This window comes from Pleurodeles waltl, chromosome 12 (genome assembly GCF_031143425.1).
Source record: "Pleurodeles waltl isolate 20211129_DDA chromosome 12, aPleWal1.hap1.20221129, whole genome shotgun sequence".
Taxonomy (NCBI): Eukaryota; Metazoa; Chordata; class Amphibia; order Caudata; family Salamandridae; genus Pleurodeles; species Pleurodeles waltl.
Genome location: NC_090451.1, coordinates 715,103,930 through 715,234,246, shown reverse-complemented (window position 1 = coordinate 715,234,246; position 130,317 = coordinate 715,103,930). Strand labels below are relative to the sequence as shown.

General features: G+C 45.7%; 1 protein-coding gene and 1 pseudogene across 1 annotated transcript; both read right to left on the bottom strand.

The window, feature by feature from the left end:
- Positions 1–33,852: 33,852 nt before the first annotated feature.
- LOC138267310 (zinc finger protein 282-like) lies at positions 33,853–86,700 on the bottom strand. The gene is made up of 7 exons (XM_069216167.1): positions 86,467–86,700; positions 58,690–58,810; positions 55,744–55,845; positions 49,011–49,121; positions 48,070–48,183; positions 42,571–42,669; positions 33,853–34,824 (listed from the first exon to the last, which is right to left on the bottom strand). The coding sequence occupies exons 1-7, from the start codon at positions 86,698–86,700 to the stop codon at positions 34,154–34,156; spliced, it is 1,452 nt and encodes a 483-aa protein (XP_069072268.1). The 3' UTR covers positions 33,853–34,153.
- A 43,480-nt stretch (positions 86,701–130,180) lies between these two features.
- The window catches only part of LOC138266960 (zinc finger protein 850-like), a 61,653-nt pseudogene continuing 61,516 nt past the window's right edge, over positions 130,181–130,317 (bottom strand).

Below are 130,317 nucleotides of genomic sequence, written 5' to 3'. Positions count from 1 at the left end.
GATGTTTGAACTTAAAATATTTGTAATTATGGGAGCGCAAAAATTAACATTCTCCTCGAATAAATCTATAGGCACGCCATCAGGGCCAAGGGCCTTCCCAATAGCAGAGCAAGTTATTGCTTTTGTTACTGATACCAGGTCTATACAATCTAGTACTCATTGTTCATTGGTAATCAGTGAGTCTACCCGAGTGCCTAATTAATGGCCCCTGTCAAGGCTGGATAAATTAAAAATTTGAATTAATAAATCAACCCAATCCTGCTCGGGAATATGAAATTCTACATCAGTAGCTGATCTATCTGTGACAAAGAGGTGGTTAACTACTTTCTAAGAAAGTTTGGGCAGCATTTTCCAAACCTCCCATGCTTTTAGCCTAATCTCTGGCTTCCTGCATTCAATAGCACTTTTGTAGTTTTCCTAGCATCCCTAATGTATTCAGTATCCTGCAGGATCTTATTAGCGGCTTTTAAGGTTGAGGTACAGTCAGCACTAAACCATCAATGTGTTATTCCTTCCTTTAATGCCTTACTCTTAAATAACAGGCTTGCTACAACTTCACAAGTAACAATGAAATTCTCCCTTATATCATTTGGTTCAGCGTTAAGTGATAAGCAACAAGCAATTTCTTTTGTATCCACGATAAGGAGGTCCTTCAAAAACCTGTTACGGCCTATATTAGCCCATTTCATACAGACCCCTTTATTCACCCTGCAGGAAGCTGGCCTGGTGTGTGGTGGGTACCTAAAGTACTTAAATCTTATACCAGGTATCCCCAATTAGTGAAGTGTAGGCAGTGTCTAGAAGCCAGGCTCTATAGCGGTAGCAGTGGATGAGGAGCCAAGGCATATCTAGGAGACATGCAAAGCTCATGCAAGACCACTGTAGTCACGCATCACTTACACACATGAAAGAAAACACTAAGTTGTACAAAAATAAAGGTACTTTATTTTTGGTCACACAATACCACAAAGTACTAGAGAGGCCACCCTCCAATAGGAGGTAAGTAATACAGTAATTATATACACTAGCAAACAGCAACATGCATAGAAAAAGTTAGGAAACAGAGCAAACGCAGTTAGACAATAGTGACCATAGGGTGAGCACAAACCGTATACTCAAAAATAGAATGCAAACACAGGACCCCCACCTAGGTAAGCAGAATGTGTAGAGGTAATGTGTAAACCACAGAGGTAACACAGTACCCCCAGCCATCAGGAAAGCAGGAGTAAAAATCAATGGATTTTCCCCAAACCACCCAAAAGGAAGGACAAGAAGAAAAGAAGACACCCAGAGAAGACTGCAAGAAAATAGTGGTGGATTCCTGGAGAGGAAGACCTGTGGAGAGAGGGGACTAAGTCCAAGAGTCACAGTGGAGTCCAGGAGGAGTAGGGGCTACTACCCACCCAGCTGTACTTCCAGGAGTTGCGATGGAGAGAAAGTCAGCACTGCAGCCCTGGAGCTGAGGAAGAGTTCCTGAGGGATGCAGAAGATGTCCCACGCTGGAAGGAAGATGTTGGTGTAGTAATTCCACCAGCAAGCCTTGGCAAAGGCAAATATCGCAGTTGGAGGGAAGTGGTGCTGCCAGGGACCAGCAAGGTCCAGGAGGACTCGACCCAGGAGGGAGAGTTAGAGGGGACCCTCAGGGACACAGAGAGCCCACAGGAGCAAAGGCAGCACCCACAGGAATTCCACAGGGCGGGGACTCAGAAGTTGCAGAAGGAGCCCACACAGCACACAGAAGAAGGGTCCCACGCCGCAGGAGAACCACGCGGAGGGCTGTGCGTCGAAGGAAGGAGTGCTGGGGGCTGGACCTACACGCAGCCTGAAGATCCCTTGGAGGAGAGGCAAACAAGCCTTGGCAGCTGCAAGAGACCCGGTGCATGGGGGTACTGTCCTGCATGGGAAGGCAAGGGCTTACCTCCACAAAATTTGGGCAGCTGGCAGAGGGGACCAAGAGGACTACTCCGGACCACCCCCTGTGATGCAGGTTCCACTCAGCTCAGCATAAGAGGAGATCCATGCAGCTGGTCGTCGTTGCAGTTGGCGCCTGCAGATGCAGGGGAGTGACTCCTCGTGCAGACTGAAGACTTGCCGTCCCCAGAGGATGCACAGCCGGGGAAATGTTGCAGAAGCTGGAAGGAACCATGGAAACAATGTTGCAATAAGAGTCTTCTTCGTGAATGCAGACTTTCAGTTCCTAGAGGGTCAAGTTGCGGTTTCCAGTGGCTAGAAGTCGAGTTGGAGGTTGCAGACGAGTCCTACTGGAATCTTGCAACCCGAATCTGGGGACCCACCCAAGAGAGAGACTCTAAATAGCCCTGAAAGGGGGATTGGTCTCCTAGCCTGGTGACCACCTATCAGGAGGGGGCTCTGACTTCACCTTCCTGGCCTGGGCACTCAGATGCTCCCAGAGGCCCCTGCCCACCTTGGATTCAAGATGGCAGAACCCAGGGACCCTTTGGAGGAGCTCAGAGCACCACCCCTGGGGTGGTGATGGACAGGGGAGTGGTCACTCCCCTTTCCATTGTCCAGTTTCGAGCCAGTGGAGGTCGCTGAACCGGTGTAGACTAGTTTATGCACAGAGGTGACCAAATGTGCCCCTCAAAAGCGTACCAGTGGCCTGGGGATGCTACCCCTCCCAAGCCATGTAACACCTATTTCCAAAGGAAATCCTTTGTTCTGTCTTCCTAGGCTTGACCTGTCTAAGGTATGGCAGCAGCTTGGTGTGCCTGGAAAACTGGTAGGAGCAATGCTGGGGGTCTTCTACTTAAAACTTTCTAAGTGTGACATTCCGGCAAACTCATTAATATTCAGTGATAGTACCTTTAGGCTGTGCAACCACCCATTAGCCTAACCATTATCACTCAGCCACCAGTCTTCTTTGAGGCTGGTGGGGAGAGTGCCACATATCTATCCCTGTAGTTCATATCCCCCAGGTTCCTGGTGTGCCGGAGTATTGAACAGTTATTTTCAGGTCTTCTCTTTTTCTTTTGCCCCTGATCAATCAGCCCAACTTAACGTGGCCCTAGCCCAGCGTGGTACCTCTGGACGGGTTTGTTCCAGTTGCCCTCTTCAAGTATTTCTAATTCTGAAACAAACCTGATCCCTTCTTTTAACGCCTCATTTTATGCATTTACAAGAGCTGCCTTAACCAGCCCGAGTACAGCAGTACTTCATTCCCTTTAATATTCTTCGTAAATCCTACCAGTCTGGGGTGCTTTGACCTTATGGCTTTAAGGCTAGGACATTTTGAAAAAGAGACAAGTAGTTGGGCTCAATTTAAGATGAAAAACTTCCTAACTCTCTTTCCTTTTCTCCTGTTTTGAATCATTCGCGATAAATCAACAGCTGAATCCCATCTCCACTTTTTATTACTGTGAGTATCTTGCTACCGTCTCCCCTGCTCGTTTTCTCCCACCTTTTCGTTACCCTACTTCCCCATCTTTGTTCTCTTGTATCTCACATTCCTCTATTCACTTCCCCTGTTTGGCGCTACTAAGTTCCTTCTTACTTTGGGGTTGCGGATTGCCCTACGTTGTTTGCCCTAGGTGTCCCCTTGCACTCCCTTCTTGTCTAAGCACCTTCTTAGCTTCCTTATGAACGGTTACAGGGGAATTCTTTTTTTGATATCTCGCTTTTTGGCTGGACTCTCTAAGGAACTCTGTGGCCATTTCCCCCTTGTTCCTTTCTCTCATCCTCCTCCTTGGGCATTTCCTCACTCTTCTTCTATGGGGGATGTACTACCTATACCTAAAGGGTTCTCCAAGATTCTTTACCAGCATTGGGCATTTGGACACAAATACCCTGCGGGTCAGCCATCCCGGCACCATCCCCTTCTACCACCCTATGGGCCGGAATTTCCATTCCTTGCTTGTTTTCGTCAGCGGGTCTTACAAGTGTGGGCATGTGATCCTTTATTTGCTTTAGTTCTCCTGCGATAATTTACAATTGGTCTTTCTGAGATGTTAGAATGCCGTTGTTCATCACATTCACCTCCAATAGCCCTTTCAGGGTTTTAATTAAAATCAACGTTATTTCCAACATAGAAGCTGAGGGCATCGCTGATATCTCTAGATTTAGAATGAAATGTTGCACAGAGCCTTCTGTAAAATGTGCTACAGCTGAGGAGTGTTCCCGCAAATTACCATACTTATCTCTGCCGTCCTTAGGAGCCGCATTATCTTATCCTGCATCCAGGTCCCCCTTCTCCCCTCCCCTTCAGGAACCCCATATTTTCAACCAGGAGAAGAAGTCTGGTGATGAGGACAGCCTTGGTTCTAAAGCAAGTTTGTTCACCAAATCTGGATTACTTATGGTGGGAAAACGTAGGTCCGAGAAATGATGACTATTGTTCCCCGTGCCTCCTAGTTGCCATTCTCCCAATCTTTAGGGTTCAGAAAGGGGCTGCTTTCTCAAAGTGTTTACCCACAAAGTCCTTTATAGATTTGGTTACTGACGCCCTTCCCCGCCTCACTCACTGAAGGGCTTTTATGGTTGTTTTGTTTCTTTGTGTTGCCTTGCATAGGGCGTGTTACTCTTTTTGTGGGCTACCTGGTTCTTTCCTAAGGATCTGTTTTATGCTGTATTGGCCACACCCTTCTGTAAATGACTGTTCAGTCTTTTTTGTGTTTTACCTCTTGCGGGCGCCATCCTTCCTTATGTTATTGACACAGTCCTTTTCTGGGGTTATTACTACTCCCGCTTTAATATCCCTAGGCAACGCTGCTTGCACTCTTCAAAGCGTCCACAGACACCCTGTTAGCAATGTCCTCAACACCACAATAATGTGGGGTTCCTAGGCCCTTTAACTAGATAACGCTTGCTGCCTGGTCACTTACTGCAGAGTGCCTGCTGTATCCTGATGCCTGGACACAGAGTAGCTGGATTGCTGCCGCCTCTGCTCCCCCAAATTCTCCTTAACCAGTAGATTTAATGCTCCTTTATCTGCCTTTCCCACAGGGTCCACGGTACAGCAGGGGGCCTTATTTGCACTCTCCCACAATACACCACCAATGGCCTCATTACCCAACTGCAGCAGTTTCTGTGCATGCACTGCAGTGTGCCGATCTCCCCACCGGACGCCTGGCATAGTTGCAACACACTGTCCCCAGAGGCTTAATCCGGACTTTCCTTAAGAAATTCAGGTGCTTTGGGGCTTGATATAATCCGGCCCTCAAGCCCTAGTTAGGTGAACCAACGTAGGGTAGAATATCTCCAAACGAGTCTCCGAATGCGGAAGGGGGCGCACGAGCATGGGAGCGTCCGCGTTGCTCCCTTGCTACAACAATGGCATTGGCAGGAAGCTGACATCATTAGAGATCTGGTTACAGTCTCTTCAGGGCCATAGTTTAGCCACACCAATATCAATGCACTTCACAACTCCCAAGCGCCTGATGTGGAAAGTCTTGAAAAGTAACTGATGCCCATGCACTGAGTTGGCGCCTATATAGGTGACTGCGACATCACTACGGCGCATACGACAACACGCTGAACCGAATGAAGCCACCCGGGTACGGCTCAAGATAAATCTTTTGGATCCAGCCTGACACCTGGGGAAATTCTAAGTTAAGGAATTTGCCTCTAGATATTGTCTCTACCAGATAATGGGTTACCGAAGGTAAGTAACTTGTTTGTCAGTCACTAGACATTATTGAAAGGAAACATGAGAGAGCAAGTCTCTGTTCACAGTGAGTGAAACCTGCACTGGAAGAAATTGGGTACTGGTTGAGGGGGGTGAAACTCTCCTCAAGCAGGAACCACAATCCTTGTCTGGGTAAGGCACGAGCAAACCCCAAATTAATCTGTCATCAACTCTTTGGTAGCTTGCCACAAAGCAGTTAGGCTTACCTTAGACGCATTGTGTTAAATATATATGCAGCACTTCAAACATAATAGAGGGAAAACACCACACAAATGAATCCCACACCAATTTAGAACAAGCATCGGCAAAGCCAATAGGTTTCACCTTTGTTTATTCATTTGCATTCCATTTTACCGTCTAAATAGATAATAAATATTAGAAGAATGTTCTAATAATGTTTGTTTTAAATTTGCTAAACTGTTAAATAGTTGTTTATGTTGTGATGTATGTTGAATTAATAAACAAGATAAACAACTATAAATGGTTTATCAAGTTTAAAACAAACATTTGTATAATATTTTTCTAATATTTATAATCCAGTTAGATTAAAAGAAAAAAACAAAGCCCAAACCTATTGGCTTTGCCAATACTTCTTTATACATGATCTTGAGTTGTCTGCCAAAGCTGCTAGATGTATAGCGCTTTTGTTGGTTCTCATTGTGAAATATGCCTTAACTACGGTCACATACATTCACAGAGAGTATGCTCCCCTGGCTGAAACCTGTTACATACATTTCATTACATACTCACACGCAGGGCTTTCAGTCATTGATTTGGGAAGAGTCTAGGAACACTGATTACCATTCAGTAAGGGACAGGGTGAAGATGGATCTCAAGCCTATTCTGCTAGCTCTCATTAATCTGAAAAGGTAAATCTCCCATATTGTTCCAATGTTTAAAAGTATGCTAAAGCCCGCACTCCCAGCCCCTTGTCTGTTAAATTGTCATGCTCAACGAGTTAGGCTTTTGTCACTAATTGCTTTTCAGAAAGGGGTGTGCATCAAAGAAGACAGTGAAGAAAGAAGACAGAGAAGATGGCATGCAACAAAGAAGAAGACATCAGTAAAAAAAGACGACGTCAGCGAAGAAAGAAGGCGGCACGCAGAGAAAAAGAAGTATCTTCAGTGTTGGAGCCAGGAGGAGGACACTGGCCAGTGTCCAATGGCAAGTGACCGGAAGGAGTACTTGGTCCAGGCGCAACACAATGGCATAAACGGCAAAGAAGACAGCACAAAGTGAAGCAGACTACATGCTGACCAATCAGAAGCACGTAAATTAAAGCGGCATTGGAGCAAGCCAACTGTAAGTTCAAGTTATATTAGAGGCAGTTTCTAAGCCCCTTTTTAAGTTTTTTTTTTTTTTCTTTTTCAAAATCAACAAAAGTTTGCAAGCACAGCGCACCATCGCATGTGCGCAGGCGAAACCTAAAAATGCAGTACGTTTTAATAAAATAAGACAACAACTGAATCAGTAGAATCGTGATTATAAAGTTTTCAGTGAATATAGGGCCACAAAGCGCCAACTTTGTCCTGGTCTAGCATGACCAGATAGCCAAAGTCACAAGTTCAGGCTGACCGCCATGGAGCCTGGGCCGGCTACAGAGACCCAGCTAGGCCAGCTCAACAAAAGTACCCTAAATCATGGTTCTGAAGGGTTGCAGATTCCCACGTCGAGGACGCATCACACAGCGAAGGCAATGCCAGGTCCTGGTCAGAGCAGCATTGTACAGCGTATGTTCCAAGTTGCTGCAAGGCTGCGATGTGAAGTCCTGCGTTGTCATTGAGAAGGATGGCAACAAGGGGGCTTACGATGTGAAGTTCTGCATCACGGATGCATCATACACCGGCTGGTTCTCAAGAAGCTGATGGGCTTGCAATACCAAGTTCTGCATCATTGTCATGGCTGCCGTAGACAAGAGGCTTATGATGTGAGGACCTGCGTTTGGGATATGTTGTGCAGCAGAAGTTCCGATGGGGCTGAGATGCAAAATTCTTGCATTGGAAAAGTCCACAACTCAGGCGATTCATTGGCTGTGCTTGGAGAGGCATGGTTCTTTTGGATCCACAGATAAGCTGGCAGAGCACCTTCTGGCCCCCTTTCAAGGATTCAGGACTGGTGTGGCACCACTCTGCAGATAGGACTCACAAATAGCAAAGTCCAGGTGAGGGCTTCAAGGTTGTTGGATCCTTCTGTCCCCGAGGCCAACCAACTAGCCTTGGAGTCACCCTGGGGAGCTTGGTTCAACAGAACCAAGTCCAGTCTTTCTCACCCAGGCAAGAGGCCGGCAGCAGTCGTTCAGAGCAGCAGACCAACATAGTGGCAGTCTTTTTAGCAGCACAGCAGTCGTTTCTGGCTGAGCCCATAGATCCAGAAGTGTACTGAAGAGTTGCGGTCCAAGGTATAGTATTTATAACTGGTGCCCACTTTGAAGTGGAGGAAGCTTCTAGAGGTTTCCACACCCCTTGAGGTGTCAGGCATCCCTTTCATTTCTGCCCTGGCCATAGCTTGCTTTGGGTCACAATAGCCTAATTACAGTCCCTTTGTGCGATTGCTCGGGCAGTGCCTTTGTGATGTGCAAGTGTGATAGGTGACTGCTCCTCCCCCTCTTTAACACAGAGTGCCCACCTATCTTCTTTGTCTCACTGTCTGCCAACCAGCTGTCTACCAACTGCCAGCTACCCCTAGTCATGTGACCCAGGAACATACTGTAGTCAACAAATGGTTAGGGGGAAAAGCCAGTTTCCTAAAAGTGTCATTTTCTGTTTTATGATTAAAAATCTGACTTTACCATCAAACAAGGCTTTTGTTTACAAACCTTTAGACACCAAGCTCAATTTGTCTGCCTGTTCCCAGTTGGAAGTTATAGCTTATTAAATGCAATGAGGTAACTCCAATGTTATCCTGTAAGAGAGGTATGCCTTGCAGTGCTGCAAAATAAATTTTAGAGTATTTTTTTTTTACTGCCAAGACATGTAAACCTTCAAAGTACATGGCCACTTTTTACATTCACTCCACCCTGCCCTCTGGGCTTTGTAGGGCCTACCCTAGGGGTTACTTATATGTATTAAAAAGAAAAGTTTGTTTATTACACAGTTGAAAGTACTGGCTGCAACGTACCATTTTTACAAAACAAATAAAAATAAATATTTAAAAAAGTGAAATTTCTGCCTTGCAGAAGGTTTATTTTGCTAGATCATCATCCAGAAAATATTGCTTCCTTTAGATTATCTCTTTAAAAATGCACAGTCACTTTCAGTCTTTAGCTCCCCACTGGTGCACCCTGTTTCACGATTTTGAGACAGACCTTTGACAGTGGTTCACATAAGCAAAACAAGCATTTGCAATGCAATAGGTCTTGCATTTGCTCGAATTAGAGTTATTAGCATTGTAAACTCCTAACCGGACTTTTCTTGCCACATAAATTTAAAATGAAAAGTAAAACAGTTTCAGATAAGCGAGCCGATTCAAAGCGCCACAGCCGACATGAGCATCAGCGTGAAAAGACGCACAAAAGGAAAAATAAGTTCGCTCGCAGTCAAACTTATCAGCAAAAGTACAATTAGCCATGAAACAGGGGCGATTGCCATGGTGGTAACAAAACTGCCCCAAGGAAGGAGAAATGTAAACCATTTACCAAGGTCATCAACTGATTTTTGAAGGGCAAGCCCACGAACGAGTGGTAGTGATGGGTGTGAGGTGGACTTTGTTGAAAGCCCAGATAGATACCAACACTTTGGAAAAGCAGCGCTTGCGCGCTGCTATGCTCAACCTAAAAATGGTTTCAAAGAGAAGTATAGAATTTCCCACAATGATAACAGTTTTGAAAAGAAATAAGAAAGTGGGCTGTTCATGTTTTTTAAAGAGCCAATTGAAAGAATGCAAGGTTTTCAGGCAGCAAAAGCATGTGCAGAGAATTAAACAGTTCGGCTAAAGAGAGGAAAAAAAAAACACAGTAATAAGGAAAATTGTAGAATAGATTTACTAAACTCATGTCCTACTTGCATCGCACAACCCTTATATACACCCCTGTCCAGCCTTGTGAGCTTACTATAAAAGAGCAATTACATAAAAAAAAGTTAATGTGCATGTGGTTTAATCATGGGACCTAACTTTGCAAATGTCCTCTCTTGTACTGTAGTGGACACTTTTCAAAGCACTGCATTGAATATCTCTTTTATACATTATTGGTATTTCCGTCAGCTGCTACTACACCAAAGGCTCAGCTTCCTTCATCCAGACGTGTGTAGCCAATGGAATCAAGATAAAAGATAGTTTTACGCATGGTCTGCCCAGTACTCTCTCCCCAGCCTCTGCTGGAATAACAGCAAACAGTATGAATACTGAACTTACCGCAATGTCTTGTTGAAAAGGAGCTCCTACGATTCTGCCTACTTCCTTCCAGTAGGACTGCATGTTGGGACATGTAGCAAACGTGCACACCGCCAGCCAGTGCACTCCTGCTTTTCTTGCAGCAGGCTCCTTGCACTCCTAATCTTGCTCAACTTCTTGGTCGTCCAATCCAACCTGTTTAGTGTAAAGAACGCGCGTTTTACTGAGGTGTATAGATGTTCATAGATCGCTACCATCATTTTCCAATATCTTGATGCAGCAAGCCCCTCCCCCAGATTGAGAATGGAGCATCCGTTGTTGTGTTTCCACATCACATATTGCCTCAGACCATCTTTCCACCTCTTTTTTCAAGGCTGTGTTCTTACGTCTATACTCAGTCACCTCTTCGAGATCTTGCTTTGTCAGTTTTGGGGGTTTAAACCATGAAAGGAGTTGCTAATAATGAAATGTCTGTATTTCTCCCTTCAGTTACCCCATTCGGATTTCCCTCTACCCTTCTGTAAGATCTCCCCATGTCTGAACACCAGCTTGTCTTAGTATCCTGCTATCTTCTCTCTTGTGAAGTTTGGCGTGCCAGTGAATTTCCACACTGGTGATCTCACTGCCATAAAGGTTTCCTGCTTTCATTATCAAGGTACACCAAATTTAAGGTGGCCAAATTTAAACAGAAAAACCTTGTCCTGGTTTTCTCCCCTTAGCATACACCTCCACACCTGCACTTGTTATTCCATCCGGATAGTCTACTCACATCCGGCAGTTCTTAACCTGAAATGCCCATCTATACGTTAATAGGTCTGGTAACTATAACCTTGTCTACTCCAACCTTCTCCTCGTTTATTCCAGGACAACCTAATGGGCTGCATGCCGAGATACAACTCGAACGGTTCCGCGGCACCTCTGCTAACTGCGTCTTGTCAGACTCCAAGGGAACGGTGTCAAAAAAGAATGCGATCTTTGGCAGAATTGTTATCTTGATCAAGTTTACCCTACAGTAGATAGTAAGTGGTAGATTGTTCCATCTCCTTAATATGGTTTCAATGTCCTTGGAAACCTTGGTCGAAGCTCTCCTAGAATGTCTTTAGAGACCTGCGTTATCTGTTCCCTCAGCTACCGAATCCCTCCCCCCCTCGGTAAGAGAAGTTGTACAGGGATGTCCCATTCCATACCCTCCGTTTGTTCCTCGTTTCAATGATAGCCTGAAAGGACCCCAAACTCTCTGGGTAACATTGTCAGACAAGGATTAATTAATTAAGATTCTTGTCCTTGGTTCCCCATAATAGGATTGAATCCCCCCTACCACCCTATCAGGCAAACCAAACCAAACCTATACAGACACTTCCAAAAATGACCAATTGTCCTGATCAAACGCCCTTGGAAAATCTAAAGTTTTAACTGCCAATTGTTTCTCGTACATCTCTGGGAAGTTGGCTGCACCCATCAGGGTGTGCGTCAGATCGTTCAGGTGGCTGCCTCTCATGAGACCCTTTTGGTCCTCCGGTATTAAAACATCGATTAATGCTACTGATGTGGTTTCCATCATTGAGATCAATATTTTGTAATGCATATTCAACAATGGAATTGGCCAGTATGCGCCACAAGCCTTTGGTTGTTATCAGGTTTGAGTATTAGCAAGAAGGCTGCCTCAAACCAGGACACGCAAATCTTCTCATCACCACTCGGAGTTGCAGGATTATCTTCAGCACTGGGACCATACATTCTTTGTCGTCTCGGAGTGCTCGTCCGATATGCCATTCTTGAGATTCCCTATAGGCTTCCCGGTCTCCATTTCACTCACTTTCTCTTTAATCTTTTCCTGATAGGTTCTGTGCGAGACTGGCAAGGTTCTGGCTTCTGACCATTCCTTAACCTCTTCATTAGTAATCCTCACCTCCTCCTCTAACAAATTTTTAAAATATATCTGGAATGTCTTCAGGATTTCCCCACTCTCAAAAGTTTTCCACCCTCCTTCAGTATAATGTTTACATTTTACGTAATTTCTTGTACGATCAGATCTTGATTCCCAAACAGCCAGTTTCCCGTATTTCTCGTAATACTGAAAATGCCTTACGAGTGCTCTTCCTTTCCCCTCCAGCACTTATCTAAAGAACCGCCTCGGCTTCTTCCACTTCTTCCCTGTTTTTTTAATTTTTCCGGACACCCCTCTCATTATCTAGTTTCCTTATCTGAGCAGTTTGTTAACTTCTAAGGGCTTGTAGGTGTCCAACATAATATCTAATCTGCAGCTCAGCTATTTCTCTCCACGATAAACTGATTTTCCATTAGTAATGGGTTGATATTTAAATACACTACTTAGTAATCAGTCAGACAGATCATCAGTAAGGTAGAAAATGAATTCTCCAAACATTTTGAGAGCTTTGAAGCATGTAGTGCTGGAGTTAGGTTTGTAGGATGCATAGAAAGAGGGTGTGGATGGGAGGAGGTTACACTTTTCACAGCCGTAAATGCGGGCACTCTTCACTTGCCACACTGGTGGAATGTAATTCTTGCTTGATCCAGTCTGCAAAGTCCTGCTCCCGCACAAGGCAGCGATCAGCCGTACTCCCCCGCAAGGTCTCGCCCTGCTGGATTTTTAATCCCAGCCAGACTGCTGCATGGTCTGATAGCTGGTAAATTCCACATCTTCCACTTTATCCTTTAATGTCTACTAACCAGAAATCTGTAAGTGAAGAATGCCCGTAATTAGGGCTTTGAAAAGCGTAACCTTCCCGTCCATGCCCTCTTTGCATGGATCCTACCAACCTAACTCTAGCAAAACATTTGGAGAATTCATTTTCGACCTTAATGATGATCTGTCTGACTCATTACTAAGTAGTGTATTTAAATCGCAACCCATTAATCATGGAGGCTACCATTCCACCCGTTTCGCTAGTAGGCTTCTTGGAGGGCTCGGGTTGTCAAGATTTGGCCCATAATACCCAACACAAGCCATGCGCACCTTGTCAATTTTAAACTTATCTATAGCCCGTCTTCCCTGCCCATCCTGCACAGACCCCATCTAACTTTATATTGTAATAATTGCCACCCACCTTATTATGCCAGCTTGTTCCGCTAACCAGCGCCTGAGCCCATCTTGCTTTATGGAATAACTATCCAGTCTTGTTTTGTGAGGTGCGTCTCTTGTAAGACTATTATCTGAGCCCACACCCCCTGAGACGCTCCATGACCCACCTTTGCTTTCTTTGCCCTCATAGCCTATTAACTTTCTTCTTGATGAAGCATATCTTAGAGATTAAGGCCATGTCCATCCTGATTTAGCGCACCTTCATAGTCTAGATCTGATGGATCTCAAAAAATAAAAATAAAGTAAATGAGGACTTTTTTTTTCCCCTCCCCCCGATGCTCCCCTCCCTGTGCCTCTCCCTTACCCCGAGACCCCTCGTCCCCATTATTCCTGATGGTATCTCTTTCTGCCCATTGAAGACGCCCCCCAACCTCCGTCTCCAAAGCAGACCCCATGTGACAGCCACCTTTATTTTTTTCTTTTTGTTCTATTTCTTCTTTTCTTACACTTGTTATAACCTTATGTACTCACTTCCCCAGTACTATCTGAGGGAATCGAAACATACTAAACTGGCTAATAGAAATAAAGAAACAACAAAATTATGTGACGGAGAAACACACTACTTCTTCCACAGTTCCACTGCCCCCTCTACATATCTAAAATTATCCATCTTGTTATCATTCATTACTCTTAAGAGTAGCCGGGAATTTAATCTGGACTCCCGCACCCAAACCGCTGAGCGCCTCCATCTTCCGCCCAAGGACCCCCCACTGCCTTTCCTGGGTCAATAAACATGTGATTTAATCGTGATAGGGTGGCCGTTATACACAATCTGTTTGGTCTGTGACGCTTTAATCAGAATCTTCTCCCTTTCTAGATATGTCTGGAAGTTATTATCCTCTTGGTCTTCTGTCCAGTAGGGTTTTCCCAAAAGGGTCCCTATGAACGCTTCGTATCACCTGCTCAGTCTGTTTCACATGCACCCTCGAACAACCCGTCTTTGATCAGTGAGACCACAAGTGCTTCTACGTCTCAGACTTTGCAAGTTTCAGGGACACCTGATATTGTCAGATTGTTCCTCCTAGAATGGCTTTCTACCCTCTCCAGCGTCTCACTGTCTGTCTTGTCCTGGGCCTTCATACACACTATATCTTGTGCAGATTTCTCTACTTCTTGGGAAACCCTCTTCAACCCCTGTTCTAACACCAGCATACGTGCTTTCAAGTCATCTATCTTTTCTCCTAAAGTTGTACAGGCTTCCTTTTGATTAGTCTTCAAGGTTACAAACCTATCCTAGATCTCCAAAGTTTGCTTCTGTATCGGGGTATCGAACTCATTTCACAGGCTTCTTTTCCTTGCCCCTCCCTGCCGATATTTCCACTTCAGAGCTAGCTTCATCATGCCTTCCTCCCTGATCCACTAAGTTAGGGGCCTGCTTCTCGAGAATAGTGAATCAGTTTAAGGTACCGAAGTCAAACAGAAGTAAGTCTGCTGCGTGTGCCGGGCCAGTTACTCTGATACCACCCGCTCCGTTCATGGGCTGACCCTCGCTCACACCCTTGCACAGTGGACTTGCGATCTGCATCAAGAAGGATTGAGAGGGACCCCCCAGCCATTCCCTCTTCCAGCCTCTTGTCGGATACCTTGGTCTTCCAACTGGTGGGGGCTGACACCCCCTTCCAACCGCGAGTGTGGCATGGAACTGTTAGATTGCTCGGACCCTTCTAATATGATGTTGAAGTATGAACGCCAGGAGAAGGTGGTTTTGGGTCTGGAAACTAGCTATTCTGCAGTCGCCTCTACTTTTCCCCAATGCCAAGGCCCCCTCTCTCCCTCTAAGGCTTCGACGGCTTGGTTTCAAGAGCTCGGACTATTCATCTACCACCAGTGAAGCCTTCACTGACCCCTGGAAATCTCCCCAGCTGCACTGACAAGGGAACCCTCAAGGATCTCCGGCTTTCCAAGTGGGGGAACCCTCCTTCTCCCTGTCTAATGCTTTCTGCAAAGTCCCCTCCTTTAACCAAAGCACTCACTTGTACTGAAGCAGGAGGTGTTGTCTTCTACCGCTTACTGGCAGGGACTAAGCCTTCCGACACTCAGGGTGAGTAGCGACACGCCGGGTGCGAGCTCCTGCTTCACAGCTCCTCACGGCTCTCCTTCCAGGCCCACCTGCAACAACAGCTTCATTAAATACTGCACTCACTTTCTGGGAAAGGCGCTACATTCTCCTCATCATACGCTGAGCCAGAGCACAAGAGAAACCACACACGAAGGGAATGAGGAGAAAGAGAAAGACAGAAAAAGGTGAAAAACTGAGAAGGCAGGGATGAGAAGGAACCGGGAAGAGTGAAATAAAGGGTCCTCTTTGCATTTAGCCTGTTGCACCCACTGCCCGTGGCACCGAGAGACTGTTTCCACAGCTCTAGCTCCCAGTGTGATGGGCTGTTTATGCTCATTGATGCACTGTGGTTTCTGTCCCTGCTCTGGCCACGCGCACGGTTTCCACTCATTTTGACATTTGTGTTACACTGCGTTGGTCTGCTTGAAAGTAGTGAATTTGCAGTTTCATGTTTTGTGTACTTTATATTGTGCCCTTGTATGATCCATGCCAACAGCAGCAAAAGGGCACATGTTTCAGCACAGGACACACTCCATCAGTGCTCAAGCCACTGTTGAGTCTAAGTACTCTTCCACCAGCATTGTGGCTGAAAATCAGGCAACTGCCCCAGACTTTATCGTTCAGCATTCAACAATTAGTCATTGGTTTGGGGATGGCCTGTATGGGAATGGGCCTTAGTCGGTAAATTATTTGCACTTGTTTAGCAGAAAACTGTAAAAACTTTCAATTGTATTTTAATTCTATAAATACAAAATCTATTATCTATTTAATATTAATGCATTAAAAAATGTTGATTGTGTTATGTATATTTGAATATGAAATTACCTCCATACACAATTGTTTTTTATTATCGTACTCAACAATGTTTATATTTCATTATTTGAAAAGGTAATTTCCATTATATACTTTTATGTCTTATTGAGGTGGTCGCTTGCATCAGGTGGGCGTCCTGCAGAGACGCGTCTGAGGTGATCACTTGCATCAGCTGGGATTCTACAAAGATGCGTGAGGTGTTAACTTGCATCAGGTGGGCGTCCTGCATGGACAGGCATGAGGTGATCACTTGCATCAGCCGGGGGTCCTGCAGAGAGGCATCTGAGGTGATCCTTTGGCTTATCGGGGGGGGGGTCTACAGAGATGCGTGATGTGATCACTTTCACCTGCTGGAGTCCTGCAGAGAAGTGTGAGGTGATAACTTGCATCAGCGCAGGGGGGGGATTGAGGGGGGCACAGAGAGAGGTATGAGGTGATCACTTACATCAGCGGGGGGTCCTGCAGAGACGTGCTGAGGTGATCACTTACATCAGCCGGGGGTCCTGCAGAGAGGCATCTGAGGTGAACCCTTGGTTCAGCTGAGGATCCTGCCTAGAGACGTGAAGTAATCACTTGCATCAGCTGGGGGTCCTGCAGAGTGGCATGAGGTGATCACTTGCATCAGCTGGGGGGGGGGGGGGGTCCTGCAGAGAGGCATGAGGTGATCACTTGCATCAGCTGGGGGGGTCCTGTGGAGAGGCATGAGGTGATCACTTGCATCAGCGCAGGGTCGTGTAGAAAGAAGCGTCTGAGGTGATCACTTGCATCAGGTGGGTATTGCAGACGTGTGAGGTGATCACTTGCATCAGCTGGGGGTCCTACAGGGAGAGGTGTGATGTGATCACTTGCATCAGCTGGGTTCGTACAGAGAAGCATGAGGTGATCACTTGGAGCAGCAGGGGTCATGCAGGGAGGCATCTGAGGTGAACCCTTGGTTCAGCTGAGGATCCTGCCTAGAGACGTGAAGTAATCACTTGCATCAGCTGGGGGTCCTGCAGAGTGGCATGAGGTGATCACTTGCATCAGCTGGGGGGGGGGGGGGGGGGGGGGGGTCCTGCAGAGAGGTATGAGGTGATCACTTGCATCAGCTGGGGGGGGGGGGGGGGGGTCCTGCAGAGAGGCATGAGGTGATCACTTGCATCAGCTGGGGGGGTCCTGTGGAGAGGCATGAGGTGATCACTTGCATCAGTTGGGGGTCCTGCAGAGAAAAGTGTCTGAGATGATCACTTGCATCAGCTGGGGGTTCTGCGGAGAGGCATTGGCGGTGATCATTTGCATCAACTGGGGGGCCTGCAGAAAAGCGTCTGAGCTGATCACTTGCATCTGCTGGGATCCTACAGAGAGGGGTGGGGTAATCACTTATCAGCTGGGCGTCCTGCAGGGACAGGGATGAAGTGATCATGTGCATCAGCAGGGGGTCCTGCAGAGAGAGGTGCCCCAGGTGAACCCTGGAGTAGTGCATGGTCCAGCCTTTTGTTGTCCTGTTTAGATGAGGTGCAGCTCAGTTTGTGTGGTTAGTGGTTACCTAGTATTCGTAGCGTGAACTGCTGCAGATAAACATGCCATGCACACTCCTGCCATCTAGTGTTGGGCTCGGACTCTGCAAGTTGTTTTCCTCAAGGAAGTCTTTATGGTCGATGTTGTGTGACGTATCTCCTCTTCTTCGAGGCATTGCGCATGTTCAACTGCCCCTGTGTTAAATTATTTTTTTCCACCATCTAGCTTGGACAGACTTCATTGGAGCTATTGAACTTTCGACGTCCAAACAGCCTATGGACAGAATTGTCCACAAAGACACAATAAGGTTCCTGCAGCAGTGGGAACCCTGTGGAAGGCACCTGGTTACGTCAACTTCAGATTCTTCGAGAAGGCTTCTCTCTGGGTAATGGAGACTAAAAAACAGGCCACCCTTACCTACACAGGAAGAGGAGGGTGGAGAAAGCCCTGAGCTTCAGGAGTATGACTCAGACTCTCAAAGAGATGCCAACCTCAGCCCAGACCCGTAGGATGACTGTGACGTGGTACTCCCAGACCTTGGCAGAGTCAACAATCCTTACTAAAGCTTCCTCACCGGATAATACCTCCTCCCATCATAGTGTCATACAAAGAGCTGACAAATACCATAAGCTCCCCAAGCAGGCCACAGAGGAGGAAACTGACTTCTAGGTGGAAACACTTTAACAACTCTACGTTCAATATCTACCCATGATAGGCCCCTCATTAAATGTCTCCAAGAACATCTTTATAGATCCAGGCAAATCCACAGTGCTTACCCTATGGTTAGAACATAAATATAGACCTTCTCCATCAGACCATATATACGTCAGGGGACACCCTACTGCGAACCCCTTTGTTGTCACTACAGCTGAGAAGAGAGTAGCATCAAAAAGCACAGGGGCAGCTCCACCTCCTGATAAGGAGAGTAAGCGATTCGACGCTGCATGTAAAAGGCAACCACTCCTGAATTGCGAAACCTGTGCAGGTATTGCCTCGCTACAGTCCGGCTAGCTGGACGAGACGCAAGTCTTAATACAACACCTCCCACAGCAAAACAGGAAAAAGGGGGAAGGTGTAGATGCTGAAGGAAAACGGATCTCGAATGCAGCCATGGGCGTGCTGTGGCAGTGCACACACCGGGGCACAGGGCATTTAATGTATTATTATTATAAAGAACACCAGGGCGGGCTCACAAAGCCCGTTTCAATGGAGTGGGACACCTGATTGGAGAGATTTAAAGTTCAGACACTAGAAGGGGAGGTGGCGGGATGACAGCGTAAGCAGGGGTCAGGAGACAGTGCCTCACGACCGGGGTATCCAAGGGTGTGAGACTTCTGTTTAGCGATGCACACAACACAGTCGGAATACCTGCGCCTGATTTCGTGCCAGTCCCATCAATGTCAGCACACGCTCCAGAAGGCCACGTACCTCCTATACCGAACTAGCGCCCCCCACTATATCAACAACACACTTCGAAATTATATCCCTTGTGCATATCCCCTAAAATCATTGCTAGTAACCACTCAATAGGTGACACGTCCCGGTTACTTTTTTTAAGGGGGGGGTTATGGTTCTCTGATTGCATGTTACAGGCACAGATGCAGTTCCTGAATGTTCCTTAACTATACAATGGTTGTATAACACTGACGATACTCATGTATTACATGATTACCGCAACTCACATACCAATGTAACTGTATGATAAAATGAAATACATTTTTATTTTTTTGTACATATATATATATATATATATATAAATACAATTAAGGGATTTGTAGAGCATAGCATGAATGGCTCCACATTCTGGGCTTAAAGCCAGAAGTGCAACAGCACATTCTGAACGTTCCTTTTGATGGTGAGCACCTCTTCGGCCTAGAGCTTGACACAACTGGAAACAATAAAAAATAAAATAAAAAAAAAGACACAGAAGCAGCCAAATCAATGGGATCTATGCAGTCCACTATGCAAAAGCCGCATGCGTTACCAAGGGAAAGGGGCCTCCAGGAATACCACACCAGAGACCCAAAGCTACCAACGTCAACAAAAGCAATACCACCACCACCAGCAAGCAGGAAAGGAGTATAACCGAGGTGGTTACAAATCAAGAGGAAAAAGTTAGGGGAACACACACAACGGGGGCCTCGGCCACCAAACAGTGACTTGCCCACAATTCCCCTGATCACACAACACCTGTTGGGGGGGGGGGGAGCTACATCAATTCCATCAGTTGTGGCCAGAAGTAACATCAGATCAATGGGTGTTAGACAGCATCAGTCAGGGATATTGCCTGGAGCTCCAACATCAACCACCAAATATCCCATGTAGAAAGCAAACCCTAAACCCACAAAATCTCCACCTGCTAAAGGAAGAAGTAAAAACACTGTTACAACAAGCATTGGCAAAGCCAATAAGTTTTGCTTATGACAGATCTATTGTCTCAGTCAATTTTTTTATACATTGCACAGCAACAAAGGGTACTGTGCAACATGGCTTAAAGTAAATTAACAATAATAACTGTGATGCTGCCGACGCTGGCTGCTTTACAGCGCTCTTATTCACTTTACTCTCAGCCTTGCTGCTGTACGACATCGCCCAAAAATATTGACTTTTTTTTTATGACTGATAAGTAGAGAGAGAAAACTAAACTGTGAAAACGACAGACATAGCATTCAGAAATAAACTTCAGAATTGCATAATTATAATAAAACAGTGTCATAAAGTCTCCAGTGTTATTTTTTTTTAATGTACTGCAACTCTCACCTTAAAGATATTAAGAGATTTCTTTGCATTTCCAGGCACTCGACCTGTGTGTGGGGACAAATCTAACAATAGAATGTACAATGCGACGCAAACCTACTGCAGCCTGATTCCCCAATAAACAGATTAACTGGAACCATACAAGGAAATCCCAGCGGCTGCACACAGACTAGTCGTGGGCAAACTTACAAATGTGCGGTAACAGGCCTCTGGCGAACCAAATGTACAACAGCTGTGGTTCTTCTTCAGAAAACTTAGCTGAAGCCGCAAATGAACCATTTTTGAAGGCTTGTTTTGTTCATGCAGAAAGGGTCATCATTTGCTCACATCAAAGTACAGCAGCAGTGCACCATCCAAGTCTCATCTCTTAACCTCCTGTTTGCAGAAGGTACGGATGGAAAAAGTGTGGTATAATATTATATATTGTACTTGGTATGAATGAAACGCTCACAGTGACACAGACCTGCTGGGGCATGTTACCCCCATAAAATACATCCCCGAAGCTGAGAGTTCACATCCCGTCTGCGTGCACTCAGCCTCGAATGCTGATTCTATGTCAGGACCGGAGGCTTCGGATTATGCTTTCTCTTACTTTACTGACAAAAACAGCAGCCAATAATAAACGATAAAACTTAAAACTATCATTCCTATGATGCCAAGTCCACTAATCACAGCCCCACGATGACCATAAATAGTCTGTGTGCCAAAGTCCGTCCTCTTTCTTTGCTGCTCCAGCAGCCAGTTAAGTGACACGCGCTATGTGCTTAATGATTTACTGTATTGTGTATAATTAAAGCGAGCGCGCGTTTTGTTAGCGCTTCCGCTTTCTGTGCCAATTTAGGTGCAGTTCTCGGAGCTTCGGCTCCGTTAGTTTCCTTCTTTCTCCCCTTCTTTTACCGGTGTGGAGCGGGAGCAGGCCGATAAGTGAGCGTCGTGCGGTGAGCAGATCGGAAGTTTTCCGCCCGGCTTTCGGCACGTGTGTTCCGATCAGCACTCACTTTCAATTTCAGCAATCTAAACGGCCTCGGTTCGCCCGTAGGGGCTGTAATCATACTTATAGAGCTCTGCTCAGGGGGCCCTTTTGGCTAGTAAGTCAATATTTATATTTTACCAGCAGGTGGCTCCCTCCACTCGAAATTTCTACCGGTTATACAGCTTTTTACCTGTTTTTGTGTAAGACTACATTGTTCACCTGCTCAGGGTTTTTTGCCCCTCCCGTTAACTCCTCCAATAGCATACAGATCTATAACATGGCATACTATGCCAATGAAGATGAGCAGTACCAGGAGCTGCAAGAGGTGCCTTTGGAGCATCAAATGGAGGAAAGACTTGTGGAGGCACTTGGGCACCATGTGCAAGACTCCGTGAATTGGGCACTGATACAGGCCCTCAAGCCTTTTACCCAACCTTTGACAATTTTTGCCGAAAGAGAGTTTTTGGGCGAGAGCAGTCAACAACCTCGCTTACAATCTGGAGATCCCAAGGAGAATTTGGGTCTCCCTCTGCAACGCTCAGGAGGCTCTTCCTCAGCAGAGATTTTGGCACAAATGGCAACCTCAGTGTTGCGCGACCACGCGTATGGAGGTCTTCCTCCTCAAGATGCATCCTCAAATTTTCAACAGTCATCTTTTTCCCAATCCAGTTATCAGGACCCCTCTTCATCCAAATCAGATTCAGATGACTCGCAATCAGATTCCCTTCCACGTAAAAAGAAACTTAAGTCACGACATTCTATGTCCGAAGCCACTCCTCCGGCTGGTAAGAATCTCTTATTCACACCTGAAGATATTATTCACCCATGTTCCACTGAATGGGTTCCTATTCCGGAGGTGGCCAACTACGTCCAAGACAGACTGCGTAAAAGTTTTGAGAAGGAGGTGCGCAACACCCTCAGATCCGAATGCCCTCGTCCCTCTCTGCTTGGTAAGGTGGCGGATACGCCTGAGCTAGACCCCAGCATGGCGACCTTCCTCCGCAAATTCGCCAAAGATCCTAAGAAGGGTCTAGATCGGGCCTGGAGAGGTTGCCAGGACAAACTGCTCGACGTCTCTGGCCCTTTGACAAAAATCTTGGATCTGGCCATCCAGTCTAAAGAATCTGATATACCCTTAGATACGGAAGCAGTATTGCAATGGGCTCAGAGGGCTATCTGTCTCCTTGGCAATGCCAATTGCGCCAGGTCAACAGAGCGCAGACGCTCCTTCCTCATTCACTTAGATCCAAAGCTGGCGGAATTGGCAACTAACGAAGCGGGATCTTCAGCAAATGGTATGCCCTTTGGAGATACATTTATTTCCAATTTGAGCAACTATGTTGCCACCTTTACAGCCCTAGACAAGGCCCAATCCAATATTAAGTAAGTTTTCAACAATGCTCTTTTTGCCCGGGCCGGGCGCTTCAGAGGCCGAGCGTCAGGCCGCAGGTATCAGGCTTCGAGATACGCCTCTCAAGGTAACCGAATTGGTTCTGCAGATCAACAAAACTTCTACCCCAACCGCTACAGAGGGCGTGGTCTCTCCTCCAGAAGTTATCGCGGAGGTAGTTCCAACCAAGACACCTCAAATTCAGGTGAGAATTATCCCTCCTTCGAAGGTCATTTTGGGGGGCAGGATACAATTTTTTCTACTAGCCTGGCAGCTAATCACTCAAGATCCTTGGGTTCTTCAGACTGTTCAGGGTTTTCAACTGGAGTTTTACTCCTCCCCGATTCAGAAGGCTCCTCCTATGCCTCTCCTTTTTTCCCTCGCAGATCTCGAATTCTTAGGAAAAGAGATTCTCTCTCTCTTAAAAAAAAGGGGCAATAGGGCAAACTTCTCCTCATCCTCGGGGGTTCGCCAGCACAATCTTCTTAGTCCAAAAGAAAGTCGGTGGTTCCAGGTTAGTCCTAAACCTCAAGCTTTTCAATTCTTGGACGGTATATCGCCATTTCAAGATGGAAGGTATTCATCTTCTCAGAGATCTCTTAAGAGACAAAGACTGGATGGTGCACCTAGATCTCAAAGAAGCTTACCTCTCAGTCCAGATTTTTGCCCCTCACAGACGCTTCCTACAATTCCAATGGGGTTCCCACTGGTTCGAGTTCAAAGTCCTTCCCTTTGGTCTCTCCTCAGCTCCTTGGTGTTTCACCAAACTTTTGCGTCCAGTGGTCCAGTTCTTGAGAGAGCGAGAGGTGCGTCTGATTATTTATCTAGACGACATACTTATCATGGCTCAGGACAAACAGTTAGTTTTTCATCTAAACTGGACAATACAATTGTTACAGGATCTCAGGTTTGTAATCAATTCCGAGAAGGCTTGTTTAATCCCAACTCAGAATATAGAATTCTTAGGATTTCAAATAGATTCAATGAAGGCCTTGCTAATTCTTCCGGCCAACAAACACAGTTTGATCAAGAAAGAGTTGAAGAGAGCGCTTGCCTCTCCGACTATATCCTTGAGGACGTTAGCTCGCCTAGTCGGCCTCTTGGCATCGTCCATTCAAGCGATTTTTCCAGGCCCTTTACATTACAGGGCCCATCAGAGATGGAAGATTCTCCATCTTCAGAAGGGTCTTCAATACTCAGAGTTGGTTCCCCTGTCAGAAGAAGCCAAGACAGAGATGTCATGGTGGCTCTCTCACATGGAGGCATGGAACGGCAGAGCGATTTTTCCCTCCAGTCCAGATGGGGAGCTCGTTGCGGTCCGGTGGAGACGGTGGTCCCCGGGAGATCTGACATACCATATCAATTCCCTAGAACTCCTAGCAGGGGCTTTTGCCATCAGATCTCTTGCCCCTCGTCGGGTTCATTGTTGTATTCTCCTGCGGATGGACACTGTCTACGCGGTCAGATACATCAATCGCCTGGGGGGGGACCAGATTGCGCTTCTTAGCGGAGATAGGGAAAGAATTCTGGCATTATTGCCTCAATCAGCAAATTTCGGTAATAGCGGAATACATTCCAGGCCGGGTCAACACGACAGCAGACTTGAATTCTCGCTTCCTTAAAGATGGCAGCGACTGGAGGCTCAATCCACAAATCTTCCAAGCACTTCAGCTACGCTGGGAGAAGTGTCAGATGGATTTATTTGCCTCCCGATTGAAGAGTTAGGTTCCTTGTTTTTTCAGTTGGAAACCGGATCCTCAGTCGAAGGGGACAGATGCGTTTCTACAACTATGGCCGAGGGAGCTCCTTTATGCCTTCCTTCCTTTTGTGATGATTCCTCGCGTCCTAGCACAAGTTCGTCGCCAACGCTCGGAGGTCATTCTGGTAACTCTATTTTGGAGTGCTCAGCCTTGGTTCCCTTCTGCAATGGTTCTGTCTTGGGACTTTCCGGTGAGAATTCCACTGTCTGTGGACCTTCTCACGGACCCGTTGAACAATTTTCACCCATTAATTCTGCAGGGGTTGTTGCCCCTGATGGCGTGGAGACTTTCAGGCGACGATGGCAAGTGCCTGGAGTTTCGGAATCTGCATTGTTTTTCTTATCCCATGCTTGGGCCCCTTCCACTCAGAAAAGATACGAGCAGGCCTGGAGGAAGTGGGTTTGTTGGTGCAATACAAGGAGTGTGGGATCCCCTGGGGTCAGAAATTCATGTCATAGCCAATTTTCTCTCTGAATTGGCTTCTCAGGGTTTGGCATACAGGACAATTAATAATTGTTGCTCCGCCCTTTCTGCTGAACACCCACATATTCAGGGAAAACCAGTGGGTGAGCACCCTTTGATTTGTAAATTACTTAGAGGTATCCGTATGGTTAAACCTCCTCAACCAAAACATACTTCCTTATGGGATGTCAATATTGTCTTACGTTTCCTCAGAAATCGGCAGATAATGAGGGATTATCTCGTAAGCAATTATTGACAAAGTTGACAATGTTACTATGCCTACTGTCCTGCAGAAGGGTGTCGGATGTTAAAGCTCTGGATTTGCAGGTAGAGTATTTACTCTGGATGGAGTATCTTTTTCCATTACCAGACGTACTAAAACCTTATCGAAATGTATTTATTATCCATCTTTTCCTCATAATAAGAAACTTTGTGTTGTTCAATATTTGAAAGTGTATGAAGATTGCACACATGAATTCAGGCAGAATGTTTTTGGTCAATTATTGATTTCTTTACAAAAAACGTTTCGTCCAGTCACTGCAGCAACATTGGCTCGTTGGGTCAAATGGTTACTAGCTGAAGAAGGTATTGACATAAGTGTATTTGGAGCTCACTCTGTTAGAGGAGCCATGGCTTCAAAAGCTTTTGCTACTGGAGCCAGATTAGAAGATATTATGGCTGCAGCAGATTGGTTAAATGATTCCACCTTCAAGGTATTCTATCATAAACCTATTGTCGACGTGGTTTCAGAGGTGGTAGATAGACTTTAAACTGGCATAATCCGAAGCCTACGGTCCTGACATAGAATAAAAAAAATTCTAGCTATCGCGTCAAGAATTTTAGATTCTATTAAGGACACGGAGGCGAGGATTATCCCACCCATTAATCATTATGATGAACATTGTAAGTGTTTATAATCAATTTATTGTACATGTTTCAACCATGTTAAATTGTTGACCCTCCCTTCAATGTACATGAATATTAGTTTATTCTTTTACATTCACAGGATCAAATAACACAAATGCGTAGAGGTAATCTTTTCGGATCAAGAATCGGATTCCAGTTCTGTTCTAGGTTGGAGTGAACTGTTGGTCCCTCAGGTTTCGAGGAGTTTCGTTTCAAATTTGGCGAACTAATTCAGTATCAGGTTGGATTCGCAAAGAAAGAGGGCGGACTTTGGCACACAGGCTATTTATGGTCATCGTGGGGCTGTGATTAGTGAACTTGGCATCATGGAAATGATAGTTTTGAGTTTTATCGTTTATTATTGGCTGCTGTTTTTGTCAGTAAAGTAAGAGAAAGCATGATCCTCGCCTCTGTGTCCTTAATAGAATCTAAAATTCTTGACGCGATAGGTAGATTTTTTTAAAATCCTTTTTGTATAGCGCCCTGATTGACCCTTTCCAGGAACAGGGCCGAGTCTCCTGCGTCCAAAGCTACTGCTTTCCATTCCATGCTGGTAAGGGTGAGGTATTTACAAACAGGACAAGAGGCGCTCGGATGCATGTGCATGAAATCACCGCCCTCGAGCTCACCTCTTGCCATGACTGCTTCAACCGAAGTGAAGGGATGAAGGGCCAGGAGATATGGGTGCATACTCCGTGAGACCTTCTGTGCGCAACTCCAAGCTCAGCACACTCAAACATATCGGAATGTTGTGATTACTAAGGCCACTGATCGTCAGACGAAAAAGGTATGAAAGGCACGGAGAAAAGTAAAACCCAAAAGGTTGCAGCCTTTTGTTTGTTTTTTTGCAGTTTTATATATCGCGAATGTGATCCGAAGGTTGCAAACTACAAAAAAAAAAAACCACAAATTATAAAAGGTTGTTGGTAAAACAATTGTTCAGCTTTGTGTGGAATTTAAATTATTTGGAGCACCTGAACAGCAGTCCACAGGATGCAACGGAGATGCAAAGGAGAAGACTGGATTAGAACACAAAAAACATAAAGAACAATTTTTAGCAAAATTGATGATGTTTTTATGCAAAGACCCTTAAAACCAAAAAAGATAATATCCAGGGGTTTTAACATACCTACTGTGCAGCTCGCAAAAGGCTTTACGGACAAAAAAGAAAAATAGCAGCAGATCAGTGGCATCAGCATGAAAAAAGCTTCAGGTGTGAGCAAGTCAACAAACAGGGGGAGGGTGGTAGTGGAACGGGAAAAACCATGGAGCAGGAAGTGGGCAAGCAGCGACCGGATGGAGGAGGCATGGGGGAAGGAGTGTCTTTACAACTGAAAATAGAACAGAGTGCTTTGGAGTGCTGCAGTTTAAAACAAGCATTTGCAATGCAACAGGGTCTCACATTTCTCAGAGTTAGAGCTATTAGTAGTTGTAAACTCCCAACCGGATTTTTCTTGTCACATTAAATGGAAAAAAACAGCGCGATCGCGCTGCTACAGTTCCCTCATAGTGAAACCTATCGGCAAACCTGCAATTAACTATATAATAGGGTCGATGTTATGCAAAGCTCTCGACTTCTGCCAAGCGAGATCGCGCTGTGAAAAAAAGATAAAAAGTAGTCCACAAACCTGACAGGAAACAGCGAGCCTTGTTTTCAGTACTTGGTCACTGCGCTCGAGGAGGGCTAACCACCGGAAAAGACATGACGTATGCGTGCCTTCCACTAATGAAAGCAAGCAGATTTTGAAAGGCAAGCCCACAAACCAATGAAAGACACTGACGTGACATGGAGGGGGCTCCGAGCCCTTTTCTAACTCCAAAAGCGTCTCGCAAGTGAAACGCATGCGCAAGCGACACAGGCTCGACCCTAAAAACAATGGGGGAAGGGGCAGGCAAACCACAAAAGAGTAGTGGGTGGGGGGGGGGGGGGGGGGGGGGTCGGTGAATGCAGTCATCAAAGGGTGGGCAGGCAATAAAGGAATGTGGGGGGTCGTGGGGCGGGTTTACATTAAGAACTGCGAGCAGGACCGTGCAATTTTGAGCAGTTGTGACATTTCTTAAGGAGGGGCTAAGAGACTGCACCGCTGGGCCAGAGGTAGCACACACAGCCTCCATTGTTTGAATAGATCAGTTGCCTGTCCTGCTGGCAAGGCTCAGCCCCATGTATATCCCGAGTTATTAAGGCAGTCTGCAACTCTCAGGGCAGACAGACCTGTCTTGAAAAAAAAAAAAAAAAAAAAGTTTCCCCAGTAAAGCAAACGGAGCGTTAAACCCTTTACTTTGTTAAAGAACGTACTGACACATTAGCGGCTCACGCTGAATAAACATTAGTCAAGAATGAAAAAGCCCAGTTCTCTCAGTGATGGATTGATGTGTGGAAACAATGGCGGCGAGGGGATGTGACACCATTACTACAAGAAGGCGACTTCACGACTGCATTAGATCTACAAGACGTATACTTTCATAGCCCAATCCATCCAGAACACCACCAATACCTCCCCGGTTCTGGTAACTGGACGTCACAATCAGCTCAAAGTACTGTAATTCGGGGTAAGAACACCCCACGCGTATTCACCAAATGTCTAGCAGTAGTATCTGCAAATCTAAGAAAGGAAACATACCTGTCTTTCCTTATCTAGAAAATTGGATTATCAAGAGTTCCAGCAAACAGAAATGTCTACAGGACACTCGTACCACTAAAACCTCTTACACAAATTGGGATTTACACTAAATACCATCAAATCACATCTGAAACCACTCCAGATACAGCCTTATCTTGGAGTCATACTCAACTAAGTCACAGCAAAAGCACACCCCAATCCACAGAGGGTTGTCAATCTCCAGAACCTACAGATTTTTTTCAGCCATATTGTCGCCTACCAGGCAAAATGGTGATGCACCTCCTAGGTATGATGGCTTCTTTTATCACATGTAAGGCTAAAGGCTAAATATGAGACCAGTGCAGGAATGATTAGCATCTCAATGGTCACAAGCCAGGGGCAACACAGTGGATCTAGTGTTGGTTTCACCCAAGGTCCATCAGGCAGTACCATGGTGGAACTTATAAAGCACCCAAATGAGAAGAGCCTTCAAGGACACAATCCCACAGGTAACAATTACAATGGATGCATCACTTATGGATTGGAATTGGTCATATGGAGGACACTGTGGTCAGGGACAGTGGTCTCCACAGCAACAAACATTTCACATCAATGTTCTGGAGCTACTAGCAATACAAATGTCTCTCAAAGCATTCCTACCCAATATAATAGGAAAGAATGTTCTATGCACAGACAATATAACAGTGATGTACAACATCCAAACTCAAGGAGTGATCCATTCACTGCACCTATCATAACTAGCACAAGTGAAATGGAAATGGGCCTCAGTAACATAATCCCCCTCCCAGCACAGTACATACTAGTGTTGACCACTCCCTGGCAGACCTCCTAAGCAGGACGCAACAACAGCTCCACAAGTGGTAAGTCCACACTTGAGTCCTCCAAACATACTTCCAACAGTGGGGGACTGCAGCAATAGATCTCTTCGCCACCTTGTAGCAATTACATCACTGACAACAGTAAACGAGATACATGCACTAACTATTGAGGAACCTTATTTTCAAACATTCCAAGACTGGGCACAAACCCAAAGTTTCAGTCAAAGATGATATCACCTTTGCACTTAAATCAAACATTGGATTTACTAGTCTTCTTTCCAAAGCCAGAGAGAGTTGAAGAAAGGGCCTTGCATACACTAGATGTTAAACACACCCTTATGTACTATGTAGAAAGAACAAAGACCTTTCCCAAAGCACAACTATTTATAGCATTTTCAAGCCCTAGGAAGAGTAATCCAATCTCAAAAACAGGATCCCCTAGATGGATACTTAAATGTGTACACATTTGCTACAGCAAGGCAAAATTAACATTACCCACGATGCCAAGGGCTCATTCCACAAGGAAAAAAGGAGCATCAATGGCTATCTTGAGAAATATCCCACTATTAGACATTTGTAAAGTGGCAATGTGGACAAACCCACACACATTTCCAAAACATTTTGGTGTGAATGTACAAACAAAACAACAAGCTCTAGAGGAACAAACAGTTCTACCACATTATTTCAGACAAATTCACTATCTGACGCCTGTGTCCACTGCAAGAGGACTACTGCTTTACCATCTATCCACAGCATCTGTATCTGCAGCCAACACATGCTGCGAATGGAGTAAGTTACCTACCTTGTAAGCATCTATTCGGAGCACGTAGTCCTGCAGACTCGCATGCGCCCTCTGATGGTAGCACAAATACACAATAAAATTACACATGTTCAACATCAAATGCGAATTTAGCAGACTATGGGCCTGATTACGACTTCGGCGGAGGGGACCACTCCTTCTCAAATGTGACGGATATCCCACCCGCCGAATTATGAGTCCATTATATCCTATGGAACTCATAATACGGGAGGTGGGATATCCGTCACATTTGGGACTGAGGAATCCCTTCCGCCGAAGTTGTAATCAGGCCCTACATCCTCACTTCCTGTGTAGCAGGAAAAAACATTACAATCTAACAAAGGAGCTGTTGAACATGTAGCGAGCCTCAAGGAGAACGAGATGCGACGTGCAGTGTTGGCCTGACTTCCTTGAGAAAAACAACTTACAGAGACCGTCCAAACACTAGAAGGCAGGAGTGTGCATAGCATGTGAATCTGCAGCACTACATGCTACGAACAGATGCTTACTGGGTAAGTAACATACTTCTACTGCGCACTGGCAACTCATGCAACTGGAAAAATAAAACATTGCACAGTTAGATTCATGCAGAACTGTGCAGGAAAAGGCTACACAAAAACCTTATTAGTATGGAAGTTACTGGTTCCTGTGGCGCTAGTTCAAGAAAGACACCCCTAGAAACAGTTAAAGCCCACCTCCTGGGAACTAGGACATATCAGAGACAGTTGCCACCGTTAAAGCCCACCTCCTGGGAACCAGGATCTGTTGGTGACAGTAGCAAGGGGTAAGGCTCACCTCATGTGCACTGAGACTTATCGGAGACAGTCGCCATGGTTAAAGCCCACATACTGGGCATCAGGATTTATCAGAGACAGCCATGCTTAAAGCTCACCTCATGGGCACCAGGACGTATTGAAGACAGTAGCAACAGCTAAAGCCCACCTCCTGGATAACAGGAAGTATCGGACACAGCACCCACAGTTAAAGCCCACCTTGTGGGCACCAGGACATATCTGATACAGTAGTCACGGTTAGAGCCCACATCCTGGACACCAGAACATACCCAGTCTGTTAGGAGCGTACTGAATGACTTGCGAGGACTAGGACTTAATTCATGCACCTCTGGAGAACTCATCAGGCATTCTGAGAGCCCGAGTGGGCCACTGAGAGGACTAAAAGTAGAGCCCTCAAGAGATTTGGAGGGTGGCGTCGAAAGGCATCCACTGGGTCCATCAATGACTAGAAGCATCAAGAGGTCTTACGTGGCGTTATCTAGAGGTACTCGAGTGGAGCCACCTAAAGGACTCGAGAGGGGCAACAAGAAGACTCGAGTGGGACATCGAGAAGACTTCAAGGTGCAGCAAGAGGAATCGAGTAGGTGCATTGTAAAGTCTCAAGTACTCAAGTAGAGCCATCCGGAGTACACCGGGGGAAACAAAAGGGCTTGAGGCAGGCACAATTTTTTTTTACATTTGCTTAAGTGACGATGGCCATCTGTCCTTTGCTCACTCCTACCAATAGCACTACAAGGGCTCAAGGATGCAGCCTGATCCAGAATTTTCAAGGCATGTTCTCTGTTTTTCAAAATACAGACCTCCACGTACAAGATGTTCAAGTATTATTCTCGAGAGGATAAGCTGCAGTCTTCACTCTGTGACCACCAGCATCTATTCCATCGATTACGGAAAGACTCCCAGTTGGGACTTATAGAACCAGTCAGAGGCCATCGAAGGAAACCGGAGAAGGACGCGGTAGGATGAGAGGCATCCAGCAGCAATGGGGAGAGCCTGTGCAGTGCTGAACCGCCCAATCTAATTCTCTGCATGCGGCCACCGTCCACCCACATCTACCTTTCCATGCCCCAACTCTCTGAAACTTTTTAAGAGGCAACTCAGGAGCCTGGAAAACAGGGCTGATTTGAAAGCTCTAAATTGGGAGTCTGGCGTGAGGTTGGTTCTCACAGTCCTATAAACCTACATTTGGCCTTGGAGCGCTGCGTATCCCCTCTTCTTACTTTATTGCTTATGTCTGTGCACTACTATGTCAATTTTTCAGAAGTGTTGCTCTTTTCGTCCCGCAAACATGTGTACATGTATAACATTCGTATACCACACACATGCAGAACACAGTAAACATTATTGATCAGGTCAGGTGAGTACACTTTGGAGCCCCCAGGCATTCATGGAGTCACTGCTCGCTGCAGCTCACCTTCGATCTCCGCGCAGTGACGCACGTGACTGCAGGTGGGCTCCCATACGCTTTTAGTTTCCACAGCTTACATTTTCAACTCATTCAAAAATCTGCTTTTTATCCATAATCATAACTAAAACGCATACTAATAATCCTGAGAAAAATCCAGTCTACAGTGAGTCAAAAACAAAATGTAGCTGAAATCAACTGGAACCAATTTGGAACTGAGTGCACACGGCTAATGGCCAGATGTCAACAGACATTAGAGAAGGTAACTTGAAGCAGAAAGGACAAAGCAGGAAGTGATCAATCGCACATGGTGATAACCGCAGACCGAGAGGTGTCTGTTCAATGATAAAACAGAAATATCACCTATGAAGTGTACCTGGCGGACGCAGAACCTCTACAATGCTCGCACTAGTTTGTGTGTTATCAGAGAATTTAAAGAATGATTTCTACAAAGTTGTTTACATCATTTGCTTTGCTCTCAGTACATAACAATGAGATTACAATAAAGACTGAAATAAATCTAGCCAATTTGCCCCTGGAGTCATCAGCGAGTCTTGGAGCGAAAGACAACGATGCAAAAACAGCAAATTATTTAGGAGAACCTGAAGGAAGATACAATGACAGCAAATGATTTAGGAGAACCTGAAGAAACGCAGAATTACAGCATTCCCACAGTGATAGGGAGGCACGTTTCTTGAAGACAAGATACAGATAGGAAGAAGCCAATGACAAACTAAAGCTATCTGTTTTGAGGCCCCAAAATAATTTACAAATTATATGTGTTTGCTATTTCAAGATTCTAAAAGTATGTAATCCCAAGGCTTGAAATCTTTAATCACTGAGAGAACAAGCTTTCACACATACTAACAGGAATCTGCTAGGCTCAGTGAGAGCCAGGACTGTGCATTCCCTCCCAGCTCCCAGGACTCTAGAGGATGAAACACAGGCCTCCCTTAATCCCAACACTGCAAGAGGTTGGTTATATTGTTTGCTCCACTGGAAGAAGTGTGATCTAGGGGGGTGTCAGTCCACTTACCCTGGGAAATTCAGAGGATTTATCTACGAGGAGCTGGGGGTGAGGATTTATTAGGGAGGTAGAGTGGCTGATGTCAGTAGGCAGTGGCCAGCCTCACAAAGAGCAGACATCTACCTGGTTCCACCTCTGATACCACAGGAAGGTGCCATGTGGGCAGCTTTGTTACATGAGGCAAGACTGTAACACGTACATGTTACGCACTTCCTGTGCAGAGGAAAGGCAGTCCATGGCTGTCCACATGTGCACTTGAATAGTTGTAATGACACTGCTGCGCGTGCATTCCATCTATATGTGTTGTGCTCCCTCTTACTGGGAAATATTTGACTCACTTTTCATGAGATTTATTTCAAATCTGACGAATGGCCTTGCATAATCGAGAAATGTTTCTGTAGCCCGGTTATCCGAATCACATCCACTCTCGCGGTACCGGAAAGGCTTAGTCACATTTTAAGCTGGTAACAAGATGATTATTTGGTGAAAATATCCTGTTATGAGGTTTACCCCAGGCAGGTCATCTCACCTCTCAGCTTGTTCTGAATATCTGCAGTCTTTCTTTCATTTAAAAGAAGTTTCTGACCATCATTTGTAAAGAGGTTCATCTTACGTCCTGTCCATCAGTGGATTAACCTTGACTCTCTGAATAGTTTGAAAAATTATATGTCTGGAAAGAAACTCAACAGGCAGCCAAGTATATCCAATTTTTTTTATTATTAAACTAACTTGAGAAACTCTACATTAATTTGAATAGCTTTTGAAGTGTGCGACAAACACACATACATCTGTACTGTACTCAGCAAATCCTCACCAAGAAGTCAGTGTGAAGGCCGCTTTTACATTATTAGCAAAAGATGTCCTAGGCCCCTGGGGTTTGTATACCCTAATTCCCGATCCATGTAGGAATGCTGATAGTTTATCAGTTTCACTGGAGGGCGGTTTGGTTATATTTTCTTTAATTCACCTTTATAAAAGCACTGTTCTCGCCGGTTTGCCTCATGTATGCTTTTTCTGATGGTTGTTAAGATGACTTTTCCAAACAAAGCTTTTGTCACATTTCACACATTTATAAGGTCTCTCGCCAGTGTGGATTCGTATGTGTCCATCCAGATAATCTTTCCGGTTGAATCTTTTCGGACAGAAGGTGCACATATATGGTTTTTCGCTGGAGTGGATTCTATGGTGCGTGACAAGGCAGCTTTTCTGAAAGAAGCTCTTGCCGCATTCAGTGCACGTGTACGGCCTCTCTCTTGAATTTGTTCTGAAAGGACGAGTGAACTTTTCCCTCAGACTGCTGTTTTTACCACTGTCCGTAGACGAGTCTCTTTTCTGGTAATGAGGTGTGCTTTGAAGGACATTAAGAAATTGAGGTTTTCTGTGATTATTCTGAAATGCGCTGTAGTGCTCCGACCCTCCTGCTTCGAGGCGCCCTTGCTGTGAGGCGAGGTGCACTGGATTGCTGAAACTGCTTCGGCATTGTGAGGGACCCTCTTCTCGCGGCTGCTGAAAGTCTGAGCACAGCGGGCGCCTGCTGGTCGCTTCCTCGTCTGAGCCCTGGAGAGCCATCGTGTTGATCTGTTCTGGAAGAGATGTGCACAGCGTGGACTTTCCGGAACCTTTCAGGTGGCCTCCGGATTTCCTTTTCCTTTCCGTACTCTCATTGCCTGCTAGATTGAAAGCAGAGTAGGTCATTAGAAGTGTACACGGCGGCATGCCTAGAACACACTCCTGTTCACCATTAATATGCACTTAATACCAACCAAGGACACAAGAAACCCAACTTCTTTATAGTCCCATTTAAACTCAAGTTATTCAACATAAGACCTAACTGCATACATTAAAATTAAGATCAAGAGAGATGAGCACATTATATGAAAACAACAAGGAAACAACTGCCCCAAAACAGCGGGATTTCACAGATAGAGACGGGAACTTAATTTGAATGGTTTCAGTCATTGCTGGTTTATGACCACAAACATAATGTGCAAATGGTGGCAGAGGAAAGCACGTGAATGAATATATGCACATGGATGTATTCACAAATGGTGGCAGAGGAAAGCACGTGAATGAATATATGCACATGGATGTATTCACAAATGGTGGCACATGTACAGGAGACTGAAAGGCAGAGGAAAGCATGTGAATGAATATATTCACATGGATATATTCACAAATGGTGGCAGAGGAAAGCACGTGAATGAATATATGCACATGGATGTATTCACAAATGGTGGCAGAGGAAAGCACGTGAATGAATATATGCACATGGATGTATTCACAAATGGTGGCAGAGGAAAGCACGTGAATGAATATATTCACATGGATGTATTCACAAATGGTGGCACATGTACAGGAGACTGAAAGGCAGAGGAAAGCATGTGAATGAATATATTCACATGGATATATTCACAAATGGTGGCAGAGGAAAGCACGTGAATGAATATATGCACATGGATGTATTCACAAATGGTGGCAGAGGAAAGCACGTGAATGAATCTATGCACATGGATGTATTCACAAATGGTGGCAGAGGAAAGCACGTGAATGAATATATTCACATGGATGTATTCACAAATGGTGGCACATGTACAGGAGACTGAAAGGCAGAGGAAAGCATGTGAATGAATATATTCACATGGATATATTCACAAATGGTGGCAGAGGAAAGCACGTGAATGAATATATGCACATGGATGTATTCACAAATGGTGGCAGAGGAAAGCACGTGAATGAATATATGCACATGGATGTATTCACAAATGGTGGCAGAGGAAAGCACGTGAATGAATATATTCACATGGATGTATTCACAAATGGTGGCACATGTACAGGAGACTGAAAGGCAGAGGAAAGCATGTGAATGAATATATTCACATGGATATATTCACAAATGGTGGCAGAGGAAAGCACGTGAATGAATATATGCACATGGATGTATTCACAAATGGTGGCAGAGGAAAGCACGTGAATGAATATATGCACATGGATGTATTCACAAATGGTGGCAGAGGAAAGCACGTGAATGAATATATTCACATGGATGTATTCACAAATGGTGGCAGAGGAAAGCACGTGAATGAATATATTCACATGGATGTATTCACAAATGGTGGCAGAGGAAAGCACGTGAATGAATATATTCACATGGATGTATTCACAAATGGTGGCACATGTACAGGAGACTGAAAGGCAGAGGAAAGCACGTGAATGAATATATTCACATGGATGTATTCACAAATGGTGGCACATGTACAGGAGACTGAAAGGCAGAGGAAAGCACGTGAATGAATATATTCACATGGATGTATTCACAAATGGTGGCAGAGGAAAGCACGTGAATGAATATACAGTTATCAGAGGAAAACAAATAGAAAAGTCTGAGAACAGGTTTTGTAAGGATTCATTAACTTGTATCCAGACATCAGTTTCATAATCATAACTTACACAGCTGCTTTCTTGCTATTTTATGTGTTTGGGTATAAGAAAAGCAAAACAACTGAGCTACATGGTACCTTCTCATCAGTTAACACAAGTCTTGATTGCCCTGTCTCTTCTTCACAACGTTTTGTTAGATATTTTTACTTATCTCATACTCTGTTTTCAATTATTAAATGTGTCAGTGTACGACCCTTCACCTTTTCATTTATTATGGGGAGATCTGTATGGTTCCTAACTACTTTTTCAGTTCACAGACACAAAGCGCGGTCACCAAACCCGAACGTTCTGAGTAAATGCCGAGACTGGAACATTTTGTGTCATTTGCTATTATCCAAAGCGGAGCTCGGTGCTCGTGTGTGTGACAAAAATATGAAGGCGTAAGGGAGCAGGGTGAAAAGAGCCTGATCCCTGAGCCTAGTTGAAAAAAAAAAAAAAATGGATATACACACTGGATTAATGGACCCAAAATAAGGACTCATGAACTTGAGAACCTTCTGTATTGGGCGATCCTTGAAAGTTGGATATTTCTAACAAAGGTTTACAAACACCAAGACTCATGGACCAAGATCTGACACACTCCAAAGTTGAAAACCCTCAGCCAGCTTCGTGAACTCCAAGACTATTGGAGCGAGTTTGGGTCCCCTTAAAAGTCTGTAAGCACTTCACCAGGACCGCTAACCCCAAACACTCATTGATTAAGGTCAGGCTTCTCCAAAGTTTCAAAATTCAGATCAAAGTATTCAAATTCTAGATACATTTAAATGGTCTTTAAAAGTATATAGGTACATTTATTCTTCATTATAGTTTGTTTTTCTTTTGATAAACAATTGTTATTGAATTTTCAAAGGAAAAGGAAACACAAGGAAAAACACACAACTTCTCCAGGAATGAGCCAATGATGTACAGACATCTGTTAAGTACCAAGTACAATGACCAGACACAATCACAGCACAAAGGCACAGAATCATCAAGCACCCTACTCCCCTGGATGTTTGTGGTAGCTGTCCTAACCACTTCTCCCTTACTTTGGCATGCTTGCTGTGGCAGCCCCTTGCCTCGTAAACTGCCTTTTCCTGTCTTGCACACCAGTCTGTCCCCCGCCCCCATTTCGAGAAGGACTGTGTATTTCAAGAGTTCCAGTTAGTCTAAATGTCCCTTTTCACCACCATCAAGGCAGTCCCCATTAAGGTGCGCTCTGCACGTGAACCACCCGTACCCTCCATCACCCCCATCACCCCCAGTAAGACCATCAATTGAGACATCAGGAGCCCCCAACCCAGCACTTCAGTAAGCTCAAAAAACATCATCGTTCAATACTGTACAATGTGGGGACACCTCCAGATCATATGAAGGAAGTCCGCAGAGTCCTCTGAGCACCAAGAATCGGGATGGGGTCCCGTCCGATGTAGTCTGGTGGGCACGTGATACGACCCATGCAGAAGGTATAGCTGGATCACCCGCAGTCTGGATGACAGTTATTATTTTCTGTGCCATTAGAGCATCCCTCCAATCTGCTTCTTGAAGGGGACCAAGACATTGTTCCCACCGATCTCCGAGATGGTTTGTTTAGGTCACCTGGTGCATGACTCATTAACATTTTATAAATTTGGGACATGACCCCCCTCCCCAATGCCCCCATGAGAAATTTAGCCTCTAGCGGACTGTATTCTAGCAGAGTGTGAATATGGGACAGGTGTACTTTGAGAGCATGACTAAGCTGGAGGAATTTATAAACCTGAGCGCAGGAAAGGTGATGGGTGGTTTGTAGGTGCTGGAAGGACCTCATTGACATTCCTTTCCATACATCGCCAAGTTCAACTATGTCCAGTAGATCCCATTTTCCAAACCCTCGTAAGGTTGCAGATTCTTTCAACCAGGTAGCCTGCCAAAGGGGGGTTTGCTGGGTAAGAGTGTTCTCCCAGCTTGTATGAAGCAAGGCCGCTCGCCATGCGAGGAATACCACTTTGGTCACTGGTTCCAGGTTATTGGGGAGTGGGGAGCAGTAGAGTAGATCCAAAATCTGTGGAAAGCTAAGTGAAGCAAGTTGAAGTTGGTATGCCGGGTCCGCCCAACCCCCATTAAACCAGTCATGGACAACCATGAGTTGCGTCACCAAATAATATAGCTACAGGTTGGCCATACACATCCCCCCATCATATGTCCCTCTCAAGCAATGTTGAAGTGCAATTCGGTTCCACGCCACAAAAATGAGGCTACCGCTTTAATCAGAGCCCAGAACCAGGAGTGTGGAATAGGGGATGGCAAATTTTGAAATACATATAAAACCGAGGTAAAATCATTTTATACACTGCCACACTGCCCATAACATTTAGCGGCATCGCTTGCCATATCACCAGGCCCACGCTGGCATGAGACATTAGTAGTGCTAGGTTCAGGGACCAGGGTCATCCAAATGCCTAAATATTTAAAACTCAGCCGGTGGAGAGGCACCGGGTCATGCCAGGAATACCAGTCATGGGATGGCATCAGTGGCACCAGCAACTATTTGAACGGGTTCATCCAGAGCCCTGAACTTTCCTCAAAGCAACGCAGAAGGTGAAAACTCCGCGGGCCAGTATCTATGGGATCCGCCATGTAAAGAATGACGTCATCTGCATATAATGCTACACGATCTTCGTGGTCTTGGCCCCAGTTCCAACGTCAGTAGATTGGATCTATCCTAATCAACTGTGCCAGCGGCTATTATATTTTTCTTTTAGGCAAGTCCTTTGGTTAAATTCTGTTTCAGTTGATGTGTTTACAGCGAACTTAAACTTATACTAAATGTACTGTGTCACAGACCCACCACATGTAGCAACAGTTGCGACCTATCCGAGAAATGTAAAAACATTTTAATGCTTCTATTTGTTAAAATACTATGTATCCTTCCACCACATCAAACTTGCGGTCATTCTTTGAAATAAATACACCCCAGGAGGTGTAGGAAAGTACCACCTTTCTCGGCATGTTACCCCCAATTTCTGCATGAATGTCAGTGTGTTTTTACTGTGTCACTGGGATCCTGCTAATCAGAACTCCAGTGCTCATGCTCTCTCGGTTTCTAAATGTGTCACTATAGTCTAGTGACTCCATATGTCACTCCAAATTGGCATACTGGACCCCCCTTATAAGTCCTTAGTATATAGTACCTAGGTACCCAGGGCATAGGGGTTCCAGGAGATCCTTATGGGCTGCTGCATTTCTTTTGTCAAACATAAGGAGCTCATACAAACAATCCTTCACGACTGCCATTGCAGCCTGAGTGAAATAGTGTAAGCACTGTTTCACAGCCATTTTCACTGCACTATGTCACCTGTAAGTCACCTATATGTCTAACCTTCAGACCCTGAAGTCTAGGTGCATAGTACCTGTGTGTGAGGGCACCCCTGCACTAGCAGAGGTGCCCCCACGTTGTCCAGGCCCATTTTCCCAAACTTCGTGAGTGCAGGGACGCCATTATAAGTGTGCACTACATATAGGTCAATACATATATGTAGCTTCACAATGGTAACCCCAAACATGGTCATATGAGGCGTCTAACAACTGGGAACTGTACCCCAATACTGATTCCAGTATTGGTTGCACAATCCCATAGACACTGGGGGCTCAACCATGGTCCCCCAGTACTGCCATACCAGCCTTCTGAGGTTTTCACTGCAGCCCCGGCTGCTGTCACCTCACAGACAAGCTTATGCCCTCCTGGGGATTGAGCAGCTCAATCCCAGGAAGGCAGAACAATACATTTCCTTTAGGAGAGGAAATAGGTGTTACAGGCATGGGAGGGGTATTCTCCCGCCACCCCAGGATTGGTGCCTAGAGCGGTTAACACCTCATACCTCCTGTTACCTACTTTTTCTTTTCAATTATAGTAACATTTCTGCATCAATGTGGCTTCCGGTCCTAAGTGGTCAGACGTGGACAGACTAGGATGGAGAAACAATAAGAAGCGTTTTGTCTTACGTATGAATGATTCAATTAGTTACCTGTTAATCTTCATTACTCCAAATACCCTTTTTCCTGAGCAGTATGTACTACTTAAGGTTTGTAGCCACTCACCAGGCAGCACTGGGCCTCGCTAGAACCAATCAAAAGCATAAAAAATAAAGCACTGTCCACCCCTCTTCCATGCCGCTCTTACCAATAAGGTAATGAAGGTCATGGAGCTCACAACGCGTCCCGTGTATGCCCAAGCCAATGAAGGGAATCCAGGTTGAGAAGGGGAACGGGAGGGAGAGTCTTAAGTATTGGTTTGCGAAAAAGGGTATTTGGATAATGAAGACCTCTCTTCCAGGACCAAGGTAGGAGGGGAAATGGTGGGGGGCTCAGAAGAACATGCATTACCAGAATCATTAATGGCAATCCCCCTGAAATTACTGCCTCAAAGGGAAGCAATAGTGGCCCTGCACAGTGTCACACTCGCACAGAGTGAAAAGGGGGTGTCTGGAACGTGAACCCCAAGAGGCCCAGCCTCCAGAGCTTACCTTTAAAGTTCACACAGGCTCCTAAGGTGATAGCGACAAACAGAAAAAACAGGCGGTTTTGTGAGTGCCACCCTCTTTTATTACCACATTGGTAGGCAGGGCATGGCGGAGGGACCGGGTGTTTCCTTTTTCATGCTTTTGAGTGGCTCATTCTAGGTCACGCGGTGCCTGGAGAGAAGCTTGACACTTCAAAGAGTACAAAGTGGTACAAGAAGATGGGTTGAGGAGGCAATGTAACCCGGGTACCTTGAGGTATTTCCCATCTTCTGCGTGCCGCAATGAAGCTCTAGCAAAATGGAAATGCGAGTATCAAGTTTATGGCCCCAAATCATAGCCACAGCAAAACGGTGCAAAGATGGCTGTCACGACAATCCAACCACCAAGAAGGTACAGGATTTAAATGTTCCATTGCGGTGTGAAAAAATGTAGTTATGTGCCATAACTGAAAATTAAGATGAAATCAGATTTAATATCCTGGATTGGAGGGCTCCCGTGGAGTTCATAATACTGCACCGTGACACAAATGTCGGAGGAGAGAAGCAGCATCGAAAGATCCCAGGAATTATTCTACACAAGTATGGAGCATCTGCCGTGCCTGCATGGAGGTGGACACATGAAATCACAGAACGAAAATTATCACCTCTACAACATCATCGGGGTAACACCAAGCTATTTTTTTTTTTTTTTTTGCAATAGTTTTTTTCATCCATAAGAAGGTGCTGGTGCTGCTGCCCTGTTGATAACCCGACCCCCAGTGCCCGGACTGGGGGTGTTTTTTGTTCTTTTCCCCTTTTTGTTTAATTGACCCCTGTCTTTCCTGGTGGGATTGTAGGACTGGGACCTCTACTGTGTTTTTCATATTTTCATAGGACTAGGCATGGTAATTCTTTTGAGGTGGATTTTTTATTTATTTCCATTTGTATTTGTAGCTGGCCAACTGCAACCCCTCTGGATTCAGGCAGCTGTTTTATAAAAGCTTGAAAAGAGGGAATTGGAGTTTCTCCAATTAAAATGGATTGACTTTAAGTGGAAGCGCAGTCAATCCAGATACAAGAGCAAAACCAAACAAAAAGGGCAGTGATATCGTAAAAAACGCTGATGAGCCAATGGAGAAAACAGCAAAATAAATTAAAGGGGTTTACCAAGCTTACACAAGTAGAATGAGAAAAGAAGACGTGCCCACCTAAATATAAGAGAAAGGTCGAAATAGGAAAAAGCATCACTTTTACTAAAAAAAAAGTATGGCCATATAAAATTTTCAAGTGGTGCGCAGGTGTGTCTAGACAAAGGAATGGCCCCTATTCCATTTCCAAACCCCCAGCAGACATGGATCGCGGTGTAGATAAGGTTGGTTCAAAGATTTGTAACACTGGTGAGAGTAGATGAGGGAGGACTTGACCAAGTTTACGATCAGAAATGATGTACGCCTGAGATTCCAGAGATTGGGCTGTTATAAGCTATGCAGAAGTTGGGTATGAAGCAGAATAAACATACCTGTGGGGCTGCTGACGGATTCCTTTCTTTTGCTGTCCGACGCGTCAATGCAATAGGTCTCAGACTCATCTTTTATGCAGACAGAAACAACCTCATATGCTGTTGAACAGAAGAAAATAAATTCAAAGTTTAATCTTACAACAAACACAAATATGTTTTGTCTACGTGATGAAAAGGACAAAGACATGAGCATTTAAAGGAGCGGGCCTCACAGAAGACATATCTGGAAGGATTCAGAGGCAAGGCCAAGGCCTTGAACCCAGCCATATTCAGCGCTTTGCCTACACTAAGCAGTTTGTTGAATGGTATTGCAATTCAGTGCTGCTCTTCTGTTCACATAAATATCTCCCAACATTCTTGAATCTATTGAACCCGCCTTCATTTTTTTCTAGAACAGATTCCTAAGGAGGTTCACTCGATCACTGAGTGACCTATTTTGTGCCCAGCATGGACTCTGCTTGCATACTGGTCTTCATGAACCTATAATCCGTGGGCTTCCTTGTGTTTATGCAGACAACGGGCTCTAGATGCCCTATCTGTCCGTCCTATGCCACACACGCGGCGCACTGGGAGGCAGCACGAGACAGTTCACGAACACTTCTTAGATACCCGTCCGCACTGTCTTTCAGTGCGGGCTTTACCAGCTCCCCGTCCCGAAGACCCCGCAAACCATTTGGGGGTGAAACGCATGGACCATTAAGCACTACAAGGACGCGGTGGCGCTATCCCAATCTATCTATACAGCCGGGTACGGTTTATTGTGTTAGAGACTAACATTACTACCACTGCCCAGGAACTGGAGCGTTCAGCGCCTGAGATCCACGGATTTCAAGGCTTTTCATCACGAGCGGGCGTCGGTACATATCCCACTGCTTTCACTGGCGTCGAGGAGCTGCTCTAGATTGCACTGGATCGCTGTTAGTCTGCGCGTGTTCTGTTCATGCCGATTTCACCTTCGTGAAAATGAACAATATTACACGTGATACAGAATGAACTATGTTGGTGATCAACTCGTTAATTGTTCTTGGTCATTCGATTACTGCAGCAGAAGCGTGCAATTTGAAGATATTTTTGCAGCTTAACATTAAAAACACGTATGACACGCGAGAAAATCCTAAATTTGTCGCATTTGTTTTTTAGTCTAAGGAGGACAACATCTAAGGATGCACAGATTGAAATAGTCCTGCACTTGGATTTTTCTGAAACAAGATAAAATGGTAAAATCAGTTCAATAAAGTAGTGGGAGAAGGTTCTCATGAAGGAGAGGATGGTGACCCCCAACTCAGGTCAGCATTGTGAACCCGAACAATAGTAATATACTTAGATCTACGAAAATCAAGAGACATCTGGAGGATGGGGTACGATGTTCCATGAAAAATCACCTCTCAAAATTACTGCGGCGAAAACATGAAGAAGAAGCTTATCCAAGCCCTGCGGGATTTCCAGAGAAACAATACCCTTGACTGGAACAGGATGGCGGCTGCAATAACCCGAGGACCGCCTGCACAGGCATCGTAAGGACCCTCATGCAGGATGGTTGAATGAAATGTCAGAGCACATAACAGGGCAGCAGACACTGGAGTGTAATATTTTATAGCAAGAGTTCGTCAGGAACAGGATGGAAACAGCAGCTTTGCAGGAAACCTGGGACGCAGCAAAAGTACATTTTATGATTAAGTATCCACAAAATTAAAGCAGCTAAAGGAAGGTACAGCCAACCTTGTGGGTCTTCACAATTGTTGCTTCCACAACTATGAGAAGTTTCTCCACCTTTTCCACTTTTTTAAGAATCGAGTCCGTGAGACCAAGATATCCTTCCACTTTCTTGCCAGGTTACCACCACCAATGGCCTCCACCTCACAGTCTCTCTGCTGCACTCCCGTGAGGAGAGAAGAAGTCAAGCGGCATCCTTTGCGGTGGGTTCTGCACCATCGCACACTGCTTCGCACTCATCCAGCAGCAATGCCTTCGCGCCAGCCCCGTTAGTAGGTGCCAGGCGTCACCAGGGACTCTCTCCACTCAGATCCAGTCTCTGGGCCAGTCTGGGGAGCTGCGAATCACATTGGCTTTAGTGCACTCAGAGGTTTCCAGGCTTCTGTGTGCTGCTTTTAGGAGACTGGATTCTGGTTGCAGTACCCCCTCACCCCCCACCCCACCAACACACTTATTATTACCTGGTTTGACTGAACTGAAGTGCACTGGGTTCCTGCTAACCAGGTCTCCAGTGCCTGTGTTCCTTCCCCAAAACAAGAAATCTTGTTACTTGATCCCCAAGTGACCAGGCCCCTTTAGAACCTCTCTAAGTCCCTAGTAAATGGTATTTCTGCAGCACAACCTGTGCCACTCTAAAGGACCCAGCACCAATCCCAAGCACTGACATTGCAGGCTGCATGACAAGGTGCTCCCAAAAGCAGAAACACAACATGTCACTCAGCCTGTGTGCCACGTCCCATAAACACTGCATGTAATATTTGTCAGTCAACCCTACAACATGCCTTTCAGCCTTAAGGCAGGATGCATTATAATACATGTGAGGGCATACCTGCAAGAGCAAATATGACCCTGTTATGTCTTTGTCGATTCTTAGACATAGTAAGTGTGCACTGAAGCCATTTTAAATACATGTGCTGGACACTGGCCAGTTCCCTAGCTACATGGTGGCTTCGCTGAAACTAGGGATGCTTGGTATCAAACATCTCATATTAATAATAAATGCACCCAAAGGGCACCTTAGTGGTGCTTCCTCAAAACCTACCAGCTGCAAGTGGACTAACTGACTAGTTCAATCTAGCCAGCCACCAAAAGACGAGATTCTGACCCCGCCAAGAGTGAGGGCCTTTGCTCTGTGGAGGTCAGAAACAAAGCCTACTCTGACCAGGGTGTTAGCACACCCCTCCCAAAGGAGGGCCACAAATCTGCATTTAAAAGCGGGAGGCTTCAAAGAAGTCCACATCCTTTGGTATGCAGAACTGGCTCTTCTCAAAGAAGGAATATGACCCTCCTGCCCCAGTGCCCACCTGGCACCTGGACAGGTAGAAAAATTATCTATGAAGGAGGTGAGTTGCACTTTCAGGCTGGACACATCCCAAGGGTGACCAGCCTGAAGTAGACACAGCATAGGAAATCGCACCATCTTCTGTGTGGTGGAATTTAGGAACGCTGGAACTGGTCCTCTGGGGGTTGTAGTGACCCCAAGGGTAAGAAGCCCATTGGCTACTACCCTTTACTCCCCTTAACGCCCGCTAAATTGAATATTTTGGGGACCCCGATACCAGGAAGAGATACTGTCACTGGACAAACAGGAAGAAGTGGACCAGAAGCCTGGTGATCCTGAGAACCGAGGAGCATGACAGACTTGGTGCAAACCCTACTCGCCTGCCTCCTGCACCCGACCCTCGAGAAGCATGTGACCTGCTCTGCTGCTGCAGCCTCCAAGAACCTGGGACCGCTGCCAGTGCTTAGCAAACCGCCAAGAGGAACTGCTTCTTCGCATCTGCAAGCAATCAAAGACAAACTGAAGACCGGGACTGCAAAACACCTGACGCAGGACATCACCACTCCACCTGAGCTTCCTAGCCCAAGGTGAAGTAGGCCAGCGCTGTCAGTGTGGTCCCCATGTCCTCCAGAGACAAAGACCTCGATGAGTGAGCCCACCGTGGACTCCCCGAAGGCATTTGCAGCTTGTTTCTGCAGACCCCCCTGAAACTGTGAGTGACCAGGAGACAAAAACCTGACGTCCCAGGACACCTCTGCACCCGTCCGCCGTAGACTGAGAAGGGAACTAAGGGCCAGATGTAGCAAAAAAACAAATTGCGACTTGCAATTTGCGAGTCCCTGCGACTCGCAAATTGCAAGTCGCAATTTGGTATGCAGAAAGGTGTCTCGGACGCAAAGACCATTGCGAGTATGGGAACTCACGGGGATGGTGGCCTGCTGGAGACAGCAGACCACCATGACCGTGACTGCTTTTTAATAAAGCAGTTTTTTTTTCTTCTAAGTGCAGCCCGTTTTCCTTAAAGGAAAACGAGCTGCACTTTGAAAAAAAAACCAAAACCTTTAGTTTCTAATTTTTTCAGGGCAGGTAGTGGTCCCTTGGACCACTACCTGCCCTGAAAAAATAATTTGGGGTCCATTCACAAAGAGGAAGGGGTCCCATGGGGACCCCTTCCAATTTGCGAGTGGGTTACCATCCACTTCAAGTGGATGGTAACTGCGATTCCATTTGCATTGCGAGTCACAAATAGGAAGGGAACACCCCTTCCTATTTGTGAGTCGGAAATGCATTTTGCGAGTCGGATCCGACTCGCAAAATGCATTTCTGCATACCGGAGAGGCTTTTGTGCCTCGCAAATGGCGTTTTTCGCCGTTTGCGAGTCGCAAAACCCTTTCTACATCTGGTACCAAGGGTGTCCTCACATCTCCCAACCTTCTGAGACCCGAGCTCACTTGTTGGCTTGGTCGGAGTGGACCTTCAGTCAACATATGTAGACTATTTCTGCGGGCCACCCTGCAACTGCGGGGACCTCCAGCCCCTCGAGCAGACATCAGAAGACACCACTGAACCCAAGCCCCACTGTCGGAATAAAAGTGAACCAATGGGGTCCCCACGTGCCTGATGACCTCATGGGCTGAGCCCGCCTATAGGGTCCCCTGGACTGACCTTCCAGTCCATCCTTGCAACAACTTTGTGACCAGACCGATCCCCCATAGGCTTGAATGGGACACCCAACGCAGTAACAGACCTCTGCACCCGGACGCACTAGAGCTCCCCAAGGTGACTTGTTATTGTGGCCTTGGACCTTGCCCCAAAACCCCCCAAAGTCCAGGAGATTGGATCCATAAGACCTTGTTGTGTACTTGCCGTCTTTGTTTTCCTCCATAGGATTACATTGCAGCTTCCTGAAAAATGCACTGTCTACTTTTAAAACCTTTAAAAATCATAACTCGTAAAGTACTCACATGGTTCAGTGATCAGGATATCTAAGTTTTTATAAAAGTATGTGCTATTTTTTATAAATTGACGTTGGATTTCTATATTGGGTGTGTCTAACTTACTTTAGGAGTGTGCCTCTTACATGCATAACCCTACTCTCTGATAAGCCCAACTGCTCGACCACACTACCCTAACGGAGAGCATTTGGGAAGAAATGTGTGCTCCGTGACACCTCTGGGGTTTGCCTGGACTCTCTGCAGTGTACCTCATTTCTGGCCGCTAAAAAATTAGCCTGCCTCCTACAGCTGGGTATTTTTTTAGATTGCTTTTTATAACGGATTTTACAAATTTATATGGCCTACATTGACAACAATGAAATACATACATCAATAAACCTAGTCATTGTTCTTTACCGCAGAAGATTACCACTGGGCAACTCTTTCAGTTCTCTGCAACGTGACGACCAAGGAGCACTCCTTGACCCATCCCAAGATGTTCTCCGGGGCAGTGACTAGCGAGTGAGCAGCCACTCATTGCACAATCACCAGAAAAAATAGAAGTAATACCTGAGCTGGGGTCGCTGCTGCTCTCCCCAATTTCTGCACCAAGGTGATCAATGAAAATTGCACCTGATTCTTCTTCTTTTTTCATGAGAGCTCCTGGATCCAGAGAAGAGAATTCTGTGGAACAAGTGAATGAAGCTAACAAATGTCAATTTTATACAAATTGCAAACTATTTTATAAAAAAACTACAATTTACAAAAAATAAAGGGCTCCTCTTCTGTTGGAGGGTTTTATGGTACTTTGTTGTCATTAAGGTCATATTGATTAAGAAAGGTTGTTTAGTTACAGGAAATGTGTTTAACCTTTTCTGATTCACTGGACACTTTCTCTGCACCTAAGAGTGCAGGCTCCCTGCACCAGCTCCCACCTCTTGCTCTCTTTCTACGTTCAGGTCTTGAGAGCATTCAGAAGTGGGACAGCAAAGGAACAAAGGCTCAACATGTTACTCCACACAATCATAGAAAACACTAACTATGTTTTGTCCAATGAGGGTTTGAATCACAAAAAGTAGCAGAATTCAGTATGAAGAAGGCCGGAATGGAAGAGGAAATAATGCAAAAGTGAAAAGCACAGTGGAGATGAGCAGCATAACTAAATACAAAAAGTGAGTTGTAGAAAAAAAATGAGAGAAGCCAGAGAAGAAAGCGTGGAGAAGATACGCATGAGTTACAAGGAAGTAAGAGGGACAGTAAAAATACCATTAAACAAAATAGGAACTACACAAAGTCACTGATTTTCTGCACCGCACAGGGATGTTCTTAAGTAGAACTAAAGCAGATTGGTTGATGAGGACAAGACCATTTTAGAGCCAAAAATCTGCACAAATATTCACCCTTTGTAGAATTGTTATCGTTTTAACCTTAATGGCATACTTAATTTCTGTGAGATTCCAGACACTGTTTTGAATCTGCTTAGCACCAACATCACACCCTTTCCTCCTCACCTGCTCTCGCACAGTCATTTCTCTCTCTTCTTCGTTGCACTGGAGAATTGTTCAGTAGTGTCTCCTCTTTGTTGACAATGAACAGGTCATTAGCCTTGGCCTCTGTGTCCACTGAGAGAACAAACCAGAAGCTATGATGCATACCCGGGTTACATGCATTTACATCAGACTTGTCCCCTGCAGCCCACTTTAGGACATCAGCCTCCAGCTTTGAAGCTCACATCAACCTTTTTCCCCCAATGTTGTTTTTCAAGAAAGTGATGCTGAAACCCCAAGAATCTCAATTCTGCTATGATCACCTCCGAACATACGACATTTATGTATCTGAAGAGCCGTCGTTTTACTGTAGTAATTCTACTAACTCATCACAGATTACTGCTTTATCATTTCCGATTTTCCATTTCCCGCAGTCAATGTCCCTACGCCCAGCCAGAGACATGTCCCCAACAGTATTATATTGTTTGTGTACTGAACGCTGTAAAAATATCTTACATGAGCACCTTTGGACAAGGTGATCCAATGGAAGGTATTAGGAAGATCTAGTTTCCTCTACTGTAAGGAAATGCCTCCTTGGCATGGTTACCCCCTGACTTTTTGCCTTTGCTGATGCCAAGTTATGACTTGAAAGTGTGCTGAGGCCTGCTAACGAGGCCCCAGCACCAGTGTTCTTTCCCTAAAACTGTACCTTTGTTTCCACAATTGGCACACCCTGGCATCCAGGTAAGTCCCTTGTAACTGGTACCCCTGGTACCAAGGGCCCTGATTCCAGGGAAGGTCTCCAAGGGCTGCAGCATGTCTTATGCCACCCTGGGGACCCCTCACTCAGCACAGACACACTGCTTGCCTGCTTGTGTGTGTTGGTGGGGAGAAAATGACTAAGTCGACATGGCACTCCCCTCAGGGTGCCATGCCAACCTCACACTGCCTATGGCATAGATAAGTCACCCCTCTAGCAGGCCTTACAGCCCTAAGGCAGGGTGCACTATACCATAGGTGAGGGCATAGGTGCATGAGCACTATGCCCCTACAGTGTCTAAGCAAAACCTTATACATTGTAAGTGCAGGGTAGCCATAAGAGTATATGGTCTGGGAGTCTGTCATACACAAACTCCACAGCACCATAATGGCTACACTGAAAACTGGGAAGTTTGGTATCAAACGTCTCAGCACAATAAATGCACACTGATGCCAGTGTACATTTTATTGTGAAATACATCCCAGAGGGCATCTTAGAGATGCCCCCTGAAAACATACCAGACTTCCAGTGTGGGCTGACTAGTTTTACCAGCCTGCCACACACCAGACATGTTGCTGGCCACATGGGGAGAGTGCCTTTGTCACTCTGTGGCTAGTAACTAAGCCTGCACTGGGTGGAGGTGCTTCTCACCTCCCCCTGCAGGAACTGTAACACCTGGCGGTGAGCCTCAAAGGCTCACCCCCTTTGTTACAGCGCCCCAGGGCACTCCAGCTAGTGGAGATGCCCGCCCCCTCCGGCCACGGCCCCACTTTTGGCGGCAAGGCCGGAGGAGATAATGAGAAAACAAGGAGGAGTCACTGGCCAGTCAGGACAACCCCTAGGGTGTCCTGAGCTGAGGTGACTCTGACTTTTAGAAATCCTCCATCTTGCAGATGGAGGATTCCCCCAATAGGATTAGGGATGTGCCCCCCTCCTCTCAGGGAGGAGGCAAAAAGAGGGTATAGCCACCCTCAGGGCTTGTAGCCATTGGCTACTAACCCCCAGACCTAAACACACCCCTAAATTGAGTATTTAGGGGCTCCCAGAACCTAGCAAGATAGATTCCTGCAACCTGAAGACGAAGAAGGACTGCTGACCTGAAAGCCCTGCAGAGAAGACGGAGACACCAACTGCTTTGGCCCCAGCCCTACCGGCCTGTCTCCCCACTTCAAGAAAAACTGCAACAGCGACGCGTTCCACAGGGTCCAGCGACCTCTGAAGCCTCAGAGGACTACCCTGCATCTAAAAGGACCAAGAACTCCCGAGGACAGCGGGTCTGCTCCAAAGAAGAAACAACTATGCAACAAAGAAACAACTTTAAAAGGACTCCAGGTTTCCCGCCGGAAGCGTGAGACTTTGCACTCTGCACCAGCCGCCCCCAGCTCGACCTGCGGAGAAACAACACTACAGGGAGGACTCCCCGGCGACTACGACCCTGTGAGTAGCCAGAGTTGACCCCCCTGAGCCCACCCAGCGACGCCTGCAGAGGGAATCCAGAGGCTCCCGCTGACCGCGACTGCCTGCTTCTAAGAACCCGATGCCTGGTAAAGACACTGCACCCGCAGCCCCCAGGACCTGAAGGATCCGACCTCCAGTGCAGAAGCAACCCCCAGGTGGCCCTCTCCCTTGCCCAGGTGGTGGCTACCCCGAGGAGCCCCCCCTTGCCTGCCTGCTTCGCTGAAGAGACCCCTGGGTCTCCCATTGAAACCAATTGCAAACCTGACGCGTGTTTGCACTCTGCACCCAGCCGCCCCGTGCCGCTGAGGGTGTACTTTTTTGTGCTGACTTGTGTCCCCCCCGGTGCCCTACAAAACCCCCCTGGTCTGCCCTCCGAAGACGCGGGTACCTACCTGCTGGCAGACTGGAACCGGGGCACCCCCTTCTCCATTGAAGCCTATGCGTTTTGGGCACCACTTTGACCTCTGCACCTGACCGGCCCTGAGCTGCTGGGGTGGTAACTTTGGGGTTGCTCTGAACCCCTCACGGTGGGCTACCTTGGACCCAACTTTGAACCCTGTAGGTGGTTTACTTACCTGCAAAACTAACAAACACTTACCTCCCCCAGGAACTGTTGAAATTTGCACTGTCTAGTTTTAAAATAGCTTATTGCCATTTTTGTGAAATCTGTACATGCTATTTTGCTGATTCAAATTTCCTAAGATACCTAAGTGAAAGACCTTTCATTTGAAGTATTGATTGTAAATCTCGAACCTGTGGTTCTTAAAATAAACTAAGAAAATATATTTTTCTATACAAAAACCTATTGGCCTGGAATTGTCTTTGAGTGTGTGTTCCTCATTTATTGCCTGTGTGTGTTCAACAAATGCTTAACACTATCCTCTGATAAGCCTACTGCTCGACCACACTACCACAAAATAGAGCATTAGAATTATCTCTTTTTGCCACTATCTTACCTCTAAGGGGAACCCTTGGACTCTGTGCATGCTATTTCTTACCATGCAAATACCCTTGCAACGTCCCCGGCTTGTGCTCTCCGGTGAAGTCCAGTGCCTGGGGAACAGACCACCAGCACAAATTCAGTTTTTCAGTCTTCACAGTCATCAGCTACTTGACGATTTGGGGATCTGCCTGGATGCTAATTCTGGTCCAAAACAAGTAAAGCCTTAATCTTCAGAGTGCTCACTCAGTAGCACAGCATCCTTTCTCATCAGCAACCAGTTCTACTTTCTGGGGAGTAGCCTGTGCTTAGAGGTCAGGTCCGTTAAAGGGGCAACAATGACCCTACAGTTGGCCAAAAAGTTACTGTGGTGCCCAGGAAAGACCAGGTAAGCTCTCTATTGAGTCAGGTTAGTAGGAGCCTCCGATTCCATAGCTGCCTGTATTTTTGCATCCGGAGCTTCAATTTTCCACCTCTGCCCACTTGGCGTCAAAAACAGACAGCAGAAACCAGGCCAACCTAGTGCCTGGTTGCTAGGATGGCGAGTTTGGCCCTCTGCATGCACTCCAGGGCCCGTGTGGTCTTCCTACAAACTGCTGAACACATTAGTGCTACATACGTATACCACATTGAGATCTTCCAGGCCAGATAACATGCAGTTCACAAGGTGCTGGAAAGTGGCAGAAGCATTCTTGAGACCAAAGGTCATAACTAGGTGGTTGTGAATGTGGTCTTCTCCTTCGCTCCTCGCATCAAGGCTATTTGTCAGTAGCCACTGGTCAGAACGAAGGTACCGGGGTACCTTGCTGCACTCAAGTTGTTCACAAGCTACTCAGAACAAGGGATACTATGGAATCTGTCTTCGTAATGATGCTGAGGTCCACGTATTCCAGAAGCTCAGGTAAACCAGGAAGCCAAGGCCAGCATGTTGGCCACCTCTGGCTTGATGCATTCCTGCTCCGATATCCTTTAAGTCTTGCTATTTACAGGCAAGGTGGCCCTCGTGTGTGCATCACAGACATACCCAGATGTCAATCCTTGGGGGCTAGTGAAAAGAGGTGGGAAAAGCTGCCCAACACTGCTTGACATTCTGCCTGCACGACAGGTCTTGCATCAGAGGCAAGCTTCACTCCCTCCCTGCACTTTTTATTTTCCCCACACTGCAGAGAACATACTGTGTTCATACTACAAGAATAGACACTGTACAGTCCCTGTGGGTGGTACAGATTCAGCCTAGTGACATGCCAGACCTGTTGGGTCTTCCCTGCAGCACCAATGTCAACCAAGTAGCGGATGTAAAAACAAATTATCAACAGTGTAGGAGCTAAATAATTTGTCATCCGGAGAACAAGGTCCAATAAGGCTTCAGGATCCAAACCTCCTGGCACTTTGGTAGCCACCAGGGGTTGCCTTCTGGTATACAATAGCTTTATCAGTGCTTGGCTGCCCTGAAGTTATTTACTTTGTGAACGAGCAGGGCCAACTTTATGCAAAGTCCCAGCACATAGTGCACCATACCCTGTGTCAGTGTTGTAGGGCTGGCTTTGTAGCTCTTACCAAAATAAGGGGACCTTGGGCAAACTGTTTAAAAAGGCGCTCAAAGGAGCTAAATCCCAGGTCTTTTGGTTAGTCCCTCCATAAGGTAAGACTATTCAACAATGGGTAAAGACACCAGTAGTGCCTTAGTCTGGCTTCCAGACTTACGAATGGCTTAACCGGAAGACGCAACCAAACCCGTTTACATCCTCCTCCATTATTTAGAAACGAGGCGCTACCCTTTACCACCCAGATAGTGTTCCCAGTTAAGGGTATCTCACGGGCAGGCTTCATGAGAAAACTCTTGTGCACTTGAGGGACCACCATGCTCTTGCTGCCTGAGGGCCGTGGCTCAGTGGGCTCCCTGTAATGGAGACTATTACCAAACCATATTTAACTACGGCGTCGCTCCCTCTGGAGACTGGTCTTGAGCCAACTTCCAGGAGCAACAAGAGGAGGACACGCAGTCTGAACCTTGCAGAATTCTTCCTGGAATAGACCTCTGGCAGCTTACAACAAATGTAGCTCTGAAAAGGACTGAAAATTAACTACAAGGTCTAGCTCAGAATACTCGTTCTCCTCTCCGTCTGAAGCGAAGACCATAGGCTCCTGGAAACTTCTATGTCTGCCCACATCTTCAGCCTAAACCTAAAGGCGTTCAAAGTACCCCGCTCACTCGGAGGCTGATGGGAGGTCGGTCTCTGGGTGCGCACAGCTGACACCGTCCTCGAAGTGTTGGCTTCTGGTTTGAGCAAATCATTCACCAGGAGGCTTGTAAAGAAGATCTCTTCGGGCTGAGGATAAGCACCCGCCGGCACGGTGCAGCGGGCAGCTGTGTCCATCATTGCAGGGATTGTCCAAAAAAGAACGCCAACCTCTTGCACAGTCCCAATGCATGTGGATATACGTGTCTGAGCGTTCCTGGGACGCTTTTCCTGAAGCCCAAAGCAACAATACTGAACTCCATATGAGCTCCTGCTAGCCATCAGGGAGCTGCTGGTTTTAGGCCCTTTATCTGGCAGTGGTTATTATGGTGATATTCCTTGTCGCTTTTAAAATGCCTGTCTGCCCTGGGAGTGAAGGAAGATTCTTTCTCTCCACTCCCTTGTGGATTCAAAGTGTCTGAGTGGATAAAAGAGACAACTGGCAGGTGTGGCGCTGCTACACTGCACAAGTCTGTTCCCTTCTTTCACAGATAGGGTGCATACTACCCGTGGTCCGACTGCCCCAACTCTCCTGTCACACAATGGTATTGAATCCAATAATGGAAAGCAATGATCTTGTTTAAAGGGATTAACATTTCTCTGGTCAGAATAATCCTTTGCTTTCAAAGAACTGAGTGCGGAGTTGCCCTTGAAAATCACTGAAGGAACTTTGCTGATGAACTTTGCTGATGAACTTTGTCTAAACTAATACGATATGAGATTACTAGATAGCTGTGTTGCCTTCCCTTTATTGGATTAAATGTCTGTGAGAGGATGTGTGATGTCCTTACAGAACAAGCCTCGCAGCTGTTTCGCATCCTCACAGAACAAGCCTCACAGTCGGTTCAGATCCTTACAGAACAGGCCTCACAGTCGGTTCAGACCCTTACAGAACAAGCCTCACAGTCAGTTCACATCCTTACAGAACAAGCCTCACAGTCGGTTCACATCCACACACAACAAGCCTCACAGTTGTTTCACATCCTTACAGAACAAGCCTCGCAGCTGTTTCGCATCCTCACAGAACAAGCCTCACAGTTGGTTCACATCCTTACAGAACAGGCCTCACAGTCGGTTCAGACCCTTACAGAACAAGCCTCACTGTCGGTTCACATCCTTACAGAACAAGCCTCACTGTCGGTTCAGACCCTTACAGAACAAGCCTCACTGTCGGTTCACATCCTTACAGAACAAGCCTCACAGCTGTTCAGATCCTTATAGAACAAGCCTCACTACCAGTTAACATCCTTACAGAAAAGCCTCAGTCGGTTCACATCCTTACAGAACAAGCCTCACTGCCGGTTAACATCCTTACAGAAAAGCCTTAGTCGGTTCACATCTTTGATATTTCCTACTCACTTGGCCAATGGTTCATCTGGGGTCTCCTCTCCGGAGGCTCCTCTTCCATCTCATACTTGTCTTTCGCTCTTAATGTGCAGACAGTGCTAGCAATAAGGGGACCTGTATTAAAAATATAAAAATAGAAATAATTTTTCATCTACTGCTCACTGAGTCATTCTTACTGTGTGGTTAAGGATAGCAGAAGTTAACTTGGCCAAACATCGAAAGAAAGGTACGTTTCACAAATCTCAAGACACCACACAACCCTCTGAAGCTATTTTTCAAAAACCTCACGACACAAAGCACAGTAAGAAGTTACTTACTGTAGATCTGTTAACCCCCAGAGCCAAGGCTTTGGTGGTTCAAGCTTTCTATGGAGTGAAAATAATTCTTTAAATAGACACACTAAGCACCTCCCCATACATGGCGCTCTATAATCGCTCTAGGGCAATCTTACAGACTGTATTGTTCAGCAGCAATGACGCCAGCACGCAGGTCGAGTACACAAGAGGCACTTTAGGGCAGACGAAGCAGTTGCCTCCGTTTCTGTGGGAAACCCTAACTCTGGAGTAGAATCTACCGGCCCCATTTCCTCGATCAAGGGGGTATCGTTGTGGCAGGAATTCAGCAGGCGGATCCTTCTTATTTAGTTTCCCTCAGAATTCTGAAGATTTTTCAATTAACACAGAAATTGAAATCTTACAGCTGACGTTCTGGAAACCTTGCTGGTTTTATCGCAAAAGCTACAGAAAAAGGACATTCTCTGAAATGGTTTGTGGAGGAACTAGGTGCTAAAGAAGGGTCACAAATTATCGCTCATTGGTAGGTAATTCCACAACCCCATTATTGATTTGAAAACAAAATTGGGAGGTGGATGTAGGCTTATAAGAGGATGACAAATAGACAGACGCAAAAATGGCAGCCTGAACGGTAGCAGTCTCTTTTCCTCTTCGATCAGTGCAGTTCAAATACTTTCACAAGTTTTTCTACCATCCTGAATGATTATGGGAGATGAGTAAACTCCCAAATCCCAATTGCATGAGATGTAAGAACCCCAAGGCCCCCTACTACCATGTTGTATGAGTTTGCCCGAATGTGACATCCTATTGGCTGCAGATCACTCGACTTCTGGGTTATATGATGGGAAGAGAGATTCATAGGGTCCCCAGAGTGATACTACTGGCAATTCTGGATGGGCGGAGAGGTACGAGATAAGAAAAACTACTCGCGGGTCTGGGCACGGTTTTGGGCAAGAGAGATTTTGCAAAGTACTGGTGTGCACCAGTTACATAATGACTTAAAGGGATGGATTACAGGGCAGTAATAGAGGAACTCCCCTGGATGCCCAAAAAATCATGTGAAGATATGGGGCAACTGGTGGGACTATACACAAGTGAATGGTTGTAACTGCGACTCGCTTCTATTTTCTCTGTTGTGGACTTTTATTTACAAGTATTGGTTTAATTGGTGTGACATCTATGTGTGGTACATTCTGCACTACAGAGGGCAGTACTGCTTTACTATTGTGCATTGTTTTCTTGTTTAAAAAAAAAAGAAAAAAAAAAACCTGTGAAAAAAAAAGGAAATTCTCTCACTGTGGTGTCAGGTCCAGTTTGCCTTTGTCCCACCTTTCTTCTTCCAGTGTGTGTTCTGTTGATGACACCTACCAAGACACTACAATGCCACATCCTCCTGCTTTCCCCTGTTCACAGCAAGAGTGGATGTTATCTGTCATAAGGAGGAGCCCATCCATGTTGTCTGGGGACACTCACAGGTCTGTGCACAACAGAGTAGAGCTCTTGAGAAACCCACGACTGATACCGGCCAATGGGTCAGCCTCTGTTCCTCTTGGCAAATGCAGTGAAAGGATATAAGCCCAACCTTGTCTGATGAGAACTGAATCAAGTGAAATTTCCTGTCTACCCTGCGGCAATAAACACTTTATTTTCAGGTTCCTTTTGCTGTTTATTATGCCTTTAACCTCCTTGTTCTTCAATTCGAACACCTGTAACTTTATGCCCAATAGCTGATCTCTAAGAAGAAATGTTTTGTTTCCATATATGTTCAACTGACAAATTCTATATGAAGAGGTCTCAACAGTCTCATTGGTTACCTTTGAGAATCAAGGGATATTGTGCAGAGTTCTCAGGCTCTGTGCAATTTGTTGCATGTAAAGGACCCGGAGAAGTATTTAATGGACAACGCTTTTTTGAGGGTGCCAGCTCTTGAGAACCCGAGAAACAACAGGAGCCAATGTCTCCAGTAACCTTTTGGGCACTTCTCAGAGAGTGTAGATAAATTACACAAAGCCCATGTACAGACAGCAGCACTTGTTTATGTAACTGCACAGCTGAGGGCCGGCATGGAAGGCTTCATCGCAGGCTACCATTGGAGTAAATCATAATGGAATGTGAAGGGATTTGTTCACACAGGACTATATAAGTCGAACCCTAGTATCAACGTTCGACTCACTTCAGTCCCTACTGTGTCAAGTGTCCCTGTCCCACTTGGCTCTATTTTTCATTATCTACAACACAGTGTCTCAGACTTAGATGCAATTTGGACTCAGACAGACAATGCACTGTTCTGAAAGGACGTACAATATCACAAAACCAGTGGACCTACTCTTTAGCTACAGAAACGGATTACTGGGGTCACTGAGAACTTTCAGGTTCTGTTGATTCTATCTATCTCTAGTACCCAGTTTAGTTTCTGCTTCATGATTCTTCGTCTGAAGCCCTGCCCCACTGCCCAGCCTCACACGAGGCAGTACACATGCACCAAGGATGCAGATGGCATTAATGCCCTTTGGAACTGTTTGCTGGTAGATACATTTCTGCATGGAATGTTCCCTTATCTGGAGAAGGAGGAATGTCAGTAGCCATGCTGAGTATACTAAAGCAACAGGCCATGAACATCTAAGGTTTGACAATACATATTAACTGGAAGACAGTGTATTCTTACCCAGTGAGAGCAAAGCCTGGTGGATTTCCTTCATCACATTCCTGTACAGAGCCTTCTGCCATTCCTGTAACAGCTGCCACTCCTCTTCGGAAAAAAAGGCGGCGGCATCGTGGAAAAGAGCCTGCAACTTATAAAGAACATGATCAGCCAGTTAGTAAGAACAACTGTGCAGTGGAAGAGAACTTACAAAGATCACATGATCGTTCACATAATGGTCCTCTGTCTCTGATCCCACTCTTCGACTTCGACTCTTCGTTTGCTAGTTCACTAACAACATACCGTTCAGCTAACAGCAGAGATATACTGTGATGTCATCAGCATTTTGAGGATTTAATTGTGAAGACAGCTCAGATGTTATAAGGGTGCTCTGCAAATCCAGGAACGGCTGATTGCAACACCCCAATCTGGAACAATTCACGTCATTTAAATATTTTCAGAGAAATCACTCACCACAGGCACCTTAGCGCTGTACAACTAGCAAAGCTGCTAACACTGAATTTAAATTGAACAGCATGCTGAAAATAAAAGAAAGATGCAATGTACAGATGAAAAGGCTCCCAAGCCTCACACTTAGAGGGTAAAAAGGCAGAAGGCATGGTTTAAGCTTTTTCCAATAAGAGTCGGCAATAATTCGACCTAGTGTTTTTAGTGTTTGAGCACCATATATGAACTTAACAAAATTTGCAGGAAGGTGCAGCTAAACAAAGTTGTTGTTGCCAAAGTTCTTAGCATTTCTAAGTGACAGCTGGCACTCCCTGAGCGAATAACATATTGTTGACTGTTTGTTAACAAATAGTACATCAACTCAAATGGATTCGTTTGGGGATGACAGAGATAAAATATTCTCTGAAATGTTTGAACAACAGTCAGAGGAGGGCCTTATGGCTCAATCAGGAGAGAAACAATCAGAAGTGATGAAGAAAAAGTATATTTGATTAGAAAAACTTTGTAAACAAGAATTATCCCGTTGGTGGGATGCAACAGTATTGAAAAGATATACTGCAGATAAAAAGGTGCCAAGAGGGCTCAGAATAGTAATATTTCCCTCATTTGATGATTTATCACCCAAACATATGTCAGATTGGGAACACTTACTTTTTGAGGCATCTAAAGGTATGATGCAAATTCTGATACAACATGCAGAACAAAAGAGAGAAAGTTTATTGAAGGAGATACAGGAATTAGAATTAGAGATTCGAGCTCTTAATTTACCAGAGGTGAAAGAAAAAAATGACAAAATATTGAAAGATGTACTGGATAAACACCAACTATATATCAAGACTAAAACAGGCATTTTCAATGCAACGGGTCTCGCATTTGTTCGAGTTAGAGCTATTAGCAATGTAAAGCAAAAAAAATAAAAATGCATCGCAATTGCACTATGTAAAATGCGCTGCGTGTAAAATAAACAGATAAAGTAGTCCGGACTCCAGGCTGAAAACATCGAGCCTCGTATGTTTTTGGTACTTTACCGGTACTGTGTAGGTGGGCTAAACACCGGAAAAGGCATGACGTATGCCTGCCTTTCACAAATTAAAGCAAGCAGATTTTAAAAGGCAAGCCCACGATCCAATATAAGTGACTGACGTGGCATGGGCATGGTTTAAAGCCCAAAGAGAGATTCCAGAAAGGACGGAGCACTTTGTGCTCGCCCCTAAAAATGAGTAAAATACAAAGGGATGACAGAGATTACAGAAATGGACGAATCTATATCTTTTAAAAAAAGATTTGATGGTATCTTAATCAAATCTTCTAACAAAGACACTGTTGACATTAGATATGCATCTGAGAGCGAATCAGAAATCTCCGTCACATCAGGGGAACAGGAAAGAGACAATGCAAGAGTAGCCTCAAATATGGACCTAATTGCTTCCTCAGGTTTTTTTACGGGAGGCCAAAAGATATCGGTTGGGCAACAAAAAGGAACTTTTCCCAACAAATGCAATACATTTTTTTTATAAAAGAACACGTATAGGGAAAAGGGGGTGTCAGGGAAACTGCAGCCACTGGAGTACCAACCAGGGCTTCCAAACCCAGACACTAAACAATTGACAACAATATGTTCTCAGGATGGGAATGCAACAAATAATGATGTGTGTAATGATAATATCTCCATTGTCAATTTATCTAACTGCATGTTAACTGAAGAACAAATAAATGTGTTAGGCAAAGGATTAGGATTTTGTCTCTCTAGTCATTGCAACATGACTCAAGTTCACATAGACCTGTTCAAATTCCTGCGACAACTTAAACTTAAGAAATATTTTTGGGAGAAGAATAGCAGATCACGTATGGACTTGATAACTTAATCGCCTAGCAAATATACAATAAACGATATTGGGGATATTCAGACTTCACTTTCATTGGATGCCATGGGCAATGATGATATGGACATACAACAAGTGTTGGATGGATTAAGAATTAAACAAGATCTATCACTCAACAGTGGCCTTAAACCTAAATCTAACTTTAAACCTATATTGCCTACTGACAATGTTATAGACATCTTTAGTAAATTGGTTAAAGATGATTTAAATGAGTTGGAAAAAAAGATCAATGGGGTAAATCATATATCTCACATAACATAACTCGAAAGGAAAGATTGGCCTTCCAAAATGTATGCGATAATCAGATGTTAGTCATCAAAGAGGCAGATAAGGGAGGTAATATAGTCATTCTCAACAGATCTGACTATGTTAATGAAATTAAATGACAACTGGCCGACAATACATCATATATCAACTTGAGGGACAATCCAATGATTCAGATTGTTCAGAAATTGGATACATTACTACTTGCGTGGCAAGAACAATGTCTAATTTTGGATCTGGAATGTAGATGCATACTTAAGGTGCATCCAACAGCACCTTGTATTTACGTACTACGTAAAATACACACAAGACGTCACCCCCTGGGAGACCTAATGTATCAGGTATTGGTTCACCTATTGAGGGGCTTTCGGAATATATTGATAGCTATTTGCAACCCATTGTAAAAAATGTACTGTCGTATACGCAGGATACGAGGGATGTTCTCATGAAATTGGAAGATATTACATGGTCACTAAGGATGATTTGGGTAACTATGGATATTAGGTCTCTATAAACATGTATACCCAAAAATAAGGACTTAGAAGCAGTACTTCATTTTCTCTCAAATCGATCAGCTTCACATTTGGAACACATAGATATGTTGCTGGAAATGATTGATTTTAAATTGGAAAACAATGTGTTCATTCATGAGGAAGAATGCTTTATACAGGCCCAAGGAGTGGCTATGGGTTCACGATTTTCACCGTCTTATGCAAATTTATATATGGGCCTATTTGAAAAAAAACATATTTGGCAAAAAGGTCCCCCACATTTGATCGAACACATCTTTTTTGGGGGACGGTATTTTGACAATATATTAATGATTTGGACAGGACTAGGGGTCACTATTGTTAGAATTTGGTAATTACATCAATACAATGATTTTAATATAAAAATGATATACGAATACAGTAGGGATCATATACAATTTTTGGATGTGGAAACATTTACTGAGAACAACATAGTCCATTCCAAAATATATTGTAAACCTACAGCCTGCAATGCATTACTTCAAGCTGATAGCTCACATCCTAATACCCAAATAAATGCTATACCTTTTGGAGAAATGACTAGGATAAAAAGGAATTGCAGCAAAGCAGACCTATGCGAGTTGCAATTGGACTGTTTAGAAAACAGATTTACAAAAAGAGGTTACTCGAACCAGATCATAAAAACAGCGAGAAGTAAGATCAACAAACTGCTGAGATCGTCTCTCTTGAGAAAACAAAATAAGACTAAAAATCCAACTTCACAGAAGCCTATATGGTTTTGCACACCTTTCAGTCAGAATAGTCAAGATATTTATAAAATCTTGTTTAAACATTGGACTGTTCTGCATACCGACTGCACCTTTCAGCAAATTCTACCATCTAAACCCAAAATGATTCACAAGAGGGGCACAACTATCAGAGATTTCGTTTGCAGGAGTTTTTACCACTGGTTAAGGAAAATCTGGGAACATGGCTACCTGCGAAGGTAACTGGTTTCCATAAGTGTAGTAAATGTAATAGGTGTAACATAGCTCTGCATAAAACTCTTACTTTTAGTTTTAATGGTAGTAAGACATATAAGATTCAGATTCTGATCAACTGTAATACTAAATATGTTGGTTATCTATTGCTGTGTGACTGTGGCAAAATGTATGTAGGGAGTACTATCAGGTCTCTAAAAGAGGATTCAAGAGCATATGCGTTCTTTGAGGAACGATGATCCTTCATCGCCCATAGTTCGTCATATTAACAAGGAACATCCAACATCAGAGGTTCCACAGATTAAATACACGGGTATTAGTCAGACCCCTGTACATCCTATGGGGGCAACGAGGGATCGAACTGAGAACAAATGAGGCTAGGTAGATAATTAGACTCAGGAGTATAGAACTGGGCATTAATTTGGATCATGAGATGCACCATTTCTTATAATTATATGAATTAAAAAGCACATATGCTAATACTGTATGGATATTTTATTGACTTAGATAAATATGTCAATGTTATTGAATATTTATATCTGTTAATATTATTGAAACTTCGTTCACAATTGCAAATAACGCTGACACTTATGTTTCACTCGCACACTGGTATAATTTATTTTTTATATAATTTTCATCTTTTTTTCCTTTATTTTCATCTCAATCCTTTACATCATAAAGATTGTGATACTAAAAATCATGTCTTGATCTAGCCATATGCTTTTATTTGACTACCAAAGCAATATAATGGTTGGTGATTAAAATCACGACGTGTGTTGTACATGGAGAAGTGAAATTGATTGTATGGAAGTGCCCGCACGTTATACGCAAAAGTGAGTGATAATATTGTTGATCTATACATGCTTTTGTTGTCTTACTCTGTTTGTGGTGAGAGACTGACTAATACAATGATAGGTTGGCACTTCTGAGTCAGTCCCATTTCGTTGTTTGACATTTGGCTGGATATAGCCCATTTCAATATGGCTGCCGCTTTTAGGGCGATTTCCTTGTGGATTTCTATTTCGATGGGAAATTCGGGCGTCGGGCCGTAATGATATATTCAGTGTATTGGTTTAATGACCGGTGAATGAAATTCGGAGCTCTTTCTTAATGTGCTTCGAAATGCCTTGTTAGGGTTGGTATGCTCGTGACATATGCCGTTTTAATATGGCAACCGCTATTGTTAGGATTTTTTTTACGTTTGCTGATGACGCTCTAGATGCGTCTGGTTCAAGTCTCCCGCTCTTTATGAGGAGATGGCTGTGTTCATTCCGGGTCGATCTGCGGCAAATATGGATGCCGGTTTCACTCAAGATCGGACATAGACTACCAAGGTAAATAGTAAGTTTTTAAAATGCAAAGTATAGATTATCATCCGGATGACAGAACCTCTACTGATGTTGACTACATAGGAGCTATGTAATATAAAACATTACCAACACAAGTGAAATTATTTAAAATTATTTACATTACATCAAATCATAACACTGGCGATCTAAAATCATTGTACTGTTCCATGGAGTTCTCATAATCTATATTTGTTTGGGCCGCTCTCTTAGGTGATAAGATAAACCATTTTGAATGGATTGCAGTTTGAAGAACTATACATCAGCTTATGGCTATTTGAGTCATCGAATAGTGGGAGTATGGGTGATGACATTTTCAGTAAAATATACATTGTAAATAAATACTGACAAGGCTATCGAGTGGTAGAGCTGTGTAGTTGCTTAATACATCTAGTGCTACTAGTCTCTGGAGCGTTATTTAATTTATGGATAGATGTATTTTAGGATTCATAACATTGTGGCAAGACATTGATTTGGTTTGTCTAGCTTTCTTTTGCTCATTTTAGATACATACAAGTGGGGTACTTAGAAAATAAACTGACATTGTCAAATAAGAATCCCTTCTTGGAAAACTTTGTGAAAGTGATGTACTGCGTAGGAAACCTACTTTCATATTGAATAATAAATACAAGGTTGGTTGATAAATGTGTTGGATATCTTTGGGTGAAGTGATATAGTTCAGTTTGCGGTTTTAGGACAAAAGACCCTCTTTTTACATTCTTAGTAGTTCTTTGGACTAAAATGGATCTCTTCAATTGCCAGAAGGTATAATTAGTGACACAATCTTTATTTTATGGGATATCATTAATTCATAAATCATCAATCCTATTATTTCTTTGATCTATGAGATCACGGGTTTCTGTCCTATTGTTTCTTTTTTAACTTTCTGTCTTATTAGGGCACTTGGATAATGGTGTGTGTTTTTAATGTACACTGGTCATCACATGGTGATTTTAGGGTATGTGGTATATTTGATTATGTTTTTAATAATTAAAATATTGTTCCTCTTTTAAATGATTGGTGGTACAATAATTGGAGCTTTTTTTGGTAAATTTCATATTGGTTGGTGTTATCATGGTATATGTAATATTGTGTTTATGTGTTATTTAATTAGCCTTGAAAAAGTCCTATAACAGGACGAAACACGTGTCGGCTGAATCCTGTCAACATTTGCGAGAATACCTGCAGATGGGCTTTTCATTTTTTGAACTATTGAAAAAAATGGGCTGGACTATGTATTAATATTTAATTCATTCTAAATGTATTTGAACTGTGATTATTAGGAATTGAATTTTGCAATGGAAATATTTTTGTTTAATAAGGAAAATGTCACTTACCCAGTGTACATCTGTTCGTGGCATGAGTCGCTGCAGATTCACATGCTGTGCACAGTCCGCCGTCTGGTGTTGGGCTCGGAGTGTTACAAGTTGTTTTTCTTCGAAGAAGTCTTTTCGAGTCACGAGACCGAGGGACTCCTCCCCTTTCGATTCCATTGCGCATGGGCGTCGACTCCATCTTAGATTGTTTTGCCCGCAGAGGGTGAGGTAGGAGTTGTGTATGTTAGTAATAGTGCCCATGCAATGGAATGAATACGTATGTACATAATAAAGGTTAAAGTAATATATTTACAAATGTACAAATGTTCAAGATCTACTTCTAAACGGCTACAGGCTCCCAGGGAGGCGGGTGGGCGCATGTGAATCTTCAGCGACTAATGCCACGAACAGATGTACACTGGGTAAGTGACATTTTCCGTTCAATGGCATGTGTAGCTGCAGATACACATGCTGTGCATAGACTAGTAAGCAGTTATCTCCCCAAAAGCGGTGGTTCAGCCTGTAGGAGTGGAAGTAGTTTGAAATAAAGTTCTTAGTACAGCCTGACCTACTGTGGCTTGTTGTGCAGTTAACACATCTACACAGTAGTGCTTGGTAAATGTATGAGGTGTAGACCATGTTGCTGCCTTACATATTTCGTTCATTGGAATATTTCCTAGAAAGGCCATGGTAGCCCCTTTCTTTCTGGTTGAGTGTGCCTTTGGTGTAATAGGCAGCTCTCTCTTTGCTTTAAGAAAGCAGGTTTGAATACACTTAACTATCCACCTAGCAATGCCTTGTTTTGAAATTGGATTTCCTGTATGAGGTTTTTGAAAGGCAATAAATAGTTGTTTTGTTTTTCTAATTAGTTTTGTTCTGTCAATGTAGTACATTAGTGCTCTTTTGAAGTCTAATGTATGTAGTGCTCTTTCAACTACAGAATCTGGTTGTGGGAAGAACACTGGTAATTCTACTGTTTGATTTAAGTGGAACGGTGAGATAACCTTTGGTAAAAATTTAGGATTTGTTCTTAGAACTACTTTATTTTTATGTATCTGAATAAATGGTTCTTGTATGGTAAATGCTGGAATCTCGCTCACTCTTCTTAGAGATGTGATGGCAATCAAAAATGCAACTTTCCACGTTAAGTATTGCATTTCACAAGAATGCATGGGCTCGAAAGGTGGACCCATGAGTCTTGTTAAGACAATGTTGAGGTTCCATGAAGGAACAGGTGGTGTTCTTGGTGGTATGATTCTCTTTAAGCCTTCCATAAACGCTTTAATGACTGGGATTCTAAATAGTGAAGTTGAATGAGTAATTTGTAGGTAAGCTGATATTGCGGTGAGATGTATCTTTATGGAAGAGAAAGCTAGATTTGATTTTTGCAAATGTAGTAAATATCCTACTGTATCTTTTGGAGATGCGTGTAATGGCTGAATTTGATTATTCTGGCAGTAATACACAAATCTTTTCCACTTGTTTGCGTAGCAGTGTCTAGTGGTAGGTTTCCTAGCTTGTTTTATGACCTCCATACATTCTTGTGTGAGGTGCAAGTGTCCGAATTCTAGGATTTCAGGAGCCAAATTGCTAGATTCAAAGATGCTGGATTTGGATGTCTGATCTGTTGTTTGTGTTGTGTTAACAGATCTGGTTTGTTGGGTAGTTTGACATGAGGTACTACTGACAGGTCTAGTAGTGTTGTGTACCAAGGTTGCCTTGCCCATGTTGGTGCTATTAGTATGAGTTTGAGTTTGTTTTGACTCAACCTGTTTACTACATATGGAAGGAGAGAGGGAAAAGCGTATGCAAAGATCCCTGACCAGTTCATCCATAGAGCATTGCCTTGGGATTGATCTTGTGGGTACCTGGATGCGAAGTTTTGGCATTTTGAGTTTTCCTTTGTTGCAAATAGATCTATTTGAGGTGTCCCCCAAATTTGAAAGTAATTGTTTAGTATTTGGGGGTGAATTTCCCATTCGTGGGTTTGTTGGTGATCCCGAGAGAGATTGTCTGCCAACTGGTTCCGAATCCCTGGAATAAATTGTGCTATTAGGCGAATGTGGTTGTGAATCGCCCAATGCCATATTTTCTGTGTTAGGAGGCACAACTGTGTCGAGTGTGTCCCTCCTTGTTTGTTTAGATAATACATTGTTGTCATGTTGTCTGTTTTGACAAGAATGTATTTTTGGGTTATTACGGGTTGAAATGCTTTCAGCGCTAGAAATACTGCTAACATTTCCAAGTGATTTATGTGAAACTGCCTCTGATGCATGTCCCATTGTCCTTGGATGCCGTGTTGATTGAGGTGTGCTCCCCACCCTGTCATGGAAGCATCTGTTGTTATGACGTATTGTGGCACTGGGTCTTGGAAAGGCCGCCCTTGGTTTAAATTTGTACTGTTACACCATAGAAGCGAGATGTATGTTTGGCGGTCTATCAACACCAGATCTAGAAGTTGACCCTGTTCTTGTGACCATTGTGATACTAGGCACTGTTGTAAGGGCCGCATGTGCAATCTTGCGTTTGGGACAATGGCTATGCATGAAGACATCATGCCTAGTAGTTTCATTACCATTCTGACTTGTACCTTTTGTGTTGGATACATGGCCTGTATTACTTTGTGAAATGTTTGAACCCGTTGTGGACTTGGAGTGGCAATCCCTTTTGCTGTGTTGATTGTCGCTCCTAAGTATTGCTGCGTTTGACACGGCAAAAGGTGTGACTTCGCGTAGTTGATGGAGAAATCTAGCCTGTGAAGGGTTTGTATGACATATTTTGTGTGCTGTGAACACTGTTTTAGCGTGTTGGTTTTGATTAACCAGTCGTCTAAGTACGGGAACACATGTATTTGCTGCCTTCTGATATGTGCAGCTACTAGTGCCAGGCATTTTGTAAAAACTCTTGGCGCAGTTGTTATTTCGAATGGCAACACTTTGAATTGGTAATGTATTCCTTGGAATACGAACCTTAGGTATTTCCTGTGTGAAGGATGTATTGGTATATGGAAATACGCATCTTTTAGATCTAATGTTGTCATATAGTCTTGCTGTTTGAGCAGTGGGATTACGTCTTGTAACGTGACCATGTGAAAGTGGTCTGATTTTATGTAGGTATTTAGTGTTCTGAGATCCAGTATTGGTCTCAGAGTTTTGTCCTTTTTGGGTATTAGAAAGTACAGTGAGTAAACTCCTGTGTTTTTTTGTTGAATTGGTACTAATTCTATTGCGTCCTTTTGTAGCAATGCTTGAACTTCTAGTCCTAGAAGATCTATATGTTGTTTTGACATATTGTGTGTTTTCGGTGGGACGTTTGGAGGGAATTGGCGAAATTCTATGCAATAACCATGCTGGATAATTGCTAAGACCCAAGTGTCTGTTGTTATTTCCTCCCAAAGTTTGTAAAATTGGCTTAGTCTTCCCCCCACAGGTGTTATGTGATGGGGGTGTGTGACTTGTGAGTCACTGCTTACTTTGAGGGGTTTTGGGGCCTTGGAATTTTCCTCGATTTTTTGGGAATTGGCCCCCTCTAAATTGCCCCCGAAAACCTCCCCTCTGATATTGACCCTGGTAGGTAGGCCTTGTTTGTGAGGTTGTGGTTTCTGTGGGTTGACCTCGAAACCCTCCCCTAAAAGGCGTTTTCCGAAATGTGCCTCTGCTCTGCGGGGGGTAGAGTGCGCCCATGGCTTTGGCTGTATCGGTGTCCTTTTTGAGTTTTTCAATGGCAGTGTCTACCTTCGGCCCAAACAATTGCTGTTCATTAAACGGCATATTGAGCACAGCCTGCTGGATTTCCGGTTTGAACCCAGAAGTGCGCAGCCATGCGTGCCTTCATATTGTGACTGCAGTGTTTATTGTCCTTGCAGCTGTATCTGCTGCATCCATGGAAGACTGTATCTGATTATTTGAGATACTTTGTCCCTCTTCTACCACCTGTTGCGCTCTTTTTTGGAACTCCTTGGGTAAGTGTTCGATGAAATGTTGCATTTCATCCCAATGAGCCCTGTCGTATCTTGCCAAAGTGCTTGTGAATTGGCAATACGCCACTGATTTGCTGCTTGTGCTGCAACCCTTTTTCCCGCATCATCAAATTTGCGGCTCTCCTTGTCTGGAGGTGGTGCGCCGCCTGAGGTATGAGAGTTGGCTCTCTTACGAGCTGCCCCCACAACTACTGAGTCTGGTGTTAGTTGTGTTGTAATATATATTGGATCTGTGGGCGGTGGCTTATATTTTTTCTCCACCCTTGGAGTTATGGCTCTGCCTTTAACTGGATCCTGAAATATTTGTTTTGAATGTCTTAGCATTCCTGGGAGCATGGGAAGGCTTTGGTACTGGCTATGGTTGGAGGATAGGGTGTTAAAGAGAAAGTCATCTTCAATTGGTTCCGAATGTAAGGAGACATTGTGAAACTCGGCTGCCCTTGCGACCACCTGTGTATATGTTGTACTGTCCTCAGGTGGTGACGGTTTTGTAGGATAAGAGTCGGCTACTGTCAGACACTGGAGCATCGTAGAGGTCCCATGCATCTGGATCATCCTGACTCATTGTGGTATGAGCTGGTGCATTAGTGGTGGAGTTGTCGCTGGTGATGCATGTGTTGATGGTGGTGGAGAAGGTGGTGGGGTTGTTTTCTTTGCCACCTTTGCCTGTGGTTGCTTGTCCCCTTGTTGAAAGGCAAGTTTCCTTTTAATCTTGATTGGGGGAAGAGTGGTTATCTTCCCTGTGTCTTCATGAATATGAAGCCTTCTCTGCTTGTAGTCAGGCTCTACAGCTTGAAGCTCCTCTCCAAATCTATGTAATTGGGTAGTTAGCCCTTGTTCCTCTGTATAGGAACTAGTTTTCGGCTCCGAGGCTGGATGTTTCGGGATCGAAACCCTTTCGGAAGTCTTTTTCGGCTCCGAAGAAATTTTCTTTGGTTTCGGCGCGGTGTCTCACTGCCGAAGTTTCTCGGGGCCGCTGTCTCGGCTCCGAGGTTGCTGTGTGGCGGGATCACGACTGGAGTCGGATGACTTCGACACCAGCATGCCCTTTTTTGGTGCCTTGGGTCGGTCACCTAGTTTCTGGGTTAAGCCATGGCCTGTTGGCGGTGGCGTCCCCTGGGCTTTTGTGGACTTTTCGTGAGTCCTTATTTTCGACGTCTTACTCACGGTTGTTGTTTCTTCGGCGTCGAGTTCTTCTGAATCCGACTCGTGGATGGAGAAAGCTTCTTCTTCCTCCTCGAACCGTTGTTGACCTGTCAGCGTGGATGCCATTTGTAATCTCCTGGCTCTTCGGTCTCTCAGCGTCTTCCTCGACCGAAACGCTCGACAGGCTTCACACGTATCCTCCTTGTGCTCGGGGGACAAGCACAAGTTACAGACCAGACGCTGATCCGTATACGGATATTTGTTATGGCATTTTGGACAGAAGCGGAACGGGGTCCGTTCCATCAGTCTTGAAGTCGCACGCGGTCGGGCCGACCAGGCCCCGACGGGGGATCGAAATTACCCCGAAGGGCCACCGGAGCTCTTCAAAATTCGGTGTCGATTTGTTCTAACTAACCCGATACCGAACGCAACAATACCGACGTTTTTTTCCGAGATTCTAACTAACTTTCCGACCCGAAACACGGAGCGAAAAGGAACACGTCCGAACCCGATGGCGGAAAAAAAACAATCTAAGATGGAGTCGACGCCCATGCGCAATGGAATCGAAAGGGGAGAAGTCCCTCGGACTCGTGACTCGAAAAGACTTCTTCGAAGAAAAACAACTTGTAACACTCCGAGCCCAACACCAGACGGCGGACTGTGCACAGCATGTGTATCTGCAGCTACACATGCCATCGAACATAGATATATATAGCTATCTGCCACATACCCGTATGTATATGTAGTGATTACTGTTTCTGAATATATTTTGTTTTTACTTTAAGCTTGCATTTTCTCATTGGTATGCAGTGACTACTGAATTTAGTATTTTGGATAGTTAGGGTTCATGGAATTAAGTTTTTGCGTGCTCCACTAATTGCTTTTGTTTTGATACTAACTGGTTTAGTTCTTTCTATTCCAGTATATATACTTTGGCAACAGGTATGTTTTTAGTGTTGGACACCATATATGAACTTAACAAAATTTGCAGGAAGGTGCAGCTAAACAAAGTCATTGTTGCCAAAGTTCTTAGCAATGATTCGACCTAGGACGTTTACTCCAGCCTTTAGCCGGTGCAACAGAGAATGCTTTGCTGCCGTTCACCGACATCCCAGTTCTGAGGATTGCTAACATATTTTGGTTGGAAGAGAGATCATAGTGGCAAGGTGGGTGTAACCGGAGCTTTGCTGCTCGGAAGGCTGGGTTGTTCTCATGAGAGGCTGATGGGTAATAGTTGAGGCTTGGAACATTATCGGGGAGTAAACTGGCTGCCAGTGCAGGGAATAAAGAATGGAAGTGATAAGGGCTCATGGGCCTCACTGCTGGGGCAGAAAAAGTATGACCCAGCAGAAGTTTTTCAACTGAAAACAGCAGGATCTCTCCTCTGTTCCACGTGTGTGTGGATAATGATAGCACTTCTTATAGCAAAACACCTAAACTGTGCACAGAACACGATCGTTTTGCACAGGACTAAGGGAATCTGGTCAGACCTCTGTACTCCGAAGATAGTAATCTCTCAATATAAGAGCATCTGTTCTATGACTATTTAGCTTCAGGCAGGTGGCATTTATGCAGAGTGCAAGTGCCTGGACACCAGACTTTAAGGAGGAGGTAGCACCAGGCTTGGTGGAGACAAAGCGGAGACAGATCTGTGTGTCTTCAGTGCTGTCATAAAAGTTCAGCCCATATCTAGCAGTTAGTTTTGGCAAACTATTGTCATAGCCACAGAAGTAGACTAAAGGCAGATCTAAGCAGGAATCTCTTTATAAATTTGTGAGGGCAGATTTATGCTGATATAATCCGAACCAGCTGGCCTGGAATGAAGAGATCTGTTCATCACCGTACTCCGCACCCCGCTTCTCTCCAGTGGTATCTTACAGTGTCACTGGATGACATACCTCAGAATTGGTAATTAACCTAATTTCATTTATTATTACCAACTCAGTTCTAGGACTCTCTCTGGCCGGAAAGTTAAATCACATGGGATGGGGCAGTGTTCTTTTTCAAACCAAAGACTAGAGTTGTGAAGAAACAGATGACTCTAGTAATTTAGGTACATATGGGAGATTAGGGTCCAAAGCAGGGTCACATTACTGGAATAATGCCCTTGGGGGCCTGTCCTGCACTCGTGGGACCATTGATACGAGAATTAACCATATGGTAGGGTTTACTGCTGTTAGTATGTTGCAGTAGCAAAACGTAAGTGGAGAACTAGATACACATTTGGTCCTTACCTGTGTGCTGACTTCCTTGGGGCCGATCTAAGTAGCCTAAAAGTTCTTAAGGAGTGCTGCTTTAAATAAACAAATCAATATCCAGGGTTTTCTGATGAAAGAACTTGCTCAGACTGTCACATTGGCCCGATTCACAAAACTACATACAATGTGTATATTTATTTACAATATAATTTTTGAGTGTAAAATTAATGCTAGTAGTTTTCACCTGTTGCTGGAGATCTCCATACAGGAAAGTATAAGAAAATGTAATATTAATAACTTTTTTTAAATAACATTTTATAGTAATATTAACCTGGCACCAATTAAATAAAATGTTACAGCACATTAACTCATCAAATGAAATGCTTGTTAAACAAAAAATTTGTTAAATATATTATTTTAATGTAGCAATACTAATCAAACATGCACAGTAAACCTCATCTTTAAAAGAACTGATGCAATTACAAATGTGAATAATCTACTTCACACTACCCTTAGCACACTAGCAGAGCTGACTAAGAATGTAGTATTATAAATTGGCTCATCTGTTGTTGTTTAATTACATTTCAATTTCACTTAATGTTGTGTGACGTTACAAGCAGCGCATTTGATGAGCGCATTATGGAATGCTTGGATGTAGTGTGAGTTATGAATTCCAATCTCAATCATACGGTGCACATTTCAGTTGTTTTTCAAGCAAAGTGTTCTCTCATTTGCAGCCAGCCAATCAGAACCTTTCAGATCCAACTTTACATTTGCAGATCCAGTGGCTGGTGAGGAAAAAACCCTCAAAGGCCATTAGGATTTTAATCTTTTTTAACAGTCTGTATTCAAGGATATCTGTGGACCCCTAAGGGTCTAGATATCTATAAACTTTTCTAAAATGTAACCTCAACATGCCCAACCTGAGCTCCACTTTTAACACTTATTTCGTGAAAAGTACTGAATGGATTTGCACCAAACCAAAAAAGATATTTATTTCAATAAAGGTCTAACTTCATGTTAAATCAGGTGTAATCTACTCCGCTGTTTTTTGAGTATGAAAGAGCAAAGCTTCCAATGGGAATTGAGTTAGTACACATCACCCCCCTCTTTAGGGTCGAGCCTGCCTGTGCTACTGCATGCGTCTCACTTGCAAGACACTCTTGTATACAGAAAAGTGTTTGGAGCACGGCCATTGCTTATCATTTGTTGTCTTCACTGCACCTCTTCTTTACAAGCTCTGTAATAGACCTGTGCATGCGAAACGGAATTTGCGGTTATTTTCGTGGTGCAGGGACCAAGCACAGATTAATTAAAGTTAATCTGTGCACATCCTCTGCTCCTGGTGTGACTGAGGTACTGTTTCTCACCCCCCTCCTGCTTCCCCTGCCTGCTGCTCTCTCCATAGCACTTGTTCTTTTTTTTTATTTTTTTTTATTCCTCACGGGGTGTCTGGTGCCATTGACAGCCAATGTTTGATAAACTAAATTTACATGTCAGTGATGTGAAAGAGGGTTGAGACGCAAGAAACGCGTCCTTTCACTAACGAAAATGCAGAGCCATTTAACAATACACTGATTTACCAGTTAAGATATGGTATACGTTTTGTTCTACTGGAATTGTTTTACAATATATATTTTAGATAAAAGGAATAGATAAGATGTAATGTTATACTCTGTAGTAATTTAATAAACCATAATTTATTCTAAATTTGAAAATGTTGCACATTTTGTAAACAATGTAATGTATATTGAATCTGCTTCAAAACAGTTTGACGTGTTTTGCAGATCTACATCCAGCTGGAATGGATCAATGCAATCCCCAGACAGATACTGGCTGTGATGGCCTTTCTTCTATGTTGGTGCAATGTTTAATGTTTGAATCAGGAAAGACATTACCCGCCTGTGTTTCATTCAATCCTTTCAGAGCTCTGCTAGGGTCTGTTTGTCTCTGGGTCACGACGAGCTCAGAATGTGAGGCAAAAAATGTAAGAATTGTGGAGTGCATTTGCTAGCTCAGGGGTGCACAATGGCGTTTCCAATGGGGTTGTGTTTGGGTAGATGACAGGCAAAACTAAAACAAGCATTGTCAAAGCCAATAGGTTTTGCCTATGCAAGCTATATTAGTTTTTCAATAATATATATATATATATATATATATATATATATATATATATATACATACATACATATACATATATCTATATATCCAAGAAAGAAGTGACTCAAACAGATGATCTCACTAAAGAACAAAAATATATTTCTACTACAACGTTTCAGCTTCCGCCTTCCTCAGGTAGTACAAGATTGTTTGCTCAGTGGCTGCACAGCTGACACTGGTGGATTTTCAAAAAGCATCATGAGTGAAGATTCAAATTGGAATGTGGAATCAATGCAGTCCTGAGATCTCTTCAGATATGCAGAAATCAAGTGGTATTGTCAATGATGTTCAGTCCATCTGGATGCAGTGATTTTAAACGGTACATCCAGAAAGTTTCTCTGATGTCCAGTAGTTCTTCCTTTAAAACATGTTCCACAGGGAAAATCTTCAAATCTAATAGTAAATGGTCCACAAGGTTAAAATGGTTGGCTACAGGCTGGTCAAGTTTCTTGTTAATTATTGCCGATTTGTGGTTCCTGAATCGTGTACGGAGGTCATTCAGTTTGACCTACATATTGTTTTTTACAGCTTTGACGTTGGCACTGAATCACATAAATAATGCATGTAGAGCGACATGCAAGATGCTGTCTTATTCCATAGGTCCTTTTTGTAACAGAGCTAGTTACTGATGATGTTTGTAAAAGGTATTCACATGTGATGCACCTTTTGGAATCACAGCAATGAACTCCTGCATTTGTTACAGCTTGCTTAAGTTCAGCTCTCACAATAAGTGATCGTAAATTGGGAGCTCTGCGGTAAGCAATGACTGGCGGTTTTGGAAAAAGCTTTTGCAATTTTTCACAAGTGGATAGTAAGGGAAAAGTTGTTTGTATTATATTTCTGTAGTTGGGAGCTGATGGATGATAGTCAACCACAAAAGGGATTCTGTCACTTTTGTTTTTTCTGTTGTTATTCCAAATAAGTGCTTCCCTGGGTAAGTGCAAAGACTTATCAATTTGTTGCAGAATAATATTCAGAGGATAGCCTCGCTTTTTAAATAATCTAATAAGCTCCTGTAAATGGCCTTTACAAGTGTCTTCATTGCTGCAGATGCGTCTTATTCTGAGTGCTTGGCTGTAGATGATGCTGAGTTTAGTGTGGCGGGGGTGACATGAAGTCCAGTTTAGATACAAATGAGCATCTGTAGGCTTGTGGTACAGATCAGTTATCATTTTTTGTTCATGAATGGTGAGTAACACATCCAGAAAAGGGAGACAACTCTTTTGTTTAGTATTGCTGCCGGTGAATTTGATGGTAGGATGGATACTGTTGATAAAAGCTGTAAATTACTCAAGTGTTCTGCTTCCTGCATTCCATATTATAAATATGTCATCAATGTATCATAGCCATACCAGTGGTTTGATGTTAAAACTCACAAGTACATAGTCCTCCAGTTTTCCCATGAAGATATTTGCATAGGAAGGAGCCATCCGAGTGCCCATTGATGTCCCTTGTATCTGCAAATAGTGTTTACCATTGAAGGTAAAATTGTTGGATTTAAGGATAACTCTGGCAAAGTTGGTAAGCACATTTGTTGATGTTTTTTTCACAGTTCTTTTATTAAGAGCTTCAGATAATGCCATAAGCCCATCGTCATGTGGTATATTGATGTATAATGATGTAACATCAAATGTAGCCAGAAGAGTGTCATCATCAAATGTATAGGTTTGGTTTAATTTTTCAATAATCTGAAGAAAGTGACTGGTGTCCTTAACAAATGATGGAAGTTGTTGGACAATGGGCTGGAGGTGCAGGTCAACAAATAAAGATAGTCTCTCAGTGGCCGTATCATTGCCAGAGATGATGGGGCGGCCAGGATTGTTCATTTTGTGAATTTTGGGAAGCATATAAAATCTTCCAGGTCGTGGTTTGGGGTGGACAAGTATATCTGCTGTATCATCAATAAGGTTTAAGCTCCTGTACTTTGCAACCATGTTCTTGATTTCTTTGTTCAAGTCTTCTGTGGGATCAGTTTCTAAAGGTTTGTAAGTGTTGGTATACATCAGTTGCCTCATTCCCTCCTCAATATAATCACATACTTTCATGGCAACCACTGCACCACCTTTGTCTGCTGGTTTTATAATGACATCTGTTCTCTGTTGAAGGTGGTAGAGGGCTTGTCTTTTCTCTCTGGTAATGTTATCAAAAATCCTTTTAGGTGTTGATTCTTTGATGAGTTTGTTAATGGATAAAATGTATGTATCAAGAACGGGATTTCTACCACATTGAGCATTTTAAACAGCAGCGCAACTAAAAGTAGAAAAAAACACCATGACGCATGTGCCGTCGTGCTATTTTTTCTTTACTTTCAGCCACATTGCACAAAATACGCGCTGTGCAATATGTGTGATCAAACACTGACCAAGCCAATAGATCTCACATAGAAGACAACTATTTGCTTTGCTAATGCTTGTTTCTTTTTGGCCCCCCTTGATAGATCTACACGAACCTTGCAATGATAGACCCAAAGTGGATGACAATTTTTGAGAACTTTCAGGCAGATTTGATGAACAGCACCAAAGATTTTAACTAAACAAATAAGCACTGACAAAGCCAATAGGTCTCCCTGACAAAAGAGCTATTTTGACATGCTGTACACCAGTGTGGCTGCTGCTCAGAATGGCTAAAAATTAGAGGCGTGGAGTGACAAAGTGGAGTGGGGGCGTAGAGTGTTGCAAATTGGATTTGTTGGAATGTCGTAAAGTGAGTAGGAGGAGTAGAGTGTCAGAGTTGAGTAGAGTTCACAGGCAGAGAGTATTGTGGAGTGGTGTTGAATGAGTGGGGTGGATTACTTTGGAGTGGGTTGACAAGGACTGAGGTAGTGGGGTAGACTGGATTGCAGTAGAGTGAGAGGGACTGAAATGGGGTGAGGTGGGTGGTATTTGGGTGGATTAGATTGGATTGAGGATGGTGGTTTGGACTGGAGTGATAGGGGTGAAGAGGGGTGGACTTGAATAGGGTGGGTTGGAGTGGGGTGGATAGGATTGGGGTGGATTGCATTCACTGGACTGGAGTGAGGTGGATGGGATTTGGGTGGATTGCATTCATTGGATTGGAGTTGGTGGTTTGAACTGGAGAGGGGTGGATAGGATTAGAGTGGGGGATTAGACTGGGTGGGCTGGATGGAATGGGGCTGACTGGAGGACTGGAGTGGGGTGGATTGGGATAGAGTAGGTAGATTGGGATAGAGTAGGTGGATTGGAGTAGAGTGGTGTGGATTGGAGTAGAGTGGTGTGGATTGCACTGGGGTGTGGTGGGTTGGATTGGAGTGGGGTAAATGTTGGTTTGGATTCCGGTGGACTGGGGTCCACTGGAGTGGTGTCAATTACATTAAAGTGGGGTGGATGGGAGTGTGGTGTAGTGGGTTGGTTGGATTGGAGTGGGGTGGAGTGAACTGGGATGGGGTGGGGCGGGTTGGATTTGATTGGGGTTGGCTAGATTGGAGTGGGGTAAGCAGGATGGATTGGAGTGTGATGGACTGAAATGGGATGGGGTAGATTAAAGTAGAGTGGTGTGGTTTGGAAGTGGGGTGGATTGGACTGGAGTGGGGTGGGTTGGACTGGGGTGAGGTGTAATTAATTGGGGTGAGATGTAATGGATTGGGGTGGGGTGGACCGGATGAGGTGAGTTAGACTGGTGTGGGATAGACTGAATTGTAGTGGGATGGAACGGAGTGAGGTGAATTGGGATTGAGTGAGGTGAAGTGGATTGGGAAGAGGTGAGGTGGATTGGATTGGAGTGGGGCACATCGTGTTGGATTGGAGAGGGTTGTTTGGGATTGGAGTGGGTGAGGATGGAAGGGGGCAGGTTGTTCTGAATTAAAGTGGAGCAGATTAGAGTGGGGCAGGTTGTTTTGGACTGGAGTGGGGCACATTGATCTGGATTGGAGTGGGAAGGATTGTTCTGGATCGGAGTGGGACAGACTGTTTTGGACTGGAGTGGGGTGGACTGGGTTGGTGAGGTGTGGACTGTGTGGGCGTGGGGTGAATTGGGATGGACTGGATTGGGGTCAGGTGAGGTGGATTGGAGTGGGTTGTATTGTTTTGAACTGGAGTGGGGCAGATTGGAATTGGTTGGATTCAAGTGGGACAGATTGTTTTGTCTTGTCTAGGCTGAAGTGGAGTGGAGTGGAATACGGCAGATTGGAGTGGGGCAGATGGAAGTGGAGCAAATTGTTTTAGGTTTAAGTGGGGCAGGTTGTTTTGGGACTGGAGTGGGGGCAGATTGGAGTGAGGTGGACTGGAGTGGGGCACCATCTTTTGGTTTGGGCAGATTGTCTTGGATTGGAGTGGTGCAGATTGTTTTGGATCAGAGTGGGGCGAACTGAAGTGATGCAGATTAGATTGGAGTGGGTTGGGAGGAGTGTGGTGAATCAATCAGTGCTTTGCCCCTGCTCCACCAAGAGCAACAGAAATGATGGCAGGCCTACAGTGACGATTTACAAGGCAGTAAAGAAGAGTGCCACACAAGCCAACAAATGGTGAGCGACGGGTGGGCTCCAAGCCGTTTACTGTACACAACAGTCTTGCAAGCGAGACGCATGCACTAGTGCATGCACTTGCAGACTCAACCCCAAAAATTACTTTCCTGTGGAAATTTCTGTACTTATGACTGAAGTAACGTTATAGCTAGGGGAGAATTTCAGTGACAACAGCTCCCGGGCTGTGCTCTCCTCTCCCCAGGCTGATTTCTGACCCCGGGCACCTTATCTCCCAGGGCTTGGCCATATTAAGAATGGATAGGTAACAGGCAGCCCACTTCCAAGCCCATTATTGGCCCGGGGACCCCATCCCTTGGAGCCCATTAAATTTTTAATAAAAGTGGGAGGTGGGAATGCAGCCCCCCTCCCTGGACCAAAATTGGTCCCAGTGACCCCACCCCTCGGGTCCTATTTAATTATTTAGTAAAGTGGAGGGGGCATGCAGCCCTCCGCCCTGGGCCTAAATTTGCCCAGGGACTCCATCCCCCAGGGCTAGCTATTATGGGGTGGGTGCCGGGAGCCCACCCACTACATGATTGCTGGTGGCCACGGGGGAGCCCCAATGCAACCATAGCCCCAGACGGGTACTCGCTGCCCCCCTCCCAAAGTAACCAGCCCCGTTGGTGGGCTCCCCAGAGCCTGTTACAATTTTGTTACATTTCGTCTCCGAGGCACTCCCCATCGGGGCCTAAGGAATCTGGGTATTCCCACCTTGCCACACTAATACTATTTTGTTTTTATTTCAGGACAAGGAACTAAGTATTGAGTCCTGTAATGGCCACCAGCAACTTTCTTCGCATGCTGCCAGCAACCGATCAGGGAGCTCGCAGGAGTCTGGCTCACATGACAGAGAGTTGGCCTAAGGGAAATAAAGTTCCCTTTGTCCAATCAGACCATTCTATTTTTAAATTGCCGCTCTTGCAGGACTCTTACCGACCTAACCGTCTGCATTTACAATTACTTTCAACCTTAACTTCTCAAAAACAAGTGAACAGACTTACACCAAATCACAAAAAACACAATCTGCGGGCCATGATCTAGCTGATGAATTTGGAGTAATTCCTTTCAGCAGTTTTTGCTGTAGAGTGATTAAAGAAGGCCATGGAAATGCATATGGATTTTGCGATTTGGAACCCTCTTTTTTTCTCAGCCCACGCTCGGCGAATTACCCCAAAACCTTGCAGAAAGTAACTGAGGTGAATTAACTTTTTTGGGAATGTTTTGTGAAGATTCGTTAAACAGGGCCAAAGTTAATAGTAAACCAAACAAGCATATGCAAGAGTTAGAGCGTTGTAAATTACAATGTTTTTTACGTATGTGTTTTACTTTGGAGTGTAATGGATGTATGTGGTTTGGAGTGGAATTCTGTGGGGTGAATTGGAATTGTTAATTGTGGAATTGTGTGGGGTGGAATTGCGTGGTGTGTAGTTTATTTTTGTTATGGAATTGTGTGGCACGGTGATAATATATAGATAGGGGTGAGAGACGCACAGAATACACAGAAATGAAGATAGGGAAAAGGAAGTTTGTGCACAAAGTGGTGAATGCACTTCAGTCAGAGGAGCAGAAAGAGTGCATGAGGGAGAGAGAGAGAGATAGAGAGAGAATGAGAGAGAGAGAATGAAAGTGAGAGCAGGCCACAGATGCATAAAGAGGGAGCGCCTGTGTACACAGAAAACACCCAAAGAAAAGCAGGAATATGTGGATTTGAGGGACGAAAAACTTGAAAAGGCACTGGAAAGAAACTGTGCTGGAAGACCTGAAGTCAACCACATGAAAGAGTTGGGAAAAGAACATGAGAGAGAGGGGTGAGAGGAAGTACGAGACAGTGACGAGTGGAAGGGGCGTGGGAGGCGAGCGTTGGACCACTGCACAGCACGAGGAGGTACAGGGAGATAGCTTACGTGAGCAGGCAGTATACAGAGGAGACAGGAAGTGTGAGTGAGGGAGGATAGAGGCTGTGCAATTGCGAGATCAGAGGGGTAGTTGGAATGTGAGGGAGAGATGAGAGGGGGTGTTTGAAGGAGAAATAAGAGGGTTGGTGGAAGTGGGATGTAGAGCTGGGTTGTATTGGAATTGTTTATTGTGGAACTGTGTGGTGTGGAGTGGAGTTGTGTATGTGAAATATGTGGCATGGTGTGCTGTGGAATAACGTGGATAGAAATTAAATGGTATTAACTGTAGTGGAATTATGAAGAATGAGATTGTGGGCTATGGGGTTATTTTTTCAGAATTTCCTAAATGGTTTTACTCACCAGAGTGCAAAGGTGAAGTTTGCTCTGAATACTTGAGCAATTTATTTGTACTGATATAAATTAGATATATGTCCCATGTCAGTTTCCTTTATATTTTAGTATTTACATACCAATGTCAGATGCAACGGCTGCTTATCACTGTGCAAGAGGAACTTAACAATGCCCCCGTTGAATCAAACCTGTCATATTTCATCTATGCCGGAAAAGATATCCTTTAACAGAAATTAAATTAAGATACATTTAGCAAGATAAAGTTTTGTCGTACAGCAGTGGAAATCTCCGCTTCACTTGCGGCCTGGAGCGAACGGACTGTGAGGCGGTAACACTGCAGCTTTGACATTTGACGGTACTTGAAAATGTCTGCCTCGGGTTATGTCCCTTAGAGAACAGCTGGCTGAGATATGGTGTCTGGTGCTGCTGACCCAGGTCAACTTTTTTCCTCTTTAGCTACCTTAAATTCCACCTGCTCGCGCTGGGAAATTATTATGAGGTAGAGAGAGATGTGTTTTTTCTATACCATCTCAGTACAGTGTAGATCAATGGTTCCCAACCTTTTGACTTGTGTGGACCCCCACTTTATCAATAATGGGCCCCAGGGACCCCCACTGAATCATCATTGGAATGTGGGGACCCCCTACTGAGTTATTACTGGAAGCTTGGGAACTAATTTGTCAATATTAATATTTTTTACATTTCTAAGCAGTCGCGGACCCCCTGAGAAGGCTTCGTGGACCCCCAGGGGTCCCCGGACCACAGGTTGGGAACCACTGGTGTAGATATCTTGCAAGATCTACTTAGATTGATAAACCTATCAAGATGCCGTTGTTTAACGCCCTGTATGAAATGACCATAGGAACGCACCCCCTCCCTGCCCCTGCGTAGGGACTCTGGCTTGCGTTTACTCAGCCAGCAGGGTCCGCAGCATGGATACCAACAGCCAGGCCTCCGGCTCCTTCATGCAGCAGCTTTTTTCAGCCTCTACGTTTACTTTGTCCAACCTGTGTTTAAAAGAGCATGCTAAACATAAATAAATAAAATACTGTGTAGTTGATGTATGCTCATGGAATATCAAGGGGTGAATGCAATACTGACTTTTAACCGTAAAACAGCACACTTTGGAGTAACAGGGAGTCACTGGCTGAAGAAAGTGACCCGCCCTGTATCTGAAAAAGAGCAATTAGAGAAGGGGTGCTGCCTGAAACAGCAAACCGAGGAATGCAAACCCCAGAACGAGGACTGCAAATATTAAACGGTAGACACGCTGAGGAAAGATCAAATTGTAATCATACTGACTGCGCATTTACCAAACAGGATACTAGAGTGAAATGCCATTGAAAAACAATTACAAAAAAAGGCTTGGAAAGAACGGTTAGGAGGGTAGAATAAAAACTGTTTCACCACAATAAATGTTTACGTGAAATAAGATTGAAAAATGAATAGATACATTAAAAAGGTGGATTGTTAGTACAAAGGTTAAATTGAACTAGTGGTAAAATATAGCTATAAACACAACATTTCTTATTGACAAGACTAATCAAATAATTCAGAGATCAATTATCAAGTTATATATTCACAGTCCAACTATGGACCACAAGGCACATGCTTTGCAAAAACGGGTCGTCCTACTTTTATTTGCTGATTGGGGCACAACAGCTGAGCTAAAGGCGAAGCGGAGTCGCACAAGACAAGCAGAAAAGCGGGAGGATTTGGGGGGAAATCCTTTCACTTCAGAGAAAGAAAATGACCTCATGTCTGGCATTCAACCTCTGTCTTTTAAGGCACAGCAAGTGCAAGGAGATTACATGAATTACTGCCTTGTCAGGCAAACAGTCACAGGAGCAGGGAAAAAAATCAAGCCTGTTCTGGTCAAATAATCTTAGAGAAATGGAAAAGTAGTCCCTAACCACAAGGTACAGTGAGACATGTGGAAGGATACAAGAACTGGGGGACCTGCTCCATGGATTGAACAGGAGGGACAGATAGCAAAGATCGACCACTAGCAAGCAAGGGTTTTTAAAGGACACTGAAACAAACCAACGAAACGCAATTAGCCAACAAAGAAGTATATACTAACGTGTATATACAAGAGGTCTAGAAAGTTTAACCTAAAAACTATCTTTCTATGGAAAAGTAGACCGAACTATAACTACCTAGTGAAATTCCCCTTTTGCTATCTCCAGTTTCCTGTGAGCCTCTCCGGTCTCCTTCACCTTATCATTCAACAGTCCAATCAAGAGCAGACAATATGGCGACAGATCCTGGCGTAATGTCTAGCAAGAGAAGATACTAGTACAACACCAACTTCATATCAGAGATAACGTTTTTTGTCGCTGTCATAAAAATCAGTGGCCTTGTGTTCCCAGTATAGTTTTACTGTGCAGAAAGCAGCACGGCTATGGAAGGGTAGTAGTCGTCATGTTGGTATTGTTAGAAATGTGGAGTGTTGGCTGCGAAGACTGATCACAAGTTGTCACCACATGCATTTAACTAAATGTCTCTGTATCCTCCAAATGTTCTCAGTAACGACTGCAGGCTTCTTTAATGCTCGATCTCAAAGTTCGGTTTCAGACCTGAGGTAAGGACATAAAGCTTGAGGCAAATATCATGAAATAGAGACCTCAAAGGCAAAGAAGTGGGAAAACTGAAATAACAGAGTCAACACTGAACGGAAGACTGGTCAGAGGTGATAGAGAGTGAGGCAAAGAGAGATTTTAAAGTTACAGAGGTGGGAAAGATCAGAAGCAGTTAGGAGAACATCTGAGGCACTAGGGTGATAAAGTAAGAGAGCCGTCAGAGAGACTTCATCGTCACAGATGTGCAGAAAAGAGAAACAGCAAAGTTGAGAGGTGAAAATGTCAGAGGCAAGAATCCTATGAAAGAACCGAGGTAGAGGATGAAGGAAGAGACAGCAGACCAGAGGCGTTTGTGGTCTTCTGGTGGATATTAATCATTAAAATAGATTTGCCTGTAGTGTGCTGATGTCAACTTGTCCCTTGGACCAGTTTCATGACACAGGCCTTTGTTCAAGAATTCAGCACTTTGTGTTATGGAATATTCATTTGTATAACAATCTAATGATGCAATAGAGTATCCAGGTGCTTGGGCAGGTGTGGTCCCCCAAAGTGCTTACACAAACAGCTAGGTCTTCGGCTTCTTGCGGAACTCAAGAAGTGGGGAGGAGGCAATGATGTGTTGAGGGAGGCTGTTCCATGGTTTTGGTGCGATGTAGGACAATGAGCAACCTGCAGTTTTGCTTCTACGAATGCAGGTAACGTGTGCAGTGAGGTAGAGGGTAGGCCTCTGGTGGGTTGGTGAAAGTCTATGCAGCTGTTCAGATGTTCTGCTCCTGTGTTGTGTAGGGCTTTGTATATGTGCGTGAGAATTTTGAATTAGCAGCGCTTGTGAAAGGGGAGCCAGTGAAGCTTTTTGAGGTGAGGTTGATGTGTGTGTGTGTGGCGTGGGAGGTTGAGTATGAGTCTTGCAGCGGTGTTCTTGACTTTATCTAGAGTCTGTAAAAGAATTGTTTGGAGATTTAGGTTTGCTGTTGACAAGCCTGCTGGTGGAAGATGTAGTCTTCGGACACTTCGATTGAGGCAGTTGGATCAAGCTGCTAAAAGTGATTTAGTAACTGAAGACGGAACTGTTCCGATAGCACGCAGTTCCTTTAAAACACCTCCCAACATAAATCACTCAAAGGAAAGACCAACGCCTGAAAGTGTGGATTGGAGAAGACATTCCTGTTCATCACCTCAGATAACCGGTCAGATCTTCTGCCCAGAAAACTAACACTCCAAATACCAAACTCCTCACAAAGTTTTACAATGAAGGAACACGAAGCACAAAAATACAATACAAAGACACCCTGTGTTCTGTTGTATACAAAAAGAACTGAGCTCCTGCAATAGAGCAAAAGGAACACTTGATAAATCTGGAGAGAATAACATTGCAGACACCTAACATTAAAAATAAGTGAAAATACAGAAAAAAACTCATCCTACTGACCAAAGTGAAGTTTTGAAGAACCAGACAAAGAAGCCTGTACGTGCTCATTATCCCTCTTCCAGATTATAAAACACTGCACCAACCCCTCCAGCCTCCAGATCAACCAACCCAAAATATTCTGCTGGGTCAGCTGCCAAGTCTAATAACACCACCAATCTGAAAAGGTCCTCGTCCCTCAGAGCATCTGTCTACCGCTGGCACCGATAGTCACATCCCAGGCTCACCTCACCATGGAAGGACATGATAATAAACTGAAGGAATGTGTTTGATTGCAGCGCCATCTCACACCCCCATGTCATGCTCAGACCTCCAGGCAGCAGCACAGCTCTTGTGCTGTTTGTGGTCACTGTTACCCGCAGGAGTGACCCCTTCTACTGCCCTCCTCAGGGGTCCTGGGCCCCGGGGGGGGTGTCCTCCTAGAGAGCCTCTGGGGCTCACCTTCCTCCTGGGGGTGTCTCTTGGGGGGGTCTCTAGTGCTTGCCTTTCTTCTGATGGGTGAGAGGGGCTCGCCTGCCTTTTGGGGGGGGGGGGTGGGGGCTGCTGCTCCCAGGGGTTCTCTGGGACTCACCTTTCTCCTCAGGGGCTTCTGCCAGGGGGGGAGGGGTCTCACCTGAGTGGCCCCTGCCCCTGGGTGGTGGTCTCACCTTCCTCCTGGGGGTGAGGGGGGGGGGGGGGATCACCTTCTTCCTGGGGGGTCTCTCCTCCCTCCTATGAGGGAGTCTTACCCCTGGGGTGGGGGGGTCTCTGGGGTCACATTCCTCCTGGAGGTCTCATCTCCCTCCCGAGGGTCTACTGCCCCCTTGGGGGGGGCTCTAGGGCTCTAACACACTCACCTCTTCCGTCCCCTTCCAAGACATCTCTCGGGGTCCCGGGGCTCCTCTCTCAGCCGCCTCTTCTGCTTCAGCCTGGGGGCGCGGGGGCAGCAGCGAGCAGAGAGGCTTCTCCCCAAACTTTACACCGAGCCAGGGCTCCGAGCTCCAGTGCGCATGCGCGGACAGAGGCAGACATCGCACAGCTTCAGTGCGCAGGCGCGGAAGGAGAGACCCGGCCAAACTTACACTGCGCATGCGCAGAGAGGGAGTACCGTCGCCCGGACAGGGGGAGCAGACTCCCAGGGCAGACACTACTCCACAAAGGCCACAGGGGCAGCAGCGAGAGAGAACAGGTCACAGCAACCCCAGGCAGGCCCCACACACCACAACCTGTGACCACCCTGCAGCTGTGCACCGGGGATAAGAGCTGAGTGCGGGTCACAAGACTGCGGACACCAATGAAACGCTCTTCATATGCAGTACAGAGGGAGAAGAGTGCCCAGCCCACTCCCAGCCATGCTTCCACCGTGACCATGCACCGACACCAAGGACACGGGGCTCACCCACCTCGGGCAATGCATGCACCGTGAACATGCACAGACACCAAGGATCAGGGGCTTCACCCACCTCGAGCAATGCATGCACCGTGACCATGCACAGACACCAAGGATCAGGGGCTTCACCCACCTCGAGCAATGCATGCACCGTGAACATGCACAGACACCAAGGATCAGGGGCTTCACCCACCTCGAGCAATGCATGCACCGTGACCATGCACCGACACCAAGGATACGGGGCTCACGCACCTCGGCAATGCATGCACCGTGACCATGCACAGACACCAAGGATCAGGGGCTTCACCCACCTCGAGCAATGCATGCACCGTGACCATGCACAGACACCAAGGATCAGGGGCTTCACCCACCTCGGCAATGCATGCACCGTGACCATGCACAGACACCAAGGACACGGGGCTCACCCACCTCGGGCAATGCATGCACCGTGAACATGCACCGACACCACGGACACGGGGCTCACCCACCTCGGGCAATGCATGCACCGTGAACATGCACAGACACCAAGGATCAGGGGCTTCACCCACCTCGAGCAATGCATGCACCGTGAACATGCACAGACACCAAGGATCAGGGGCTTCACCCACCTCGAGCAATGCATGCACCGTGAACATGCACAGACACCAAGGATCAGGGGCTTCACCCACCTCGAGCAATGCATGCACCGTGACCATGCACCGACACCAAGGATACGGGGCTCACGCACCTCGGCAATGCATGCACCGTGACCATGCACAGACACCAAGGATCAGGGGCTTCACCCACCTCGAGCAATGCATGCACCGTGACCATGCACAGACACCAAGGATCAGGGGCTTCACCCACCTCGGCAATGCATGCACCGTGACCATGCACAGACACCAAGGACACGGGGCTCACCCACCTCGGGCAATGCATGCACCGTGAACATGCACCGACACCACGGACACGGGGCTCACCCACCTCGGGCAATGCATGCACCGTGAACATGCACAGACACCAAGGATCAGGGGCTTCACCCACCTCGAGCAATGCATGCACCGTGAACATGCACAGACACCAAGGATCAGGGGCTTCACCCACCTCGAGCAATGCATGCACCATGACCATGCACAGACACCAAGGATCAGGGGCTTCACCCACCTCGGGCAATGCATGCACCGTGAACATGCACAGACACCAAGGATCAGGGGCTTCACCCACCTCGGGCAATGCATGCACCGTGACCATGCACAGACACCAAGGATACGGGGCTTCACCCACCTCGGGCAATGCATGCACCGTGAACATGCACAGACACCAAGGATCAGGGGCTTCACCCACCTCGGGCAATGCATGCACCGTGACCATGCACAGACACCAAGGATACGGGGCTTCACCCACCTCGGGCAATGCATGCACCGTGAACATGCACAGACACCAAGGATCAGGGGCTTCACCCACCTCGAGCAATGCATGCACCGTGAACATGCACAGACACCAAGGATCAGGGGCTTCACCCACCTCGAGCAATGCATGCACCGTGACCATGCACCGACACCAAGGATACGGGGCTCACGCACCTCGGCAATGCATGCACCGTGACCATGCACAGACACCAAGGATCAGGGGCTTCACCCACCTCGAGCAATGCATGCACCGTGACCATGCACAGACACCAAGGATCAGGGGCTTCACCCACCTCGAGCAATGCATGCACCGTGACCATGCACAGACACCAAGGATACGGGGCTCACCCACCTCGGGCAATGCATGCACCGTGAACATGCACCGACACCAAGGATACGGGGCTCACCCACCTCGGGCAATGCATGCACCGTGACCATGCACCGACACCAAGGATACGGGGCTCACCCACCTCGGGCAATGCATGCACCGTGACCATGCACAGACACCAAGGATCAGGGGCTTCACCCACCTCGAGCAATGCATGCACCGTGACCATGCACAGACACCAAGGATACGGGGCTCACCCACCTTGGGCAATGCATGCACCGTGACCATGCACCGACACCAAGGATACGGGGCTCACCCACCTCGGGCAATGCATGCACCGTGACCATGCACAGACACCAAGGATCAGGGGCTTCACCCACCTCGAGCAATGCATGCACCGTGAACATGCACAGACACCAAGGATCAGGGGCTTCACCCACCTCGGGCAATGCATGCACCGTGACCATGCACCGACACCAAGGATACGGGGCTTCACCCACCTCGGGCAATGCATGCACCGTGAACATGCACAGACACCAAGGATCAGGGGCTTCACCCACCTCGAGCAATGCATGCACCGTGAACATGCACAGACACCAAGGATCAGGGGCTTCACCCACCTCGAGCAATGCATGCACCGTGACCATGCACAGACACCAAGGATCAGGGGCTTCACCCACCTCGGGCAATGCATGCACCGTGAACATGCACAGACACCAAGGATCAGGGGCTTCACCCACCTCGGGCAATGCATGCACCGTGACCATGCACAGACACCAAGGATCAGGGGCTTCACCCACCTCGAGCAATGCATGCACCGTGACCATGCACAGACACCAAGGATCAGGGGCTTCACCCACCTCGGGCAATGCATGCACCGTGACCATGCACAGACACCAATGATACGGGGCTCACGCACCTCAGCAATGCATGCACCGTGACCATGCACAGACACCAAGGATCAGGGGCTTCACCCACCTCGGGCAATGCATGCACCGTGACCATGCACCGACACCAAGGATACGGGGCTCACCCACCTCGGGCAATGCATGCACCGTGACCATGCACAGACACCAAGGATCAGGGGCTTCACCCACCTCGAGCAATGCATGCACCGTGACCATGCACAGACACCAAGGATACGGGGCTCACGCACCTCGGCAATGCATGCACCGTGACCATGCACAGACACCAAGGATCAGGGGCTTCACCCACCTCGGGCAATGCATGCACCGTGACCATGCACGACACCAAGGATACGGGGCTCACCCACCTCGGGCAATGCATGCACCGTGACCATGCACAGACACCAAGGATCAGGGGCTTCACCCACCTCGAGCAATGCATGCACCGTGAACATGCACAGACACCAAGGATCAGGGGCTTCACCCACCTCGAGCAATGCATGCACCGTGACCATGCACAGACACCAAGGATACGGGGCTCACGCACCTCGGCAATGCATACACCGTGACCATGCACAGACACCAAGGATCAGGGGCTTCACCCACCTCGGGCAATGCATGCACCGTGACCATGCACCGACACCAAGGATACGGGGCTCACCCACCTCGGGCAATGCATGCACCGTGACCATGCACAGACACCAAGGATCAGGGGCTTCACCCACCTCGAGCAATGCATGCACCGTGAACATGCACAGACACCAAGGATCAGGGGCTTCACCCACCTCGGGCAATGCATGCACCGTGACCATGCACCGACACCAAGGATACGGGGTTCACCCACCTCGGGCAATGCATGCACCGTGAACATGCACAGACACCAAGGATCAGGGGCTTCACCCACCTCGAGCAATGCATGCACCGTGACCATGCACAGACACCAAGGATACGGGGCTCACGCACCTCGGCAATGCATACACCGTGACCATGCACAGACACCAAGGATCAGGGGCTTCACCCACCTCGGGCAATGCATGCACCGTGACCATGCACCGACACCAAGGATACGGGGCTCACCCACCTCGGGCAATGCATGCACCGTGACCATGCACAGACACCAAGGATCAGGGGCTTCACCCACCTCGAGCAATGCATGCACCGTGAACATGCACAGACACCAAGGATCAGGGGCTTCACCCACCTCGGGCAATGCATGCACCGTGACCATGCACCGACACCAAGGATACGGGGTTCACCCACCTCGGGCAATGCATGCACCGTGAACATGCACAGACACCAAGGCCCGTATTTATACTCCGTTTGCGCCGAATTTGCGTCGTTTTTTTCGACGCAAATTCGACGCAGAACTAACGCCAACTAACGCCATATTTATACTCTGGCGTTAGACGCTTCGGGCGCCAAAGTGCCCGGAGTGTGCGTCATTTTTTAGCGTGAACCCCTTCCTTGCGTTAATGATATGCAAGGGAGGCGTTCCCGTCTTAAAAAATGACTCCCAGGCCTTTACGTGGTATTTATACTCCCGGGCAAAAATGACGCCCGGGAGTGGGCGTGGCCAAAAACGGCGCTTTTGCGCCGCTTTTTAACGCCTGGGTCAGGGATGGCGTTAAGGGACAAGTGGGCTCAAAATGAGCCCAGAGTGCCCTCCCCTGCCCCCAGGGACCCCCCCTGCCACCCTTGCCCACCCCAGGAGGACACCCAAGGACGGAGGGACCCATCCCATGGACATTAAGGTAAGTTCAGGTAAGTATTTTTTTTTTTTTTTTGTGGCATAGGGGGGCCTGATTTGTGCCCCCCTACATGCCACTATGCCCAATGACCATGCCCAGGGGACAGAAGTCCCCTGGGCATGGCCATTGGGCAAGGGGGCATGACTCCTATCTTTACAATGATAGGAGTCATGTTGATGGGGGATGGGCGTCAAAAATAAATGGCGCAAGTCGGGTTACGATGATTTTTTCGACGTAACCTGACTTGCCCCATTTTAAGACGCCCATGCGCCATTTTCCCCCTACGCCGGCGCTGCCTGGTGTACGTGGTTTTTCTCGCGCACACCAGGCAGCGCCGGTCTGCTTGCGCCGGCTAACGCCATTCAATAAATACGGCGCCCGCATGGCGCTTCAGAATGGCGTTAGCCGGCGCAAAACTTTTTGACGCAAAACTGCGTTAGCGCAGTTTAGCGTCAAAAAGTATAAATATGGGCCCAAGGATCAGGGGCTTCACCCACCTCGAGCAATGCATGCACCGTGAACATGCACAGACACCAAGGATCAGGGGCTTCACCCACCTCGGGCAATGCATGCACCGTGAACATGCACAGACACCAAGGATCAGGGGCTTCACCCACCTCGGGCAATGCATGCACCGTGAACATGCACCGACACCAAGGATACAGGGCTCACCCACCTCGGGCAAGGCATGCACCGTGAACATGCACAGACACCAAGGATCAGGGGCTTCACCCACCTCGAGCAATGCATGCACCGTGAACATGCACAGACACCAAGGATCAGGGGCTTCACCCACCTCGAGCAATGCATGCACCGTGACCATGCACAGACACCAAGGATCAGGGGCTTCACCCACCTCGGGCAATGCATGCACCGTGACCATGCACAGACACCAAGGATACGGGGCTCACGCACCTCGGCAATGCATGCACCGTGACCATGCACAGACACCAAGGATCAGGGGCTTCACCCACCTCGGGCAATGCATGCACCGTGACCATGCACCAACACCAAGGATACGGGGCTCACCCACCTCGGGCAATGCATACACCGTGACCATGCACAGACACCAAGGATCAGGGGCTTCACCCACCTCGAGCAATGCATGCACGTGACCATGCACAGACACCAAGGATACGGGGCTCACGCACCTCGGCAATGCATGCACCGTGACCATGCACAGACACCAAGGATCAGGGGCTTCACCCACCTCGGGCAATGCATGCACCGTGACCATGCACCGACACCAAGGATACGGGGCTCACCCACCTCGGGCAATGCATGCACCGTGACCATGCACAGACACCAAGGATCAGGGGCTTCACCCACCTCGAGCAATGCATGCACCGTGAACATGCACAGACACCAAGGATCAAGGGCTTCACCCACCTCGAGCAATGCATGCACCGTGACCATGCACAGACACCAAGGATACGGGGCTCACGCACCTCGGCAATGCATGCACCATGACCATGCACAGACACCAAGGATCAGGGGCTTCACCCACCTCGGGCAATGCATGCACCATGACCATGCACAGACACCAAGGATACGGGGCTCACGCACCTCGGCAATGCATGCACCGTGACCATGCACAGACACCAAGGATCAGGGGCTTCACCCACCTCGGGCAATGCATGCACCGTGACCATGCACCGACACCAAGGATACGGGGCTCACCCACCTCGGGCAATGCATGCACCGTGACCATGCACAGACACCAAGGATCAGGGGCTTCACCCACCTCGAGCAATGCATGCACCGTGACCATGCACAGACACCAAGGATACGGGGCTCACGCACCTCGGCAATGCATGCACCGTGACCATGCACAGACACCAAGGATCAGGGGCTTCACCCACCTCGGGCAATGCATGCACCGTGACCATGCACGACACTAAGGATACAGGGCTCACCCACCTCGGGCAATGCATGCACCGTGACCATGCACAGACACCAAGGATCAGGGGCTTCACCCACCTCGAGCAATGCATGCACCGTGAACATGCACAGACACCAAGGATCAGGGGCTTCACCCACCTCGAGCAATGCATGCACCGTGACCATGCACAGACACCAAGGATACGGGGCTCACGCACCTCGGCAATGCATGCACCGTGACCATGCACAGACACCAAGGATCAGGGGCTTCACCCACCTCGGGCAATGCATGCACCGTGACCATGCACCGACACCAAGGATACGGGGCTCACCCACCTCGGGCAATGCATGCACCGTGACCATGCACAGACACCAAGGATCAGGGGCTTCACCCACCTCGAGCAATGCATGCACCGTGAACATGCACAGACACCAAGGATCAGGGGCTTCACCCACCTCGGGCAATGCATGCACCGTGACCATGCACCGACACCAAGGATACGGGGTTCACCCACCTCGGGCAATGCATGCACCGTGACCATGCACAGACACCAAGGATCAGGGGCTTCACCCACCTCGGGCAATGCATGCACCGTGAACATGCACAGACACCAAGGATCAGGGGCTTCACCCACCTCGGGCAATGCATGCACCGTGAACATGCACAGACACCAAGGATCAGGGGCTTCACCCACCTCGAGCAATGCATGCACCGTGACCATGCACAGACACCAAGGATCAGGGGCTTCACCCACCTCGGGCAATGCATGCACCGTGAACATGCACAGACACCAAGGATCAGGGGCTTCACCCACCTCGGGCAATGCATGCACCGTGAACATGCACAGACACCAAGGATCAGGGGCTTCACCCACCTCGAGCAATGCATGCACCGTGACCATGCACAGACACCAAGGATCAGGGGCTTCACCCACCTCGAGCAATGCATGCACCGTGACCATGCACAGACACCAAGGATACGGGGCTCACCCACCTCGAGCAATGCATGCACCGTGACCATGCACAGACACCAAGGATAAGGGGCTTCACCCACCTCTGGCAATGCATGCACCGTGACCATGCACAGACACCAAGGATACGGGGCTCACCCACCTCGAGCAATGCATGCACCGTGACCATGCACAGACACCAAGGATCAGGGGCTTCACCCACCTCTGGCAATGCATGCACCGTGACCATGCACAGACACCAAGGATACGGGGCTCACCCACCTCGGGCAATGCATGCACCGTGACCATGCACAGACACCAAGGATCAGGGGCTTCACCCACCTCGAGCAATGCATGCACCGTGAACATGCACAGACACCAAGGATCAGGGGCTTCACCCACCTCGGGCAATGCATGCACCGTGAACATGCACAGACACCAAGGATCAGGGGCTTCACCCACCTCGAGCAATGCATGCACCGTGAACATGCACAGACACCAAGGATCAGGGGCTTCACCCACCTCGGGCAATGCATGCACCGTGAACATGCACAGACACCAAGGATCAGGGGCTTCACCCACCTCGAGCAATGCATGCACCGTGAACATGCACCGACACCAAGGATACGGGGCTCACCCACCTCGAGCAATGCATGCACCGTGAACATGCACCGACACCAAGGATACGGGGCTCACCCACCTCGAGCAATGCATGCACCGTGAACATGCACCGACACCAAGGATCAGGGGCTTCACCCACCTCGAGCAATGCATGCACCGTGAACATGCACCGACACCAAGGATCAGGGGCTTCACCCACCTCGAGCAATGCATGCACCGTGAACATGCACCGACACCAAGGATCAGGGGCTTCACCCACCTCGGGCAATGCATGCACCGTGAACATGCACAGACACCAAGGATCAGGGGCTTCACCCACCTCGAGCAATGCATGCACCGTGAACATGCACAGACACCAAGGATCAGGGGCTTCACCCACCTCGGGCAATGCATGCACCGTGAACATGCACAGACACCAAGGATCAGGGGCTTCACCCACCTCGAGCAATGCATGCACCGTGACCATGCACAGACACCAAGGATCAGGGGCTTCACCCACCTCGAGCAATGCATGCACCGTGACCATGCACAGACACCAAGGATAAGGGGCTTCACCCACCTCTGGCAATGCATGCACCGTGACCATGCACAGACACCAAGGATACGGGGCTCACCCACCTCGAGCAATGCATGCACCGTGACCATGCACAGACACCAAGGATCAGGGGCTTCACCCACCTCTGGCAATGCATGCACCGTGAACATGCACAGACACCAAGGATACGGGGCTCACCCACCTCGAGCAATGCATGCACCGTGACCATGCACAGACACCAAGGATACGGGGCTTCACCCACCTCGAGCAATGCATGCACCGTGAACATGCACAGACACCAAGGATACGGGGCTTCACCCACCTCGAGCAATGCATGCACCGTGAACATGCACAGACACCAAGGATCAGGGGCTTCACCCACCTCGAGCAATGCATGCACCGTGAACATGCACAGACACCAAGGATCAGGGGCTTCACCCACCTCGGGCAATGCATGCACCGTGAACATGCACAGACACCAAGGATCAGGGGCTTCACCCACCTCGAGCAATGCATGCACCGTGAACATGCACAGACACCAAGGATCAGGGGCTTCACCCACCTCGGGCAATGCATGCACCGTGAACATGCACAGACACCAAGGATCAGGGGCTTCACCCACCTCGGGCAATGCATGCACCGTGAACATGCACCGACACCAAGGATCAGGGGCTTCACCCACCTCGAGCAATGCATGCACCGTGAACATGCACCGACACCAAGGATACGGGGCTCACCCACCTCGAGCAATGCATGCACCGTGAACATGCACCGACACCAAGGATACGGGGCTCACCCACCTCGGGCAATGCATGCACCGTGAACATGCACCGACACCAAGGATCAGGGGCTTCACCCACCTCAAGCAATGCATGCACCGTGAACATGCACCGACACCAAGGATCAGGGGCTTCACCCACCTCGAGCAATGCATGCACCGTGAACATGCACCGACACCAAGGATCAGGGGCTTCACCCACCTCGGGCAATGCATGCACCGTGAACATGCACAGACACCAAGGATCAGGGGCTTCACCCACCTCGGGCAATGCATGCACCGTGACCATGCACAGACACCAAGGATCAGGGGCTTCACCCACCTCGGGCAATGCATGCACCGTGAACATGCACCGACACCAAGGATACGGGGCTCACCCACCTCGGGCAAGGCATGCACCGTGAACATGCACAGACACCAAGGATCAGGGGCTTCACCCACCTCGAGCAAGGCATGCACCGTGAACATGCACAGACACCAAGGATCAGGGGCTTCACCCACCTCGAGCAATGCATGCACCGTGAACATGCACAGACACCAAGGATCAGGGGCTTCACCCACCTCGGGCAATGCATGCACCGTGACCATGCACAGACACCAAGGATCAGGGGCTTCACCCACCTCGGGCAATGCATGCACCGTGACCATGCACCGACACCAAGGATACGGGGCTCACCCACCTCGGGCAATGCATGCACCGTGAACATGCACAGACACCAAGGATCAGGGGCTTCACCCACCTCGAGCAATGCATGCACCATGACCATGCACAGACACCAAGGATCAGGGGCTTCACCCACCTCGAGCAATGCATGCACCGTGACCATGCACAGACACCAAGGATCAGGGGCTTCAAGGGCTCTGCACCAGTCACACATACACTCGTCAATTGCCAGTTCCAATCTCAAAAAAGGAACACATTTCTTCAACAAACTAAAAAGCCCTTTCATTTTTCTGGCATACTTTGGAATACATTTTAAATGCTATTCGTAAAGCCCAATGACCGAACGTAGTTCATCCTTATTCTTCTGGGCAGGGCAATCCAGCACAGCTTGAACCAAACCTGGTGTCAGCAATATTCCATTCCCTAAGATTACATCACCCACAAATTCTATGGATTTCAACCAAAACTCACAATTTTGTTTTTTACAATACCTCTCTCAATGAAAAATGTTAACAACTTTACGTAATGCCGTTCTAGATTCTTAAGAGTACACTAGCACATCATCTTTCTACACCACTACCCCTGAAACATCAAGAAGTTGGAACATGATTCTTCGGAACACTGATGCAGCTGACACCAACCCAAACGGCATGTCACAATACTGAAAGATACCTACATGGGAGCTAAAAACAGTGAAATGCGCCACAAGGAGGTATATAACAAGGATAGGCTCCGTAGAAGTGTTATTTTAAATTTAATTGCTGAGTTCTACCCTGTGTTGTGTAGGGACACAGAGGACTCTTTCAAAACCAACCCACATTCAGATACTTTGCTGTCTACACCATTTAACCCCAGAAAGCTATCAGGGGGCTCTCAGCAGTGGCATAACAAAGGCCCCCACTGCAAGGTCAGCAGGCCCCTGAATGGGTCCAGGGTGCCTCCTCCAAGTACTTTGCAGGGGGGCCCCCTCACTTTCTTCATGCTACTGGCTCTTAGTACAGCTGGAGGGTGTTAGAAATGGGGTCGCTAGTTGGCAGTCGGTTTGCACCCGGTCCAAGTAGGGACCCTCACTCTAGGCGAGATAAGGGAGATACCCGCTCAGATAAACCCTGCTCACCCTCTTGGCAGCTTGGCACATTGTGGATCGAATTACGGGATGATGAACTCAAGATTGCTGACATGGATGACGTCGGGGCTGTGTGGCGAAGCGGGATGATGAGACGTGCAGTACCCACAGGTCACGGTTCAGGCAGCGGCTCGCTGACAGCGACCAGCGGTGTTGGTGAGACCAGGGCTGCTGTGTGAAGTAGGGCGGTGTGACTTGCTGTGTCACGAGGTCACGATGCAGGCAGCAGCGTCGTCTTTGCTGAAGCGCTGTCCACGGTAGGCCCAAGTCGGCAGTGCGGCACGGGACGGCTTTGAGCGGCGTCTGCGGGTTGCAGCGCAGACAGGGACGTCTGTTGACGACCCTGGAGTTGATGGTGCTGCCGTTGGTTGACCGGGGCAGCAGTGCGAGACTTGACGGTGCTTCGTGCTCCTCAGGAGTGGTGTCCACAGGCCACAGTGCAGGCAGCGGCGTCAGTGTCATCAGGAGCGTCGTCATCGGGGATGGTCAGGCTGCGGTGGGAGCAGGTGATGTCAGCGTGTGTGGCCCACTGGACACGGTGCAAACAGCGGCGTGGTGGCGGCGTCAGATGATGTTATCGGTGAGACCAGGGTTGCGGTGTGAAGCAGGACAGTAAGGCTCCGTGCGGCGTCGGCAGTTCACAGTGCAGGCCAGTAGCATCGTTGACGGTGTCACAGTGGTTTTTCTCCTTCAACAGCACCACACACTGTTGCCAATGCTGGTGGAAGAGGAAACTGAAGTCTTTGATATCCCTGAGACTTCCAACAGGAGGCAGGCTCTAATCCAAGCCCTTTGAGAACTTTATCAAGCAGGATACACAGCAAAGTTCACCCTTTGCTCTCTTTTAAGACAGAAGCAGCAACTGCAGGCCAATCCAGCAATGCAACACTTCAAAGGGACAGTACTCCTCCTCCAGCTCGTCTCCTTGGCAGCCGTTCTTGATTCCAGCAAGATTATACATGTCTTGGGTTTTGGGTCCAATATTTATATCCCTTTCTGCCTTTGAAATTGGCAAACTTCAAAGAAAAGTCTTGGTTGCTTGTAATATCCATCCTTGTCCAGGCCAGGCCACAGACACTCGCTAGGGGGGGGTGGAGACTGCACTGTGTGATGTGAGATACAGTCTTTTCAGGTGTAAGTGACCACTTCCCCCTCCACTCCAGCTCAGATGGCTCATCAGGATATCCAGGCTACACCCCAGCTCCATTTGTGTCACTGTCTAGAGGAGAGGTGTAAACAACCCAACTGTCAAACTGACCCAGACAGGGAATCCACAAACAGGAAGAGTCACAGGAATGGTTTAAGCAAGAAAATGCCTACTTTCTAAAAGTGGCATTTTCAAACTAACAATCTGAAAACAAAACTTCACTAAAATATGTATTTTTAAATTGTGATTTCAGGGATCCCAAACTCCATATTTCTATCTGCTCTCAAAAGGAATCTGTACTTTAAAGTTAATTAAAGGCAGCCCCTGTGTTAACCTATGAGAGAGATAGGCCTTGCAACAGTGAAGACTGATTTTAGCAGTATTTCACTGTAAGGACATATAGCACACATCAGTACATGTACACATACACTGCACCCTGCCCACAGGACTACCTAGGGCCTACCTTAGGGGTGCCTTACATGTAGTAAAAGGGAAGGTTTAGGCCTGGCAAGTGGGTACACTTGCCAAGTCGAATTGGCAGCTTACAACTGCACACACAGACACTGCAGTGGCAGGTCTGAGGCATGTTTACAGGGTTACTCATGTGGGTGGCACAATCAGTGCTGCAGTCCCACTAGTAGCATTTTATTTACAGGCCCTGGGCACCTCTGGTGCACTTCATCAGGGGCTTATTAGTAAATCAAATATGCCAATCGTGGATAAACCAATCACCAATACAATTTATATAGGAAGCACTTGCACTTTAGCAGTGATTATCAGTGGTAAAGTGGGTAGAGACAATAAACCAGCAAAAACGGAGTCAAGCACACCATAAAAACAGAAGGTCAGAAGGCACGCCAAAAAGCTGCCAGGTCTAACTGGGGATTCCTATAGTGCTCCTTTGTGTTTTTGTCACAACTGTTTAGAAGCTATGCTCATAAACATCCAGACATATTTTTCCCAGTTCACAATACTTGCAGCTGACAAATATTTGGTTTGTGTGACACATTTCCCACAGCTTCAAGACTATGTTGATGGGACACGTCTTAACTTACCCTGCTAGTATTACTGAATTTCTGTAAAAATTTCAAGCAAATGAAATAAGAATAACTTCATGTACATTAAGTGCTCAAATAAATAGCTGCATCTCAAGTGCTTCATTAAACACACATTAAAAACTCCCTATATAGTGCTTTTCTAGCCAGCAAATCAAATGGTATTCACAAACATGCTGCTGATGTGTGAGGAAACTCTTCTCTATTTTGTCAGGAAACTATGAAATACTGAAAATGGACTCCATATGTGGTAACATGGGCTTGGCTGTAACACATACAAATCACGTGTCATTGCTGAATCCGTTTCCAGGAAACCTGAAGCCACGGAAAGCAACATTACCCTGAGCGTGGTCATGTACTCTCCACAGTAACTTGGCTGTCAGGTGACATGTACTGATGGTGCATAGGAATCAAGAAACATGCATGCAGAGTCTATGAAACAAACTACTCTTTACTATGGTCTCATGCTCCACAGCCAAAGCACTGTATATTGTCAAAAAATTAAGTGAGTATCTTAATTTTCTCTCATTCATTAAAGAAAATACCCACATTTTTATCAAAACTTGCCCGGCAGAGCATGGTTTCCTTCACTATGATGAATGTAACAAGCAACATCAGTGGCTCATTGGGTTTAAACTCTCATCATCAAAATGTCAAGTGTTCGCTCCATCATGTGAATGAACCACCCAGGAAACTCAGTTGGTAACAAAGAACAAATGCAGGTTTTTTTTAATTCAGAAGTAGGCCCATGGCCAACTCCGAGAAGTCAGCAGCTATAAGCATCCAACAGTCCTACTCAGGAAGCAGGATGGCTTCTAGAACTGATGTGCCATAGAGGAAGCACCAGCACAAGGGCCCATGCATCAAATCAATGTACATATATATTGTTAGAAATGGGGTCTCTAGTTGGCAGTGGTTTGCACCCTGTCCGAGTAGGGAACCTCACTCTAGTCAGAGTAAGGGAGCCACACAGCTAAGATAACCAATTCTCACCTCCTTGGCAGGGTGGCCCAAGCAGTCAGGCTTATCTCAGAGGTAATGTGTAAAGTATTTGTACACACTCACACACTGTAACACTGTGAAAACACCATAAACGTACTCCACACCAGTTTAGAACAATAGTCAATATTTGTCTTAGTAAAACAAGACCAAAACAACAAAGATCCAACATACACAAGCAAAGATATGAATTGTCAAAGATTAAATTTAGTATAGAACTTAGAAACACAATAGCTCCAACCGGGACTATCACAACATCTTGACAGAGTAATTCCCAAAAGTCCGATGCCAATCGGGAGGGGGTGTGGGCCAGTCACAGAGTTGTACCGTCCCCAGATACAGTACTGTGGAAAACAAGGAAACAAAGACTTTGCATGGAGTCGGGGAGGTGAGTGTCGCTGGAGACAGTGCAATGTTGGTTCCTTACTGCTAAACTGGGAAGGTGAAGTGTTGGTTCCTCACGGTTGCATGGGAGGTGATGTGGTGAGGCGTTGGTTCCTTACAACAAGGCAGGATCGATGAATCCAGGAGGTCAAGACGCGAGGCTCAACTTCGCTGTGTCACAGTCACACCATTAGGCCACAGGTGCTGCGGAGGAGTCGGATGTAAGGGACGTCAGTATCAAAGCACTTGTGACTCATGCTGCAGCTGGACTTCAGGAGCGCTGTGACGGTGTTGGGCCCGCGGTGTCAGTTGTGGTTGTTGCACTCAGCAGGGACCAAGACTACAGTGCTGGCAGCAGTGTGTTGTCGGACAGCAGCACCGGTCCTGAAGTCTCTCTGGAGTCAATGTGCTTGTTTCTTCTTGGATACACCAAAACTCACTCCTAAGGTCCCAGGAACTGGTTTTGGCACCACTTGGCAAGTCAGGACTCTCAGCAAGAGAGCCCAGGTGCAGGCAGATGACGTCTTTGATGTCCCTGAGACTTCTTAACAGGAGGCAAGCTCAGTCCAAACCTGTGGAGAACCTTTGGAAGCAGGATATAAAAATCAAAGTCCATTCCTTTTACTTCCAGGACAGAAGCAACAGGCCAGCACATCAAAGCAGCAGGCAGAGTGGCAGTCCATCCTACAGCATCCAGCTCTTCTTCCTGGCAGAATGCCCTCGTTCCAGAAGGATTCTATCTTTGCGGGGTTAGAGGTCGAGTACTTATACTAATTTTTGCCTTTGAAGTAGGCAAACTTCAAAGAGAACTCTTTGTAGTGCTCAAGTCCCTACCTATTCTACCCTGACCCCAAACACACTCCAAGTGGTTGGAGACTTCTTTGTGTAAGGACAGCTTCATCCCTGTTTAGATGCAAGTGTCAGCTCCTCCCACCACTCTAACTCAGGAAGACCCATCAGGATGTGCAGGGCGCACCTCAGCTCCCTTTGAGTGAATTCACAAACAGTGCAACTGACATCCTCAACCAGAGGTGAATTCCACAGCCAGGCAGAGGTACAGAAACAAAAAAATGCCCATTTTCTAAAAGTGCAAGGAGGCCTCCTTGATATGTTTTGCACAAACAGATGTAAGATCTTTGGCAAGATGTGCCAAATACGTTAATGAACTCAGAGCTCTCCTCTGCTTGCGATTTACAGGCACTAAGCCATTTAAGTACACTCAAAAGCTCATCACAGACAATGGGCTTGATTACAACTTTGGCGGAGGGGGTTAATCCGTCCCAAATGTGACGGATATCCTGCCCACTGTATTACAAGTTCCACAGGATATAATGGACTCGTAATACGGCGGGAGGGATATCCGTCACATTTTGGACGGATAAACCCCCTCCACCAAAGTTGTAATCAGGCCCTATATGATCTCCACATACCTTCTTTTCATAATGCACAGCTTGACTCCAAAAAACAGCGATATAAGAGATTAAGGTCTCCCAGAGTTATGGGCGACATTGCGCTCTTTTTAACTGTTCTGCAAACACATTTAATGCACCTTAAGCTGCAGCGGACGGTTAAGCTTTGAAGAATTTTCTTGTATGCACTTTAAGATCCGTAACACACTTCAGTATTATACAGTTCTCTTTCTTTTCTTTTATTGTTTTTATCACTTTTATAACTGTTTGCAATGGTTTTACGTTATCATGCAGTATTATTAATAAACTTGAATTTTAAACTTTCTAAAAGTGGCTTTTTCAACCATACAATTTAAAAACCAACTTCATCAAAAGGTGTATTTTAAAATTGTGAGTTCAGAGACCCCAACCTCCAAATCTCTATCTGCTCCTAAAGGAAAATTACACTTAAAAGATATTTCAAGGCAATCCCCATGTTACCCTATGGAAGAGATAGTCCTGGCAATAGTGAAAACATAATCTATCAGTATTTTACTATCAGGACAAGTAAAACACGCCACTACATGTCCTACCTTTTAAATACACTGTACCCTGCCTATGAGGCTGCGTTGGTTCTACCTTAGGGGTGATTTACATGCAGTGAGAGGGAAGGTTTGAGCCTGGCAACTGGGTGCCCTTGCCAGGTCAAAATGCCAGTGTAAGACTGGACACACAGACAAAGCAGTGGCAGGTCTAAGATGTTTACAGGGATACTCATGTGGGTGGCACAATGAGTGCCGCAAGCCCACTAGTAGCATTTGATTTATACCCTGGGCATCCATGGTGTACTATACTAGGAACGTACTAGTAAATCAAATATGCCAGTCATGGATAAACCAATCACTAATACAATTTAGACAGCAATCAATTGCACTTTAGCACTGGTCAGCAGTGGTAAAGCGCCCAGAGTTCTAAAGCCAGGAAAAACTAAATTCAGCTCAGGATCAAAAACAGGGGGCCAGAAGCCAAAAGACTGGCAAAACCACGCCAAGAGCTGACAGGTCTAACAAATACTAGTGATCATACATTTTGTGCTTAAAAGATTAATTAAAACTATAACAATTTCACATACTGCCAAAACTAAAAGTGGCAGGAGGAGCCCAAGCCTCTTCCTGCCAAATTTACTTTGATGGGCTTTACTATACATTAAGTGCACAACTAAACAGTTGCTGCTTGAAAGATCCATGGAATGTATATGAAATGCTTCCTATCGCAGTCTTATAAAAATGGTATACAAAAGCATGCTGCTTCTATCTTAGCAAACTGTTCTCTGTTTTGCTAGGAAACTATCAAATACTGGGAATGGCTGGGTGAGTGGTCATGTGCTTGGACATGACACACAGAAATCACCCTTTATGACTGAATTTGTTGCCAGGAACCTGGAAGACACAGAAACCATTATGACCACAGAGCATGGTCACATACTCTCCTCCATAACTCTCATTAACATTGTGACAAGCAAGGAGGCAGACATTGATTTACCTATGCATACTGATTAAGATTATCTTGATGATTTACCTCTTCCATCCACCAAGTCAGGCACCAACACCTCAATCCATTCCCTCGCTTTTAAACCCTCTTCCTTTCTAGATCTATATGGTGGATCTATTATCAAACCTTGGGAACTTCCCTGTGGTGTCTAGGTTACTGTCTCCATAGTAACCGGATGCAGTGTTCGGGAATGGGGGAAACAAGCGGAGACAGTTGGAGCTGAGTTACGGAGCAAGTGTGTCACAGGTTTGCTCTCCTAATAAATACAAGAATTGTACTATCAGGCTCTGGCATTGTCTTTACATAATGGCGACGAGCTGGAAGATGCCATGCATGACGAGAGGAGAGCAAACCAGGTCTTGGTGAGGAATTTGCACGGCAGCGGAGAAGAGAAGTGGAAACAGAACAGAACGTTCCTCTCTGGGAGCTGTCGTACTGCAGTGAACGTTGTAAGTGATTAATACCCGGTTTAAAAATAAACAAATAATAATTAGAGCATGCACACTAGTGAAGTCAAGTGCATTAGCAGTTTTACAATGTGAAAAGAGACTATAACACTGAAGTTGCGTGCCCAACGTTGTTCCTTAACTCATCCTGTACCATTTCTTCCGAGACCAGGAGATTCTACTTAAGTGGCCAGACTGGAAGGAGTATTTTCTGAATTATGTATCTGCATTAGAAGAGGAGAATGATGAACAGTTTACACCAGCCAGGAAAAAGAAGATTTTATTGCATAATCTGGGTCTGGAAGGCTTACGTATTTATAAGCAACTTGAAAAGAAAGATAGACAAACTGGAGAGACTAATACATTCAAGGATGCGGTAGAAGACTTAGGCACGTACTATCAAGCCTACAGTTTGTGTAGCAATTTACAGATATGCATTCTTTCAAAGGAAACAGCTATTGAGACAATTGAGGATTACGTTTCAGCATTAAAGAAACTCGCTGTCAATTGCAAATTTAGCATATTACACAATGAGCTAATTAGAGATTAAGTAGTTATGCACTCTAACTCTAGTATTCAGGAGAAATTGCGGGTGTGTGGCAAAGCACCTTTAAAGGAGGTGGTTGCAATTGTAAAAAGAAAAACAGAATTGTCAAAAAGACGTGCTAATGTGGTTCTCAAAAACAAAAATGAGGAAGAGACCGTATGCAAAATTAGGTCTTCTGTTGCTCAAGGGAAAAGAAAGGACAATTACTCCGGGAGGGAGAAAATGTCTAAAAGCAATAACAAGATTGACAATGAGTTGGTATGCTTTAGGTGCGGCAACAAGGGACGTTTTGCCTGAGATAATTATTGTCCAGCTCTTAAGGCCAAATGCACATATTGAGGAATTATAGGTCATTACGAAAGAGAGTCTTAAGCAAAAGAAGTGTGGGAGGAATCAGATTGTAAAGACGTATATTAGATAGAGAAGAGACCGATGAACAGGATTCTACGAGTGATGAGAGTATTTTAATCATTAGTGAAAACGATAGAGTTTTAGGTATTAATGTTAATGCCAGGAAGAAACCAAAGTGTGATATAGGTATAAATGGAATTAGTATTTGAGTTGTGGCAGACTCAGGCTCTCCATACTCCATTATTCAACGTTCTGTATGGGAAGAGAAATTTGCAGCTGTGTTGGGAAATCAACTACATTCCACTAATATACATCCTGTGACATTTACAGGTGAAAAGATTACCATGGTAGGTTTCAAAGATGTAATTTTCGAATTCAAGAACAGAATGGCGGATGGCAAATTGTACATTGCTGAGGAAGAGCCTTCTGTTCTTGGTTGAGTAGAACAAGGAGCTTTAGGCATAGTATTGAATTCTAATTGTGAGGACCCAGTGATGTGTGGAGGATTCCACCTTAAATCTGGAAGACGTGGTTAAGAAACAATTTCCAAGTGTGTTTTCAGGGAATGTTGGAAAATCGTTGGAATTTACATACAAAATCAAATTGAAGAAGGGTGCCATTCCGGTATGTCATAAAGTTAGGAATATACCTATGAGTGTAAGAGGAAATGTTATAAAGGAATTGGAATCCTTAGAGAGTAAAGGAATTATTGAACCAATAATTGGCACCAACCGCTCAACTTGGAATGACTCCTGGTGGCCCACCTCCCTAGGAACCGCACCCTCACCCACCACCCACGCACGCAACCTAGGCTTCATCTTGGACTCCACACTCAGCATGACTCAGCAGGTCAATGCCATCTCCTCTTCCTGCTACAACACTCTCCGCATGCTCCACAAAATCTTCAAGTGGATTCCCGTCAAAATCAGGAAAACTGTCACCCATGCCCTGGTCAGCAGCCGATTGGACTACGGAAACGCCCTATATGCAGGAATAACAACCAAACTCCTAACAAAGCTGCAAAGAATCCAGAACGCATCCGCCCGCCTCATTCTGGACATCCCACGCCGCAACCAACATTTCTCCCCCACCTCAGAGACCTTCACTGGCTACCAGTATCAAAGAGGATCACCTTCAAACTCCTCATCCACGCACACAAGGCCCTCCACGACACAGGCCCAGCCTACTTTAACGACAGACTCACCTTCCACACCCCACCCGCAATCTTCGCTCTGCCAGCCTCGCCCTCGCCTCCATCCCCCGCATCCGCCACACCACCGCCGGAGGAAGATCCTTCTCTCACCTAGCCGCCAAGACCTGGAACTCCCTACCGCTCCACCTTCGCCAGACCCAAGACCTCTTGACATTCAGGTAATGCCTCAAGACATGGCTCTACGACCAGTAGCTCCCCCCGTGCCTTGAGATCCTAACGGGTGATTAGTGCGCTCTATAAATCCTTGATTGATTGATTGATTGATTGAATGGAAACCACTGAATGGTTGGCTCCTCTAGTAGTAGCTTGTAAATCTGATGGAAGTTACATCTTTGCATTGACTTGAGGGAACCGAACAAATACATTGTTAATGATAATTTGCCTTACCTAAAACTGATGAACATTTATCTCAATCTAAAGATGCTAAATGGTTTTCAACCATAGATCTGACTTCGGCTTACCATCAAGTCCAATTACACGCTTCTAGTAAAGACCTTATAGCGTTGATAACTCCATTTGGTTGTTACAGGTTTGTTAGAATGCCATTTGGGTTAGCGTCGGCTGTAGCTGTTTTTTAACGGTTGAAGTGCATACTATTCAAAGGGATTCGTAAAGTCATTTACTTCCAAGATGACATATTGATTATGGGCAATAGTAGAGAGGAACATGATCACAAACTCAAGTTAGTTTTAGGAAAGTTAGCTGAAGTAGGTTTAATGGCTGAACTTAAGAAATGCAAATTTGCCTGAATTCTGTGATCTATCTGGGACATGAGGTAGGTACTGAGGGCATCACACCTAAGAAGGACATTATTAAAGTAATTAGTGATTCACTTGCGCCTACATCAAAAGACAAAGTGAGATCCTTTTTGGGACTTGCAGAATTTGACGCAAAATTCATAAAGAACTTTGCAATCAAAACACACAAATTGAGGCAACTGTTAAAAGTAAGGCAAGAGTTCAGTTGGGATGAGCAATTACAAGAGATTTTTGACAATATTAAATCAGATATTTGCAAACCCAGTCCCTTACAAGGATTTGAGATAGGAGCATGGGTGTTACAACAGATGTCAGTGGGAAGGGTCAGGAGCTGTTCTCACCCAAGTATCTGATGATGGTGGGGTGAGCACCATAGCCTCTGCCTCTCGTTCACTGTCGCCTGCAGAAGAGAAATTCTCTGTGATCGAGAGAGAGATGTTGGCTGCTGTGTGGGCAGTATGGAAATTCAGGCAGTATGTGTGAGGAACAAGATTTATTCTTAGAACGGATCACAAACCACTGGTGAAAATCCTCACTTCTGGTGGGATTCTCAAAGAAAACCATGTATAGCTAGAATGACATTAAAGCTTTTAGATTATGTGTATGATGTGGAATATCTACCGGGAAAGATGAATAATGCAGCTACCTATTTAAGTCGTTCTCCATTCACCTATGAGGAGACAGGGACTGAATGGGTGGATTATCATGTTGCAGTAGTGGATGAAGAACATGGTGCCATATTGAAAGAAGAATGGGAATTGGAATAAAAAAATATAAGAATATGGAGTTAATAAAACAACTAATTGTCAACGGATGGTCAGCGAAAGACACACTACAAGATGAGTGCAGGAATTATTGGGAAATTAAAGACGACTTTCTGTATGTGATACAGGATATATTTACAGAGGTGAAAAATTGGTACCTCCAGTTGGGTTAAGATTAAGGGTTTTGGAATTGAACCATGAAGGGCATCTAGGCATAGTGAAATTGAAGAATAGAGTGAAATCCTTATATTGGTGGCCTGGAATGGATGTGGCAACTGAGAAATTAGTGAAGAATTGCATTACTTGTTCTAATGCTGATAAGTCTCACTCTGTTTATGCCTCCCATGGGTGAACGTAAACTTCCAGAACAACCATGGGAAGAAGTGAGTTAAGACATACTAGGACCAGTTTTGAATAAGACTGGAATATCTAAACACATAATAGTGGCTGTGGACAATTACTCTAAGTGGCCGGAGACCATGGTTACAGAGAAGGTTGAGGAAAGAGATGTGGTGATCTTCTTAGATAATTTATTCCTAAGAGAAGGTATTCCAGAATATGTGTTGAGTGACAATGGGCCACAATTTCTGTCAGAGAAATTTGTTAAGTTCATAAGGAGAAATGGAATAATCGCTAAAAAACACCCCAGTTTACCATCCAGAGGGTAATGGTATTGTGGAACGGTTTAAAACAGTAATCATGGGTAGAATACAAGCTGCCAGTGCGGCAGGGAAGGATTGGGAAAAATAACTCAATAAAACTATTTGGGCATACAGTATAACACCAACTGGAATTGGGTATAGCCCTTTTAGGATTCTAAGGGGTAGAGAACCTTTCACGAAAGACAATGTAGTTTGGCAGGTATGTTATGTTACCAATCATCCCTTACTCATTAACGGATTTATACAAACCACCGGAGAGCAAGTAATGTGTATGTGCAATACTACCAGCATTATTGACATAAGTACTCACATCCTATACCGACCGACTAAGTTCCCCACAACCACATTACAGACGCAAATGTGAGCACCGTTAGAATGGAACATCCCGCTTGTTATTAAGCTACCCAGACTAGAGGCAATCAGGCACTACGTAAAAGTCACATTTGCTAAATTTGATATGGCAGCTAAATACACCAAGGATACCGCTATACAGATGACCATAGACGCCAAACAGCTTATGCATACTGCTTCACGCATCCAGCAAGTAACCGAGCACCACTGATATGATATTCTTCTGGGCTGGGCAGCAGGAGCTACAAAAAATGCTGAATATAATGTTACATCCTTTAATTTGGTAATCGATTGTTTGTGTTGTTACTGACTATATTATGTAGACTATATGTACGTACTAAACAGCTTTATACTAAAATGCAAGCGCTTAGAATAATGCGGACAAGTATTCATAGCAACCTAGCTAGTGAAACGTCAAAATAAATGATTTTGTTTCGATGCATCGCGCTCATCTAAGGGGTAGAGTGATCAGTGTAGGGAAAGGTGTGGAAGATATTCTGACGCAAAGGGTTATTTAGTTTGAACAGTGCAGATGAACGTGATGCCTGCCGAAACCTGAAACGATGTGGAAAAGACCCTGCACCCGCAGCCCCCAGCACCTGAAGGAACGGAACTTCTGTGCAGGAGTGACCCCCAGGAGGCCCTCTCCCTTGCCTAGGTGGTGGCTACCCCGAGGAGCCCCCCCCTTGCCTGCCTGCAACGCTGAAGAGATCCCTTGATCTCTCATTGAAAACCATTGTAAACCCGACGCGTGTTTGCACACTGCACCCGGCTGCCCCCGCGGTGCTGCGGGTGTACTTTTTGTGCTGACTTGTGTCCCCCCTGGTGCCCTACAAAACCCCCCTGGTCTGCCCTCCGAAGACGCGGGTACTTACCTGCTGGCAGACTGGAACCGGGGCACCCCCTTCTCTCCATTGAAGCCTATGTGTTTTGGGCACCTCTTTGACCTCTGCACCTGACCGGCCTTGAGCTGCTGGTGTGGTGACTTTGGGGTTGCTCTGAACCCCCAACGGTGGGCTACCTTGGACCCAAAACTGAGACCTGTAAGTGATTTACTTACCTGCAAGAACTAACAATACTTTACCTCCCCCAGGAACTGTGAAAATTGCACTGTGTCCACTTTTAAAACAGCTATTTGTGTTTTATGTGAAAAGTATATATGCTACTGTAATTATTCAAAGTTCCTAAAGTGCTTACCTGCAATACCTTTCAAATGAGATATTACATGTAGAATTTGAACCTGTGGTTCTTAAAATAAACTAAGAAAATATATTTTTCTATAACAAAACCTATTGGCTGGAATTGTCTCTGAGTGTGTGTTCCTCATTTATTGCCTGTGTGTATGTACAACAAATGCTTAACACTACTCCTTTGATAAGCCTACTGCTCGACCACACTACCACAAAATAGAGCATTAGTATTATCTCTTTTTGCCACTATCTTACCTCTAAGGGGAACCCTTGGACTCTGTGCATACTATTCCTTACTTTGAAATAGTGCATACAGAGCCAACTTCCTACATTGGTGGATCAGCGGTGGGGTACAAGACTTTGCATTTGCTGGACTACTCAGCCAATACCTGATCACACGACAAATTCCAAAAATTGTCATTAGAAATTGATTTTTGCAATTTGAAATTTTTCTAAATTCTTTAAAGTCCTGCTAGGGCCTTGTGTTAGTCCCTGTTAGCATTTCTTTTAGAGTTTAAAAGTTTGAATTAGATTCTAGAACTAGTCTTTAGATTCTTAAAAAGTATTCCAACTTTTAGAAGCATAATGTCTAATACAGATGTGAATGTGGTGGAACTCGACACCACACCTTACCTCCATCTACAGATGAGAGAGCTAAGGTCACTCTGTAAACTAAAGAAAATAGCAATGGGCTCCAGACCTTCCAAACTACAGCTCCAGGAGCTGTTGGCAGAGTTCGAAAGAGCCAACCCCTCTGAGGATGGCAACTCAGAGGATGAGTATAGTGACTTGGAGGGTGATTCCCCCCTACCAGTCCTATCTAGGGAGGACAGGGCCTCTCAAGCCCTGACTCCAAAAATAATAGTCAGAGATGCTGGTTCCCTCACAGGAGGGACCAACCTCTCTGAAATCACTGAGGATAACTCCAGTGAAGAGGACATTCAGTTAGCCAGGATGGCCAAAAGATTGGCTTTGGAAAGACAGATCCTAGCCATAGAAAGGGAAAGACAAGAGATGGGCCTAGGACCCATCAATGGTGGCAGCAACATAACTAGGGTCAGAGATTCTCCTGACATGTTAAAAATCCCTAAAGGGATTGTGACTAAATATGAAGATGGTGATGACATCACCAAATGGTTCACAGCTTTTGAGAGGGCTTGTGTAACCAGAAAAGTGACCAGATCTCACTGGGGTGCTCTCCTTTGGGAAATGTTCACTGGAAAGTGTAGGGATAGACTCCTCACACTCTCTGGAAAAGATGCAGAATCTTATAACCTCATGAAGGGTACCCTGATTGAGGGCTTTGGATTCTTCACTGAGGAGTATAGAATTAGATTCAGAGGGACTCAAAAATCCTCGAGCCAGACCTGGGTTGATTTTGTAGACTACTCAGTGAAAACACTGGATGGTTGGGTAACTGGAAATGAAGTGCATGACTATGTTGGGCTTTATAATTTGTTTATGAAAGATCACATTTTAAGTAACTGCTTCAATGAAAAGTTGCATCAGTATCTGGTAGACCTAGGACCAATTTCTCCCCAAGAATTGGGAAAGAAGGTGGACCATTGGGTCAAGACTAGGGTAACCAAAACTTCCACTGGGGGTGACCAAAAGAAAGGGGTTACAAAGCCTCCCCAGGAGAAAGTGGGTGACACTAGAAACAAAGAAAAAGAGTCCTCTGTAGGCCCCCAAAAACCAGAGCAGGTGGGTGGGCCCCAAGACACAACCCAAAACAAAGGTGGGTACCAGGGTAAGAACTGGGATGCCACTAAGGCATGGTGCCATAACTGTAAACAGACAGGGCACCACACCAAGGACACTTCTTGTCCCAAAAACAAACCCCCTAGCAAAATCCCAGGGGTGACCAGTGTAGCCGTTGGGGATGACTCCTCAGATGAGGAGGTCTTCATAGCCTTCAACTGGAAAAAGGGCCCAACAGGTGAGTTGGAGATTCCAGAGGGAAGTAGACACTTCCACCACCTACTGGTGAATGGAATACCAGCCACTGCCCTGAGAGACACTTGTGCCAATCACACTATTGTGCATGACAGGCTGGTGTTCTCAAACCAGTACATCCCAGGTGAGATGGCCAGAGTAAGAGTTAGCCCAGACAGGGTCACTGATAGGCCTGTGGCTTTTGTGCCCATAGAAGTGGGTGGGACTTTTAGATGGAGAAGGGTGGTAGTCAGTATAGACCTCCCCCTTGATTGTCTCCTTGGAAATGACTACCCAGAGGTTAGTCAGAGCCCAAAAGAGGAACTGGTCCTGTGCCAGTCCTCTCCCAAGGACTCTGGAGGTGCTACCCCTGCAGTAACTGCAAGTAGGCCCTAGAAGAAAAAGAAAGGAAAACAGAGTAGGAAAAGTGGACAACCTTTAGCCAAGGTTCCAGCAAGCCAGGGAGATTCTGCTCCAGTAGGGGAGAACTCCAAAAGTGGCCCTGGTAAAGTCCAACCTGACCCACAAGAAGTCCTGGCTAGTCAGGCAACTGTTAAACATGAGTGGGTGGCTCCTCAGCTAACAGAAGAAAGAGTGGAAGAAGGGTGTTTACTACAAGATGTAGTAACCCCCCACTCTAATACAGCAGACAGGCACCCTGAACCCAAAGAAGCCTGTAACTTAGCCCCTTCCCTTGCAGGTGAAGAGCTAAAGGTGTGGTTCTGGGCACTGACAGCTGTCAGTGGCCTCTGCTGGGTGTTAGCCTTTATGACTGCACTATCCTTGGCATGGTGGTCTGACCCCATGCCAAATAGCAAGTTAGGCCCCCTGGCCCTGTTGGTCATGGAGGGGTTACTCCAGCTCTGGGTAACCTCTTTGGGTAAGCTAGGGGTGACCCTGGCTAAAATAAGACTAGCAGAGGTGGATACCTCTAACCCCAAAATAGAGAGAATGGGTGGAGACATTAAAGACACAGACAAGAGGCAATTCAGACTAGGTCCTATCACTGTGGAAGTGGGTCAGTTCCCCAGAGGGAATGACCTGAACAGGAGGATGTAAGGCAGAGTAGGCCCTGCAACAAACCAGCCTATTTCCTCTACTCTTCCTTGCCTGACAGACTCTCCTAGCTTTGGCTGAGTCTCCTGGCCTTTGGGCTGGGGGGGGCTTGTGTAAAGAAATGGCTCCCTGTTGCAGTTACCCCCCACTTTTTGCCTGATACTGATGCTGACTTGACTGAGAAGTGTGCTGGGACCCTGCTAACCAGGCCCCAGCACCAGTGTTCTTTCACCTAAAATGTACCATTGTCTCCACAATTGGCACAACCCTGGCACCCAGGTAAGCCCCTTGTAACTGGTACCCCTAGTACCAAGGGCCCTGATGCCAGGGAAGGTCTCTAAGGGCTGCTGCATGTCTTATGCCACCCTAGGGACCCCTCACCCAGCACAGACACACTGCTTGCCAGCTTGTGTGTGCTGGTGGGGAGAAAATGACTAAGTCGACATGGCACTCCCCTCAGGGTGCCATGCCAACCTCACACTGCCTATGGCATAGGTAAGTCACCCCTCTAACAGGCCTTACAGCCCTAAGGCAGGGTGCACTATACCACAGGTGAGGGCATAAGTGCATGAGCACTATGCCCCTACAGTGTCTAAACAAAACCTTAGACTTTGTAAGTGCAGGGTAGCCATAAGAGTATATGGGCTGGGAGTCTGTCAAAAACGAACTCCACAGCTCCATAATGGCTACACTGAATACTGAGAAGTTTAGTATCAAACTTCTCAGAATAATAAACCCACACTGATGCCAGTGTTGGATTTATTAAAAAATGCACACAGAGGCCATCTTAGAGATGCCCCCTGTATTTGACCCAATTGTTCAGTGCAGGACTGACTAGTCTCTGCCAGAGACGAGTTTCTGACCCCATGCAGTGAGAGCCTTTGTGCTCTCTGAGAACAGAAACAAAGCCTGCTCTGGGTGGAGGTGCTTCACACCTCCCCCCTGCAGGAACTGTAACACCTAGCAGTGAGCTTCAAAGGCTCAAGCTTCATGTTACAATGCCCCAGGGCACTCCAGCTAGTGGAGATGCCCGCCCCTGGACCCAGCCCCCACTTTTGGCGGCAAGTCCAGGAGAGATAATGAGAAAAACAAGGAGGAGTCACTGGCCAGTCAGGACAGCCCCTAAGGTGTCCTGAGCTGAGGCGACTCTGACTTTTAGAAATCCTCCATCTTGTAGAAGGAGGATTCCCCCAATAGGGATAGGAATGTGACCCCCTCCCCTTGGGAGGAGGCACAAAGAGGGTGTACCCACCCTCAGGGCTAGTAGCCATTGGCTACTAACCCCCCAGACCTAAACACGCCCTTAAATTTAGTATTTAAGGGCTCCCCTGAACCTAAGAATTTAGATTCCTGCAACTTACAAGAAGAAGAGGACTGCTGAGCTGAAAACCCCTGCAGAGGAAGAAAGAAGACACCAACTGCTTTGGCCCCAGTCCTACCGGCCTGTCTCCTGCCTTCCAAAGAAACCTGCTCCAGCGACGCTTTCCCAAGGACCAGCGACCTCTGAATCCTCAGAGGACTGCCCTGCTTCAAGAAAGACAAGAAACTCCTGAGGACAGCGGCACTGCTCCAAAAGAACTGCAACTTTGTTACAGAGGAGCAGATTTAAAGACCCCTGCAAATCCCCGCAAGAAGCGTGAGACTTGCAACACTGCACCCGGCGACCCCGACTCGACTGGTGGAGAACCAACACCTCAGGGAGGACTCTCCGGCGACTCCGAGACCGTGAGTAACCAAAGTTGTCCCCCCTGAGCCCCCACAGCGACGCCTGCAGAGGGAATCCCGAGGCTCCCCCTGACCGCGACTGCCTGACTCTAAGATCCCGACGGCTGGAAAAGACCCTGCACCCGCAGCCCCCAGCACCTGAAGGAACGGAACTTCTGTGCAGGAGTGACCCCCAGGAGGCCCTCTCCCTTGCCCAGGTGGTGGCTACCCCGAGGAGCCCCCCCCTTGCCTGCCTGCAACGCTGAAGAGATCCCTTGATCTCTCATTAAAAACCATTGTAAACCTGACGCGTGTTTGCACACTGCACCCGGCCGCCCCCGCGCTGCTGAGGGTGTACTTTTTGTGCTGACTTGTGTCCCCCCCCGGAGCCCTACAAAACCCCCCTGGTCTGCCCTCCGAAGACGCGGGTACTTACCTGCTGGCAGACTGGAACCGGGGCACCCCCTTCTCTCTATTGAAGCCTATGTGTTTTGAGCACCTCTTTGACCTCTGCACCTGACCGGCCCTGAGCTGCTGGTGTGGTGACTTTGGGGTTGCTCTGAACCCCCAACGGTGGGCTACCTTGGACCCAAAACTGAGACCTGTAAGTGATTTACTTACCTGCAAGAACTAACAATACTTTACCTCCCCCAGGAACTGTGAAAATTGCACTGTGTCCACTTTTAAAACAGCTATTTGAGTTTTATGTGAAAAGTATATATGCTACTGTAATTATTCAAAGTTCCTAAAGTACTTACCTGCAACACCTTTCAAATGAGATATTACATGTAGAATTTGAACCTGTGGTTCTTAAAATAAACTAAGAAAATATATTTTTCTATAACAAAATCTATTGGCTGGAATTGTCTCTGAGTGTGTGTTCCTCATTTATTGCCTGTGTGTATGTACAACAAATGCTTAACACTACTCCTTTGATAAGCCTACTGCTCGACCACACTACCACAAAATAGAGCATTAGTATTATCTCTTTTTGCCACTATCTTACCTCTAAGGGGAACCTAGCATACTATTCTTTACTTTGAAATAGTGCATACAGAGCCAACTTCCTACAATGTGTAAGAAGCAGGAAGTGTAGGAGAGACACACGAAGGTCGTTCTAACCCTGAGAAGGGGAGTACAGGGAGTACAGGAAAAGAACAGAAAAAACAACGGCTAGGGAACAGCAGAGCAACCAAGGGACATGTGCTGATAACATAGCTAGAAGATGCGAGAAAGGGATAGAATCCAAGCTTCAGGTTATTTAAGCACTGAAACACGGGTGAGGAGATTGAAGCTCGCAGATAGTGCTGTGTAAAATGCCCCCAGCCCACATTGCTGCCTCCCTGGTTTTGCTGTTTTGAGACCGTGACGCTCGAGGTGGAGAGAGGTCCGCGCAGGCGGTAGAGGGCTTCCCAGAATTTGTGGATAAAGTTAAGTTCCACCCAGGGATGAAAGGCCTTTGTTTCTCTGCTCTATTATGATTGATTATTGTGCTTGCACTATGTTTATAATCTGAAGTATTCTGCTCATTTATATTTTGTCTCCCGAACGTCTTAATGTGAGCATGCTGCAGTAATTGAGATATGCGTTTCATATACAGTTAACCAATGCATATATCTGTCAATGAACTCTTTGCTCATATATAAATAGATGCTCTTTATTGCTGGTTTTCATTCTACTTCGTTGATGTGCCAAAAGCATAAATTTTTCCTGAAATTCTAGTAAAGCTAAATTGTGTTAATAATTGGCGTGTGGTCCTTCATTGAGCATCCTTATTGACTTATATCGAACAGATCAGGTGTCAATCAGTCACCTGGATAAGACAATTTGGTACCAGAAGTGGGGCATAAGTCAATAATGGCTCTTTGGGGACATAAGAAAAGTTGGTCAGAGAGCGAAGGGCAGCATGGGGCAGAAGCCAGGTCCATTCCCGGGTGGTTAGCAACTGACCCGTTATCTGGTGTGGCAGGACTCCTGAACCGGTGGGCAGTGGCAGTTTTATGGGAGGCACTAGATGAGAAAGTGACTCCTCTCTTAGTGGAAGATGCGGTTGAGAGTGTGAAACTAAGAGGGGCAAAGCTGGAGCTGAAAGTGGCAAGTGGGATGGCTTTTCCTGTCTGCGCTCCGTACGGTGTACAGGAAAACATTAGCCCAGGATGCAGAAATAAGGAAGCTGTGGGATGATGTTGCAGCCTTGCAGGAAAGGCATTTACATATGAAAGAGACTATAGAAAGTGCAGTGACTCGGGGTGATCAAATGGAGGCAAGGTGCACTGCATTATCAGTACGAGTAGCAAAACAGAAGAGTAGACAGAAGCCTAAAATACCCTCAGCTGTGCTGGTGAGGGCATTGGTACGCAAAGAAAACTGCGATCCTTATACTTGGGATGGAACAGTCTCGGATAATGATGATGGTTGGAATGGGGAGGATGAGGTGGAAGTACGTGTAGCAGAACTAGGTGGAGTTGAAAGTGGAGAGGGAAGTGTAGGTGAAGTTGAAGGCTCGCCCACTTGAGCAAAACAAATCAAAGGGAGTGAATGGTTGGCAAATACAGAATTCTCGTTTAGTAAGAGATTATGCACAGAGTGAGTTGGTGGAGATAACCTGTATGTTTAGGCAAATGCCTGCAGAGCCTTTGTTTAAATGGTTGGTGAGATTGTGGAACACTGGAGCAGATGGTAAATTTTTATCAGCAACTGAACTTTTGAAAATGGGATCAGTAACTACACATGCCATGTTAGGGCAACAGTTACGAGGTGCACAGGGGCAACAAGCTTTCTCTCTAATGGGTTGGTTGATGGAAGGAGTGAAGCAATTGTATCCAACTGCTATAGATGTGGAATAGAGTTGGGGCCCTTGGCATACAATTTCAGAGGCAAATGAACAACTATGAGAAATGGGGATGCAGACACAGTGTATTCCCAACAATTTTTAGGGCCTGACGTTGAACCTGTGACAGCGGGGATTAGGGCACGACTGATGAAGAATGCCCCTCCGCATATGAAAGGTGCCTTGTTGGCTCTTCTAGGACCTGCTCAGGGAAGACCAGTGGGGGATGTGGTATTATTAATGGCACAATTGGAAGGGCTTAACAGGCAAAAATCAGCAAGAGCTGTGGGGCAAGACAATAAGTATAAGGGAGGAGAGTCTACAATAAAAGTGACCAGACGACAGATGTGGATAGATTTATTGAATGCTGGGGTAAAGAAAGAGGAGATAGATGGGAAGCCTACCCCTTATCTGCTTAATAAATGGAAAGCATTGCAGCGTAGACAGAAAGAAAAGGGGGCATTCGATGAAAAGCAGCCTTCAGCACCACCAATGGAAGAGGCTGAGAAGGAAAAAGCGGAGTCAGGAAAAAATAGGAGGGTACCTGTCCCGACTCTATATCGCAACTTGTCCAGTGATGGCTGGGAAGTCCGAGAACCCTTATGAAGATCAGGCCAAACCCCGGGAATGAGAGCAGTGCAAGAGGTAAGCCCCGGGGACAGGCGGCCATATGTACCTCTTATTATTTATTGGCAAAAAGAAACGCAACATGTTATGGCACTGCGTGATACAGGTGCGGAAGTAACACTGATAAATGGGAACCATAAGAAGCTACTAGGAAAAAGCGTGATCATTAATGGTTATGGGGGTGCTGAGACAGAGGCTAAACCTGTTAGACTTAAATTGTCAACTGTTAAAGGACCCACGTCCACAGCATAAGTAATAATGGCAGAAGTACCAGAATACATTATTGGCATGGATCTGTTACTAGGAAAAACTATAGAGAAACAATGGGGAACATTCACTTTTGGTATGAGGTGCGTACACATAAAGAAATCTATGACAATCCTGATTGGGCATGCAAAGTGGATTCCATTACATGTGCCTCCTCCAAAGGAGCCATCAAACAGTACTGAATACCTGGAGGTCACAAGGAGATTTCAGAAACTATTCAAGGGCTACTAAATGCAGGTGTGCTTAGGCCAGCCGTGAGCCCATTTAATTCCCCTATATGACCTGTAAAGAAACCAGATGATACATATAGAATGACTGTTGACTATCGACAGCTGAACAAAGTGGCCCCGCCCTTGGCAGCCACAGTCCCAGACATCATCACGCTAGTTGAACAGTTGAGCAAAGATGTGGGAGAATGGCATGCTGTAATTGATTTAGAAAATGCCCTTTTCTCAATTGACATTGATGAGGCACGTCAAGACCAATTTGCAATAAGCTGGCAAAACAGACAGTTCATGTTCAGAAAGCTGCCCCTGGGGTATGTACACAGCCCACCTTGTGCCACGGACTAATAGCCAGAGATTTAGCCAACTTCCCAGCAGGGGACACTCGCCTTGCACATTACATTGATGACATCATAATTACTGGGGAAACCAGAGAACAGGTCTCAGACACACTGGAGAGGTTAATTGATTACTTACAGCAGAGGGGATGGGCTAGCAACCCTAAAAAGGTCCAAGGCCCTGCACAAGAGGTCAAATTCCTGGGCGCTATTTGGTCAGGGCCAGTAAAAAGAATACCACAGAAAGTGATTGATACAGTACAGCAGCTAAAGGTTCCTACAGCAAAAGCAGAAGCACAACAATTCATTGGTTTGATGGGATTTTGGAGACAACATATCCCTCATGTAGGATTGATACTGAGACCATCATCTCAAGTTACACGACAAAAGCACGCTTTCCAATGGGGACCTGAACAGCAAGAGGCCTTTAAGGGGGTAAAAGATGCATCACAGAACTATTTTGTGTTAGGTCCTATCACAGAAGGAGACCCGTTTGAGTTGGAAATGAAAGTACAGGATGATGTTGTGGTGTGGAGTCTATGGCAAAGGCAAGGGGAAAAGAAGGTGCCACAAGGATTCTGGTCAAAGAGATTAACCCCATCCATGAGAAAAACACCCCATTAGGGATAACTGGTGACCGGCCGGTTACCTTAAGATCACGGGTCCCCTTACTAGGCAGGATAAGAGAAGGAGGGGCTGGTGCTAAAGTAGGCAGGGTGCAGGAGTCTACCATCGTAAAGTGGAAATGGTACCTGCAGCAGAGGGCAAAGCCGGGGCCAGCAGGAGTGTCGAAGTTACAAGAAGATATGCTGGTGGCAGTGGACTTGCAGGCAATGGGCCACTCGCCAGAACTTACTGAAAGGGAACCTTCACTGTTCAAAACAGACCCACCTTTTGAGCAACTTACTGAAGAAGAACAACAAAATGCATGGTTCACAGATGGCACAGCCCGGTACCATCAAGGAAAAAGACAATGTCAAACAGTTGCATTCCAGCCTGCTACAGAAACGCTGTTGTTGAGAGAAGGAGATATTGGATCAAGCCAGCTTGCAGAGCTGCAGGGGGTAGCAGCAGTAATTGAGCAGGCCCCCACTGGAGAGAAAACATTTGTGTACACTGACAGTTGGGCCACTTACCAAGGATTAGTAAGCTGGGCCCCAAATTGGCGTAAAGATGGATGGAAAATGAAGGGCACTCCCATCTGGGGGGCGGGGGTGGGGGGGGGGAGCAATTATGGGAAGAGATGTGGAAGAAATGCAAAGGTGTCAAATCCTCCACCGCAGCCCCCCTGTTACAAGCCTGCACAAGCTTTTAAAAAGCACAGCTATGGTAGAGTGTTATTTACTCTTGCCTTCCCCGGAGGGTTGTCACCCACCCACAAGCATGGCAGACATCCTTGTATTTATAAAGACATGCTTGCATCTTTAAACAAGTGGTTTAATGAGGTGCTCAAAAAACAGCAATTTTCTTATTATATCCCAATGGAATATTTGCTCTCTGCTTCAGAAACCCCCCCCACTCAGTGTTATACTTTATTCCAGGAAGTAAGTGTGCTTGGTTTGCCGTACATCCATTCAGTAGCGTTCAACACTCCGGCCTTTCAAAGATGAGCTGATGGTCTTGGAGGCTTCAAAGCTGAAGATATCTGGACCGTTAGCCACGGACAATCCTCTAACCCACGTGTGAATACAATTAAAAAATAAACGTCTCCAATTGGACAGGGAAGATATGCACTCCAGTCGTCCATTTTGGGTCTATAGTACGAAAGGAAACCAGGGTCTGCGAAACTTAAAGAATATATGTGAGAGACAAATACCAGGCTGTGCTCTGCCCCAGCCCCCTGGGCCCTCGCTAACTCCACTGCAAATGGCTGCCTTGTCTTTTCCTGGCCCCTTCACCAACGCCCCCCATTGTCAGATGCTGTTGAAACCGAGATCCTAGCAGTGGGATTTGCCTGCTTACGTGTCAAGTCCTCAAAACCACAGCTGTGTCCACTCCTGAAGGGTTTGCATAAAATGTGATATATTAGTATAAGCTAGAGATGTTAAGGGTCACATCTAGTACAAGTTGTAATAGGACACTAAAGAGACAGACAGTCAATGATTTTTTGACCCTCTTTCAACTTTGCTATTCTCGACAGATGCACCTGGAGCAGAAGATGTTTGCACTGAGCTTAACTTGCTAACGCTGTGATCAAACTGATCCATTAAACAGCAACGCTATTAGCTTGTTAGCGAATAAACACTTTTCTGCCTGCCCTCCTCTCCCCAAAACCAAAGGCTTGTTCACCCTCGCTTTTTATTTACTCTCTTTTAATTGATCTGCATAAAATGGGACATAACAGAAAACGAAATACACTAAAGCTTTGGCAAATGACACGCAGACTGGAGAAACAGTAGTAGTTATTTTTTTAGATAGGTCACCTACTGATGAATCAGCACAAAACTGAAAATACTCAGGTCCAGATTCTCAAAGGTTGGGTTAGTGTGACTTTTGTAACGCTACCGGCGCTAAACATTTTTGGGGAATTCTCAAACCCAAGTAAATTGGTACTTGCGTTGGTTTGTATGGTAAAGTAACGCTAAGCAGTGTGAAACGCAGGTTTGCATTACTTTGCATTAAGGGGGCGTTGCATTGGTGATACATGGATGTTCCCATGCTAACCCTCATGCTTTTTGGAGCTAAACCTTATTCCAAAACATCAACAGAAAGGGTTCAGCGGCAAAGATGAACACTGCTGAAAAGCAGGCGTTAAACGAAAAATGTTTTGACTTCTGCATGCTTTTCTGACTTTGCCAGTGTGCCTCACTGTACAGCGCACATATGCAGTGGGAAAAGCATTTCCACTTGTCAAGGCATAGAATTGTGTAAAGGAAGGGTACCCTTCATGCACAAAACCTATGCAAGACTCATGCACGCAGGCTTGCACTATGGTGCTAATGTGAATGCGTGGTGCAAGGCAACTGAAATCACTGCCGGCGCTAGGGAGAGGGGAGGAGAGGGCAAGTTCTATGTGAATATAGCGTTCTCTTGCTCTCTCCTTGTCACACAGCGCTGCATTTTTGGCTGCTGCACCGCCTTATGTGACAGCTTTCAGAATCTGTGCCCAGAACTAGCGTGAGCTGAACATGCTAAATGTCTGCTGGACTGTTGCAAATTTGACAAATGGATCTAGAGCTATGTAGTTATGATTAGGTCCGAGAATCAATTGAAAAGGTTTTTTTATTTTGTAAATCACTTTAGCACCATTTGACGAATCTGCAAGGAACCTTCCAATAAAAAAAATTATTGAGTTTGAGGCGGCAAATTTCCTGCAGATCCTTCAAGTGACAAATTACCTCCTTTAACTCCTATAAGATAGTTTACTCCTCAATAAAGAAAACCCGGTTGAATTGAATTATGGCAAGCTTGGCATGAGAGCAGAACGCATTGGTCTTACCATCTAATTTGATATGGTGAAGATATTACTGAGAGCACTCAGACTCTACTACAAAGGGCAAAACATTCACAATGCTTTTTAAACATCAGATTCAAATCAAGGGGAGGCCAAGAAACACTGTCAAAGTGATTGGTGTAATACTCAACTTTGTGTCATTTCCCAAGAGACATCGGAAAGCTTTCTCACGAACAGATACCCCCCTAAAGATCTGATGATTGTCGATCCTATGGCAGGACCCTTTCACTGGACTACCCCATCTGAGGTATCATAGTAATTCCTTTAATTTGCAAATACAGCTATTCATGTGTAATGTTCACATGTTCTGCAGATGCCCTTCACAAGACTAGTACTTGCCTTGTGACAGGGGAGGTTCTCTCTGGAGTTTGCTTATTGTCACCTTTATGGGCACACTTTGTAGACTGTTCTAATAGTTTTTATTGATTAAATCCTGATGCTTCTACCTTGCCTTTATTTATTTCCAGCGCGCTGCAGCACATTTTATTGACCTCAGGTAACATCTTGTCTCCATATTTATTACTGTGCCGAGAAAGAGTAATTGATGTACACTGAGGCTTCTACAATCATTGTTAGATTTGTGAGTTTCTCCCTTACTAATCTTTCTTGTTTACTGGTAAAAATCTTCTTACAGCTGCAATTTAGAGGTTACAGTTTAGGATTCTCTACTTTTCCTGACGGGCACACATTTGTATAAAGGTAAGGATATTTACGACTCCACGATGACACCACAAACTTTAACATCCTCATACACTCACCACGATGTATCATTGTCACTCTCATCCAGCACACTCATCTTCATTCTGGACAAACAATCCGCAGTCCTGTTATCACATCCCGGAACATATTTTACACTAAAATGATAATCCTGAAGGCCAACAATCCACTTACAAATACAAGCAGAGATATTATCCAAACCTTTCTTCTCAAATATTTCACATAGGGGTTTATGGTCAGTACGTACTTCAAAGGTTGTACCCCAAAGAAACTGCTTACATTTTTTGACAGCCCAGAATATAGCTAAGGCTTCATTTTCAATTGTAGAGTACTTACATTCTGCCCCTCGCAAACCACATGAAGCAAAAGCAATAACATTGACCTTCCCATTAATAAATTGCTTAAAGACACAACCTAAACCCTTCTCTGAGGCAGCTGTAGTGATTGAGCAGGGGAGACCAGGCTGGAAACTGCTATGCGAGTGTGCTGAAGACCAACTACATTTAAGATCATCAAACTCCTTTTGACATTCAGAATTCCAAACAAAATCTGTACCTTTCTTGAGCAAGCTCCTAATAGAACAACTCCTTTTAGCCAAATTTGGTATAAATCTAGAGTAAAATTCTACCATCCCACAAAAAAACTTGAACCTCATTTTTGTTTTCAGGAGCGGCCAAATCAAGAATAGATCTCACCAGCTCCCCCTTAGGTTTAACTCCATCACCAGTTATTACGTGACCTAAATAGGAAATCTCTGATTTAAAGAACTTGCAGTTAGGACCTTTCAATGTAATTCCTTTGAATCAAAATATATTGAGCACTTTCCTAACCAATTCTCTATGTTGTTCAATGGTACCAGAGAAAATAAGAACATCATCTTGGAAGTATTTCACATCAACAATGTCCCCTAGAATTTCATTCATTAGTCTTTGAAATACAGATGCTGCTGAACAGAGTCCAAAAGGCATCCTATTGAACTTGAATACTCCAAAAGGTGTAATAAAAGAAGTGCGTAATTTGGAATCATCGCACAACTGCATCTGATGATATGCTGAACTCAGATCTAAGATGGTGAAGTACTTGGCATCCCCCAGAGAACTAACCATCTCGGTTATATAAGGTAGGGGAAATCTATCTTCAATGACCACCTTGTTAGGATTCCATAAGTCAACACACAATCTAATGTCTCCATTACGTTTTGTTGCAACTACAATGGGAGCGATCCATTCGGCCGCTTCAACCTTCTCAATTATGCCTTCAGCCAGTAACCTCTCAAGTTCCATTTTCACTTTATCTCGAATGCTGAAAGGAATATTTCTGACTTTACAGGCTACTGGCAAGGCATCCCTTCTGAGTACTATACGATGTTTATACCCTTTATTGCGACCCACCTTACTATTAAACACATCTGGAAACTCACTCATCAATTCTTCACCCCAACTACAAATCTTCTACACTTGTACTTGTGGTACAGAGTTGGGGTTTAGTATAATCCTCAACAACTTTTGATGTGGCCAACTCAGTATGGTATCACCAACAACAGGAACATACACCTTCCCGTCAATGGCATTCCCTTTGAAAACAATCCTAGCATTAAAGTAGCCCTTTAACTTTATAGGTTTTCCACCATAACTGAACAGTGTTACATCAGGAGCATGAAGAATCACTTTGTTCTGAAAATATGTAGTGTAATCGGTATCCGAAACTAAAATCAGCTTTGCACCTGAGTCCATCATCATAGGAACTTTAACACCATCTACCTCCACAACATCGGTAGGGTACTCGCACAGAACATTAGAGATGCAGTTTACATCATTAACTACTTGTAAAATAAAGCTTTTTCCCTCATCATCCTCTTCTCCACACTCAACTTCATTAACTTTCACGACTTTCCTTCCCAAAGACTTGCAACATCTGGCAAAATGACCTTTCTTGCCACTCTTCTTACATACTGCATTAAAAGCAGGACAATCTCTGTTATTGGCTAAATGGGATGGAGAATTGCATCTGAAACACAGTAATTTTGGCTTTGTACTAGTATTCCCCCTAGGTTTAGACTTAGTATCCAAGGATTGAATAGCATGACATACCATTTTCAATTTCCTTAGATCATCAATACAAGATTCAGAATGCTTAATCTGTTTAGCTACAATCAAAACTTCTCCCTGAGTGGGATCACCTTTCGACCATAATGCCTCTCTTATTTTGTCACTTCTGCATTCTAGCATGAATTGATCTCGTATGCGTTCATCTAAATTGTCTCCAAATTTGCATTGAGCTGCTAATTTACGTAAATTCGTTACAAAGTCTTCAACAGTTTCAGTTTTGTTCTGTTTACATTTACCAAAATAGTATCTTTGAAGAATTGATACTTTAAGTAAATAATGTCTATCCAATTTAAGCAAAGTTATCTCAAACTCATTTAAAGTAGTGTCTCCATCTGCACCGTCAGAAGTTTTGATAGAAGGTAAAGTCTCCAAAATCTCCTGTCCTTCCGCTCCCAGACAATGTTGTAGAACAGAGGTCTTTCTGTCCGCCGATAAATTGCTGCCGCAAACACGAATATAAGAAAGAAAAACTTTTTTCCATTTGTTCCACAGAATAGGTGGGTCGCCTGGTAATGACAGAAAAAATGGTGGTGGAGTAATATTTTGCATAATGGCAAAAAGGAAGAAAAAAAAAAAAGAAAAAGAAAAGGAAAATAAAAAATATAAAAAATGAATTAGCAGGGGTATAACCCACAATGTCTAAGGAATCCGGAGAAGGCTGCAAACAACTAATGAATAATAGATGAAGTCAGATGTGCTCCTTGTATGAAGACCTAAAGTCATATGAATTCAAATAAGAGTATTTAAGTCACTCCTGCCAAGTTGAGAATAAGACAAAAAAAACAAAGAGAAAAATGCTCTGTGTTAATAAAATATATTATTGTACAAATAAACTGCTGGAAACTGCGTGCAAACTGCGGGCGGAAAGGCAAATTCAGTAGCAGAATGCTGCATGCAGTAGCTGTGTAAGAAATAATCACAGCGCTTTATGTGCAGTAGCAGAAGCTGTGTATACGGTAAACACAGCACATTGTTTGAACGATGGAATGAAGCGGCGAGAACATCCCAGCGCCGAAATAAGTGTTCGAAGAAGGCTTCATGAAGCCATCTCAAGTGGCACGTATATTGAAATGAAGCCGCGAGAACATTTGAAATGGAGCGCCCGACATGAAAGGTGAGGCCGCAGAAGAAGTTCGAGGCACGACAACCGGACAAGAGACGCTGGGGTTGCTAGGAAACAGGCACGATCAAGCAGAGGAAAAATGCGTTGTCACGGAGACAGGACACATAAATACACGCACAAGTAACGGGCAATAAAAAAGGTGCTGGTAAAGCAAATAAAACGCACCAAAGACACAGAGCTTTTTTTTAATTTTATTTTTAAATGGAATGAAGGGGAAATAAGGGTCACACTGTTGCTCCTAATAATAATTACAATACCTTACAGCGTGACTGGCCCCACAAGAGAGTGTTGGAGTTTCCTGCCTCGTGAGTTCAAAGTCCAAAATCCTCATCGCCCAAAATTGTGGTATTTCCTTTATGTGAAGAAAGAACGATGATCCATTAGTTGAAGAAAATACTCTTTCATTGTTCCAGAGATAGAGGTAGCAGAAACTCCAGCCACACCTGCACACAGCTCGTCCGGCTCCCAACAGAATAGAATACTCAGGAGCATTCCAGATAATGCAAGAGCTGGAGCAGGGGGGCTAGATCATACCAACTACCAAATATTATGTACATGAACAGATATAGAGAAAATAATATAAGATGTTCAACAAGTAATAACTTTAAATGACACATACAATACCACATCAAGCGACCTCTGCCAGCTCAGAGGACTGCCCTGCAACTCCTAAGGACCAAGGAACTCCCATGGACAGCGGCTCTGTCCAAAGCAACAAGAAGAAACCATCTTTAAAGGGACTCTCAGCTCACTCCTGAAGCGCGAGTCCCCATCACTGCACCCGACGCCCCCGGCTTGTGTCCAGAGAAACCAACACCACAGAGAAGACCACCAGGCAACTCCAACATGTCCACCCTGAGACGACCTCCCTACATACCCACGACGACGCCTGCAGAGAGAATCCAGAGGACCCCCTGACCGCGACTGCCCGGTAACAAAAGACCCGACGCCTGGAAGAAGCACTGCTCCTGCAGCTCCCAGGCCCGAGAGGAACCAACTACTGGTGCGGGAGTGACCGGCAGGCCGCCCTCATCTTTGCCCAGTCTGTGGCTGGCCCAAGAAGCCCATCCTGTGCCCTGCCTGCATCAACAGAGTGACCCCCGGGTCCCTCCATTGATTCCTATACAAAACCTGACGCCTTGTTTGCCCTCTGCATCCGGCCGCCCTTGTGCCGCTGAGGGTGTATTTTGTGTGCCTGTTTGGGACCCCCCAGGGTTCTACAAAGCCCCCCTGGTCTGCTCCCTGAGGACGCAGGTACTTACCTGCTAGCAGACTGGAACCGGAGCACCCCTAGTATCCATAGGCACTTATATTATTTGGGCCCCTCTTTGACCTCTGCACATGAACTGTGTTGCTGGTGCTGGGGGTTTGGGGTTGATTTGAACCCCCAATGGTGGGCTGCCTATGCCCTAGAGACTGAACTTGTAAGTGCTTTACTTGCCTGACAAACTAACCTTTATTTACCTCCCCCAGGAACTGTTGAATTTTGCACTGTGTCCACCTTTAAAATACCTTATTGCTATTTTATGCTAAACTGTGTACATTACTGTTTTGATTCAAAGTTCTATATTTACTTATGCCAAGTACCTTACAATTTATGTACTTACTTGAAATGTGAATCTTGTGGTTCTAAAATAAATTAAGAAAATAATATTTTTCTATATAAAAACCTATTGGCCTGGAGTTATGTTTTCGAGTGTGTGTTCCCATTTATTGCCTGTGTGTCTACAACAAATGCTTAACACTATCCTCTGATACGCCTAACTGCTCGTCCACAGTACCACAAATAGAGCATTAGTATTATCTATTATTGCCACTATCAACCTCTAAGGGGAACCCCTGGACTCTGTGCACACTACCTCTCACTTTGAGATTGTATATACAGAGCCGGCTTCCTACATTATGAAAACGCCTCCCATAGATGACTCACACTCATAGTTTTTTTAAATATCATATCCATTCTTTCTGCATGCGCTGGCCTGTCGTCTGAAAAAGATCATGGAGGAATGGGGCATCCAGGTGGGATACAAAGACCAGGTGGTCTTGCTTTACGCAGCTGATGCACTGATATTCCTCAGTCAGCCAGAATTATCGATCTGATCATAATAAAAGTTATGCAGGAGTTTGGGGATTAGTCTGGCCTTAGGGTCAGTGCAGGAAAATCAGTGATATTCCTGCTGTGGAGGCTGGGTGGGTTGTTCAATTGCCAGAGGACGGTATACAGTGGAGGACAAACAAGGCACGCTACCTGGGAATCCAAATCGCCCATGGAGAACAGGTCACATTTGAGATCAATTATGGTCGGGTGGTCGAGGTCCTGTGTCCAACTACTGCATTCTGGTACACATTACACTTATCCCTAATGGGGAAAATAGTACTAATAAAAATGGTGGTGTGCACAGATGTAATCAATAAACAATCTTAGGTTAGATATACATTTCTCTCTGGGTTAAAGTTTTCAAATCCAGCAGCCCCTGTATAGGTGATGAGGTGAAAGAGCATCACTCCTGAGACACTTGCTTGATAGGATAATGTTGTGCACTACATGCAGTAAACCACTGGTTATTTTTAAAACTTTAGACGTGCAACTCACATCTTTCAATCACATACTCCTAGTAACCCGGCACATTATCTTGTTGCCTTCACAGAACCATCATTGCAGTAATACCATGAACTAACGTAACAACAAGAGTACGGCTAACATCTCTGGTCTATACCGACAGGTTTAGGTAAACCTTCACATCTCACATTTGTAAACCAACGTCTGGAAGAAAAATAACTTATATCAACTTTAGAGGTTTTAGAGTGAACATTTGCAAACTCATTGGCTAACTTCTAATTCTACGCTGAAAAGGTCCCAATACCTTTCAAATGTTCCTTCTTCCTGCTATTGATGGGTACTGCTTAAGATGTCGTGGAGAACTGCTGTTGTGCTATTGCGAACTGCACAGATAAAGTGGGACATGTAACCGTAAAAAACTATGTACCTGTGAAATGAATGCAGGACCTCATTTGGCCTATGAAGTTCTTTTATGCCCTACATTTTTAGAACTGTTTAAATCCCTCAGAACAGTAAAGGCAGCAATAAACTTTATTCTTGTTTTAGATAATTCTCCAGTAACATTTTAAGTGGCTCACTTTTTAAAAATCACAATTACAAAGAACACTTCATTTTGATGATTTCAGGCTTTATCAATTGCTAAGA

Coding starts and splice junctions, on each gene's coding strand:
- LOC138267310 (XM_069216167.1), bottom strand. CDS start 86,700: ATGCGCAGTGTAAGTTTGGCCGGGTCTCTCCTTCCGCGCCTGCGCACT. Junction 55,846..58,689: donor CCAGGCTTTGCTCTCACTGG/GTAAGAATACAC, acceptor TTTTTAATACAG/GTCCCCTTATTGCTAGCACT. Junction 34,825..42,570: donor ATCCGTCAGCAGCCCCACAG/GTATGTTTATTC, acceptor CTTTCAATCTAG/CAGGCAATGAGAGTACGGAA.